The sequence below is a fragment of the Macaca nemestrina genome, chromosome 5, assembly GCF_043159975.1.
Source record: "Macaca nemestrina isolate mMacNem1 chromosome 5, mMacNem.hap1, whole genome shotgun sequence".
NCBI lineage: Eukaryota > Metazoa > Chordata > Mammalia > Primates > Cercopithecidae > Macaca > Macaca nemestrina.
Genome location: NC_092129.1, coordinates 122387027 through 122531205, shown reverse-complemented (window position 1 = coordinate 122531205; position 144179 = coordinate 122387027). Strand labels below are relative to the sequence as shown.

General features: G+C 40.4%; 2 protein-coding genes, 1 long non-coding RNA gene and 3 pseudogenes across 4 annotated transcripts; 3 read left to right on the top strand and 3 right to left on the bottom strand.

The window, feature by feature from the left end:
- The first annotated feature begins 34963 nt into the window (after positions 1-34963).
- LOC105479561 (elongation factor 1-beta pseudogene) lies at positions 34964-36698 on the top strand (annotated as a pseudogene).
- Positions 36699-41196: 4498 nt separating this feature from the next.
- On the bottom strand, positions 41197-42151 carry LOC105479514 (ubiquitin-conjugating enzyme E2 E3 pseudogene; annotated as a pseudogene).
- Positions 42152-62427: 20276 nt separating this feature from the next.
- On the bottom strand, positions 62428-120938 carry LOC105479511 (uncharacterized). Its single transcript, XR_985946.3, has 4 exons — positions 120820-120938; positions 87495-87642; positions 76782-76835; positions 62428-65288 (listed from the first exon to the last, which is right to left on the bottom strand). It is a non-coding gene; the product is annotated as an uncharacterized lncRNA (long non-coding RNA).
- On the bottom strand, positions 103533-109845 carry LOC112426289 (large ribosomal subunit protein eL8 pseudogene; annotated as a pseudogene).
- A 6294-nt stretch (positions 120939-127232) lies between the features above and the next one.
- On the top strand, positions 127233-132478 carry LOC139363378 (uncharacterized). Its single transcript, XM_071096914.1, has 2 exons — positions 127233-128023; positions 132027-132478. The coding sequence occupies exons 1-2, from the start codon at positions 127985-127987 to the stop codon at positions 132120-132122; spliced, it is 135 nt and encodes a 44-aa protein (XP_070953015.1). The 5' UTR covers positions 127233-127984; the 3' UTR covers positions 132123-132478.
- Positions 132439-139019, top strand: LOC105479512 (protein tyrosine phosphatase 4A1). Of its 2 annotated transcripts, none has more exons than XM_011737503.2 (5): positions 132439-132579; positions 134092-134184; positions 134566-134696; positions 134931-135005; positions 135703-139019. In XM_011737503.2, the coding sequence occupies exons 1-5, from the start codon at positions 132475-132477 to the stop codon at positions 135818-135820; spliced, it is 522 nt and encodes a 173-aa protein (XP_011735805.2). In that variant the 5' UTR covers positions 132439-132474; the 3' UTR covers positions 135821-139019. The 2 variants fall into 2 exon arrangements, with proteins under 2 accessions (XP_011735805.2, XP_070953014.1); XM_071096913.1 differs by having other exon boundaries at positions 135707-138084.
- Positions 139020-144179: the final 5160 nt, after the last annotated feature.

The window sequence follows — 144179 nt, the reverse complement described above, 5'->3', positions numbered from 1 at the left end:
GGCCACTGCACTCCAGCCTGGGTGACAGAGTGAGTCTCTGTCTCAAAAAAAAAAAAAAAAAAAGGTGTACACGATGGCATGCCCTCTCACCTCACTGACTGGATTGCCTCCCCATTGTTCTGCCCAGGAAATGGGCCTTCTCATAGTTTCTCAAACATACCAGGGACACTCCCACACCCACAGCTTAATCTATCTACCTCTACCCTGCCATAATACTTAAGAACTTCACACCCTATATCATTTGTTAATTTATTATGCTTATTTTCTACCTCCTTCTGCTAGAATATAAGTTTCATGAGGTCAAGGATTTTGTTTACTAATGTATCCTCTTCAGTAGAACAGCACCGAGCACATAGTATGCACCCAATACAATGTTTGTTGAGTGAATAAATTTGCCATCAGTTATGTAAGGCATTATCATTCTATTTCCTAACCTATGAGTTTTGAAAGATTTCTGACATGACCTTGAGCTTTTCAATTCATGCTGGCTGTTAAGTTGATGTGAGTTGGTGGTCTTATTTAACCCAAGAAAAATTCAGTATGGTTGAAAAAGTTAAGTACGGCCGGGAGCAGCGGCTCATGCCTGTAATCCCAGCACTTTGGGAGGCTGAGGCAGGCGGATCGCCTGAGGTTGGGAGTTCGAGACCAGCCTGCCCAACATGGAGAAATCCCGTCTCTACTAAAAATACAAAATTAGCCAGGGGTGGTAGCGGGAGTCTGTAATCCTAGCTACTCGGGAAGCTGAGGCAGGAGAATCACTCCAGACTCATTGCACTCCAGCCTCGGCAACAAGAATGAAACACCATCTCAAAAATATAAAAAATAAAAAAAGTTAAGTTCAACAGGAATAACTTTCGCATTGGATAGTAGTTAACAGCAAAACAAGTTTGTTTGTTCATGTTTGGAAATCTTGCTAAACTAATGCAGACTCTGCTGTCAATGTGCTTCATGATAGCAGCCTTTCTGTTTTTATAAACAGTTATGGAATGGAATATCTGCTAAATGTGAGGGCTGGCATGTCTCTACCTCAATAAAGTTCTGGCTTTTTTGACATCTATTGTGACCACTCAGGGCCCTTTTTAATTTATGTTTAGAGTCTCAGCTGCATGTTTAGGTTGGGTTGCCAGAACTCTGACTGCCAAATAAGCAGTGTTGCTATATTTAGAAATGAAATAGTAGTCTACAAAATAGAATATCGGGTATTGCTACCTTACTTGGCTCTATGTTACTGGGATTAACTTGGGATTTTTAAAAGTTAGTAATATGTATATGAAATAACTATTTTGAATCTCTTACTAAAGATGAAAATTTATGTCTAGCAAGATTTACTGTCCAGGTAAACACAATCTTTATAGTGTTCTTAAATCTATTTCCCTGTTAATCTGTACTAATGACCATAAGGAGTCAAAATAACTGTTAGCATCCTATTCATTTTTCAGAATATTCTTGACACAATCTTGGCATTTCTATTACTTTGGAAACTAAAAATATAATAAATATTACAATAACTTTTATGTCAAAATCTTTCATTTATTTGTGCCTCTAACTTTTGGGCAGTCTTCATGAGACTCCCCATTTGGGTTAGTTTGTAGATGCTAATTTCAGGTATGGAATGCTATGAAACATGTTATTAATAATTAAATGATGGCACTTCTCCATAACTCAAAGTAGGAAATTCAATCAGTTATCCAACAAAATTTAGATGCCATCCTACAAGAAACTCAAAGAGCCTAGTGAATTATGTGTCAGCATACTCATCTGATTCTCAGAGTTCCATAAAAGACTGCTTCTTTCATTAAAATACTATTTTGTACAGCTGTGCCTCATAAAATAATAATATTTCATCTCAGAATGAGGTGCTTTTAAATTAAGAACAAAACAATCTCTCCTTCAAGTTACAAAGTACTTGGCAAACCTTCTGGATAAAAGACACCATGCTAATATAGAACATTACTATCTCACTATGTTATTTTAAAATGTCCTAAATAAATTTTTGTGATACAAGGAAAATATAAAACAAAAAAGGCTCACCATGTACAAAGAGGATGACTGGACATCTTATACTTTTATATCAGAGAATCAGCTATTCAGATTGGTCTTAAAAGCTAAAATTTAGCTTATACCTAAATCTCCCATGAGTTCATCCTTATTTACTGAATGTCATATGAAAGATAAAGTATTTTAAGCATGACTCATAGGGACAACTGTCTAGGGTATTTCAAACAAAATCTATGAAAAATTAATAAGCTATCAGGGAGGGTGTCTCAGGGGTCCTACTCTGCCCCTCCCTCTCTCTGGAAAGGGAGGGAGGGAGAGAAGGCAGGCAGGCCCAACCCCTAAGTATTATATACCCTTGATCATTAAAAAAAAGAAAAGTTAACAAATTTGGTCCAGTTACATACATATTAAATCCACATTTTTTATTTTTTTGTTGTTTTTGTTGTTTGTTTTTTTCTTATTCTTTTTGTTTTCTTTTTTCTTCTTTTTTTCATTTTTGTTAAAATTCACATTTTTATCTTGACTTCTACCCCAAATACTGTCCACCTTCTGTACCCACAGATTTCACATTTGCAGATTCAACCAACCATGAACCAAAAATACTCAGAAAAAAATAAATAACTTCGAGGTTAAAAGTGTGTTTAACAAGCTAAAATAGAAAACAAAAAATAACAATATAACAATAAAAAATGCAATTTTTTAAGTACAGTATAACAACTATTTGTATAGCAATTTACACTGTATTTGATATTATAAGTAATCTACAGATGAGTTAAAGTATATTGGAAGGATGTAAGTGGGTTATATGCAAATACTATGCCATTTTCTATAAGGAACTTGAGTTCTGGGGATTTTGGTATCTGCCAGAGGCAGGATTGTGGGGAGGTCCTGGAACCAATGCCCTGCAGACACAGAGAGACAACTGTACCCATAAAATGACAGTTATGAAATTTTAAATAAATAAAACCAGCAGGACAGCAGAGAGAGAAAGAGCCAACATAAGAGCAAAGGAGGAAAAGCATAAAAGAAAAGAAAAAGAGAGGCTGGGCGTGGTGGCTCACGCCTGTAATCCCACACTTTGGGAGGCCGAGGCAGGCAGATCACGAGGTCAAGAGATCAAGACCATCCTAGCCAACATGGTGAAACCCTGTCTCTACTAAAACTACAAAAATTAGCCGGGCATGGTGGCTGGCACCTGTAGTCCCAGCTACTCGGGAGGCTGAGGCAGAAGAATCGCTTGAACCCAGGAGGTGGAGGTTGCAGTGAGCCAAGATCACGCCATTGCACTCCAGCCTGGTGACACAGCGAGACTCCATCTCAAAAAAAAAAAAAAAAAAAAAAAGAGAGAGAAAAAAAAAAAAAGAAAGAAAGAATCTGGGATCATGGTGAATAGAAATTCAAAACGACAATTGTTCAAAATTCCTAGAAAACAACCAGTCCAAACAGGATCAAGAAGATAAAAGAAAGGGTATCCCCCCAAAGAAAATAAAAATGAGTATGTGATGTGTGAGGCTATTCAGAAAAGATTTTTCAGTCGTAGGTACAGTTTGAGGATAAATTAGTGGTTGGAGCCTAAGAAACAACAGAAACAAAACACTAACACTGAACATTACTAACTAGAATATACAACTAGTTGAACAAGTAATGTAAGTCACTATGTGACTTAGCTGAAAATAATGAGCTGTCACATAATAACATAAACATAATTATTTATCGAATGAAAACATACCCTTTTTTTGTTGTTGTTTTTTTTGAGACGGAGTCTTGCTCTGTCACCCAGGCTGGAGTGCAGTGGCTCGATCTCAGCTCACTGCAAGCTCCGCTTCCTGGGTTCAAGCAATTCTCCTGCCTCAGCCTCCCGAGTAGCTGGGACTACAGGTGCCCACCACCATGCCCGGCTAATTTTTGTATTTTTAGTAGAGATGGGGTTTCACCATGTTGGCCAGGCTGGTCTCAATCTCCTGACCTCAAGTGATCCGCTCGCCTCTGCCTCCCAAAGTGCTGGGATTACTGGCATGAGCCACCGTGCCCGGCTGAAAACATACCCTTTTGAGGGAACATGTGAGACATGGGGAAGCATGTATCTGAATGTGTGTGTGAGAGAGAGAGTTTGAGAAAAAGAACAAAGTCCTCATCTTCCTTAATAGAAAACCAATTAATAATGTCTAAAGTTGAAATATGGCCGGGCATGGTGGCTCACGCCTGTAACCCCAGCACTTTGGGAGGCTGAGGAGGGTGGATCATATGAGGTCAGGAGTTCTAGACCAACCTGGTCAACATGGTGAAACCCCACCTCTACAAAAAAAAAATGAAAAAAAAAAAAAACAAAAAAAAACAAAAACAAAAAAAACAAAAAAAACAATTAGCCAGGCATGGTGGTGAGCACCTATAATCCCAGCTACTCAGGAGGCTGAGGCAGGAAAATTGCTTGAATCTGGGAGGCAAAGGTTGCAGTGAGCAGAGATAGCACCACTGCATTCCAGCCTGGGTGACAGAGTGAGACTCCATCTCAAAAATAAATAATAAATTAATTAATTAAATTAAAAAATAAGCTGGGTGTGGTGGCAGGCCCTCTAATCCCAGCTACTCAGGAGGCTGAGTCAGGAGAATCCCTTGAATCCGGAGGCAGAGGTTGCAGTGAGCCAAGATTGCACCACTGCACTTAAGCCTGAGCAACAAGAGCAAAACTAAATTCCACCTCAAAAAAAAAAAAAAGAAAAGAAAAATAATTTTTAATAAAACGTTAGTAAACATGTTATCTACAAACACAAAGGTAAATAAAAAAGCTAAAACCAAAAACAAAACAGCTAAAAATTGAAAACAATTGTAATGGTTTTTTGTTTTGTTTTGTTTTGAGACTGAGTCTCACTCTGTGGTCCAGGCTGGAGTGCAGTGGGGCAGTCTTGGGTCACTGCAACCTCCACCTCCTGGGTTCAATTGTTTCTCATGCCTCAGCCTCCTGAGTATCTGGGACTGCAGGTGCACACCACCACACCTGGCTAATTTTTTGTATTTTTAGTAGAGATAAGGTTTTGCCATGTGCCAGGCTTGTCTCGAACTCCTGAGCTCAGGCAAGCCCCCTGGCCTCGGCCACCCAAAGTGCTAGGATTACAGGTCTGAGCCACCGCACCCGGCTGTAATGGTTTTCAAGAAAGCAAAAATCAAAAGGGACAGGGCACTGTCTTTTTATGTCTAGTAATACTATTTTAAATGTTCTCATTGATTAAAATAAATTTAAAATTAAAAAACAGCTAAATGAAAAAAAGCATACACTGTTGGTGGGAATGTAAATTAGTTCAACCATTGTGGAAGACAGTGTGGTGATTCCTCAAAGACCTAAAAATAGAAATACCATTGGACCCAGCAATCCCATTACAGGATATACACTCAAAGGAACATAAATCATTCTACTATAAAGACACATACATGTGTATATTCATTGCAGCACTATTCACAATAGCAAAGAAGACATTAAATCAACCTAAACGCCCATCAAAGATAGACTGGATAGAGAAAATGTGGTACATTTACCTTTGTCAGTTTGTAATGAGAGGATTTCCTTTTACCCTTTGTAGCTCAGAGAGCACCTGATGTATCATCTCAAACACAATAAACATCCTCTTGAAGGAAAAAAAAAAGAAAAAGTGGTACATATCACCATGGAACACTATGCAGCCATATAAAAGGATGAGATCATGTCCTTTGCAGGGACATGGGTGGAGCTAGAGGTCATTATCCTAAGCAAACTAACGCAGGAACAGGAAACCAAAGACTGCATGTTCTCACTTGTAAGTCGGAGCTAAATGATGAGAACACATGGAAACATAGAGGGGAACAACACAAATTGGGGCCTATTAGACGGTGGAGGGTGGGAGGAGGGAGAGGATCACAAAAAATAACTAATGGGTACAAGGCTTAATAACTGGGTGATGAAATAATCTGTACAACAAACCCCCATGACACAAGTTTACCTACGTAACAAACCTGCACATGTACCCCTGAACGTAAAATAAAAGTTAATTTAAAAAAAAAAGAAAAAAGTAACATGAAAAAAATGCATACATATATCTTATGCATCAATTGAGATGGTCATACGATTTTTCATCTGTCAATGTGGTATATTATTTTGATGCATTTTAAATTTTTTAACTAAATTGAAATTCCTAGAATAAACTCACTTGGACATGATCTATTACTTTTTACATATCGCTGAATTTAATTCTGTAATACCTCGGATTCCATTGATTAGAAGGAAAAATTACTGTTAAGAATTTTTGCATCTTTGTTTATGAGAGATATTAGAATTTTGTTTTCTTGTCTTTTTTTTTTAAGGTCTTCATTAGAGTAATGCTGGTCCCATAAAGTGAGTTGGGACATGATCTCTCCTTTTTTATTTTCTGGAGGAGTTTGTGTAGAATTAGTATTTTTTCGCCGGGCGCGGTGGCTCATGCCTGTAATCCTAGCACTTTGGGAGGCCGAGGTGGACGGATCATGAGGTCAGGAGATAGAGACCATCCTGGCTAACACAGCGAAACCCCGTCTCTACTAAAAATACAAAAAATTAACTGGGCGTGGTGGCGGGCGCCTGTAATCCCAGCTACTCAGGAGGCTGAGGCAGGAGAATGGCGTGAACCTGGGAGGCGGAGCTTGCAGCGAGCCAAGATCGCGCCACTGCACTCCAGTCTGGGTGAAAGTGCAAGACTCCGTCTCAAAAAAAAAAATAAGTAAATAAAAAAGAATTAGTATTTTTTCTTTAAATCAAATGTTTGGTAGGTTTCACCAAACTGTCTGGGCCTGGAGTTTTCTTTGTTGGTTTTTTGTTTGTTTATTATTCTTTATTTTAGAGACAGGATCATCCTCTGTCACCTAGACGGGAGTACAGAGGCGTAATCATAGCTCACTGCAACCTCAAGCTCCTGGGCTGAAGCAATACTCCTGCCTCAGCCTCTGGAGTTCCTGGGGATTACAGGCATGAGCCACCACACCCAGCAACCTGGGGTTTCTTTGCAGAAAAATTTTTCACTGTGACTTTTATGGATTTTATTAGGTTATTCAGATTTTCTCTCTCTTCTTGAGTAAACTCTGGTAGTTTGTGACTTCAAAGGAATTTGCAAAGCTCATCTGTTTTCAAATGTATTGAAAAAAATAATTCATAATATTTCTTTTTTTAAAATATTTGTAGGAAATGTAATGATGTCCTTAATTTTATTCCTAATATTGATATGTTATCTTTCTCTCTCTCTCTCTGTCTCTCTGTTTTCCATCAGTCTGGCTACAGGTTTATCAGTTGTATTGATCTTTGCAAAGAAGTAGTGCTGCATTCCATTTTTTTTTTTCTGCTTTCTATCTTATTGATTTTATCTCTTATTTTTATTACTTTCTTCTTTATGCCTACTTTAGCCTTAATTTGCGCTTTTTTTTTCTAGTATGTTAAGATTGAAGCTTGAATCCTTAATGTGAGATCTTTCTTCTTTTCAAATATATGCATTTAATGTTATAATTTTCCAGCCAAGTGCTGTTTGGGCCACACTCACAAATCCTAATAGGTTTTGTTTTCATTTGGTTTCATTCAAAATATTTTATAATTTTAACTATGGTATCTTGTTTGACTCATATTTTATTAAAAGCATAGTGTTTAGTTTTTTAATATTTGGAGATTTTTAATATCTTTCTATAATTAATTTCTATTTCTATTTTATTTTGGCCAGAGAACATACATTGTATTATTTTATCTCAATTCAGCTAAGTTTGATGAGATTTGTAGGCCTAGAATATGGTCTATCTTGGTGAATGTTATATTTGCACTTGAAAAGAATATGTATTCTGCTGCTGTTACATGGAGTTTTCTATAAATAAATAGATCATGTTGGTTGTCTTCTATATCCTTTCTAATTTTCCCTCTATGTTTTCTATTCGTTACTAAAAAAAAAAAAAAAAAAAAAAAACAGAGTTGATATATATAACTACATTTGTAGATTCATATATTTCTCCTTTCAGTTCTGTAAGTGTTTTGCTTCAGGTATTTAGAAGCTCTGTTTTTAGGTGGATATGCATTTAGGATTGCTAGGTCTTCTTCAATTGACCCCTTTATTGTAATGTAATGTTCTTCGTTATCCCTGGTAATACTTTTTATCATAACGTCAACTCTGATTTTAATAGAACCACCCTGCTTTTTTTGTTTGTTAGCATGGTATATTGTTTTCTGTTCTTTTACTCTGAACAAACATATGTCATTATAATTAATCCTCAAAACAACTCAATAAACTAGGTACTGTTATTATCCCCAATTTACATGAAAGAAAACTGATACAGAGCATTCAATACTGCCCCTTGCTGCCTCTCCACTCAGCCTGTTTCCAAAGCTTTTAGTGTTCTCCTGATGCTACTTCTCAAATATGTTCAGATTTTAATATTTTTAGTGTCTTTTTTTTTTCATTTACCATCTAATGTAAATTAAATACTCAAAATATGTGTGTTTTTCCTATCACCATTATGGGACCACAGTAAGGTTATTAGCATTTTGCATGAGGGAAGTTTAAACACAGATTGAAACATTTTTGATTTCCTTGGATAGGTACTGGAGAAAAAATAAACTCTTAACCACATTTCTATGGACACCAATATTAAATCCCAGTTCTTTTTTGATTCCCAGTAGACTGATTTCAGCTGAAGTAAACTAGTAATCTAGTTATTGACAGATAAGAGGCTTGACACCAGCTCTATACTAGAAGTTTTTACATTTTCTTTCCTTTTTTTTTTTTTTTTTTTTTTTTGAAACAGTCTCACTCTGTCATCCGGGCTGGAGTGCAGTGGCGTGATCTCAGCTCACTGCAATCTCCGCCTCCCGGGTTCAAGCAATTCTCTGCCTCAGCTTCTCCAGTAGCTAGGATTACAGGTGCCACCACACCCGGCTAATTTTTGTATTTTCAGTAGAGATGGGGTTTCACCATCTTGGCCAAGCTGGTCTTGAACTCCTGACTTCATAATCCACCTGCCTCAGTCTCCCGAAGTGCTGAGATCACAGGCGTGAGCCACCGCGGCTGTTCTTACATTTTCCTTTCTCTTTTTTTTTTTGAGGGGGATGGAGTCTTGCTCTGTAACCCAGGCTGGAGTGTAATGGCATGATCTCCGCTTGCTGCAAACTCCATGTCCTGTGTTCAAGCCATTCTCCTGCCTCAGCCTCGCAAGTACCTGGGATTACAAGTACCCGCCACCACCATGCCCAGCTAATTTTTCTATTTTTGGTAGAGACAGGGTTTCACCACGTTGGCCAGTCTGGTCTCGAACTCCTGACCTCAAGTGATTCGCCCGCCTCAGCCTCCCAAAGTCCTGGGATTACAGGTGTGAGCCACCACGCCTGGCCAAGTTTTTACATTTTCTATAAGGAAGTTAGCCACAACATTCCACAAATAGCACCGACTGGATCTCAGTTACAAGGAAAAAAAAAAAAAAAGCTCAGAGCATTCTGAGCTACGTGAGACATGCAAAATTTATCCAATTCAGAAAGACAGGAATATGGGACTTCACTCTCCCTATCCTCCCACACCAGCACGCATGCCCAAGGGCAATTTTTTAAAGGGATTTTGTTTCTGACCAAACTGCCTCATACAAAGAACAATGTATAGCCAATCAATAGCTTAAGCTATTTTAATGTAAATTCTTATAAAACAACTTAAAAATCACCCCTTCTTTTTTCATTTAAAAACTCATTTGTGGCTCAGGCTCCATGGCTCACACCTGTAAACCCAGCACTTTGAGAGGCCGAGGCAGGGGGATCACCTGGGGTCGGGAGTTCAAGACCAGCCTGACCAACATGGAGAAACCCCATCTCTACCATAAATACAAAATTAGCTGGGCGTAGTGGCATGTGCCTGTGATCCCAGCTACTCAGGAGGCTGAGTGAGGAGAATCACTTGAACCTGGGAAGCAGAGTTTGCAGTGAGCTGAGATGGCGTCATTGCACTCCAGCCTGGGCAACAAGAGTGAAACTCTGTCTCAAAATAAAAATAAAAATAAATAAAAACTCTTCTGTGGCCCAGAGGCATAGTGGCTCAGGATTATAATCCCAACACTTTGGGAGGCTGAGGCAGGAGGATCACTTGAGCCCAGGAGTTTAAAACCAGACTGGGCAACACAGCGAGACCCTGTCTCAAAAAGAAAAAAAAAAAAATCTTTAGATTATTAAAAACAAGGGCCAGGCGCGGTGGCTCATGCCTGTAATCCCAGCACTTTGGGAGGCCAAGGCGGGCAGGTCACAAGATCAGGAGTTTGGGACCAGCCTGGCCAACATAGTGAAACCTCGTCTCTACTAAAAATACAAAAAAAATTAGCCAGGTGTGGTGGCGGGTGCCTGTAATCCCAGCTACTCGGGAGGCTGAGGCAGGAGAATCCCTTGAACCCAGGAGGCAGAGGTTGCAGTGAGCCAAGATCTCACCACTGTACTCCAGCCCTGGCAACAGTGTAAGACTCTATCTAAAAAAAAAAAAGTAGGCCGGGCGCGGTGGCTCAAGCCTGTAATCCCAGCACTTTGGGAGGCCGAGACGGGCGGATCACGAGGTCAGGAGATCGAGACCATCCTGGCTAACACGGTGAAACCCCGTCTCTACTAAAAATACAAAAAAAAAAAAAAAAAAAAAAACTAGCCGGGCGAGGTGGCGGGCGCCTGTAGTCCCAGCTACTCCGGAGGCTGAGGCAGGAGAATGGCGTAAATCCCGGGAGGCGGAGCTTGCAGTGAGCTGAGATCCGGCCACTGCACTCCAGCCCGGGCTACAGAGCAAGACTCCGTCTCAAAAAAAAAAAAAGTAAAAGTTAAAAAAATAAAACTCACTCGTAACTTCTGCTAATTGGAGCATATCTTCAGGGCAACTTGCCTCTGTACTCCCAGGTTGCAGACCTCAAACTTGGCAGAAATATAGATACACACACACACACACACACACACACACACACACATATATATATATATATATATATATATATATTTTTTTTTTTTTTTTTTTTTCGGTAGAGACGACTGTCTCTCTCTGTTGCCCAGACTGGTCTCAAACTCCTAGGCTCAAGCACCCCTCGGCCTCCCAAAGTACTGGGATTACAGACATGAGCCACCACACAAACGACCTTCTTGTACTAATTTTGCCTCAGTTTTTTCCTTCAGGTTGACAGTTATTAGCTCATGTCACAGAAGAGAGTAAACCTGTAAGTTGTGCTCCCTGGAATATACCACACTGCCCCTCATACTCAATAGAGTCTCCTCATTCTGCAGCAGCTCCTTAGAGCTTAGGCTATGGGTCTGTCACCGGACATTGCCTCTGTTCCTAACAGACTGAAAATTCTGGCACTGGCCAAAGAACAAGGGGTTTAGGAGCTATTTTATAGAATCCTTTCATCAAAGCAGAGAGGGAAGAAATTCTTGGCCACTCGATCAGGTTCCAACCACATTGTTGCTGAATGAGAAGATCTGAATGAGAAGCTTTGGGGAATTCTGTAGGCTTTACCCTGAGCAAAAGTTTCCAACAAAAGAGTTCAGAGTTCCTGAACCTCTACCCATTTCATCATACTGCTTCTCCACCTTAACATGGAGAAAACGACCTTATTCTAAAGTCAAAATGCCTGACCTCATTAAGGAATGCTGCTCACCTGGAGCATTCCCCTCATTCTCACCCTCATCAGTTAGAGACCATTGATATTTTAAATGCCTAGCAAGTGGTTGCTTAATCCAAATATTGGTTTGACAGATTTTCTTTCATACTAAGTTATTTTGTCATCTTGTAGATGTATTTCTACTTTCTAAAAATATAGTCTGGGCTGGGCGTGGTGGCTCACACTCGTAATCCCAACACTTTGGGAGTCCAAAGAGGGCGGATCACTTGAGGTCAGGAGTTCGAGACCAGCCTGGCCAACATGGTGAAACCCCATCTCTAATAAAAATACAAAATGTAGCCAGTTGTTGTGGGACATGCCTGTAGTCCCAGCTACTCAGGAGGCTGAGGCATAAGAATCACTTGAACCCAGGAGGTGGAAGCTGCAGTGAGCCGAGATTGCACCACTGCACTCCAGCCTGGGCAACAGAACCAGACCCTGTCTCAAAAAATAATAAATTAAATTAAAATATAGTTTGGCAATCCAATAATCCAGGGTATTTTTCTGTCTGGAATTTAGGTTTTTAAATTCAAATCAGGCCGGGCATGGTGGCTCACGCCTGTAATCCCAGAACTTTGGGAGGCCGAGGCAGGCGGATTACTTGAGGTCAGGAGTTCAAGACAAGCCTGGCCAACGTGGTGAAATTCCATCTCTCCTAAAAATACAAAAAATTAGCCAGGCATGGTAGTGGGTGCCTGGAATCCCAGTGACTCAGGAGTCTGAGGCAGAAGAATCGCTGGAAGCCAGAAGGCAAAGGTTGCAGTGAGCCAAGATTGCACCATTGTACTCCAGCCTGGGTGACAAAGCGAGACTCCATTTCAAACTAATTAATTAATGAATTGAAATAAATTCAAATCAGATTTAACTAATACTTTCACATAGTTACCATCTACAAGGCACTAGGTTGGAAACCTTTATTTAATGTCATAGTAGCACAAGGTCAAGCTATTATTTTCACAATTCTTTCCCCATTGATTATCATTTCTTTTTTTTAATTTTTATTTATTTATTTTTTTTGAGACAGAGTTTCCCTCTTGTTGCCCAGGCTGGAGTGCAATGGCACAATCTCAGCTCACTGCAACCTCCACCTCTGGGGTTCAAGTGATTCTCCTGCCTCAGCCTCCCGAGTAGCTGGGATTACAGGCATGCGCCCCCACACCCGGCTAATTTTGTATTTTTAGTAGAGAGAGGGTTTCTCCATGTTGGTCAGGCTGGTCTCGAATTCCCGACCTCAGGAGATCTACCCACCTCGGCCTCCCGAAGTGCTGGAATTGCAAGTGTAAGCCACCACACCCAGCTATCCTTTCACTTTATAAAGTGACCATATATATTAGCATTGGAAACAAACACTGTGCCTATAATTTTCTAGATTTTTTTCACTTCAGTTTCTAAAACTATGACATTGTTAGTGTATTTATATATACCTTTCTTCAGAACAAAGGGTAAACAGTAATTCTCCACTGTATGTTAAAAAAAGAACTGAGCTGAAAGCTTTAAGATCTCGGTCCTAGGACCTAGCTAAGGTTGGAGGACTATGTGAAAGTTACGCAAACATTCGTGGTCTTGGTTTCATTGCCTATGACATTAAAAGATTAGACTGGGTTCTCGCTAGGGACCCCTCTCATTCTAGGAGTCTAAAAAGCCTTCAGAGAGAGAATGTACTTTGGAAACAACTAACCAGGTATATGTTTTTTGAAGTGTTAATGATTGATAGATTGTGACACTGAAATCAGTAAAACACGAATCAAATATTTACACATACCTTCCATGCAGTGTATTTTCCATCATGGGAAGGTATTGGGCAATGGAAAATTTCTCAAATACTTTTACTGGAAGAGACTAATTAGGCTCAGTTTTTTGTTACCATTATGTAAAGCTTGTAATAATGCTATGTGAAACCCTCTGTTTATTCACAGATGAAAATACCACGGCGAGAATTATTTAGCAAGTTGCTCTCAGACTAAGATGCTTATGACTGGCTTTAGAGTGTTTTCCTTTACATAAGATTTTACCTGGAAGACCAAGTCTATTGCTGTATTATTAACAATTATCATTCAAAACATCAACAATGTTTCCATTAATTATAGGCATTGTTCCTTGAAGCTGGCCTAAAATGGAAGTCAGAAATCCGGGCTTATTCTCAACTCAGACAGTAACTTGTAAGACAGCAAAGTGTCAAACCATTTTGGTTCTCTCAAAAGATTTTTTTTATGCCATTTAACTGAATACCCTAATTCTGTCTATGAACTAGGAGAGACCATATTAATTGTTTTCCATGCATTAACACGAAAAGCTTTGGAAAATACGTCACATGCTTACATGTTTACTGAAGTATATTATAAATTAATTATTGTACTTTTTTGAATTTTAAATTTTCTATTTAAATTTTCAATCTATTCATTATAGGATCTCACTATGTTGACTTGGTTGGTCTTGGACTCCTGCCCTCAAGTAATCCTCCCACCTCAGCCTCCCAAAGTGCTAGAATTAAAGGTGTGAGCCACCACACCGCCCCCTGCCCCCCAAAATCTTTTCATTCTTTCAGGATGAAATCTATATGTATATTGCCCATGTTTTGAAGTAGACCTTCCTGTCACTTATTCGGTAATAATCTTTTTGAGACTTTACTGGAGGCCTCGGCGGGCAGATCACTGGAGGTCAGGAGTTCGAGAACAGCCTGGCCACCATGGTGAAACCCTGTCTCTACTAAAAATACAAAAATTAGCCAGGTGTGGTTGTGGGTTCCTGTAATCCCAGCTACTCAGGAGGCTGAGGAAGGAGAATCACTTGAACCTGGGAGGCGGATTGTGCCATTACACTCCAGTCTGGGTGACAGGAGCAAAACTCCATCTCAAAAAAATAAAAATAAATTTAAAAAATAAGCTTTTCTGATCACCTAATAATGCTAAAGTTTAGGAATTTGATGACCAACTTCACGTGTTCCATGTCCACGCCCTTCATTGTGCAACAAACTTTGATCATATCTCCTTCTGGGCCTTTTCCACATCAAAATCCTAGTCTTTCAAATCTACCTTAAATGGAAGATTTCCATTCCTTTTTTTTTTTTTTTTTTTTTTTGTGAGACAGAGTCTTGCTCTGCCACCCATGCTGGAGTGCAGTGGCACAATCTCGACTCACGGCAACCTCCGCCTCCCAGGTTCAAGTGTTTCACCTGCCTCAGCCTTCCAAGTAGCTAGGATTACAGGTGAGCACTACCATGCCAGGCTAATTTTTTTTTCTTTTTTTTCTTTTTTTTTTTTTTTGTATTTTTAGTAGAGACTGAGTTTCACCATGCTAGCCAACCTGGTCTCGAACTCCTGACCTCGTGATTTACCTGCCTCAGCCTCCCAAAGTCCTGGGATTATAGGTATGAGCCACCACGCCCGGTCCCATTCCCTAACTTTTATTACCCTTCTACTTCTGACCTTCATTCACTTATTTTTAGCTTTATTGTCTTCCTTGAGTGTGACACCCAAAAACACACCATAGTTTTCTGAGTGAAAGAAAACTGTGCTTTCTTTCATGAGTCTAATAACTTTCCTAACAGTAGCCAATATTTCACTTGTCTTGTACTAAATTAATACATTAAAAAACGAAAATAAAATTCTATCTTTGAATTTAAATTGATATCCTTTACTCCTTTACCTTGAAATAATACTTTCTATCATTCATAACTGGATGCTGACCACTGCATTTGCCCGTGCTGAATATTATTTGCCACTTCCTTGTTCATTTCTATTATTAGGAGGAATTTTCTTAGTTCCTTTCCTCCTACTATTACTTAAGTGAAAACTGTGTTTCCCAGAACAAACCAGCCCAACGGGGAAAAAAATAATAATCAGAATGACAATCAGGCTTGCAGATTTTTCCTGTTCTGTCCCAGCATGCCCGGTGGAAAACTGAACCTCCCAAAAATTAGGAGTGTGTTCTTCTGAATATTCTTTTGGCTGTTCTCTTCTGTTCTCATTCACTAAGGTCATGACTCCTGTTGCCCTTGACACCCAAAGCAGCAGCCAACAAACAACATCTACTGAGGAAGTCTCCCACAGATCAAACTGTGTACAGAACCATGGCGTCAAAGTCCACACTGAATGTCTGGCATGAGGGGACCAAGTGTCCCTCAGGAGGGCTTCTATCTTCTGTAGCTACTGGGGCCACTGCCATGCCGTCTTGTATCACAAATGTCTCTGCTGCTGTTTTGTTGTTGTTGTTTGTTTGTTTGTTTGTTTGTTTCCCCAAGACGGAGTCTCACTCTGTTGCCCGGACTGGAGTACAGTGGCACAATCTCATTTCACTGCAACTTCCGCTTCCCGGGTTCAAGTCTCCCGAGTAACTGGGATTACAAGCATGCACCACCACACAGGGCTAATTTTTGTATTATTAGTAGAGATGGGGGTTTATATTGGCCATGCTGGTCTTGAACTCCTGATCTCAAACCAAGCCCTTGCTCATGAATATTGTGAACTTTTTCTTCCCACATGACAAGTTATTTCCTGTAAAGTTTCTTGTTTCCAGAATGTGTTCTACATATACATGATCTAATTTAATTCTGATGACCACCCCCAGAAGAGATATGCTGCAATTTTACAGATGAAAAAACAAAGGCATCAAGAAACTACATTAACTACTTTATATTGGACAGTTGGCAAAGGACAGATCCCAAATCAATCTGGTCTTCAGACCCCACAGCCCTGAAGTATAACTTCTCTACTTTCTATTAATTTGTATTCCAAATGTGTTGCTTCCTAAACATCATATACTGCATCAATGTCAGGAAACTAGAAGTTTGCTGACCCCATGCCACTGCTCTAAAAGACATGCCCAGACCTTTTTGAATTCTAGTATAAACACAGTTCTGACTCCAACTCTAATTCTTATCATCTAAGTATGAACATAGATTATGCACATACTAGTATAGTCCCCTGAGCTTCATTTTTTTCCTCCTGTATGCAATCAGCTAATAATTATTTTCTAGGGTAGAAAAGAATCCGGTACTACTAGAATTTTTCCTTCCTTTCTTCTGCAAGCTTTGGAGTTTTCTCTTCCAGGTCTTTTCCAAAAGTCATAAATAAGCCTTCTCTGATTCTCCAAGGCAGAGCCTAAACTCTCTTACTCTATAAACTTATCACCTTATAAAAACTTCTTTCAACCCATATATCACACTGCTTTAGCATATTACAAGCCTGTCCTGCCCAGTGGGCTGTGAAATACTTGAGAACAAGGATTGTATCTGATTCAGAGCATATACCTAGTGTCAGGAAATAATAAGAACTACTAGGAAAATCCATGACTAATACTCACTGTTTACAAACATATGGCCGGGTGTGATGGCTCACACCTGTAATCTCAGCACTTTGGGAGGCCAAGGAGGGTGGACCACTTGAGGTCAGGAGTTCAAGACCAGTCTGGGCAACATGGTGAAACCCCATCTCTACTAAAAATACAAAAATAATAATTATAATAATAAGTTGGGCATGGTGATGGATACAATAGTCCCAGCTACTCAGGAGGCTGAGGCAGGAGAATCACTTGAAACTGGGAGACGGAGGTTGCAGTAAGCTGAGATCGCACCACTGCACAAAACAAATATATTCCTAGATTTTGTTTTTTGTTCTCTAAGCCTTATTATGTAAGAAGTTTATTTCAAACTTTTCACTCACATGTCTCTAACAACCAAGGAGTGTTTCCAGAGTGTCCCAAGGCCTACCTCTACGACGTTGGCAAATATCTTAACCTCTCTGTGTCTGTTTTCCCATCTTTCAGAGGGACGTAATAATTGTGCCTACCTCACAGAGTTGTTGTGAGGATTAAATTAGTGAATATCTGTTAAGCATCTAGGATAGTACCTGACATGTATAAAGAACTATGTAAGTATATGCTGATATTATTATCTTTATTTATTATTATTATTTAAAAGAATGTTTTATATTTATGGCAGAATACAACTGAGGCTCCAGTACACTTTGCCACAGAAACCTTGTCACTTCATTTTGTCTCATCTGTCACCCTTGTACATTGCTGCATATATCTAGGAATGCTAAAATATTTGTATTTGAGAAGCAAATTCCTATAGATTCTTATAAATACATATGATGTTCAAGTTCCTCTTTACTACAATATAAAAGTAATACTTTATTTGTTTGCTTTTAATACTTTATGATCTTGCAAGGCCTTGTACATTATGTGTGACCGCTGACTCTCTGTGAGAACTCTGGCATATTTATAAGGCATGGTACTATTTGGGAAACCGTGTTGCTGGGAAAAAGCAGGTCATGCTTGTAGGTGCTCAACCAAACTCGGCTTTGATGTAGAGTCTTTAATTGTGTCAATAGCACAATTTGGGTAATGACATATGTGTTGAAAACCTGAACTTTAATAGTGCTTTGTAGTATAACAAAGCGTTTTGAATATATTGTCTAATTTAATACTTGAAAAAACCTGATACATCAATTTTGCAGATGAAAAAATTTTGTCTCAGAACTATTAGTAAAATACCAACAAACACTAAGCCAAAAATGGGCAGCACCAAATTTCCAATGAGAGTGTGCCCTTACCTTATCCTTTACAGATAAATGGTAATTTGAATTTCCTTCAAAATAATCTAGCCGGGGAAGGGAGCATAGATGAAAACAAATTGACAATGAACTGATCATTACTGAAGCTGGATGATGGATATTTGTGTTTCATTTTTCTATTCTGTCTACTTTAGTCCATTGTTGAAACTTTCCCTAATTTAAAAAAAAAAAAAAAGTTTAAAGAAAAAATGTGAGACTATGAATCTTGGCTGTGTTCTTTATCATGTGTCATTGGGCAGGCCTGTGCCCAGTTTCCTCATCTATAAAATGGTAATAACAATCCCTCCCTCACAGGAAAGTTGTGTTAATTAGATGACCTATTGCATGTAACTGTTGCATGCAGCAATTGTATGGAGTATTTTTCTGATTCCCAGTTGTTTGCTTTTTCTATTTCAGGCTAATATCCATTTTGAACAAAATATTAATAAACTCATTCATTCCTTTCAAAAAATAATGTGCAAGTCATGTTCTAAGCATTGACAGTACAGAGATAAACAAAATAAGTAAAGTACCTAGCCTCACTTAGCTTAAAATCTAGTATGGAAAAAAAAAAAGTATATATATATAATGTGTTAAATATTAATGGAGAAAAATGTATCAGGATAGAAGGAATGAAGAGAAATTAAAAGAGGACATTTAATTTATATAAGATGATCAGAGAAGTGGCCAATGTTATGCACACAATCATCACTAAAATTTAAATTACATAAACTTTAAATTTTATAAAAAGAAACATAATAAATATTTAAAACTTCCTGGCCAGGCGCAGTGGCTCATGCCTGTAATCCCAGCACTTTGGGAGGTCGAGGCGGGTGGATCACCTGAGATCAGGAGTTTGAGACCAGCCTGGCCAAAATGGTGAAACCCCGTCTCTACTAAAATAACAAAAAATTAGCTGGGCATGGTGGCGGGTGCCTCTAATCCTACCTACTCGAGAAGCTGAGGCAGGAGAATCGCTTGAACCTGGGAGACAGAGGTTGCAGTGAGCTGAAATCGCGCCATTGCACTATAGCCTGGGTAACAAGAGCAAGATTCTGTCTCTCAAAAAATAAAACCTCCTAACTTTTTTACTACATTTTACTATTACCCACCCCATGCCTTGTGGTTATTCAAGTCCTATCTATCTGTATGGTGGAAATACTATATAATGGTGTGCTACTACTGCACATCTATTTCCTTTTTGTTGTTAATTGTTTGTTTGTTTTGAGACGGAGTTTCGCTCTTGTTGCCCAAGCCGGAGTGCAATGGCTCGATCTCTGCTCACTGCAACCTCCGCCTTCCGGGTCCAAGCGATTCTCCTGCCTCAGCCTCCTGAGTAGCTGGGATTACAGGCACACACCACCACACCTGGCTAGTTTTTTGGATTTTTATTAGAAACGGGGTTTCACCAGGTTAGCCAGACTGGTCTCGAACTCCTGCCATCAGATGATCTACCTGCCTCGGCCTCCCAAAGTGCTGGGATTACAGGCGTGAGTTACCGCAACTATTTTATTTTATTTTATTTTATTTTATTTTATTTTATTTTATTTATTTTATTTTATTTGACTTGGAGTCTTGCTCTGTCGCCCAGGCTAGAGTGCAGTGGTATGATCTCTGCTCATTGCAACCTCTACCTCCCGGGTTCAAGTGATTCTCCTGCCTCAGTCTCCAGAGTAGCTGGGATTATAGGCACCCACCACCACACCCAGCTAATTTTTGTATTTTTAGTAGAGAAGGAGTTTCGCCATGTTGGTCAGGCTAGTCTCAAACTCCTGACCTCAGGTGATCCACCCACCTTGGCCTCCCAAAGTGCTGAGATTACAGGCGTGAGCCACCATGCTCGGCCTGCACGTCTATTTCCAACTCCACCTTCAGTGACAAATACTTAAAACTTCCTGGCCAGGCTCAGTGGCTCACGCCTGTAATCCCAGTACTTTGGGAGGCTGAGGCAAGTGGATCACCTGAGATCAGGTGATCAGATTAGGAGCTTGAAGGTGGCCATAGTGAGAGTATTTTCTACTGGGAAATTCAGTGAATACAAAATCAGGCCTTAGTCTATTATTTACTGATGGTCAATTTGAACTTAAAAAACTGATGAATAAAACGCCAACAATGCAGATTAAATTTAAGTTTGTGTTATAATGTATATACTAGGATATATTTTTTTTTCAGAGAACCAGTTATTAAACTTTCACCAGCACACCATAGGATAAACCTCTCTCATAAAGTTATATTGATTAATAAACTGAAAAAAAGACTCAAAGGTGAGCGTGAGCTTTGCAGATATCCTGGAGAAGAGGAGATTCTGTTCCACCCCAAAGAAACAGCAACCACTCTGGCCAGTGTGGCTGGAAACAAGTGAAAAATGAGAAATGCTTTGGGTCACAAGCTAGATCATATTGTGCCTCTGAATCACTATCAGGATTGCCTTGTTTGTTTGTTTGTGACCGTGTCTCACTTTTTTGCCCAGGCTGGAGTACTGTAGCACCATCATAGTTTACTACCAACTCAAATTCCTGGGCTTAAGCAATTCTCCCACCTCTGCCTTCCTTGCTAGGTTGCCCAGGCTAGTCTTGAACTCTTGGCCTCAAGAGATCCTTCTGCCTTGGCCTCCCAAAGCACTGGAATTACAGGCATTACCTACCATCCCCAGCCAAGACTGCCTCTTAATCATCTGAGAGAGATGGGGAAACCCCTAGCGAGTTTTTATTTTTATTTTTACTTTTATGTGTAGAGACGGGGTCTCACTTTGTCACCCAAGCTGGAATGCAGTGGTGCGATCATAACTCACTGTAACTTCCAACACCTGGGTTCAAATCATCCTCTCACCTCAGCCTCCCAAGTAGCTAGGACTACAGGTGTATGCCACCAAGCCTGGGGATTTTGAACAGAAAAGTAATCTGAATGACTTTAATGGATGCTCTGGCTACTGTGGAGAATAGGCTGCAGGGGAGAAACACAGAACCAGAAAAAACATTTAGTCAGCAATAATCCAAGAGTTGTGATGATAGTGGCTTCCACCTTTGTGGTAAGGAAAATGTTAAAAATTGTCCGTTTTTAAGTATATTTTGATGCAAGAGCCAGCAGGGTCTGTTGACGAACTGGAAATTGTAGATAAGAGAAAGTAAAGTATGACTCCAAAGTTTTGGTCCCAAGCAACTGGAAGGATAGAGTTGGTATCTACCAAGCTGGAAAAGACCAAGATGGCATTTACCAAGACTATGGGAAGAGTAGAAGAGGAGAGAAGAAATTGGAGTTCAGATATGTAAAGTATGAGATGTCTATTAGACATCCAATGAGGATATTGAATTGAGAGTTGGATATTGGTGTGAGGAGTTCAAAGGAAAGGTTTGGGTTTTATATATAAAACTTAAGAACTTAAGAAACTGATGAATAAAATAATATATAAATCAGCATATATAAAACCAGTGTTTAAAGCCATGAGACTGGCTGAGTCTCACTGAGGAGTAAGTTGACACAGAAAAAAATTCAGGTCCAAGGACTGAGCCCTGCAGCACTCCACCATTAAAGGGTCTAGGAAATGAAAGAGACCAGCAAAAAGGAGACTGAGAAGATGTGCCTATAAAGAGAAGAATTTGTAAGTATCAGGAATTCATTTGAAATGTTCTTTATTTCTTTGTAACCTGTTTCTTCCCTACAAAGACTTTGAGGCAGTGAGCAATTAAAAAAAAAAAAAAAGTTAATAAAAGTGAAACACACACATACACAAAAAAAACCCCAAGTCACAGAAGACTAAAAATATGAGAACTACAAGAATCAACATGGTTAGTGTAAACATGTTTGCCTCTGAGTTTCCTACAACTCAGAGCAAAAATAAAACACAATCAGTGTATTTGTTAGTGCTGCAATAACAAAATACCACAGTCTGAGTGGCTTAAAAAACAAATTTATTTTCTCACAGTTCTGGGAGCCAGAATTTCAAGAGCAAGGTGTCAGCAGGTTTGGTTTCTCCTGAGGCCTGTCTCCTTGGCTTACCAAGGGGGCACTTTCTCCCTATGACTGCACGTGGACGTTCTCTGTATGAACAAGCCTGGTGTCTCTTCCTCTTCTTATGAGGACAGCAGGATACCAATCCTATTGGATGAGGACTCTAACCTTATGGTCGCATTTAATCTTTTTGTTTGTTTTTAAGATAGAGTCTCGCTCTGTTGCCCAGGCTTCAGTGCAGTGGCGTGATCTCGGCTCACTGCAACCTCAGCCTCCCGGGTTCCCCCTGCCTCAGATGCCTGAGTAGTGGAATTACAAGAACATGCCACCACACCCGGCTAATTTTTGTATTTTTAGTAGAAACAGAGTCTCACCATGTTGGCCAAGCTGGTTTCGAACTCCTGACCTTGAATGATCCACCCACCTCAGCCTCCCAAAGTGCTGGGATTACAGGCGTGAGGCATCAGACCTGGTCTTAATTATCTCTTAATTATCTCCAAATATATTCACATTGAAGGTTAGGAATTCAATACATGATTTGTTTGAGAGGACAAAATTCAGTCTGTAACAAACAGTGATACTGTTATTTACTTATTTTTTAATTTTTATTTATTTATTTATTTATTTGAGAGTTTCACTCTTGGTCACCCAGGCTGGAGTGCAATGATGCAATCTTGGCTCACTGCAACCTCCCTCCCGGGTTCAAACGATTCTCCTGCCTCAGCCTCCTGAGTAGCTGGGATTACAGGCCCCTACCACCACACCCAGCTAATTTTTGTATTTTTAGTAGAGACAGGGCTTCACCATGTTGGCCAGGCTGGTCTCGAACTCCTGACCTCAAGTGATACGCCCTCCTTGGCTTCCCATAGGGCTGGGATTACAGGCATGAGTCATTGCACCCAGCCTATTTATTTATCTATTTAGAGACAGAATCTTGCTCTGTTGCCCAGGCTGGAATGCAGTGGCAAGCTGTCAGTTCACTGCAGCCTCTGCCTCCTGGGTGCAAGCGATTCTGTTGCCTCAGCCTCCCAAGTAGCTGAGATTACAGGTGTGTGCCACCACACCTGGCTAATTTTTGTAGTTTTAGTAGAGACAGGGTTTCATTATGTTGGTCAGGCTGGTCTCAAACTCCTGACCTCAAGTGATCTGTCTGCCTCAGCCTCCCAAAGTGCTAGGATTACAGGCATGAGTCATCGCACCCGGCCATGTTTTTAGTTAGTTAGTTAGTTTTGGAGTTTTTTTTTGAGATCGAGTCTCACTCTATTGCCCAGGCTGGAGTGCAATGGCACAATCTCGGCTCACTGCAACCTATGCCTCCCAGGTTCAAGCAATTCTCCTGCCTCAGCCTCCCTGGTAGCTGGGATTACAGGCTTGCGGCACCATGCCTGGCTATAGTTTGTATTTTTGGTAGAGGTGGGGTTTCACCATGTTGGCCAGGCTGGTCTTGAACTCCTGACCTCAAGTGATCCACCCACCTCAGCCTCCCAAAGTGCTGGGATTACAGAGGCGAGCCACTGCGCCCGTCCTTTATTTATTTTTTAATTCTAAAAAATATTATCAAGTAGGACCATATTTTATAAATGTTCTATTTACCCTCTTTACGTCACTGCTATTATAGGATGTTTGGTTTGCCCCAATATTACTTTGAATGAATTTATTACATGTACATATGAGTCCAGAAGGAATGTTCCTGAGCTGAGCCCAGGAGTCAGAAACTTAGTATGCCTCAATCTGCTATCTTCAGAAGTGCAAATGTTCTCTGTAAGAAATAAAGGCTGCTGTTTTTCTATTTTGATTGCTTCTTTATGCTTTGATGCTGAGGAGTAATCAGGCAGGAAATGTTCTGCATAATCCTTTCTAAAAGCCAAGTCAGATATTGGAAGGCAATGCTGTAAGCATCACTATTAAAAATAAAAGTAAAGATCAAAGGCCTAGAAAAATGTCGGCAGACCAGGACCACAAATATTCAAGACATGGTGGGGTGGGGAGTTAAAAGATATTTTAAGAAGATTGCCTATTGAAAATATAACTTAATTACACTGATAAAAAATTTTGTAAGATCAAGCAGAATTAGTGCTTTTGCTGAAATGTGTCATACTGGAAAATTTTAAAGTTAATTTAGGGCTCTGATTACGCAGTATTTCCTTATATTTGATTTCCAAGCATAAAACAATGCTGAAAAAAAAGTTAAGTTGCATTTATTGTTTCTTTGTTTTTGTTTTTGTTTTTTTTGAAACAGAGTTTCACTCTTATTGCCCAGGCTGGAGTACAATGGCACAATTTTGACTCTGCCTCCTGGGTTCAAGCGATTCTCCTGCCTCAGCCTCCCAAGGAGCTGAGATTACAGGCATGTGCCACCATGCCCAGCTAATTTTGTATTTTTAGTAGAGACGGGGTTTCTCCATGTTGGTCAGGCTGGTCTTGAACTCCCGACCTCAGGTAATCCACCCACCTTTGCCTCCCAAAGTGCTGGGATTACAGGCGTGAGCCACTGCACCCGGCCACATTTATTGTGTTAAATTATCAGTATTTGTAATTTCATCTAATAAAGCATTTGTGGTGAAAAAAAGGAAAGATGGAGGGAGTGAGGGAGAGAGGGAGGAGACAGAGAAAGAGAGAGAAGGAAGGGAGGAAGGAAAGAAGGAAGGGAGGGAGGGAGGGAGGGAGGGAGGGAGGAAGGAAGGAAGGAAGGAAGGAAGACTTATGGTCGGGCGCAGTGGCTCAAACCCATAATTCCAGCATTTTGGGAGGCCAAGGTGGGCAGATCACCTGAGGTCAGGAGTTCAAGGCCAGCCTGGCCATCATGGCGAAATCCCGTCTCTACTAAAAAATACATATATATACACAAAAATTAGCCTAGCATGGTGGTGTGCATCTGTAGTCTGAGCTACTCAGTAGGCTGAGGCAGGAGAATTGCTTGAACCCAGGCGGCAGAGGTTGCAGTGAGCAGAGATCGCACCACCGCACTCCAGCCTAGGCGACAGAGCCATACTCTGTCTCAATCCAAAAAAAAAAGAAAGAAAAGAAACTATGACTTATTTATATTACCTGGAAGATACATAAATATATATATTTTTTTTATTTCAACCTGAAAAAATAAATGTGTAATGATTCTAAAGGCTTGTGACTCCTCATGGTTTACTAGGGCATTTTAATCCCCACCCATTTCCTTGCTCTGATAAGGAATACACCTTAAAACTGAAAAGGGGCTTGTTTGTTCTTGGTCGCGGAGCCGCTGGAGACGGAAATATAATATAGACTATGTCCGCTTTGAGGTCATTCTCAGTGGGGGCACAAGAAGAACACCAAAGAACATTCCTAAGGGATCTAGACAGAAATAAGTACAGTGAAGAGAAAATTCTATGAGAAGGGTACTCATCTGAAGTTATTGACTCTGAATCCCAAAACCTTAAATTTAAATGCAGCGGAGATTCAGCCTTTTCTTTTCTTTTCTTTCTTTCTTTCTTTCTTTCTTTCTTTCTTTCTTTCTTTCTTTCTTTCTTTCTTTCTTTCTTTCTTTCTTTCTTTCTTTCTTTCTTTCTTTCTTTCTTTCTTTCTTTTTTTTTTTTATACGGAGTTTTGCTCTTGTCTGCCAGGCTGCAGTGCAATGGCACAATCTCAGCTCGCTGCAAACTCCACCTCCCAGGTTCAAGTGATTCTCCTACCTCATCCTCCCAAGCAGCTGGGACTACATGGGATTACAGGTATGCGTCACCATACCCGGCTAATGGTTTTTTTTGGTTTTTTTTTTTGGATTTAGTAGAGGCAGGGTTTTGCCATGTTAGTCAGGCTGGTCTCGAATTCCTGACCTGAGGTGATCCACCCACCTTGGCCTCCCAAAGTGCTGAGATTACAGGCATGAGTCATTGTGCCTGGCCCAGATTCAGCCTTTTCAATCCAGGTAGCAATGTACAATAATGGGAAGAGATCTCTACTTAGGAACTGTTGAAGATTATGCAATAGTTAGCTAAATATCAGTAAACCAGGCTGGGAGTACTGGCTCATGCCTGTAATCCCAGCATTTTGGGAGGCCAAGGTGAGTGGATCACTTGAGGTCAGCAGTTCAAGACCAGCCTGGCCAACATGATGAAACCCTGTGTCTACTAAAAATACAAAAATTAGCTGGGCATGGTGGCAGGCGCCTGTAGTCCCAGCTACTTGGGACACTAGGCAGGAGAATGGATTGCACTGGGGAGGTAGAGTTTGCAGTGAGTTGAGATCACTGCCACTGCACTCCAGCCTGGGTGACAAGAATAAGACTCTGTCAAAAAAAAAAAAAAAAAACTGTAAACCAATATAATGGAATGAGGATTTACATTCATTTTACTACCTGCTATAGATTGAATTATGTCCTCCCAAAATTCATATATTGAAGCCCTAACCCCCCGTGCAATGAATGGTATTTGGAGTTGGGCATTTGGAAGGTAATTAGGTCAGATGAGGTCATGAGGGTGGGGACCCTCAGGATGGGATTAGTGCCCTTACAATAAGACAAAAAGAGATCAAAATCACATTCTCTCTACCATGTGAGGACCCAGCAAGAAGGTGGCTGTCTACAAGCAGGAAGGGAGCCCTCACCAGAAATCTCACTTCTGTTTTATCCAGGATTATTTTCTTTTTCTCTAATCCTCACCCTAACTTTATTCTTGCCTCTGCAGCTACAGATTTAGCCATCTTTCTGATTTGCTTCCTTGTACTTTGTATCTTTAAATTCCTTTGTGTTTTTTGATAGTGCACACACTTGCTGATTCTTGTGTCTAATGAGAAGGCTTATTTTATTTCTCTGTCCAAAGCATCCCCATCCCAAACTCTGGCCCTTCGGCCTACATTTGGTTGAATCGGGACTGGCCCTGTCTTGGTTGAAAGTTTATTCAAAATTAGAAGTGGGGGTAGAAGTGCATGAAGAAATACTATCAGGATTCCAAAGTTCCTTTAAAGGTGGAGAAATAACAAGATAAATAAATAAATGAAGATTCTGAGGATCTTCAAGACAAAGTGGACTGGATTTCAGTGATTCTTGAAGTGCTTCAACATTGGGTGCCTAGGTACAGCACTCAAATGCCACTCTCATGTATGAACAGAATCTGCTATCTCTATGAGCTCCCCAGAGACAGTCAATCTCTGGAATAGCTGGGCTTTCTGATACTAGTGCAAGACTACATAGATATCTACAGCCACTGCTTTGGGACAATCCTCTTATTCCACCAAACACTGAAGGCAGAAAGACAGCTCCCTTCTTAAAAATTATGCCCAATTCAAGGCCACATTTTAAAAGTTTTGGCAATTTCTGTAAATTAGGATGAGGTGAAAAATCAGATCTCCCAGTTCAGCCACGCAGAAGTTCACCAACTAACTGAGCTCAAGGAAAGGAAGTGGTTTGACATACTGTCCTGGACTCAATTCAGGGAATATCCCAGGAGACAGCTTCATTAAAAAATCTTTCAGTAGGCGAGGCACAATGGCCCATGCCTGTAATCCCAGCACTTTGGGAGGCCGAGGCGGGCTGATTGCCTGAGCTCAAGGGTTCAAGACCAGCCTGGGCAACATGGTGAAACCCCATCTCTATTAAAAATACAAAAAATTAGCCAGGCATGGTGGTGCATGCCTATAATCCCAGCTACTAGGATGCTGAGGCACTAGAATAGCCTGAACCCAGGAGGCAGAGGTTGCAGTGAGCTGAGATCATGCCACTGCACTCCAGCCTGGATAACAGAGCGACACTCTGTCTTAAAAAAACAAAAATCTAGCTCATGTTTAAAGTCAGTTCTTGACCAACGTCTCAGCCACACCAGGCCTGCTCTCCCACCTCTAGTCCACAACCTATACATAAATAATGTCTGGAGGAAGTATATTTTAATAGATTCTATATCAATTTTTACTCCTTCATTGTTGTGAAACAGATGAATAACCCTTGGCAGATATACTTGAGAGAAGACTCTGCTCTCTTCCTGACTGGGGTCCAAGTAGTCCTAATCCCATTTATCCGCATCTGTATATTCCACGTTGGATTTGTCTCACACATGTCCTTCTTGAGATGTTACTTCTCTTTCTAGAAAATTGTCCTTGGTCATATCTGCTCAATGTTTGCTATTAATAACGATACACATCATAATCATATGAAAAGCCCAAAACTATAACAACCCTTTAAAGATACATGCTCCAGGCCGGGTGCGGTGGCTCAAGCCTGTAATCCCAGCACTTTGGGAGGCCGAGACGGGCGGATCACGAGGTCAGGAGATCGAGACCATCCTGGCTAACACAGTGAAACCCCGTCTCTACTAAAAATACAAAAACTTAGCCGGGCGAGGTGGCAGGCGCCTGTAGTCCCAGCTACTCGGGAGGCTGAGGCAGGAGAATGGCGTGAACCCGGGAGGCGGAGCTTGCAGTGAGCTGAGATCCGGCCACTGCACTCCAGCCTGGGTGACAGAGCGAGACTCCGTCTCAAAAAAAAAATAATAAAAAATAAAAATAAAGATACATGCTCCATTGGCAGCCCTCAAGTCATTTATTGTCACAATGTACTGAGTTTAACTCATTCATTTATTTATAAATTGACTTGGTTGCCAATATTTGGAATCAGAAGATGTTTATCCTAAATCCTACTTTCCATGGGAAATCAGACAATGTGGGAGAACTTGACCCATATTATGACATTCACACATGACACACAGGTAGAACTGGGTGACAATGTCCTTTTAAGAAGCTGCCTATACTTTCATTTCAACCCAGTAACTACTACTTTCTGTTTTTCTCTAACATGCAAACCAAGTATGGATTGCCATTTATCACTATATGTGGACAGCCGACTTTCTTAGAACACAGAAATATTTCTTTGCATTCATGTCTGTGTAGAAAGTGGGAAAATGGGCCAGGCGCAGTGGTTCATGCCTGTAACCCCAGCACTTTGGGAGACCAAGGTGGGCAGATCATGAGGCCAGGAGATCGAGACCATCCTGGTTAACATGGTGAAACTCCGTCTCTAGTAAAAATACAAAAAAATTAGCCGGGCATGGTGGTGGATGCCTGTAGTCCCAGCTACTCGGGAGGCTGAGGCAGGAGAATGGCATGAACCTGGGAGGTGGAGCTTGCGGTGGGACAAGATCATGCCACTACACTCCAGCCTGGGCAACAGAGAGAGACTCCATCTCAAAAAAAAAAAAGAGAAAGAAAAGAAAATGGGAAATTGGGCCACACGCGGTGGCTCATGTCTGTAATCCCAGCACTTTGGGAGGCTGAGACATGAGGATCACCTGAGGTCAGGAGTTCAAAACCAACCTGGCCAACATGGTGAAACCCCATCCCTACTAAAAGTAAAAAATTAGCCGGGCATGGTGATGGGTGCCTGTAATCCCAGCTACTTGAGAGGTAGAGGCAGGAGAATCGCTTGAACCTGGGAGGCAGAGGTTGCAGTGATCTGAGATTGTGCTCCAGCCCGGGTGACAGAATAAGACTCCATCTCAAAAAAAAAAAAAAAAAAAAAAAAAAAAAAACAGGAAAGAAAATAAAAGAAAAGGAGAAAATGAAAGGTTGACTTCCCTATGGATTTTGTGCAAAATGAGACAAAGAATATTTATTTGTGGAAACAATAATTATTCCTACAAGTTTAATATGCAAATGAACTGTCTCCATTGTAGACATTCAACTAAAAACATCATTATAAAACAAACCACTGTAAGAACAATCACCTCTATAAGGACAAAACAAGTGTAAGAACTGAGGTGTCAAAAAGAATTTGTTTTGGGATGCAGAAATGCTGCAATAAAATGCATTTACAAATTTACTATCTTCGTTCATATACCTCATCATACACCTCATAGTCCCCACACCCTAACACCCAATGCCAACCCCATTGGCATACTGCTGCAGTGGCTTTTGGGTTTGCAACTTCTGTATTAAATGAAAAGATCTGCCAAAAAAAAAAAGACACCCAATTGCCCTCTATTGCTACCCGTAGAGACCCAACATACTTGACATCCAAAGATATCATACCAACCCAACATGGTATGTTTCTGGTTAATAATTATTACAAATCATGGGAAAGTGATATGTGTGTACTTGGACATGATTAATAAAATTCAGTGACCTAATAGTGAATCAAAGAATGAGGCATTTATACAATCGAATATTTCAAACAGGTTGGTATAAATTTTGTCTCTTATCCTAGGCCAGTAAAGAAGTATTTGAAATAAGGCCTGAAATATGTTTCAAACTTCATATAGAGTATACCAGATAGGGGGCAGGGACTGACTGATATACCAAAAACACATTTCTAATATTTGGACTAATAGTAGTTAACAACCCCAAGTACGAAGTTTAAAAAAGAAGCAGCAGCACATCAACAACAACTGTTGTTGCTAAAGTAAGAAAATGTTTTGGGCAGATCAGAATTTAGTCACACACCAGTTTTGATGCCAGCAGGTCATGCTCAGAACAGCCTGCCCTGGAACCTACTGGCACTGCTGAAATTCTGGCAGGCCAAAGGAGTGCTAAAATCAAAGGCAGCCTTCAGAGGAGACGGAGAAAGCAGAGTGTCTGGTAGCAAAGTTCAAGCAGGCAGAGTACTGACCCCTTCCATCTAACATCATTCAGATCAAGAGCGAGTGGAGATAAAGGACATTATTATGTAGGGCTTTTGTTTTATCTTGGTTTGGTGTTTTTTTTGTTTTGTTTTGTTTTTTTACTGATAGATGTAATGAAGCCACAAGAGAGAGGCTTAAGGAGATTCTTCCCTAAGCAACAAAAGCATTAAAAGTTCACCTTGGTGGGATAGTGCTACCTCATAATTACATGACTTGTTTATTGCAAGTTTTCAGATCGTATTCTATCCTTGCAAATCTAACAGCCTCAGCATACAAAGCTTGATGTGACAGAAGTTGTTAGAGCAGTTGAAAAAACCAGGACTGTTCCATTAACTCTTGTGGCATAACAAATTACCCAAAAATTTAGTAGTTTAAAACAACCGTTTCATTTTGCTTACAATGTGAGATGTTAGTAGTTCAGGAAGAGCTCAATTGAGCAATTCTCCTTAGAGTCCCCCCTACAGTTGCAGTCAGATATTGGCTGGAACTGCAATTATTTGAAGGCTCATCTGGACTAGATGCCAAAGATACCTGGCAGTTGGTGCTGGCTTTCAGCTGGGAGCTCAACTGGAGCTATTAACTCAAGCACCTACATGCTGTTTCTCCATGTGGCTGGGTCTTCTCACTGAGTAGCCGCTAGACTCCAATACATAGTATCTCAAGAGGGGAGAGTCTGAAGAGCACAGGAAGCAAACATTCCAAGAGACCAAGAGTGAAGGTGCAAGGAGACCCAGCCTTGGAAGTCACTCAGTGATACTGGCACTGAACTTGATTCATCAAGGAAATCACTATGACTAGCCCAGATTCAATGAAGAGAAATTAGACCCTATCGTCTAGGAAAAGAAGTCTTATAAAATTTGTCATCGTTTTTAATTCATCATAAACACTTTTTGGTCATTCTTCTGTTAATCCTCTATAACTGTTTCTTCTACCTGTCTTACGTTATTATTCCCATCTAAATTTGGAAATAAGCGTCCTTTACTCTGAAGCTATGGATTTTAATTGAAACCCTTCCTAGTAGTCAAGCCTAGGCAGATGGAAAATAAGTTCTCTTTTTAAATTTGTTTCTAACATTTGCCCTACTGTCTTTTCTGACACCAAAACTGTTGGAAGCAGCATTTCTCATCTACAGTTTGTGATAGGAATGCTATTTTAGAGTTAAAATTTAATATACAGAATTTCAGTTAATCTTCCTTGAGGAAACAATACGAAACAAAGTTTCATAAGCTTAAAAATCAGAAAAGACAGACAATAGACTTAGCTTTGTTACATGCTGTTCTAGAACAGTTGGTTTTATGTCATCCATTCTTAATCATAAATTACCTTCATAAAATAAAACTCGTAATATCACATTTAATCATTCTTCTTTTGTCCTATGTAAAAGCATGTATCTGATCTCTTAAACTTTACAAAGTAAAAGGATGTTCTTAATATTTCCCAAAATTATGAAAGTGCTGTATCTTCTTTTCTCATGGCTAATAAAGCATTTAAAGTTCACATATCCAAATCAGATGGCTTATTGAAAGGAAATAGGGTTTAATATAGAAATGGAGAGTTTCTTTGAAATATGCCATAGGGGCCTCTGTCCTAGTCTACGAAGATTCAAAAATGTTTTTCATCACATACATCATGTAAGATCCAGTTTTGGTTTTCATCCTTTTTTTTTTTTTTTTTTTTTTTTTGAGACAGGGTTTAAACTCTGTCATCTAGGCTGTAGTGCAGTGCTGTGATTGTAGCTCATTGCAGTCTCAAACTCCTGTGCTCAAGAGGTCCTCAACACCTCCGCCTGGACTATAGGTGTGTATCACTAGCACGCCCAGCTAATTCTGGTTGGTTTGTTTGTTTGTTTTTGTAGAGACAGGGGTCTCACTCTGTTGGCCAGGCTAATCTCAAACTCCTGGCCTCAAGCAATCCTCCTTCCTTGGCCTTTCAAAGTGCTGGGATTACAGATTACAGGTATGAGTCATCACATCCAGCCTTCGTCCCTTTTTGTTTGCAGAGGAGGAGGGTAATGTTTTCTAGAATCCAATAGTGGCTGTTTCTTTGGTTTCATCAATAAAATTTTCCTTTCTCTATGACACTGTCATGTTCCTCCTCCTCCCTCTACTCATCTTCTTCTTTTTTCTCCTCATCCTCCTCCTACTTCTCATATTCTTTTTCCTTCTTTAGTATTCTTTACTCTTGAACAGAACTTAAAGGAAAAAATAAAATAAAAGAGGAATAACTGAACATAAAGTCTTATATAGCTTATACTGTAAAGATTTATGGAATCAAATACATAGTTATACACTGAACCTACCTAAATTGGAAGAGTTCCAGTTTAGTTGACAGTCTAATTTAAGTTAAACGAAAAGGCTATTAGAGCAAAGAGGGAGGATTTTAAGAGGTTAGTAAATGATTAAGCCAAAAAATATTTCAAACATATAAATGGGTAGTAGGCAAATCCATAGTGACAGAAAGTACTTTAGTGGTTGCCAGGGACTGGGGGAAGCACAGTGGGGAGTGACTGCTAATGGATACATGATTTCTTTTTGGGGGTGATGAAAATGTTCTGGTAACTAAGTGCAACTCTTCATGTATTGCTTTCCCTAATACTCCTGTGGGTCCTAGGATATTCTGAAAGAAAAATCTAAATTTCCATCATCCACCCTAAATAGGTTGAGTTACATCACCCAGGTGGGGTTGTGAGAGGTAAGCTGGAAAGAAGTATTCCGAGGAACAGAGAACCAAAAATAATCCCAAGCTGAAAACGCTGCCTCACCACCCCCATGTACGGCTCATTCTAATCATATAGACGATCATCAGTTCATCCTACTCTAAAGATTTAAGAATTTAAACTTATCTCCTCAAAGAAAACTGCAAAAATCAAAGACAAGCTTGAGTAAACAATTAAGGTGTTTATTGGTTTATGAACTAGAAATTCAAAAGGTAGGGTGTGCTTTAGGGTTGGTTTGATGCAGGAGTTCAATGATTTTATCAAAGACTTAAATTTTCCTCTCTCAGCTTTTCCTTCTACAGTGTGAGCTTATTCCAAGGTTTACAACCTTCATGATGCCACAGTGGTTACAATGGTTCCAAGCTTACACAGACATATAAAAGCATACAGACAAGAGAGAACATGTCTTTCAGTTGTACTCTCAGAAGAGCCAAGAAACACTTTTCCCAAAAATTCCTTTATCCATAACTCACTGGCCTGTCTGGAGACAGGAGTCCGTTTCTGACAGAGAAATGCTAACCTAACTGGTTAGATTAGAGAACCCAGGCCTCAACCAATCACTGCATCAAGGGAGATGGGCTTACTGAGATTGGCTTTGGTCAATCACAGTCCATTTCTGGTGATCAACTGATTTCAAAGCGTATCAGCAGGGGAGACCCAGATGAAAATTTAAGTACTCTTAGGCAGGGAAAAGGAAGTAATAGCTGCTGGAAAGACAAACAACATTCACTATAATTTTTCTGGCCAATCAATGAAAATATACCTAGTAAAGTAGATAAAGTGAAGTAGGAGGTACAGTAACAACTTTTTTTTTTTTTCCTCCAGCAATGGAATGTTAGAGCTAAATGAAATCCTAAAATGTACCCAAGGCTGGGCGCGGTGGCTCACGCCTATAATCCCAGCACTTTCAGAGGCCGAGGCTGTCGGATCACGAGGTCAGGAGATGGAGACCATCCTGGCTAATATGGTGAAACCCTGTCTCTACTAAAAATACAAAAAAATTAGCTGAGCATGGTGGCGGATGCCTGTAGTCCCAGCTACTTGTGAGGCTGAAGCAGGAGAATGGCGTGAACCCAGGAAATGGAGCTTGCAGTGAGTCGAGACCGTGCCACTACAGTACAGCTTGGGTGACAGAGTGAGATTTCATCTCAAAAAAGAAAAAGAAAAAAATGTGCCCAATCTGAACTCCTCATTTTATAGATGAAGAATCTGGGACTCTGGTTCATTGATTTGGCCATGTTTACAAAGTCTAAATCACCTATTTGCTAATCATTTAGTCATTTATCAGCAATTATTTATCAAGCACTTACTATTTGCCAGGTACCTCTTTAGTCACTGGAGATACAGGAGGGAATAAAACAAAGCAAAACTGTGCCTTCATGTAGTTCACATTTTAATGGGGGCCTTTTCCCTAAAGTCATTGCTCCCACTCACTCTTTACAACAACTCTGTCTCCTCTCAGCGCTAGGCATCCACAACCTGTGCTCCTTCCTTTTGCTGCTACCCAGCTCTCAGATGCAGCTGATGCCATGGGTTTCAGAGACCTGAAAAGCCCCACTGGCCTCCAGGTGAACAATGATTACCTGACTGACCAGAGCTGCAACAAGGGGTATGTGCCATCACAAGCAGATGTGGCAGTAATTGAAGCAGTCTCTAGTCCATTGTTTGGCAACTTGTGTCATGCTCTACATTGGTATAATTACATCAAGACTTACGAAAAGGAAAAAGCCAGCCTAGCAGGAATGAAGAAAGCTTTGGGCAAGTATGGTCCTGCTAATGTGGAAGGTACTAGAGGAAGTGGAGCTACAGATAGTGAAGATGACGATGACATTTATCTATTTGGATTTGATGAGGGGGAGGAAAGTAAAGAATCAAAGAGGCAAAGGGAAGAATACCCTGCATAGTATGAATCAAAGAAAGCCAAAAAAACAAAACAAACAAACAAAAAAAAACCTGCCCCTGTTGCCATCTTTCATCTCACTAGATGTGGAACCTTGTGATAATGAGACAGATATGGCAAAATTAGAGGAGTGTCATTAAAAAGTCAAAAAACAATAGATTTTGGCATGGATGTGGTGAAAAGGAAACACTTACACATTGCTGGTGGGAATGTAAATAAGTACAACCTCTATGGAAAACAGTACAGAGATTCTTTAAAGAACTAAAAGTAAATTTACCATTTGGTCCAGCAATTCCACCACTTGTTATCTACCCAAAGGAAAAGAAGTCATTATATGAAAAAAAAAAATTGTACACATATTTTTATAGCAACACAATTACAATTCACAAATGCAAAGATATAGAACCAACCTAAGTGCCCACTGACTAATGAGTGGATAAAGAAAATGTGGGATGTATGTATATACACCATGGAACACTACTCAACCATAAAAAGGAACGAATGTCTTTTGCAGCAACTTGGATGAAGCTGCTGGCCATTATTCTAAGTGAAGTAACTCAGGAGTGAAAAACCCAAAAACCATATGTTCTCACTTATAAGTGGAAGCTAAGCTATGAGTATGCAAAGGCATACAAAGTGATGTAATGGACTTTGAGACTCAGAAGGGGGCGGCGCTATGAATAAAACTACATATTAAGACAATATACGCTATTTGGGTGATGGGTGCACTAAAATCTCAGAATTCACAACTATATAATTCATGCATGCAACAAAAAACCACTTGTACCCCAAAAGCTTTTTGTTTTGTTTTGTTTTGCAACAAAGTCTCGCTCTGTTGCCCAGGCTGGAGTGCAGTGGTGCAATCTTGGCTCACTGCAACCTCCAGCTCCCGGGTTCAAGCGATTCTCCCACCTCAGCCTCCCGAGTAGCTGGGGCTACAGGCGCATGCCACCAGGCCCAGCTAATTTTTTGTATTTTTTTAGTAGAGACGGGGTTTCACCATGTTAGCCAGGATGGTCTGAATCTCCTGACCTCGTGATCCGCCTGCCTCAGCTTCCCAAAGTGCTGGGATTACAGGCATGAGCCACCGCGCCCAGCCCCAAAAGCTATTAAAATAAAATTTTTTAAAAAAATTAGGGAAGTGAGTCAGAAGAATTAAAGCAGACCGCTTAGTCTGGGGCTCCTCTCTACTAGTTCCAGTGGGATATGGAATTTTAAAACTTCAAATATCATGTTGAAGATGATAAAGTTGGAACAGATATGCGGTAGGAGCAGATCACTGCTTTGAGAACTATATGCAATCCATGGATATGGCTGCGTTCAACAAGATCTCAAATCCATCCTCGATCATTGCACTTAAATAAAAGCTAGAAAGAATTAATTAGTTAACTTAGTAAAAATAAAACAACCTCAGGCAAAGGAAGTTTTCATTATCTTCTATTTCTGATTATCTACGAAATCTTTGTCTTCTGGCATGTTTATTCTGAATAATGGTCATTTAGTTCCCATAAGATATAGTAATTCAACATAACTCCATCCTTTAAATTCTCAGCCTTCTTTTCCCCTCACTTTGCCTTATTTATACTTGACATATTTTTTTTTTATTTAAGTGTATATTTTATCTTCCCATCCCACACATATATATACACATGTTGGATGTAAGCTTCATGAGAACCTGAACTTTTAGTTCAAATTTCTATATTCCCAACACCTAGATCATAGGACAATTCCTGGAACATGGTAGGCAGCCAAAAAATATTTATTGAATAAGTAAATCAAGTCTTCCTTCCACCTGGATCCCTTCATTAGAGTAAAATACTCACTGAGTTTAATCTAATAATCTTGTTGCCTAAGGTTGAAGAACTTTAGGTACTATCCAAAAAGGTTTATGGGACAGGCACAGTAGCTCACGCCTATAATCCCAACACTCTGGGAGGCCAAGGGATGGATTGCTTCAGGCCAGGAGTTTGAGATCAGCCTGGGCGGCATAGCAAGATTGCATCTCTACTAAAAATACAAAAATTAGCCAGGCATGGTGGTGCATGCCTGTGGTCCCAGCTTCACAGGAGAAGGCACAAGAATCGCTTGAACCCAGGAGGCAGAGGTTTCAGTGAGCCAAAATCACACACTGCACTCTAGCCTGGGTGACAGAGAGAGACCCTGTCTCAAAAAATAATAATAATAATTAATTAATATTTTTGAAGAACAAAAACGAAAAGATTAATGGACTAGAGTAAAACAAGAATGGTAAGTTGTTATTACCTAAGGTATGACCCCAAAGATGCCCTACAACACTGACAGAAGGAACATAAGCAAAGTTATTCTAATCTATGTGGAACCTGCCCTGAGAGCCCCCCAAAGAAAACAAAACATGTCAGTATTCTAGGGCTGTCACAACCAGACTAGTTGCATAGACTAGATGGCTTAAACAACAGAAATTGATTTTCTCATACTTCTGAAGGTATGATTCTTAGTGTCTGATCTAAAATCCATTCACTCTATTCTTTCTTTTTTTTGGAGACAGAGTCTCACTGTGTCACCCAGGCTGCAGTGCAGTGGCACGATCTTGGCTCACTGCAACCTCCACCTTCTGGGTTCAAGCGACTCTCCTGTCTCAGCCTTCTGAGCAGCTGGGACTACAGGCATGTGCCACCATGCCCTGCTAACTTTTGTATTTTTAGTAGAGACAGAGTTTTACCATGTTGGTCAGTTTGGTCTCGAACTCCTGGCCTCAAGTGATCTGCCTACCTTGGCCTCCCAATGTGCTGGGATTACAGGCATGAGCCACCATGCCCGACCTATTCTTTCAGCAAATATTCTTTGACCGCTTACTGCATGTCAGGCACTGTTCTCAGGACTAAGACTATAGAGTTAAACAAGACAGCTATGCATCTGCATTAGGAATGCTTTCAGCAGCCACTAACAGAATAGGCAATTAAAAGTAGCTAAACCATACGGACATTCAGTGTTTACCTAGCAGAAATTTAGAGAGCGTCAACCCCTAGATCAGCTTCTCTAAAATGTAACCAAATGTCCGGGTTCTGTCTTCTCTGTGTCTTTAGCATGCTGGCTTGTGTCTTTATTCTTTTCACCTCATTGTTCCATGGCTGTCATAGCTCTAAATACCTCATGGATTTCAAACTAGGGAGAAGTGGAAAAGGAAGCGTTTTTTTTTTTTTTTTTTTTTTTTTTTTGAGACAGTGTCTCACTTTGTCACTCAGGCTGGAGTGTAGTGGCATGATCTGGGCTCACTGCAACCTCTGCTGCCTGGGTTCAAGCAATTCTCCTGCCTCAGCCTCCCAAGTAGCTGGGATTACAGGCATGCACCACCAAGCCCGGCTAATTTTTCTGTGTGTTTTTAGTAGAGACAGGGTTTCACCATGTTGGCCAGATTGGTCTTGAACTCCTTACCTCAAGTGATCCACCTGCCTTGGCCGCCCAAAATGCTGGGATTAAAGGCGTGAGCCACCGTGCCCGGCCAGAAGCTCTTTTCTTACTGTTTTCTGCATTAATCTTCTAGAACTGCCATGACAAAATGCCACAGACTGGGTGGCATGTCAGCAGGGTTGGTTTATTCTAACGGCTTTCCCATGGCTTATAGATGGCCATCTTCTCCCTGTGCCTTCACATGGTCTTCCTTCTGTATCTCTGTCCAAATTTTCTCTTCCTTTTTTTTTTTTTTTTTGTAAGATGGGGGCTCACTCTGTCATCTACTCTGAGAATCTTTATTTATTTTTTTTTTTTTTGAGACGGAGTCTCGCTCTGTCGCCCAGGCTGGAGTGCAGTGGCCAGATCTCAGCTCACTGCAAGCTCCGCCTCCCGGGTCCACGCCATTCTTCTGTCTCAGCCTCCCGAGTAGCTGGGACCACAGGTGCCGCCACCTCGCCCGGCTAATTTTTTTTGTGTTTTTAGTAGAGACGGGGTTTCGCCGTGTTAGCCAGGATGGTCTCGATCTCCTGACCTTGTGATCCGCCCGTCTCGGCCTCCCAAAGTGCTGGGATTACAGGCTTGAGCCACCGCGCCCAGCCTACTCTGAGAATCTTTAAAGAGGTATCTCCAGTAGTCACATTCTGAGGTACTAGGGGTCAGCACTAATGAATTTGAGGGAGTACATTTCAGCCCATAACATACAATCAACTAGGTTTCCGAGTTAAAAAAATAAAACATACAAAATTAGCCAGTCATGCGGGCGAGCACCTGTAGTCCTAGCTACTCAGGAGGCTGAGGTGGGAGGATCGCTTGAGCCCAGGAGTTAGGGGTTACATACAGTGAGCTCTGATGGCACCACTGCACTCCAGCCTAGGCAACAGAGTAAGACTTCATCTCAAAACAAAACAGAAAACTGATTCATGCACCACCAACCCATCCTAAAACAAATGAGCATCAAAAATCCGAGCAGACTCAATGGCTCACGCCTGTAATCCCAGCACTTTGGGAGGCCAAGGAGCGCAGATCACCTGAGGTCAGGAGTTCAAGACCAGCCTGGCTAACATAGCAAAACCCATCAAAACCCTGTCTCTACTAAAAATAAAAAAATAATTTAAAAATAGCCGAGTGTGGTGCCACACGCCTGTAGTCCCAGCTACTCAGGAGACTGAGGCAGGAGAGTCACTTGAACCTGGGAAGTGGAGGTTGCAGTGAGCCAAAATAGCGCCACGACACTCCAGCTTAAGCAACAGAGCTAGACTCCATCTCAAAAAAAAAAGAAAAAAGAAATCCCAGGAGACTACCCAGATGTAAAGACCAATTGACAGCGTTTAAGTAAAGATGTAGCAGACAAAAAATCTAGAGAGCTTTACAAGAGTGCTTTGTCTTTTGCCAGTGGACAGGTTCAATCTAGTTTCAGACTGGCACTGCAGTCCCGCATTCTAGACCAAGGTACATATTAAAAGATGATTTACTACGCAAGAGAATATACCCAAAGTATTATACTGGCTCTGACGTGAAAAACTTCTGGACCAGTTGTGTCACTAATGCCTACTATTATTGTGAGGAATCAAAGTAGCAAGGTCCTTAGTAAGGAAGCCCTAAATTTGTTTCAGTATGTTAGAACCAAAGTGCTAAGTTAATGTGTCAGAGGCGGACACCCTGTATTTTTCCCCAGTGAAAGCTGCAAGTTTTGAAAGAAAGATTTAGGTTTACTCTATGCATTTTATCCACTTTGTCTTGTTACTTAAAGACACTACTCGTTTTTTGTAATTGTGTTTTCTTTTTTTAATTTTTAAGTTCAGGGGTACATGCAGGTTTGTTACATAGGTAAACTTGTGTCATGGGGGGTTGTACAGATTATTTCATCACCCAGGTATTAAGGCTAGTACCCATTAGTTATTTTTCCTGATCCTCTCCCTCCTCCCACCCTCCGCTCTCCAGTAGGCCCCAGTGTGTGTTGTTCCCCTCTATGTGTTCATGTCTTCTCATTATTTAGCTTCCATTTACAAGTGAGAACATGTGGTATTTGGTTTTCTGTTCCTGCATTAGTTTGCTAAGGATAATGGCCTCTGGCTCCATCCATGTCCCTGCAAAGGTCATGATCTCATTCTTTTATATGGCTGCATAGTGTTCCGTGGTGATATGTACCACATTTTCTTTCTTTCTTTTATTTTTTTTTTCCTTCAGGAGCATGTTTATTGTGTTTGAGATGATACATCAGGTGCTCTCTGAGCTACAAAGGGTAAAAGGAAATCCTCTCATTACAAACTGACAAAGGTAAAAGGTAAAACATTTTTCACGACAGCATGAACCACCTACTCAGAAATAGATCTGTGTTTAATACAAATGACATAATTCCTAGTCATCTACAGCTACTTTTATAACTTCATACAGATAATGAATTAGGCTAAAATGCACTATAATATATGGTAGACTTCAGGACCAGTAAGTATCCTTAGTAAATCACAAAATACATTTTGATATCCCAAAGAAGCAAGACTTGCAAGTAGGCGTTTTAAACATAACTAATCTACAGCTACAAAGTCCTACTCTTGATAGCATTTACCTTTTTGGGGAGTCTCCAAGGCTCCAAAGGATAAAAGCAGAGTAGAATCAGTATAACATATACACAGAAGTCTGTATTTTGAAGGCTATAAAGATTTGCAGCACAGTAAGAAGCCTTCAGCTCCTTCACACTGCATATAAACGATGTGAATTTTGTTGCGTATCTCTTGGTCCACTGTCTGGCTAGCCTGTCGTGTTCTGCTCGGTGGTTAAATACTGAGTGGCTATGCTTCCAACCAGAGGATCCGCAGGGTTGCAGTCTGTCAAAAGGGAACAAACAGACAGCAAAACCTTTGAAATAGTCAAAGCGGGACTCCAGTTGTCTTTAAGGATGTCCAGACAGATGACTCCTTGACTGTTGATGTTGCAGTGATAGATTCCGGTGCAGAAAGTAACCTTTGGTAGCTTAAATGGATAATCTGTTGAAAATGTGATATCCAGAAAAAACACACCACCTTCATAGACAGAACCCAGCGGACCAAGTATAGTTCATCTCCATTCATAAATGTTAGCTCCTTTAGGCCCAGCACTGCAGTTAGGAGGAGGATCAAGGGTTATTTCAGCTAGCTCTTCTGAATTCTTTTAGCACTAGTGGATAACTTAGCAGTGGTTTTGCTGGAGAGTTTGGTGTTTTTCTTCTGCTGGGAGGCAGAAGGTTTTCTTTCCTCTTGTTCTTCAGGCTCTAGAGAGGCTGGGTCTCGCTGGTCCGCATCTGAACTGCCACTGCTGGTGCTGGGGCTCTCATCATCGGACCTTTGCCTATCACTGGACATCTTGGTGAAGTTATCTGTTGGAAAACTCGGCCGCCCGCCCGACCCGCTCATGCACCGCCGCTACGGTGTGGAGGAGGGAGAGAGATAAAAACCCTTCCTTAAGGAAATGGAGGCAGCCGTGCGGGGGAGGGGGCGGAAGGAGAAGGAGGGAAAAAAGAAGCCGAGAAGGCTCTGGCCTGGGAGTGTGGAACTTTGAAAGTCCCACATTTTCTTTATCCAGTCTGTCTTCAATGGGCATTTAAATTGGTTTCATGTCTTTGCTATTGTGAATAGTGCTGCAATGAATATATGTGTACATGTGTCTTTGTAATACAGCGATTTATATTCCTTTGAGCATATAGTCATGGTCAAAACCATTTGATTGCTGGGTCAAATGGTGTTTCTGGTTCTAGATTCTTGAGGAATAGCCTCACTGTCTTCCACAATAGTTGAACTAATTTACACTCCCACCAGCAGTGTATAAGCATTCCTTTTTCTCCATGACCTCTCAGCATCTGTTATTTTCAGAATGTGAACAGATTAAAATTGTGTTTCTTTTTCTTTTTTTGAGATGGAGTCTCACTCTGTCACCCAGGCTGGAGTGCAATGGCACGATCTCGGCTCACTGCAACCTCTGGCTCCCCGGTTCAAGTGATTCTCCTGCCTCAGCCTCCCAGTAACTGGGACTACGGGCACGCACCACCACGCCCAGCTATTTTTTGTATTTTTAGTAGATATGGGGTTTCACCATGTTGGCCCAGCTGCTCTCAAACTCCTGACCTCAGGTGATCCGCCTGTTTCAGCCTCCCAAAGTGCTGGGATTACAGGTGTGAGCCACCACACCCAGCCGAACATTGTTTATAGAAGGTGATCAGGATCTCCTAATCAAAATAGTAACTTTGGTGATGGATGAGTGAGGGGGAAATGCTCCTTAAGATAGCAGGAAGGCAATTATTGACAAAACTAATAAATTTGTACCGAAGACATTTATGAGTTTTAAAGTACTCATACACACATTAACCTAAATATCATTAATACTTTTACTAATATCTCTCACATGACTATGGACTCTCCTACAAAGTAGAAAGCATAGGTAAGAATGGGAATTTGCCTTTCAGGTAAGGAACTCGTGATCAACATTTTTTTGGAGGTGAACATCCTACCTGTCAAGCAGCCAAACAGATCCTGAACAGCAGTCACACAACAGCTGCTAGGTCAGTTTGCCAAACTTCCACAGATTCAGTTAGTAGGGAGACAATGAGCCCAGATGGATTTGTTCAGTTTATTACATATATTATACATGGCACAGTCAACAGCACGAGCTTCATGTGCACATTGATTCCCCCAGCCCCCAAGTCCCAGGGCAAAGATGCAGGGGTAGTCCCAGGCAGATGCTGCACACACAGTGGGTTTGTGTAACAGCTAACCCAGTCTTTCAAAGGAGCTGCAGTAATATCCACTCATCCACCTCTGTAGCAAGAGACATTGCCTTTATTTTCTTCTTTTTTTTTTTTTGAGACAGAGTCTCACTCCATTGCCGCGGCTGCAGTGCAGTGGCGTGATTATGGCTCACGGCAGCCTCGACCTCCCCAGGCTCCGGTGATCCTCCTACCTCAGTTATTGTATGTTTATTTTATTATTGTTATTGTTATTATTATTACTATTTGAGACAGAGCCTTGCTCTGTTACCCAGGCTGGAGTGCGGTAGTGCAATCTCAGCTCACTACAACTTCCACCTCCTGGGTTCCAGCGATTCTCCTGCCTCAGCCTCGTGAGTAGCTGGGACTACAGGCATGAGCCACCACACCTGGCTAATTTTTGTATTTTTAGTAGAGATGGGATTTCACCACGTTGGCCAGGCTGGTCTCAAACTCCTGACTTCAAGTGATCCACCTGTCTTGGCTTCCCAAAGTGCTGGGATTACAGGTGTGAGCCACTGTGCCTGGCCTGTTTTTGTATTTTTAATAGAGATGGGGTTTCACCATATTTCCCAGACTGGTCTCGAACTCTTGGGCTCAAGAGATCCACCCACCTTGGCCTCCTAAAGTGCTGGGATTACAGGCGTGAGCCACCACACCCAGCCTGTCTTTGTTATCTTGATCAGGAAACAAATCTGCCTTCTGACACAGAAAGAGATATTATCTTTATCACCTGGACTATCTCCAAGGAGGGAGGGAAACTAGCTTTATTAACCTGGAGTGTAAGTCACTCTGCTCCCTGCCCTACAGCAAACTTTGCAAATATTCTCTAACAAAGTTGTCAATGCTTTTTGCTTGGAAGACATCCAAAAATGCCAAAATTATCTTTCAACACGACTCTTTAATATTTTTTGCTTGATAACTCAAAAGCTAACCTGAATGTTAAGAGAACTCAAACTTGTCTTCTTGCGTGGGCTTCAGAAGACAGAAAACTGAACACAGACTTCAGAGTTTTCCAGTGGTGTAAATCCTCAAAATCCTGCATGGAGCCTCACAAGAAATAAAACAAGGCTGAGCATGGTGGCTCATGCCTGTAATCCCAACACTTTGGGAGGCCGAGGTGGGTAGATCACCTGAGGCCAGGAGTTTGAGACCAGCCTGGCAAACATGGTGAAACCCCGTCTCTACTAAAAATACAAAATTTAGCCTGGCATGGTAGTGGGCACCTGTAATCCCAGCTACTGGCTGAGGCAGGAGAGTTGCTTGAACCCAAGAGGTGGAGGTTGCAGTCAGCTGAGATCATACCTCTGCACTCCAACCTGGGAAACAGAGCAAGACTCCGTCTCAAAACAAAAAAAAAAAAAAGAAAAATCTACTAGCTTTGAAGGCATTGAATTTTATAAACTCTAAATACTTTCATAATCCTAAAATTGTGTGATCAGCTAACCAATAATGCACATCAGGGAAGCTTTTCCATATTAATAATATCCAACTGCTTTTCTGACAAGATAAACTCACAGTCACAAATATCCCAAGCAGAGACTAATTTCTCCTTGGTCTGGAAGCTTGATCTTGAGAAGATACACCTTTTATCAAAAAATGATAATACCTACTACTGTGTTAAGTGCTCTAGATATATTATGTCATTTAGCTTAATCCTCATAACTACTTTATTAGTTAAGTACTATTCTTTTGCAAGTGAGAAAAGAGAAGGTCAGGCTGCTAGGTAATTTGCCCAGCATGCCACAGGTAGTAAGAGGCAGAGCTCAGGTTGATTGATCCCCATTCCTGGACTCCTCACAACTCTGCTCCATACCTTGATGAGGAGGAAGCCATTGTCATCACCTTTTCCTGCCTTCCTTTCAGCTTTTTTCATGAAGGGAAATTCATCTCTTCATTTTCTTTGACCAATAAGCCCCCTACAGCTTTCTTTTCCCGATAATTGTCTGGAAAAATATGAGAATATCTGGAATTAGAGGTGTGAGTTTTCATTTTATTACTCAAAAACAGTGTCTTCTGCAATTAAAAAAAGCAACTGATAGCCAGGTGTGGTGGCAGGTGCCTGTAATCCCAGCTACTTGGGAGGCTGAGGCACAAGAATAGCTTAAACTCAGGAGTCAGAGGTTGCAGTGAACCGAGATCACGCCACTGCACTCCAGCCTGGGCAACAAAGCAAGACTCCATCTCAGAGAAATATAAAATAAAGTTTACCAGAAAAAGAAAAACAAAAAAAGCAAGTGAATTGGTAGAATAAATTCCAAGAGTATTAGTATTAAATCTTAAGAAAATTTTGAACATACCAAATAATGTTTATCTTAAATCGATCACAGAATCTTTTCGGAAAGTCACTTGAAAATGAATTCTGTCCTCCAATTTTAAACTGGCAATCCATAACAGATAAATATAGCAGATACCAAAGTAGGTAAAATAATACTGAATTTTTGCTAAGGATCATGAAAAAAATTGATATACTACTGAGCAAAAATGCTTAATTTTGTATTCTTTTTAAAATATAACCATTTTAGATATGGGAAATGGGCCATAAAAATCATAGAACACTTTAACTAAGCTAAATGAGTATTTTTGCTGTACAAAATTCATGTAATTTATCCAACAAATACATAATGCAAAAGAGGTAAGAGTAGTATTTATCATACAATTTAAATTTCTGCTGGAAGTAATCTAAATAGCCTGGAATAAGATTTCCTTTTAATTCAAAAGCTACTTAAGTCTGTATTTTATTTTATTTATTTATTTATTTATTCATTTATTCTTTGGACACAGGGTCTCACTCTGTTACCTAGGCTGGAGTGCAGTGGTGTGATCTCAGCTCACCACAACCTTCACCTCCCAGGCTCAAGCAATTCTCATGCCTCAACCTCCCAAGTAGCTGAGATTACAGGTGTGCACCACCACTACCCAGCTAATTTTTGTATTTTTAGTACAGATGGGTTTTTATCTTGTTGGCCAGGCTGGTCTCAAACTCCTGACCTCAAATGATCTACCCACCTCAGCCTCCCAAAGTGCTTAGGATGGCAGCCGTGAGCTGCCACACCTGGCCTGGATTTTATTTATTTATTTATTATTTTGAGATAGAGTCTCGCTCTGTCACCCAGGCTGGAGTGCAATGGCACAATCTTGGCCCACTGCAGCTTCCACCGCCTGGGTTCAAGTGATTCTCCTGGCTCTGCCTCCCAAGGAGTAACTGGGATTACAGACGCTTGCCTCCATGCCCAATTAATTTATGTATTTTTAGTAGACACAGGGTTTTACCATGTTAGCCAGACTGGTCTCAAACTCCCAACCTCAGGTGATTCACCTGCCTCAGCCCTCCAAAGTGCTGATTACAGGCGTGAGCTACTGCACCTGGCGCCTCTATTTTATTTTTAAAATATAGAAATAATTGAGAAAATGCTATCTATTTTAAATAAAATGGCATTTCATTGAATTTACTCTATTACATAGGAAAAGAAAATAAACACATGTGCAAAAGATTCAATTATAAACTAAACTATTTGGTTTGAAGTCTTTACACTGGCGCCAGAAGAGTACACTGCCTTTGTCCGTCTTCCAGTTATATGACAATTTTGTATCTCTTCCTGACTGTTTTCAGGTCATATGTGTAAGGTTGAGAATAGATGGGTAACAGCAGAAACATTAAGAGGATTAGTTTCTAAATAAGAATGTATGATACCTACCTCCATAAGTGAGTGGATCCTCTCTTGGACAGACTGCCAACAGATGACGCCAACCTTATGATGACCAATCAAGCAAAAAACGCAAGGAAAGAAATTTCTTCCCTCCAGTCATTGAGCCTAAACTTAACCTTACCCTAACCAGAATTAGGAATTTTGCTACATGACATGGAGTGCATTAGCCAGAGTTGTCCAAAGAAACAGATCCAAAAGGTATCTATTTTATTTTATTATTATTTATTATTATTTATTATTATTATTATTATTATTATTATTATTATTATTGAGACAGAGTCTCATTCTGTTTCCCAGGCTGGAGTGCAGTGGTGCAATTTCAGCTCACTGCAACCTCTGTCTCCCAGGCTCTAGCGATTCTCCTGCTGCCTCAGCCTCCCAAGTAGCTGGGATTACAGGCATGTGCCACCACACCTGGCTACCAAAAGGGTATCTATAGATGCACAGAAAGAGATTCACCAGGAGGGATTGGCTGACATGCTTACAGAGGCTGAGAAGTCTCATGATCTATCTGCAAGCTGGATGCACAGGAAAGCTGGTGCTTAAGTCCCATGCCAAGCCCAAAGCCCTGGGACCAACGGGAGCCAATGGTGTAAGTCCCAGCTCAAGTATGAAAAAGTGCGGATATCCAAGGGCAGGAAAAGACAGACACCCCACTCAAGAAGAGGCAATGAATTCATCCTTCCTCAACCCTTTTTTTTTTTTATTAGGGCTCCCAACAAGTTGATGCCTGCCCACAGTGGTGAGGGTGGATCTTTTTTACTCAGTCTACTGATTCCAATGTTAATCTCTTCTGAAACTACCCTCATGGACACATTCAGAAATAATATTTTACCAACTATCTGGCCCTTTCCCAGGGCAGAGTTAACCGGCACCTTTCTCTTCTCTATGGTGAACATGCTGATGGGGTGGCCCTGACTGAAAGCTGAGAGGTCACCAGGACCCCAGATCTTCCAGAACTTTAACCTGGAGTGTAAGTCAGTCTGCTCCCTGCCCTACAGCAATGTTTTTTGCTTGGAAGACATCAAAAATGCCAAAATTGGCATTTATCACTACTTCGGGGCTGGGCACTTAGGAGGTCAGCCATCCAGTTCTAGCAATTCCTACCTAACCTGGGAGATCCTAGGTCTTTTCCTCAAAACACACCAAAGCCAAATTCTAAAGGAGATCCAAAGGTGATCAGTAAAATCCTTCAAAATCCTCCCAAACCCTCCATGGAAAAACAAACTAGAGAACTGTTTCTCTTTTTCAATCAAATTTAGGCCAGTTATAATGAAATATGAATAGGCAGAAGACACAGAAGAAGATTAAAGAGTCTTTTAAAATATAAAAAATAATCAATAACTTCCTGGGTATGGTACAGGGATGTCTTTCTAATTGCAATAGATGGGTTTCTGGTAAATTGCTTATAAACTGAATTTCTGCAAGTGCCATGTGCTAGTGTGGACTCACAGTATACATTCATATATGTGGCCGGGCGTGGTGGCTCACGCCTGTAATTCCCAGCACTCTGGGAGGCCAAGGCGGGTGGATCGCCTGAGGTCAGAAGTTCAAGACCAGCCTGGCCATGGTGAAACCCCGTCTCTACTAAAAATACAAAAAATTAGCCAGGCGTGGTGATTCGGGCCTGTAATCCCAGCTACTCAGGAGGCTGAGGCAGGAGAATCACTTGAACCCAGGAGGCGGAGGTTGCAGTGAGCCAAGATCACACCATTGAGCTCCAGCCTGGGCAACAAGAGCGACCATCTCAAAAAAAAAAAAAAAAAAAAAAAAAAAAAAAAAAATCACGTATGTTTTACTGTCATTCTAGTTCTACTTCAAATTTGTATCCAATGATATGAGCATCATTTTCACAATTTTTTCCTTCTTCTTCATTCTACTTTACGTTCTTTCTCCTAACCAAGTATGTTCAAACTTCCTAAAACATCTATTTTGTAAATGCAGGCATGTGCATAACTTCCTTAAATCAGGACACACCTATCTATGCACTGAGTAGAAAGAGGCTAGTAAGTTCAAAGTGATCTCAATAAATGTGTTGCCAGCCATCCTGTCCTTCCTGCAGCTGTTATATGAGCTTATACTACCTTTAATTTATTAGTCTAGGACAAGTTAATTGCACAGTTTCCACAAAATAGGACATGTTTTTCATAGTAACTATATGCTAATTCCTTTGAAAACATCCGTAATTATACAGTGACTTTGCAACACTTGTGCGCCTAACTGTTGTTACATGTTTAAAGCTATGAGTGAGTTAAACATCAAGGCAGAGTTCTGACTGGGTTCATGCATAAAAGGACACTTTTCTATCTTAACTCTGTTTCCTAAGACCTTACCTCTTTGTTAAGGCTAGTGGATGTGCACACAGCCCTGCTGAGGTAGAAGGGATTGCAGCAGCAGCCTTGACATTTAAGGCAACCACACAAAGACAGCAAACCTTTTCCAGGCACAGAACAGCATGTACTCAAGGAAGACAATATCAATCGTTGCCCAGTAAATACACATCTATATAAAGTTCAGTAAACACACAGGTATAGGTGTAATGGCTTAACTTTTACATCTAAATCCAACTTTAAAATCACACTTCAGGCTGAGTACTTTTGAGAAATGATTGCATTTTTAAAGATATTCGAAGTTATATGGCTTACAGGATTCTGTCTCATAAAGCTGAGAAAGAAATGTCATTTTTGCCTGGAGTGCTGATTTAGCTCTGAACTTCACATTTTACAGACTATTCTGCTTTGGGTTATGTTTATAGACGTGAACACCATTGGTACTCTTTATTAACATTTCTCCAATGTCTTATTGCTCCCTCTTTCCTCTCCCCAAACCTCTTCCTCAACCCTTCCAGGTCTGAGAAGACAAAACTATTTTGTCATCACAATATTTTTTCCTGAATGTCTGCTTTGGTTAACTGCTTCAATAGGAAGGACTCTATCTGTTAGGAGAATGAGGTCACAAAGACCCCGTGTGGTTTTAAAACAAAATGAAAAGTGCTTTCATTGTAAAACTACAAGGAAGTAAAGGAAATGCAAACATGTAAAAAGCAATGAATTTGCAGAGCACAGATTTCTTAACAAAATTTAATGAAATGTAATCAGCCGTCTGACTCAGCTTATAGGTAACAAAAATCCATTTTCTTTCCCTTTTCCCAAACTCTTCAGGTCAGATGGAAGAAATATTCCTTAGATTTCAACTCCAACAGTTTGAGGTTGACATCTCAGCAGGACTGTCCAGATGTTCAGTTTAAAAATTTGGTTTCTAGAATTTCATTCACGTGTGGAAACTTTTAGGCTATCCTAGGAAACACTGAGTTATTGTGTCCATGGGATCTTGGGTCTCTCTTGTTGACCAGAGCAAAACCTGTGTGGAGAGGAGATATTCCTCCCTTGACCTTCCCAGTACCATGACTATCGGCTCCTCAGCCATCTCTTCCTGGCCTGTTTATGTAAAGCCAAATCATGAGCCTATTTGTCTGACACTTCTAAGCCTCACGAATGATCACTCTCTGATTCAGGTATCAGTTCTTTGATGTTTCATCCTCAAGCATCCCCTGGGAATGACTTCTGAAGCTTTATAAATTGTGACTTTATAAAACCAAAATTGCTTTTCAAAAGTCGATTTAATTTTCAACAATCAAGGAGGTGAATCATTGTATCTCAGGTGCCCTTGGAACAGAAAGAAAGAAGAAATCATTTATCTTTCTTTCTTTTTTTTTTTTTTTTTTTGAGACGGAGTCTTTGTCACCCAGGCTGGAGTGCAGTGGCTCAGTCTTGGCTCACTGTAACCTCTGCCTCCCAGGTTCAAGTGATTCTCCTGCCTCAGCCTCCCAAGGAGCTGGAATTACAGGCATGTGCCACCGTGTCCAGCTAAGTTTTGTATTTTTAGTAGAGACAAGGTTTCACCATGTTGGCCAAGCTGGTCTCGAATTCCTGACCTCAGGTGATCCGCCCGTCTCAACCTCCTACAGTGCTGGGATTACAGGCATGAACCACCACTCCTGGCCAGAAGAAGTAATTTCTATGGCTCTTTGGATCCCCATATTTACCACAAAGCAGCAGCCTATAGCAGCTTATCATTATAAGTATTATGTGTTCACTCTTAATATAAGATATATAAGCAGAATATATACATATTACATATAACATGTAATGTTAACATGTAATATGTATATACACACATATGCAATAGAGGAGTAAGAGTGTCAAAGAAATAAAGAGAAATAATGAAACGTGAAGAATATGTGTCTCTGTAACTTTGTGGCTCAAATTTCTGATTTTAATTTAATTTCTGAATTTAATTTTAATTACAGATTCGTATTTCAAGGTCTTTGAGAATTGGCATTGTACCAATTACTGAAAGGCACATTATCTAATTTCTAAAGAAGAATAGCATTTGAAAATTTTTAAAGCACTCCGTTCTACTTCTTTTCATTCTTTTAGACACAAGGACTTGCTCTGTTGCCCAGGCTGGATTCAAACTCCTGGGCTCTCACACAATCCTCCCCCAGGAACCACTGAACTCAGCTGTTCTGTTTCTAAAGAAATGATGTGCCATAGGCAAAACATTAACTTGCTATATCTCTATTGTCTTTTTACATTCTATACATTCTAAGTTTTATTATTTCATTTAGAGTGTGATGACAAATAGTTGACATTCCACTAAATTATATAATATCAGTAGAACAATGTTCCGAAACAAGATACTTGCTGGAAAGACATTGGCTACTGTTTTCAGTGTCAATTCCTATAAGTTTTAATCTCTTGCTTTAGTAAATATCAAAATGCCATGCATTTTATGCCTTTGAGGATATGATAGAAAGTTTCCACTGTCTATTAACCTATATAATAACACATTTACTTCACTGTCCACTATTGACACAGCACTGTACTAGATACTCCATAAATTATAGGTTTTTCATATACCAGAAGTTCTATAAAACACAATTATTTTTATAATTTATGTTTATTGAGCATTTACAAATGCCAGATTTTGCATAAGGGTTCGCATGAATTATATCATTCAATCCTACATTAACCCCAAAAAAGTATTATTTTATCCTCATTTTCTAGATGAGGAAATGAGGCTGAGAGAAGCTGAGCAAGCTTCCCTCTCACAGTTAACAAGTAGCAGAGAAAAGATCCTTCTGCCCCCAGAGCCTATGCACTAACACTGTACTGTAGATCTAGTCCCTCCTCTCAAAGATACTTAAATATTTTTTCCTTTTTTTTTTTTTTTTGAGATGGAGTCTCACTCTGTAGCCCAGGCTAGAGTGCAGTGGTGCGATCTCGGCGCTCCGCCTCCCTGGTTCAAGCAATTCTCCTGCCTCAGCCTCCCTAGTAGATGGGATTACAGGCATGCACCACCATGCCCGGCTAATTTTTGTATTTTTAGTGGAGACGGGTCTTACCATATTGACCAGGCTGGTCCTGAACTCCTGGCCTCCAGCAATCTGCCCGCCTTGGCCTACCAAAGTGCTGGGATTATAGGCGTGAGCCACCACAGCCGGTCTCAAAGATACTTAAATCTAATGAGGGGATTAGTATAAGGATCAAGAGAAAATTCAATAAATACTGCATAAGCCTGGAAAAAAATGCATACTAATTCTTATAGCAATAGAGGATGACATGCATGTTTGTAAATGGAACACTCACATGTAATGTCTTAGACTCCTCTTGTGTTAATTAATTATTTTATTTTATTTTAAGATGGAGCCTCACTCTGTCACTCAGGCTGGAGTGCAGTGGTGTGATCTTGGCCTACTGGAATCTCCACCTCCCAGGTTCAAGTGATTCTCCTGCCCCAGCCTCCCAAGTAGCTGAGATGACAGGCACCTGCCACCATGCCTGGCTAATTTTGTATTTTTAGTAGACACGGGATTTCACATGTTTACCAGGCTGGTCTCGAACTCCTTACCTCAAGTAATCTGCCCACGTCACCTCCCGAAGTGCTGGGATTACAGGCGTGAGTCACAGTGCCTGGCCATCTTGTATTAATTTATAAGACTATTTAACACATATTGTTGTGTAGCATTTTCCATGTATATTAGTCCCTTCCTCAGCTAGATTTTGACCTTACTGATGGCAGAGACTATATTTTGTATTTTGAGAACTTGCCATAGCTGCTAGTACAATGACACATACATAATAAGTGCCTTATAAATATTTGTGGAGTGCGTGAATGATGGAATTATAGGCAATTAAGACAAGGTTGCAGATAGCTGTGTGGCATCGCTATACACAAGGGAGTGGCAATAGCTTATAACAAAGATCTGGATAAGATAAGAAATAGATTCAGGAAGTGGGTTATAAAATAGGCAACAGTTATAAAGTGTTTATTATCTGAAGTAACTTTAGAGGTATTAAACCATTTGCTTCTTTATTTTATTTTATTTTGAGACAGTACAGTGGTGCAATTATAGCTTACTATAACCTTGAACTTCTGAGCTCAGCCATCCTCCCATCTCAGCCTCCCAAAGTGCTGGGATTACAAGCATGAGTCACCATGCCCAGCCTACTCTTTACAACAACAATCCTCTGAGGTAGGTGCTACTATCATCCCTACTTTATAGATGAAACGCAAATAGATAATTTAACATCACTCAGCCAGGAATTGATTGTGTCAAGAGCTCATGCTCTTGCCTGTATAGGATCCAAAGATGGTCTGAGCATCCACATGGATGTTTTTGTTGTTGTTGTTGTTGTTGTTGTTGTTGTTGTTGTTGTTTTGAGACGGAGTCTCGCTTTGTTGCCCAGGCTGGAGTGCAGTGGCCGGATCTCAGCTCACTGCAAGCTCCGCCTCCCGGGTTCACGCCATTCTCCTGCCTCAGCCTCCCGAGTAGCTGGGACTACAGGTGCCCGCCACCTCTCCCGGCTAGTTTTTTGTATTTTTTTTAGTAGAGACGGGGTTTCACCGTGTTAGCCAGGATGGTCTTGATCTCCTGACCTCGTGATCCGCCCGTCTCAGCCTCCCAAAGTGCTGGGATTACAGGCTTGAGCCACCGCACCCAGCCACATGGATGTTAAGAGTGAAGAGAACAAAGATTCGAAGGTTACAACAAAAATCCTTGATTGAAATCTTAGTTTTTATTTTTATTTTTTAGCGATAGGGTCTCACTCCATTGTCCTCACTAACCTCAAACTCCTGGGCTCAAACAATCCTCCTGCCTCAGCCTCCCAAGTAGCTGGGACTACAGGCGCACATCACCACATCTGGCTAATTTTTTAAAAAACTTTTTTGTAGAGATGGGGTATCGTTATGTTGCACAGGCTGGTCTCAAACTCCTGGCCTCAAGCGAGGCCTCAGCCTCCCAAAGTGGTGTCCCAAAGACGGAGTCTCGCTCTGTCACCTAGGCTGGAGTGCAGTGGTGTGATCTCGGCTCACTGCAACCTCTGCCTCCCGGGTTCAAGCGATTCTCCTGCCTCAGCCTCCCAAGTAACTGGGATTACAGGCATGTGTCACTATACCCAGCTGATTTTGTATTTTTAGTAGAGAGAGGGTTTCTCCATGCTGGCCAGGCTGGTCTCGAACTCCTGACCTCAGGTGATCCACCTGTCTCAGCCTCCCAAAGTGCTGGGATTACAGATGTGAGTCACCGTGCCCCATCTTGTCATGCTTCTTATTTGAAGAGGAAAACACAGACTGAAAGTTTTAATGACTTGCCAAAAGTTTCTTACCTGATCAGATGTTCAAACAGGTCGAAGCCTGTATTTCTGGCTCCTTCCTGTGAGGCAGATTTCAGTTTTAAAAAACCTGATCAGAGCAGCCTTGCCTGCCCCAACCCATTATTCTCTATCTCATCTCTATTGTCATCTGTCATTTGTAACAGAGCACTAATGCCAGGAGCTTATCTCTACATTCCATTTTCTATTGGCTCCCATTGGAACATAAGTTTTATGAAAGCAGCATCTGGGATCAGTCTTGTTCTCCGATCTTCACCTACACAATGTCTGGCAAGTAGTAGGCAGTCAGTCAAGGTTCGCTGTAGTCATGGCAGTCAGTCAAGGTTCACTGTAGTCATAACAGAAACTCAAAACCCAAAGCTTGTCATTTTATCAAAGATGGTGGACACAGTGCTTGAACAAGGACAGGACAGTGAAACAATGTTTTCATGTGGTTTCTCCCTGTTACATTGTTCTGTCTGTGAGACTACTGCTCATTTACAGGAGTTCATGTGGGTAGGGAATGAAAGAGAACAGGAATTAATTGAGGAACTTTATGGGAAATTCTTCCCAACAATGAAAAGTGGTATTGGGTTGATTAACACAGGGAAGACTACAGGGTAACTAAAGAGATGTAGAAAGCAAACCCGATGGTGATAGTATACCAAAAGGCCATTTGGTACTTACCTGAGCTTACATGGAATTTATTAATGTATTATTAGCACCCACCTAAAGCACCTGCTTTTTAAAACTCTACATTAAATTATCATGTTGATGGTTTCCCAAAAACCTACATTCTTTAGGAATTTAGAAAAATGTGTAAAAGTCAAGTGAATCTGCCTTGTGTATACATTGTTTATGTGATTATTTTTACCAATTCCAAAGTAAATCAGTTCTGGTTTGCTTGCTTGGTTAGTGACCTGTTTAAGTCTTGTATAGTATGTACAATATACAGAATTTTTCATTAAACACTTAAACCTAATAATGTTTACATTAACGTGTGGACATACATGGCCTCCTATTGGAAGAGAATCTTGGAAATTTTCATAAAAGCTGAACAGAGTTCAAGAAAAAGTATAGTACAGTCAGCGGGTTCTGTGCCAGCTCTCCTAGTTCTACTACTGAGCAGCTGTGTTACCTCAAATAAGCCATACTGTGCTCAACTCTGTAAAATGAAAAGAGTAATCCCTAATTCATAGATTGTTATATATTAGATTCCTGAAAAGTTGTCCAGTTGCTATGGGTGGGGCTTTGAGAGTTTTTCAATCCCTTTTATTTCCTGACAGTAGGTTCTTTGGATAATAGAGAGGAAAACCTCTCTTTTTGTAGCGTTTGAATAAGAGACAGTTCTTTCCTGCTTCAAGTGCATAAAAATCGTCATAACTGCAGCAGCAATTTCCAGTTCAGCACAATCTCTAAGTATGGGTTTTTCTCTGTACATCAGCTATGGAACACCTGATAATGTCTTTTATGTTGTTAAAAGCCTTCTGCTGTAGGACACCTTTAGGCTCTATGCAACCTGACCAATCCAACCCCTCTTGAGCCTGAAAGGTGAACAGAGTAGAATGCAAGGCTGTATTTGGAATTAGCAGCAAGGTGGGATTTGGTTCGGTCTATATGTCCAATTTACATTAAGTCTAGGAGTAGAAACCAAATATCAGAGACTCATGCAACCGTATGCCCAAATTCCCCAGCCTTCTGAGCTCCTTATTTAGCAATCCAGGTAATGATAACTCAAGTTCCCATAATTCCATACTTTTCTGTGGGTACTTCAAGTTCTTAGACATCTCTCTCTGAAAGAGGCATATTCCTCAAGCACACACTGCTGTTATCATCCCCTCAGGTAGCCATCCTGCTCCAATCCCCGCAGCTCCCTTTAATAAGCTTCTCCTGGCCAGTATTGTCTGCCCAAATTTTTCTCATAAGTGGTAACAGAGGCCCCTCCCTTAACTCATAAAGCAGAGCTGAAGCCAAGCTACAGCATTTAACAGAACTTACTGAAAACTTGAGGTTATGAAGGAGAAGCGGACAGCTGGGGTGAGAATCCTTGCTTCTCTGCTTCATGTCTGAGTAACCTCTGACAGGTTATTTTGTTTTTATTTTTAATTATTATTATTATTATTATTTTGAGACTGAGTTTCACTCTTGTTGCCCAGGCTGGAGTGCAATGGCCCGATCTCAGCTGACCGCAACCTCCGCCTCCCGGGTTCAAGTGATTCTCCTGCCTCAGCCTCCCAAGTAGCTGGGATTACAGGCATGCACCATCACGCCCGGCTATTTTGTATTTTTAGTAGAGACGGGGTTCCTCCATGTTGATCAGGCTGGTCTCAAACTCCCTACCTCAGGTGATCCGCCCGCCTCGGCCTCCCAAAATGCTGGGATTATAGGCATGAGTCATCACACCTGGCAACTAGTTATTTTTTTGTTTTTTCTTTTTTGAGACAGAGTCTCACTCTGTCACCCAGGCTGGAGTGCAGTGATGCAATCTCGACTTGCTGCAACCTCTACTTCCTGGGCTCGATTCTCCTGCCTCAACCTACTGAGTAACTGGGATTAGAGGTGCGTGCCACCATGCCTGGTTAATTTTTGTATTTTTAGTAGAGACGGGATTTTGCCATGTTGGCCAGGCTGGTCTCGAACTCCTGACCCCAAGTGATCTGGCCTGCCTCAGCCTCCCAAAGTGTTAGGATTACAGGCGTGAGTCACTGCACATGGCTAACAGGTTATTTCGTCTGAGAGAGCTTTGCTTTTTTAAAAAAGGAAAAAATGAGAGGGAGACAGGGCCTAGTGGCTCATGCCTATAATCCCAGCACTTTGGGAGGCCGAGGCAGGTGGGTCACCTGAGATCAGGAGTTCAAGACTACCCTGGCCAAAATGGTGAAACCCCGTCTCTATTAAAAATACAAAAAATTAGCCAGATGTAGTGGTGCACACCTGTAGTCCCAGCTACTGGGGAGGCTGAGGCAGAAGAACTGCTTGAACCCAGGAGGCGGAGGTTGCAGTGAGCCGAGACTGTACCACTGTATTCCAGCCTGGGTGACAAGAACAAAACTTTGTCTCAAAAAAAAAAAAAAAAAAAAAAAGAAAAGAAAAATTAGAGGAGAAGGCATTGTCACTACCCCTTGCCTTTTCTTGCCTTCACTATAGAAGTGATGCATAGAGCTACAGCATTTATTTTGAGACTATAAAGCAACAAATAAATATGCTATGTAGGGCTGAATATAGAAATAAAAACAAACTGCATCCTTGATGAACTTACAGAGTCATTAAACAACAGCCCTGAAACCAGCTGCTGTCTAATGTGAAAAAAGTGCTTGTTGTTTAAGTAACTGTTGGATTTTTCCATTATTTGCAGCTAAAAACACTCCTAACAAATATAACAAAGTAGTGACATGACGATATTTTTCAAGAAAATGCTTCTTAAGGGAGATCCTGCTGTTCTTGGATCTTTTAAGAAGATCCTAGGACTATATGTAGAATTAGATCACTAAAAGAACATTACTGTAAATGTTCTTTCTTTTATAGAGAATGGGTCCCAATCTGTTGCCCAGGCTAGAGTATAGTGGCATGATCACAGGTCACTGCATCCTCAACCTCCCAGTTCAAACAATCCTCCCACCTCAGCCTCCCAAGTGGCTGAGACTATAGGCACACACCACCACATCCAGCTAATTTTTTTTTAAATTTTGTATAGAAGACAGGGCCTTGCTGTGTTGCCCGGCTAGTCTTGAACTCCTGAGCTCAAGTGATTTTCCCACTTTGGCCTCCCAAAGTGTTGGGATTACAGACATGAGTCCCTGTGCCTAGCCTACTGTAAGTTTTCTATGATGAGTACAGTTTGGGTTGCAAACTCATGATCACACAGACATCAGATTCAGACGGAGCCTTAACCACCTCAAGATAAGAGGAAATACTTTGGAAATACTTCAGAACCTTTTCTCCTTAGATTGTGTTAACTATCTATTAGAGAAGTGTTGGCTCTTCTGAGAAAAAGCAGAGGGTGAAGTCTAGGATAATCGCCACATCATACTCCATTCAGTTTTTTCCTTATGCCAACTGCTTACCTGCTAGGTCAATAATTCTCAAAGTGCTTCTGTAATAAAGGTTATGATACCTGATATACCATGACTCATTCTATCTTACATAATTTCTGTGAGAATGAACAGGGAAAAAACGGCAGGGAAAAAAATGAGCCTTCATTTTTACCACCAAAAAAATGCACTAAAAAGAAAGGTAATATCATATATTAAGTCTGTTGATAGAGGATTATACCTGATGATCATTCAGGATAATGATACAGATGGAAAGTGACAAGAAATGAGGCCTTCACTTTTTCTTTAATATGATTTATCAAGATAGTCTTCCCATACAAAAGTCATCAATGTTGCTGAACCTTCTAAAAGAGAAAAACTAGTAAATCCTGAAATTTGGATCCTATTAAATGTCATCTGACTAAGCGCTCTATACAATTCTCACTTCTGGGAGGATTCGAGTCAAATCAAGTTTCGTAACTTTGAAATTTCATTCCTCTGCATGCAATAATACAGACTTAGCCAGAAAAGTACTGTGAGATCTGAATACTGAGGAGCAAGTAGTAATTAGAAAATAATTCCAACTAGAAGAAGATGTATGCTCTACTCTCGTCGGTAAGAATCCATGAATTAATTAATCAATCAATGTTAGATTTTTTAAAAATACCTGCCACCTTATTTATATTTTTGCCATAAGAAAATTCTCAAAAATATATTTTCTAATTTTTTTGCTCAGTGTTATCTTCTTTTTTCCAGTCTCCATTTTTCTTCTCTATAAAATTGTTGTATTCATCATGAGTACATTTTTTTCTGCAGGCTTTAAAAAAATGTTTAAATAATCAACTATAACATTACTAATAGCTATGGTCTCATACTGTTTACCTTGTAGCTATAAAGTGCATTTTTCCTTAAACTGCCTAATTTGTAAGGCATAACTTATGAATGAGTCAGAGTTCTATAGATACAGACAACAGAAAGAGGCCCTAGTTCATTTATGGAAAGGAAACTTAATGAAATATATCAGACTTCATCGCCTGGAAGTAAGACTAGAGAACCAGACTTTGAAATGTGCTGATTCAAGGTATTCGCAGTGGTCAAGGATCTGGGGATGACAAGAATGGCCTCACGTTGGCAAAATCCAGGACTCACCCCTGGAATAGGTTAATCCTCTCTTTAATCCTCTACCCAAGATTTTAATTCCAGAGAGTAGGTGTCTGATTGGCCTGGTTTCAACCATATACTCAAACTTTGGCTAAGAAAGTATAAGGCTGCTGAGTAAAAGTCCACCAGGCTGAATCCAAAATGGTAACAAGGCCAGGCACAGTGGCTCATGCCTGTAATCCCAGCACTCTGGGAGGCCGAGGCCAGTGGATTGCTTGAGCTCTGGAGTTTGAGACCAGCCTGGGCAGTATGGTGAAACCCCGCCTCTACTAAAAATACAAAATATTAGCTGAGGACAGTGGCACCTGCTTCTAGTCTCAGCTACTCAAGAGGTTAAGGTGGGAGAATCACCAGAGCCTGAGGGGTCAAGGCTGCAGTGAGCCGAGATCGCCCCACTGCACTCCAGCCTGGGCAACCAGAGTGAGACCCTGTCTCAAAAAAAAACCAAAACAACAAAAAACAATAACAAATATATATAAATATATATGCAAATAGTAACAACAGTAATAAAAAAATTATAATTCCCTTTAAAAGAAATGTGGTGTTATTAGGAAAGAGAAATGAATGCTGAACAGTCACACATTAAAGTTGCTCAATATACCATCCTTAACCATTTTTTTAATAAATACCTCACCTATTTTCAACCCATGGTTTAATAAAAATTTTTTTTTTTTTTTTTTTTTTTTTGAAATGGGGTTTCGCTCTTGTCACTCAGGCTGGAGTACAGTGGCGATCTCGGCTCACTGCAGCCTCTTCCTCCCAAGTTCAAGCGATTCTTGTGCCTCAGCCTCCCAAGTAGCTGGGATTACAGGCATGTACCACCATGCCCGTCTAATTTTTTGAATTTTTAGTAGAGACAGGATTTCGCCATGTTGCTGAGGCTGGTCTCAAATTCCTGGCCTCAAGTGATCCACCCACCTCGGTGTCCCAAAGTGCTGGAATTATAGATGTGAGTCACCACACTCAGCCGAAAGTAATTTTTTGTGACCATTCTGAAAACCCAAGAAGCTCATTATCAACGTTTGATAATTGCAGTCACTGAAATACAGAAAGGACTAAGTGGATTTTATTCAAGCTAAAAGTTCAGAGTAGCGAAAAGCTCTGAATGGTTCTTTAAGAATTTTCTCCCCATTTCTGAGTGACAACACCATCAGCTGGCCTGATGAGGAAGTGGTTTGTCACACATGCTTTTGAGTCATAGTGAAAGGCATGGATGGTGTCACCTAAAATTATTAGATCAGCTATGCTTCATTTCTCATCTACACTGGGAACTGGTGAGGTTATCACCATGACCATGGCATTCCTTTTCTTCTTTATTGTCCTGTGCTGGCCAGAAAGCCCACCTCATCCTACATTTTTACCTTCTCTCTGCTTCCTCATTCCTGTTAGTAACTTGCGGGTTGGTTTTTTTTTTTTTTTTTTTTTTAAACATTATTGATATCTCCTCATCCACGCCCATTTTCTATGAAGCATTATAAAGTGAGGCTGAGGAATGATATGCTTTTCCTCATCTCTTTAGTTAAGAAATTCTAAGGGCCGGGCGCGGTGGCTCAAGCCTGTAATCCCAGCACTTTGGGAGGCCGAGACGGGCAGATCACGAGGTCAGGAGATCGAGACCATCCTGGCTAACACGGTGAAACCCCGTCTCTACTAAAAAATACAAAAAAAAAAAAAACTAGCCGGGCAAGGTGGTGGGCGCCTGTAGTCCCAGCTACTCGGGAGGCTGAGGCAGGAGAATGGTGTAAACCCGGAAGGCGGAGCTTGCAGTGAGCTGAGATCCGGCCACTGCATTCCAGCCTGGGTGACAGAGCCAGACTCCGTCTCAAAAAAAAAAAAAAAAAGAAATTCTAAAGTAAGGAGGGCATGGTGTCTTATGCCTGTAATCCCAGCACTTTGGGAGGCCAAGGTGGGTCGATCACCTTAAGGTCAGGAGTTCAAGACCAGCCTAGTCAACACGGTGAGACCCTGTCTCTACTAACAATACAAAAATTAGCCAGGTGTGGTGGTACATACCTGTAGTACCATCTACTCGGGAGGCTGAGGCAGGAAAATCGCTTGAACCCAGGAGGTGGAGGTTGCAGTGAGCCGAGAGCACGACAGAGCAAGACTCTGTCTCAAAAAAAAAAAAAAAAAGAAAAGAAAAAAAGAAATTCTGCCATTCTTTTTTTGTTTTGTTCATTTTGTTTTTTGTTTCGCTCTGTCACGCATGCCAGAGTGCAATGGCACAGTGTTGGCTCACTGCAACCTCCGCCTCCCGGGTTCAAGCAATTCTTCTGCCTCAGCCTCCCGAGTAGCTAGGACTACAGGTGTACACCACCATTCCCGGCTAATTTTTGTATTTTTAGTAGAGACGGGGTTTCACCATATTGGCCAGGCTGGTATCAAACTCCTGACTTAGTGATCCGTCCACCTCGGCCTCCCAAACTGCTGGGATTACAGGTGTGAGCCACCGCACGTGGACGCCATTTTTTATTTGTAATGGACACAGGGTATCTTGAAAGTCCTTAAAATGAGATGTGCCAAATGCTAAACTGAGGGAGGCAGTTTCTAGTTGTTTAACTTTAGACTCATCAAAGAGTAGAGTGGAAGAAATACTTTGAAAGTTATTTACATTATTTGCTTAGGTTTTTGACTGACAGTGGATAGTATCGAGAAAAAGTCAAATTCAACCTTTTGGGTAGTTTTAAAGAAAATAAAAATTTTGATTACATACTGATTTTTCTCAAGGAAAGGAGATGAGATAGGTTCTTCTTGTTTTCTTTCGTTGTTGTTGTTTTTGAGATAAAGTCTTGCACTGTCACCCAGGCTGGAGTGTAATGGTGGGATCTCGGCTCCCTGCAAACTCCACCTCCCAGGTTCAAGTGATTCTCCTGCCTCATCCTCCCAAGTAGCTGGGATTACAGGTAGCCACCACCACGCCCACCTAATTTTTTGTGTTTTTAGTAGACACAGGGTTTCACTATGTTGGCCAGGCTGGTCTTGAACTCCTGACCTCGTGATCCACCCTCCTCGGTCTCCCAAAGAGCCGGGATCACAGGCGTGAGCCACCGCGCCCAGCTCTTCCTGTTTTGTTGATGACACAGTTTTCTTATTCAGTCTGTTCACAAATCAGTTGCTATCTCTGATTGCTAACCCAGTTATTTTATAAATGGTTAACCTAGTAGATTTTAAGAGACAGGGCATACTTGAAAGTTATCAAAACTAAATTGAACAAGCTTCACTTCATTTTCTTTCCAAAATAAGAAAAATGGTCATAAAAACAGCTTGAGCTACCACTGAACATATATCTTTGCTCTGGTGGAGCATGTGTAATTTGGTCAGGGAGTCTTATTTGCCCACAAATATCTCACAGAACATCTCAGAGAAGTTGATTTTCCTCAAAACAGCCTGAGACAAAAGTTCACATGACACTATCTTACTAGTATCCCTGCAATCCCAGGGAAGCAGGAGTTAGGGAGTAGAAGAGTGAGGAAGGGAAGACGGGAGACCCAATACCAGGATGCCTTACCCCTGACAAACCAGCCAAGACATTCCCACCTTCCCCACGGTCCCCATATATCTATACAAAGTACATTTCTCTCTCCATACCAAGTGAATGATCATTCGCCCTACTCATAATGTGTCCAGAATTGGTGGGTTCTTGGTCTCACTGACTTCAAGAATGAAGCCACAGACCCTTGCGATGCGAATTACAGTTCTTAGAGATGGTGTGTCTGGATTTGTTCCTTCTGATGTTCAGACGTGTTTGGAGTTTCCCCCTTCTGGGGGGTTCGTGGTCTCACTGGCTTTAGGAGTGAAGCTGCAGACCTTCACAGTGAGTGTCACAGCTCCTAAGGTGGTGCATCTGGAGTTGTTGGTTCCTCCCATCCTGAGTTCATTCCTCCCAGTGGGTTTATGGTCTCTCTGGCCTCAGGAGTGAAGCTACAGACCTTCACGGTGAGTATCACAGCTCATAAAGGCAGTACAGATCCAAAGAGTGAACGGCAGCAAGATTAATCACAAAGAGTGAAGGAACAAAACTTCCACAGTGTGAAGGGGACTCCAGTGGGTTGCCACCAGGCAGCCTGCTTTTATTCCCTTATCTGACCCCACCCACATCCTGCTGATTGGTCCATTTTACAGAGAGCTGATTGGTCCATTTTGACAGAGTGCCGGTTGGTGCATTTACAATTCCTGGGCTAGACACAGAGCTCTGATTGGTGTATTTACAATCCTCTAGCTCGACATAAAAGTTCTCCAAGTCTCCACTAGATTAGCTAAACACAGAGCACTGATTGGTGAGTTTACAAACCTTGAGCTAGACACAGGTTGCTGATTGGTGTATTTACAATCCTCTAGCTAGACATAAAAGTTCTCCAAGTCCCCACTAGATTAACTAGACACAGAGTACTGATTGGTGAGTTTACAAACTTTGAGCTAGACACAGAGTGCTGATTGGTGCATCTACAATCCTTTAGCTAGACATAAAAGTTCTCCAAGTCCCCCCCAGATTAGCAAGATACAGAGTGCTGATTGTTGCATATGCAATCCTCCCGCTAGATATAAAAGTTATCCAAGTCCCCATCTGACTCAGGAGTCCAGCTGGTGTTGCCTAGCAGATCCCACGCCAGGGCCGCAGGTGGAACTGCCTGCCAGTCCTGAGCTGCGCACCTGCACTCCTCAGCCCTTGGGCAGTCCATGGGACCCGGCGCCACGGAGCAGGGGGCAGGGCGCATAGCTCAGGTCACGTGGGAGCCCATGGTGGGGTGGGGGCTGGAGGTTCCAAACCCTTCCCTGCAGGGGAGGCGACTGAGGCGGGGTGAGAATTCGAGGGCAGGGCAGGCAGGCCGGAGGTGCTGGGGGACCCGGCGCCCCCTCCACAGCTGCTGGCTCAGAGAGGGGCTCTCACAGTCCAGTGGCGGGCTGAAGGACTCCTCAAGTGCTGCCAGAGTGGATGCTGAGGCCGAGGAGGTGCCCAGAGGGAGGGCTGCTAGCATGTTGTCACCTCTCAATCCCCTCTCTAAACAGGACACCCCAACTGCTGTTGGGAATTTGGTCAATGACTGCTCTAGCTACTTCCTGCTGGATAGGGGCGATGAAGTGCCCTGCAGTTGTAGTGTCCTCCAGAAGGGAGCTCTCTAGGCCACGGAAAGTGCCAGCAGGTCGGTCCAGGGGTCCTCGGTAGAAGTTGTTAGTTGAGCTCATTTGGGGTTCCACTTGTAAGACCATCTGTAGCTTGATGGCCTTGATTCTAGAGGAAACAAATTTGACAAGAAGGTTAAAGATACAGGGCCCAAAGGTGAGTAGCAGCAAGATGGCTGCCACGGGAACTAGAAAGGGGAGAAGCCATGTTGCCCAACTCCAGAGGTTTGTATAAGAGTTTAAAAGGCATTGTCTGATTTCAGAAGCCTTTTCCTGTAAATGCCAGGCGGCATCTCCTACTATCCCTGACTGGTTAGCATAAAAACACCACTCTTCCCCTAAGAAGGCACAGAGTCCTCCTTTCTCAACAGTGAGGACGTCTAGGCCTCGGCAGTTTTGGAGAGTCACTGCTGCTAAAGAGTCTATTTGGGATTGTAGAGTAAGGATAGATTTCATTATTTCTTGCAAACTGTCTGAGAATTCCTTTGAGAGTGTGTGGTAGTAGGATAATGAAGTAGCTAAACTGGCTATTCCGGTTCCTGTAGCAGTAGCCATTCCTAACCCTATAAGTAGGGGTATTAGTTGTATGGCTCTGCACTGACAGACTTGAGCTTTGAGGGGTACTGATAGGGTCTAATTTCCTGGGGCAATGTTAAAGACTAAGGTGCAGGTGCGGGTCCAGTTAGTGGGGAGGCAGATACAGGTTGACGTTCCACATAAGAAGAATACACTTTGGCTGGGTAGACAGAACTTTACCCTGACTTTTAAAGGAATAGGGTACACTGTTTTTTCTTTACTACTTCCATCTCTTTTTCTCTTTGACTTCTTTGCTTTGTCTCTCTGTTGCTTCCTCTCTCTCTCTCTCTCCCTGACTTTCTGTCTCTTTCTCTCTTTCCTTCTTCTGTCATTAAACCACCCCAAGGGGAGAAAACTATGCCCCCGTGGAAGTCCCCATTCTATTTCAGTCAGGGAATACTGGGGCTTAATCTCTTGGAGGGAGTTGTTCCATACCAAGGGTCCTTCCGTAAGTATTGCTAATGGAGGGTTCCGCCTGGCAGCAATTTTGGCCTCAGCATCTGCCCGGCAGTTTCCTTCTGCCTTTTCTCCTTCACGTTTCTGATGACTTTGGCAGTGTAAGACTGCCACCTCCTTGGGTTTTTGCACCGCATGCAATAACTCCATAATTTCCTTGTGGTATTTAATGGGGGTCTCCCCAGAGGCTAGGAACTCCCTTTCTTTCCATATTGCAGCACAGGCATGTAGGATTAGATAAGCGTACTTGCTATTTATATACACATTTATTCTTTTTCCCTTTCCCAGTTCTAAAGCTCGGGTAAGTGCCACTAGTTCTAACTGGGTACTGGTTCCTGGGGGAAGAGGCTTACTTTCAAGTACGGTTACATCACTAACTATGGCATAACCTGCCCTTCGTATCCATTCTCCACAAATGAACTTCCTTCGGTATATAGGTTAAGGTCAGGATTAGCTAGGGGGACTTCTAAGAGATCATCGCAGGTGGCATAAGTCTGGACTAATAACACTGCCTGCCTGGAGAGAAGATTTCTTTTCACAACTGTCCCTCTGTCTTTGAGTGGAGCTATAATGTGGTGGAAATTTACTTTCCACTATCGCTAATGTACTGTGAGAATTCATGGGTAACCTAGCCAAGTTATTTCTTATTCCATCACTTAGTCAGAGGGGGTCACTTACTCCCCTCCCTTCATGAGGCCCACATGTGAGTTAAGGGAGGGTTATTGGTGCAACAGAGACAGATGACCTGAAAGTTTGAGATACATATGCATATAATTCATTCATGCCTTTTGAATATGGTCAAGTTGGATGTAAATGTTTCATTTCTATCATAAATACATCCATTCATCCAAACTTATCACTTACTGTATCTGATAATATCCTAGTGAGTAGATCTAGTTGCATAGTCACCTGGTGTTCCATGATCAGGAACACAGTTTCTATTAGAATCTAGTAAAATATCCAAAGCCAGTTTTCATATGAGCTCATTCTTGTCATCAGCAGTTCCTGGACCTCGTAAGTGGTATTGGCTCTGTTCATTTCAAAGCCTGATTCTTCATCCTTTCTGCCAAACAATGAGTACCCAAATTCTCCCAGTAAATTCCCTTTATTTAGGTTAAACAGAGCTTGTTTTTGTTTCTTACAGCCAAAGAACCCTGATTCATAAAAATGGTATACTGTCCAGACAGGTTAATGGTAGTTCTGTCATTAATGCAAACTGAATTATGCATTTTTGTATAACATGTTATCTTCATGACATTATTGATCTACTAGAGCAAAAACATAAGAAACTGTTGAGTTTTCCATCATGCCCAAGAGACAAAAAAAGTAACTTGGGTCTCTCAGCTCCATAGTTAAGCAAAGTAAAATACCACTGCACTATTTATACCTAGTTGGATCCTAATTTTCCTTCTTTGGTTATTTCACAACCAATCCATGGTAACTAATCAATGGTACACATTTAACTAGTTCAAGAGTGAAATCACATATCTTACTCCAGAAATTATGTCAACTTCATATAAAAGAAAAATCAACTTTTTGGATGCTTTTCTAAGAATTACATTTTTGTACCTACTTAGGAGGTTAGTTTAGGACATTAAAGCTGAAAAAATATCAATACCGTTCTTAGGCTCATTTTCCTCAAAAACAGCTTCCTAAAAACTGGCTATGGAGATAGCCAGATGGCTGGAGGACAAAGTAGCAGTAAGACTTTTGATTGCCTTTCCTTTTAAACATTTAAAATTTTGCATTATGTAAATAGATACCTAGTCAAAAAATAAAATTTTTTAAAACCACCAAAAAATAAAGTAATCTAAAAAGTTGTACTTGTATGAATGTATATATATATATAGTAGAATAATAAGCATACATTAAAAATTGTACTCTTAGGAAACACTAAATGATAATATATAGGGATGCACACAGTGTAGCAAAACTATAAAGAAAAATAAATGATTAAAAATCATTAGGCAATTCACTTCAGTAGGGAGGGAGATGGTTATGTTATAAGAGTATTTCTGGCCGGGCACAGTGGCTCACACCTGTAATCCCAGCACTTTGGGAGGCCAAGGCAGGTGGATCACTTGAGGTTAGGAGTTCGAGACCAGCCTGACCAACATGGCGAAATCCTGTCTCTACTAAAAATACAAAAAAAGTAGGCAGGCGTGGTGGCACATGCCTGTAATCCCAGCTACTCAGGAGGCTGAGGCAGAAGAATTGCTTGAACCTGGGAGGTGGAGGTTGTAGTGAGCTGAGATCGGGCCATTGCACTCCAGCCTGGGTAACAAGAGCGAAACTCTGTCTCAAAAAAAAAAAAAAAAAAAAAAAGAGTATTTCTGGGGTGACTGAGTGAGGTCATAGTTATAGATGTTCACCTTATAATAATTATTTGTATAGTTTATGTATTCGTACTATATCTAACAATATAAAATTTTGTAATAAAGGAAACAAATTTTTCTTTTTTTTGAGGCAGAGTCTCACTGTGTTGCCCAGGCTGGAGTACAGTGGCAAGATCTCAGCTCACTGCAACCTCCACCTCCTAGGTTCAAGCAATTCTTGAGGTTCAGCCTCCTGAGTAGCTGGAATTACAGGCACACACCACCACGTCCAGCTAATTTTTGTAGTTTTAGTAGAGACAGGGTTTCACCATGTTGGCCAGGCTGGTCTCAAACTCCTGACCTCAGGTGATCCGCATGCCTTGGCCTCTCAAAGTGCTGGGATTACAGGCCTGAGCCACCAAGCCTGGCCAAAAATACTATTTTTTAAGGATTTTTTTAATAAGATGGGGAAATGCTCACAATACCAAATTCAGTGAAATCAAGGATACAAAGCTGTCTATGCAGTATAATCCCAATTAGGTGTGTGCATGTTGTATATTTGTAGAAATCGATATTAAAATAAATATATCAAATATTAATTATACCTTTTAGTTTTTGTATTATTTTATATAGCTGCCGTGGTTTCTTAAATGTATGATATAATAATGTGTAAGGTGAAAATTTCATTATAAAGGATGAAGTGATAAACCTAGCTTACAGAGTAAATATTAACCCTTAACCAGTTTCAGTTCCTATAAACACAGACGTTTAATATGCTATCACAGTACAATTTTAGAGCTAGGGGAAATCATAAGAGATCGTCTTCACACATGCCTCTGTTTTACAAATGCAGAAACTAAACAGTAGATAGGCTAGCTGACTTGGCCAAGGCCCCGGGTTACTCGCAGACCTGGGATGGGGCCAGGTTTAGCACAGTGTTTTGCCCTTCCTCCCACACTGATAGTGCCTTGTATGGAGGTAGAACAGAAAGCCCTGCTCTTTAGAGAAAGTTTCACTGACTTTTCAAAATAGGAGTACATGATCATTATAATTAAGGACTATCACAAATGAACTGTAAATTTGTAAATGTAACCATCTAATAAAGCTTCGGTTAAAATTAATGTTGTTGTAAGTTTATTTTTGAATTTTTAAAGAGAAAAAGAAACAACAACAAATCCTTGAGGTTCCAGAAGAGCTGCCTGTATTCATTCATTTAACATACTAAAGGCAGCTTGTGACTGCCATAAAGTATGTCGCTGCCACCTTCACTACTAAAAAAGTGCTCCAGTATATGAGGCAACTGTTCTAAATCATGCTTGTTTGGACAGGCTCTTTCTTAGTTCCACCTCATCTGCACTTTAGCCCCACTCTGTGCCATGTAGACCCAAGCGATTTGCACAAACACCACATGATCCCAAAGGTGCTTTCCCAGGCAGAAGGAAAAAAAATCATAAAAGTTAAGTTAACCCTCGTAAGTTCTAGTTACCACTTAATCTTTCTATGCTTTGACTACTTTTTTTTTTTTTAGTTTTTTAAACACTTCAAGTCATAACTCTTCAATATTCAATATTTAGATTTTCCCCTTATTCTGCTTCCCCAGAGAAAATCTCCTCTCCCCACTTTCATTCAGTACCTACTATGTGCCAGGTACCATCTTCATTGTCAGGAATATAGAAATAAGCAAAACATGTTCTCTTCCCTCAAGAAGCGAATTTTTTTTTTTTTTTTTTTTTTTTTTTGAGACAGAGTCTCACTCTGTCACCCAGGCTGGAGTGCAGTGACACAATCTTGGCTCACTGTAACCTCTGCCTCCTGGGTTCAAGTGATGCTCCTGCCTCAGCCTCCTGAGTAGCTGGGACTATAGGTGCATGTCACCATGCCTGGCTAATTTTTGTATTTTTAGTAGAGACAAGGTTTCTCTATGTTGACCAGGGCTGGTCCTGAACTCTCGACCTCAGGTGATCATCCCGTCTCGGCCTCTCAAAGTGCTGGGATTACAGGCATGAGCCACCACAGCAGGTCAAGATGCAAATTATATAGAGGAACAGCTAGACAGATAAGCTAATGATGGCAATAAAATGTGCTCAGTCGAATAAGGAAATCAGTGGTGCTGTGCTCATGGCACCTATTAATCTAAGAGAAACAATCAGGGGCAGTTAACACAAGTGCCTGGTTCTACATTCCCACCCCTTCCTACCACATGCTATATCTATAGGATGAGCCCAAAGGAAGCCCTAGAAATCCTGATCCCTACTCCAGGTCAAGCTTATGCAAGCAAATAGCTTTTTTTTTTTTTTTTTTTTTTTTTTTTTGAGATGGAGTTTTACTCTTGTAGCCCAGGCTGAAGTGCAGTGGTGCAATCTCAGCTCACTGAAACCTCCATCTCCCGGGTTCAAGCGATTCTTCTGCCTCAGCCTCCTGCGTAGCTGGGATTACACCCAGTTAATTTTCGTACTTTTAGTAGAGACGGAGTTTCGCCATGTTGGTCAGGGTGGTCTTGAACTCCTGACCTCAGGTGATCCACCCGCCTTGGCCCTCAACATGCTGGGATTACAGGCGTGAGCCACCGCACCCAGCCTCAAGTGAATTCTTAAAAAGTAGCTTTGAGAATTTGAAATCATTATCTGGGCATGTTTTAAATTTTGCCAGTTTGTAGTTTACCTAGATGTTTCAGATTATAGACCCCCAAATCTAAAGTATTAAAATTTTTTCTGAAACAGAGCTTATTATTCTACGGTTTTGAATTATCCCTCAGAATCAAAATTGGAAAATATTTTTACTATGTAATTTTTCTTATGCTTCTTACTGAGAAAATGACTCTCCAAATCTGAAGATGATGAAAAATACACATTGGGATTTGTTACTACTTATGTGTACACACTTGAAAGACAGTTTAAGTCCACATACTATTTATGATGTTCTTGGCTGCAAGTAATTAAAAAAAAATAATTCCCTAGGAAGCAGATGCAGATTGAAAAAATTAAAAGTGATGAAACTGTAAGGATACCTATTTTATTATATGGCAAGAAGTCTGGAGGTAGTTCTGCTCCTGGATTGGCTCAGTCATCATTAAGGACTCAAGTTCTTTCCCTTGCTCCATGGTCTTTTTTTTCTTTTTCTTTTATTTTTGAGACAAAGTCTTACTCTGTTGCCCAGGCTGGAGTGCTCTAGTGTGATCTTGGCTCACTGCAACCTCCACCTCCCAGGTTCAAGCGATCTCCTGCCTCAGCCTCCTGAGTAACTGGGATTACAGGCATGCGCCACAGCTCCCAGCTAATTTTTGTATTTTTATAGGGTTTCGCCATGTTGACCAGGCTGGTCGGGAACTCCTGACCTTAAGTGATCCATCTGCCTTGGCCTCCCAAAGTGCTGGGATTACAGGCATGAGCCATGGCGCCAGCCTCATGCTCTCATTCTTTGCATGGTGGCTTAGTCCTCAAGCCTTATCCTTCATTGCTGCAAAGTGGCTGCTGCATATCTTGACACCACGTGAAGACCTAGAATCATTATCTTCCATGTAGCACTTTCTATTTGATAGGGAATATTTTTCCTAAGTTCCCACAGAATTAGCCCCATTGGCCACAGTTGCCTCTCATACCCAGGCATAAGTCATTTGTTGTGCAAAGGGTATGAGACTACCATGATTAGCCTAGACCAATTAAGATAGGCTTTTCTGAGACTGCAAAGGGGTCTATCTTCCCTCAGATAACATGTGGAAGGATAAACAAATCTGAGAGTTTGTTAGTGTGAAAAAAGCAGTGTAAGGTAAATAGTTTCAAGGAAATTATATTCAAACTAAAAATTCAATGTAAAATAAATAGAACAACTTTACTACCCACAAGTTCCGGTATGATGCTTAGAATCTGATCTAAAATCCACTCACTCTATTCTTTCAGCAAACATTCTTTGACCACTTACTACACGTTGGGCACAGTTCTCAGTACTAAAACAGAGAACAAGACAGATAGGTATTTGTATTGGGAACGCTTTCAGCAGCAACTGACAGAATAGGAAATTAAAAGTAGCCAAACCATAGGGATATTTGGTGTTTACCTAGAGAAATTTAGAGGGAGGCAATCCCTAGTCCAGCTCCTCTGAAATATAACCAAGGGTTCAAGTTCTTTCTCCTCTGTGTCCTTAGCATGCTGACTTTTGTCTTTATTCTTTTCACCTCATTGTTCCATAGCTGCCATAGCACTAAATACCTCATCTACTTTCAAACCAGAAAGAAATGGAAAAGGACATTTTTTTCTTATTCTCATCCCTTTTGCAAAGATTTTAAAACCCCCAGAAGCCTCCTATGCAGATTACCATGAAGTCTCATTGGCAGGATTGTGTGCCACACTGGTCTCCTCAAAAGCAAAGGAATCTGGGAAAGTAATTATCCAACAAAGTGTTATGGAGCTGCACACACTGCTGCCCCAGATAAAATGGGGATTTTTTTTTCAATAAGGGGAGATATGGATAATGGTTACCCAATTACAATGTTTTCCATTGTCCCCTCTTTCTGGAATTCTCTGGCCACTTCATGGGAAGGTAATAATAAATTAGGAGTACTTTTCATACTCTAGTTTTAAAATTATGTATGAGGCAGTTGTAGTGGTTCTTAATGTTGCTTTTGCACATTCAACTAGAAAAGCAATTTGCTGAGTGTGGTGGTTCACACCTGTAATCCCAGCACTTTGGGAGGCCGAGGCAGGTGGATCACCTGAGGCCAGGAATTGGAGACCAGCCTGACCAAGATAGTGAAACCCCATCTCTACTAAAAATACAAAAATTAGTTGGGTGTGGTGGCAGGTGCCTGTAATCCCAGCTGCTCCGGGAGGGTGATGCAGGAGAATTGCTCAAACCCAGGAAGTGGAGGTTTCAGTGAGCCGAGATCCCACCATTGCACTCCAGCCTGGGCGACAGAGCGAGACTTTGTCTCAAAAAAAAGACCACTGAAAAATGGACATTTTGCCTCTATTCCAATGGGGCTTTAGAATTTTTCATAAGGAATATGTATTAAGATATTACTTGTATAAATACAAATGAATAATATAAAATAATTAGTGAATAAAATAATTAGTGAAAAATCTGTTAAAGACTAATCATCTGTGTTCTTCTCCCCACATCATTTGGTCCCTGGTCCTGTTCTTGCTCAATGTTTGCAAAGAACCAAAAGAACCAAAGGCACACTACAAATAAGTAGAAATCTCTGCTGTGCTCTGACCTTTGATCTGTTCTGTGATCACTGTTCCCTTTCCCTTTGACTTTTCTTTTTTTTTTGAGACACAGTCTCACTTGGTCACCCAGGCTGGAGTGCAGTGGCACAATCTCAGCTCACTGCAACCTCTGCCTCCCGGGTTCAAGAGATCCTCCTGCCTCAGATCCCTGAGTAGCTGGGATTACAGGCATGCACCACCATGCCCAGTTAGTTTTTGTATTTTTAGTAGAGATGGGGTTTCACCATGTTGGTCAGGCTGGTCTCGAACTCCCAGCCTGAAGTGATCAGCCCACCTCAGCCTCCCAAAGTGCTGGAATTACAGTCGTGAGTCACCGCACCTGCCCCCCTTTGATGTTTTATCATATATTTTTTCACTTGAAAGTGACTTTTCTGTAAGTTGTCACAGCAATGAAAATGTCTATTGACATCTAAGCAAACTCTCAAATCATTAAACCTTGTCATTAACCACTCTATGTCCCCAGTGTTGTTGTGGTTTGTTAAGTGAAGAACTTCTGTTGAACAACTGCCTTCTGTTTGTTTGTTTGTTTGGAGGCAGGGTCTTACTCAGTCGCCTAGAGTACAGTGGTGCAATCACAGCTCACTGCAGCCTCAATCTCCTGGCCTCTAGTGATCCTCCCACTTCAGCCTTCTTAGTAGTTGGGACCCCAGGCACGAGTCACCACACCAAGTTAATTTTTTTTTTAATTTTAAGTAGTGACAGGGTCTCAACATGTTCCCCAGGCTGGTCTCAAACTCCTGGATGAAAGGATTCCTCCTGCCTTGACCTCCCAGAGTGCTAGGATTACCGGCATGAGCCACTGTGCCCAGCCTTGCTTGTTTGTTTTTTGAGACAGGGTATTACTCTGTCACCAAGGCTGGAGTACAGTAGCATGATCATAGCTTACTGCAACCTTGAACTCCTGGCCTCAAACCATCCTCCTGCCTCAGTCTCCCAAGTAGCTGGGACTAGAGGCAAGCATCACCATGCCTGGCTTGAGCAACTGATATATATATCATTTATCTTAATCACCTTTATAAAAAGTTTTTTTTTTTTTTTTTTGAGACAGTTTCGCTCTGTCCCCCAGGCTAGTGTGCAATGGCGAGATCTCAGCTCACTGCAACCTCCGCCTCCCAGGCTCAAGCAATTCTCCTGCCTCAGCTTCCCACGTAGCTGGGATTACAGGCACCTGCCACCATGTCCAACTAATTTTGTATTTTTAGTAGAGAGAGAGTTTCACCATGTTGGTCTCAATCTGACCTCAGGTGATCCGCCCGCCTCAGCCTCCCAAAGTGTGGAGATTACAGGTGTGAGCCACCCCGCCCAGCCTCCAAAAAGTATTGATAAATTTACAGAAGTTATTTAAAATGTTGAAAATTGTAAGCAACATAGCAATCTTGAGTTGACATGTATAAAGCATGGTATTTACTTTTTTATTGATTTATTCATTCATATTCTCATTTTCTCCCTTGGTGCTAGAAAGCAAAGAGCTGGTCAGGCATGAGAATGATTAAAAACCCTTGTGAGCTAGGAAGAGAGAACAATCTAAACAAAAATGAACCTAAGGAAAAGAATTACAAATTAAGCTTTGTGAAATATAAGGAAGGAAGGAAAGGGAAAGGAAGGGAGGCCTAGTTAGTGTTGTATGATTTAGATTTCTACACAAGTAAGATATTGAAGAATCACAGGTTAATCATCTAAATGTAATACTTTCCAAATAACTTAGAAGTAACATAGTGTGATTTGTTCCAAGATGTGCTATCATTTACCTTGAAAATTTTTAGTAGAAAAATAATCATGATATACTGTGATTTTTCCTACAGTAAATCATTCCTTTTTATTTATTCTTATTGGCTCTATTGAAAACTTTGTCCTTTTATTACCTTGTTGAAAATCTACACCATCAATAAAACAGCAAAGCATATTTTAATGAAGTTAAAACCTGTTGCAACCCTAAACAAGTAGAAGATTGAAAATAAGACTTTAATCTGTACACCAGGCAATTTTCTAAACTTGTCACTAAATTCTGTGAATCCACCTATCCAAAAGGTCAGCAAAAGTAAAGGCTTCATTGCACAAGTTTATACCAGTACTGTGCCCTTTGCCAAGAATGCTTGGTAAAATAAAGGATTTCATTGTTTCAATAGATTGACCTAGCAACTTAGTCCAGAAATGTTTTCTTTAGACTAATTTAGCAGAAGAGATGAATAAAGTCAAACAACTGTTTTATGGTAGAAGCACTTCAAAGTAGTGCTTGAGAACTCTGATGTTTGAATGACCTAGCTTTGAATCTTGACTCTACCAGCTGCGAGCTCTTAGTAAGTCCATTTACTTCTTATGATTCAATTTTTCCATTTGTAAGTTGGGCATGAGAGCACTCAAACTTGGCATACTGCTGGCTGTCTCTTAATACTCATTCTCTTCTTCCAAAGCTACAGAATCTTAATTATTAGCAGGACACACAGGTGAGTGGGAAAAAAGTCTCTTTTACAACTAGGTGTGGCCATCTGAGTTTTGGTATATATGTGGCAATGGCACGTGCTACTTCTGGGAAGTGTCCTTAAAGAAATGGGTAGGACTTCCCCTTCCTTCTTCCTACAGCTAGAATATGGACATGGTGAAAGAAACTCCAACAGTCTCCTCTGTGGATGAGGTAACCTTGGAATTGGAAGCTATACGTGCCAGAGGTATTAGACAGAAAGAGATTGAGTCTCTGCCACCGTATCATATCAACCCGGAACTGACTCCTGAATTTCTTGAACAGGAAAGAGAAATAAACCATTGACTGAAGCCGTTGTTTTGGGATATTTATTTCTCTCTCTGTCAAACCTAATTCTAATTAATAATGCTACCACAAAGAAAGGTTTTAAGAATTAAATGAGATCATGTGCTAGCTACATAGTAAGTGTGCAATACATTATGCTTATTATTACTATTATATTATTATTAAACAAAGATTATATTATGATCTAAATATTCAGAAAAATAAAATATATCTGGAAAGTCTTACCTTTCAGACCAGTGGCATTAAAGAACTTTAAAGGTACCTACCAAAGAATAGAGTCTCTCCTGAGAAGCAATTTTTGATGTATTAGAACAAATCACCTGCAATAAAGAAAAGAGGTCAAACAGACCTGGAATAGCTCCTAATCCCCATAGTAATCACATATTTTCTTATACCAAGTGTTGCCTAATGTTCTTAGTCTGAAGGACTCTGAATTTTAAAAAGAAATTTAAAATGGAAAACAAAGGTATGCACACATGATGTCCTGTAAAGTGAAACCATTTAAATGGCGAAAGATCTCCTGATGATAACCTCAATTAACAACAATAGCACTATGATCAAAAGAAACAATTTTGTAAAGGGAAATACACTCTAAAAACTCAAAACAAGGACCATCACTATCTACCAACACACACACACACACGCACACAAACAATCACATACACACACATATATATATGACTTTTATATCAGAAATTGTCAAGAATGATCTATAATTCCACAATATGTATCACAGACCTTGATGGAGAATTAAAAATTAAGGAGCAGCCTTCCTCTACCTCCAAACACAGATTATGTCCAAAATCATGTCAAAAAAAGTTATCTACTAGTGCAACCCAATAGTTTTTAAAAGAATCCATTGACACTTATAAAATCTCAGTACGGCCAAGCACGGTAGCTCACGTTTGTAATCCCAACACTTTGAGAGGCCGAGGCAGGTGGATAGCCTGAGGTCAGGAGTTCGAGACCAGCCTGGCCAGCATAGTGAAACCCCATCTCTACTAAAAATACAAAAATTATCCGAGTGTGGTGGCAGGTGCCTGTAATCCCAGCTACTTGGGAAGCTGAGGCAGGAGAATTGCTTGAACCCGGGAGGCGAAGGTTGCAGTAAGCCAAGATCGTACCATATTGCACTCCAGCCTGAGCAACAGAGCGAGACTCCGTCTCAAAAAAAAAAAAAAAAAAAATCTCAGGAGGTTTCTAGAGTATCCCTTTACTCTGGAAAATATTTTGTCATCTTTTCCATAACTTTATTGCTGCCAGAGCACATCTTAGATTGCTATTTTGCTTTCCCTGATAAGCATAACATCAATTCTCTTGTTTGTATTTACTTTTCTTGTTACTTGTACCTAAACTAACAGCTCAGGTATCTTGAGGTCCTGACAGGAAAGGCAAGAATAAGTTTTATAATTAGTTAACTAAAAAATCAGCATTTTGGACATCCCCAGGGCAAAGAAAGGACTAGCAATGAGGTAAAGGATAACAACCATAGTCCACCTAACCAGAATTCCTTTTCTGAGGTTGAAACTGAAAAAGAGGGTGGGGACAATGTAGGTATCAGTCAGTATTTTACAGAAAAAGAAATGTAATGCTCAGAGATGTTAAATAGGTTGTCCAAGGTCACACAGCTTACGACCAGTCCAACCGGGATTTAACTCTGGGTCTCTTTACAGCTAAGGTTGTTTCCAGCAAGCCATTCAGCCTTCATAGTGTACTAACAACAGAGAGGACAAAAGCAGGATTTTGCCTTTAACACTTGCAATAACAATGCAATAATCATAAATGCACCTAGGAAGTTGCCGGAAAGATAGAAAATGACTCAGTATTGAAAAATGCACATTAGGAGATTTATATTCAAAGAAAAGGTACTCTTGAAGACTGTTTTGGAAGTCAGTATCTTTCAGATTTTAGAAAAAAAGCAGGATACATATGCCATATATTATACTTTCAGCAGGATCTGGGCAGCACCCTCTTAACCATATTAATATTTCTAGGGGGGAGGGGGGAGGGATTGCATTGGGAGTTATACCTGATGTAAATGATGAGTTGATGGGTGCAGCACACCAACATGGCACAAGTATACATATGTAACAAACCTGCACGTTATGCACATGTACCCTACAACTTAAAGTATAATAATAATAAATAAATTTAAAAATATATATATTTCTATAGTAAAGCATGTGCATATTCACACTAGGTGAGATAAATAAAGACTATAGGCTGGGCACGGTGACGCACACCTGTGATCCCAACACTTTGGGAGCCCAAGGCAGGCAGATCACCTGAGGTCAGGAGTTCAAGACCAGCCTGGCCAACATGGTGAAACCCCATCTCTACTAAAATACAAAAATTAGCTGGGCATGATGGCGGGTGCCTGTAATCCCAGCTACTCGGAAGACTGTGGCGGGAGAATCACTGGAACCTGGGAGGCGGAGGTTGCGGTGAGCCGAGATCGCACCATTGCACTCTAGCCTGGGTAACAAGAGTGAAACTCCATTTCAAAAAAAAAAAAAAGACTACAAAAGGTGCATATCAGTTCAGTACAGTTTCAGTGCTAAACAAGTTCAGGTCAAGTCAGGTCAGGTTTTGAATTTTGAAAACACTTCCTCTTTTCATAGCTTTTTGGATTTCATAATTGCAGGTAAGGGATGTGAAACTGCACTGCGTCCTGTCTTACCAGGTGAGGGAAATACTAATGATAAACTGACTGATTGATTTACCAGAATTGACTTTCCACTAACAAGAGTAAAGACACCACATATGCCAAGTTTGTCCCATATACTTGGCACAAGCTTATTTCCTGCTTTGTGACTCAATTACAGCCCATTATGTGACTCAATTGAATTAAAAAGTAGGACATGAAAATGAAATACAGGTCAGTCTACTAAAATCCAGGAAAGGTATTAAGCAATTCATGCATGACAGTTCTAATTCAATGTTAAAACTATAGTTAACTTCCTACTATCACACTTGACTTGCAAATAAACCAATGAGAAAATTAGAAAGCAATATAGATTTTTAGCTCCTGAAATTCAATCATCAATTTAAGAATAAAAATCATTCTGTTCAGATTGAAGACATTTGCTCCCATAATTTATTTTGACAAACGGACTTGAAATAGACATTCAACAAAGTAAAATTCAGTAGACAATAATTTCTACCCTGTAACTGTGTAAACCTGTAGACTGATTTAATGTATCATCTACCTATAATCTTTCGAGGAGCCTCAATGTCTGAATCCAACATATTTTAAAACTACACATAAATTTGCAAGAACATAATTATCAAACAAAAACTAACCACTGGATCTCTTACATATTATACACTGCTATTGCATTGATGTTTTTCTCTCCTCTGTATGTATTCTTTTTTATCTTCAGTCTTCCTTGATTCTACAATTGGGAATATTTTCACATTAGACATTTATGTGATTCTTATCTTTAAATGTTGTGATACATTGTCCTTGGCCTTCAGGAGATTTATCAGTTAACATTGCTAAGCAATAGGAAAAATAGTAAAACACTAAAAATGAAAATAGGGTGGGGCGGTGACCCAGGCCTGTAATCCCAGCACTTTGGGAGGCTTAGGCAGGTGGATCACTTGAAGCCAGGAGTTCAAAACCAGACTGGCCAATGTGGCAAAACCCCATCTCTATCAAAAATACAAAAGTTATCCAGGCATGATGGCATGTGCCTGTAATCCCAGCTACTCGGAAGGCTGAGGTAGGAGAATCACTTGAACCAGGGAGGCAGACAGAGGTTGCAGTGAGCCAAGATCGTGCCAGTTCACTCCAGCCTGGGTGATAGAGTGAGACTGTCTCAAACAAATAAATAAATAAATAAATAAAATGAAATTGAAAATAGATATCTGAAAAAAAGATTTTGGCACAATTGTTCACCTTATAAACCTGTGGTTTGCGTTTATTATTTCATTGTCAATATGATCAGCGTCAGAGTTACTATTCTTTTTAAATTTTTGCCTTGTAAGCAGGTGGTAAAGAGATCATTTAATTAGACCATGTGCTATAGGGAGTGTACTACATGAACAATCAGTTTATATACACATTGAATACTACGCAGCCATAAAAAAAAATGAGCTCATGTCTTTTGCAGGGACATGGATGAAGCTAGAAACCATCATCCTCAGCAAACTAACACAGAAATAGGAAACCAAACACCGCACGGTCTCCCTCATAAGGGGAAGTTGAATAATAAGAGCACATGGACACAAGGAGGTGAACATCATATACTGGGGACTGTCACAGGGTGGGGGAAAAGGGGAGTGAGAGCATTAGGACAAACAGATAAGGCATGCGGGTCTTAAAACCTAGATGAGGGGTTGATAGGTGCAACAAACCACCATGGCACATGTATACCTATGTAACAAATCTGAGCATTCAGCACATGTATCCCAGAACTTAAAGTAGAATAAAAGAAAAAAATCAAAATAAAACTGAGCAAGAAAAGAAAAAAACAGCAAATAATTTTCAATGTTGTACAGAAAATAATGTCTGGTTTGTCATATTCTAGCATAAAGTGAGCAACATCATTGTTTACAAATCAGACAGATTTCAATTCAGTGTTTTTTTCCCCAATCTAATTATTTCAGAAGCTCAGGTAGGCTAGAAAGAGACAGTATCCTTCTATATAGGAATACACCAAAGGAGCTAATTACATAAAAACAGAAAATACATAAACAACACATGTAAAGAGGGTAAATGACAGATGGCTAAATGCCATAACTAAGTTTCATTATCAGTATTACCATTAACCACCAAAATTATGCATTTCCTAAAGGAGCATAGTTTGGAAACAAATAGCAAATATTTTAGAAACTGTCCCCTTGACCTGTATAAATTGCAAAATAAACAGATACGTTACCCTTTGTCTGCCTCCCCTACAGTCACTCATTAACAGATAGACTTAAGCTCCTACACTTTCTGACCCTCCTAGGCCTGTGTTGCCTTGTCCAGTATCCTTATACAAAATGAACTGAAATAATCATCAATCTGAAAAGCTAGTCTTAATCAAACGGGTAATTCTAACTTACCTACTTGTATATTTTATGGAACACCTAGGGACAGACTTTTAGAACAATGGGAATCTTATAAAAATGTATTACTCTAATTCTCTTATTTTGCAAATGGAATAATTCATAGAGAGTCCTGATCTGTTCAAGGACACACACTCATTTAGTGGCAGAGCCCAGACTAGAACCCAAGTAATCTGTCTCCCTCTCCAGTGCTTTTTCCCACAGGCTTTGCCAGATAAAGTTTCATGTCTTGGATTACATTGGTAGAAACTTTTGTGGATACATAGGTGAAGACTTGTCTTCCAGATTGGGCTCTTGAATTTCCCTAGCCAAACTCTATATTTATGTTTTCTGATTTTATGGAATGTCATATTCCTTTTTCTCCAAAGCATTTTATGGGCTATAATATATGGCAAATTTTAACTATTGTTTCTGTTACTTATTTGAACTTAGATAAATTATTTGCATTGTTATAAAGATAAGACGTCCAGAAACCATATTCATGATGTAAATGAGATCTCCATGTATCTGCTAAAAACATTCTAGTGAAACAGAAGATAAACAATAAATAAGTAGTCCCTGCAGCAGATAATCTCATCAGGGGACCCTAGTTACAATTCAGGTGAAACAGACCAAATGCCAGAGCTCTTTATCACTCTCACCAAGACTGTGTCCATGACAAGCTTTAGATAAGCAAAGAGAGCAATAAGAAGCACTTTCCTTTTGAGGTAGAAAAGGGGTCTATGAGTTGAATATTCCCCCAAATTACATTATTTGTATTAGTCAAAAGAACATGATAGCGTAGCAGCCAGAAAACATATATTTGCTCATAGCTTTTATCATTTTTTTCCAGCTGGACCTGGGGACTTCTATTGTTCATATGTTTACTCACAGCTGATATTCTTTCAACAATAGGAGAGATACCATATTACTGTTTTCCACCATGGGAGATTCAGTGCAATGGGTTCCTTTTTATTCCCATACAAAGTGATTCAGACTTTGAGGTCGTGAAATGATCCCCTTTATAAGACTGAATCACTTTTTTTTTTTTTTTGAGACAGAGTCTCACTCTGTCAACCAAGCTGGAGTACAGTGGCACAATCTCAGCTAACTGCAAACTCTGCCTCCCAGGTTCAAGCGATTCTCCTGCCTCAGCCTCTGGAGTAGCTGGGACTACAGGCATGTGCCACCATGCCCATCTAATTTTTGTATTTTTAGAAGACATGGGGTTTCACCATTTTTGGCCAGGCTGGTCTCAAACTCCTGACCTCAAGTGACCCGCCCTCGGCCTCTCAAAATGTTGAAATTACAGGCATGAGCCATCGCACCCGGCCTAATCACTCTTTTATTTTTTTTTTTAATCACTCTTAAGAGTCATCAAAAACAACTATAAAGTAAGTGTCTAGGATATTTATTTCACTATTATGTACTTTCTCAGGCACCATACACAATGTGATGTCTATAAATGAAGGTAGGCAAATCACTTAAGGTCAGGAGTTCGAGACTAGCCTGGCCAACATGGCAAAACCCTATCTCTACTGAAAAACACAAAAATTAGCCAGGCATGATGGCACATGCCTGTAGTCCCAGCTACTTGGGAAGCTGAGGCACAAAAATCGCTTGAAGCCGGGAGGCAGAGGTTGCAGTGAGCCATGATCGTGCTACTGCACTCCAGCTTGGGCAACAGAGTGAGACTCTGCCTCGAAAATAAATAAATAAATAATAAATAAATAAATAAGTAAAAGAAATTCTGCAAGGTAGTAAGTTATAGCAGAAAAATGAAACCAGTTCCATGTCAATCTACAATAAGTTCACTCAGAACTAAGACATTTTATTTGCCTAGAGCAACCTTATCCATGCATGCAGCCCAGGACACTTTGAATATGGCCCAACATAAATTCATAAACTCTCTTAAAATTGTAAGACCTTTTTTGCGATTTTTTTAAGCTCATCAGCTATCATTAGCATTAGTGTGTTTCATGTGTGGCCCAGATAATTCTTTCACTGGGGCCCAGAGAAGCCAAAAGATTGGACACCCCTGGCCTGTAGTATTCTGTGTCTGAATTTTTAATGGATTGCCTATTCCCAGCATAATAATGTTTTATTGTCATTCTCAAGTTTCTAAGATATGACTATACAAACAGTAGAAATAAATTAAATATTTAAAAGGTAGAATTGTATCAACAGGCTTTTTTTTTTTTTTTTTGGAGATACTATCGCTCTATCACCCAGGCTGGAATGCAATGGTACCATCTTGGCTCACTGCAACCTCTGCCTCCCAGGTTCAAGTTATTCTCCCCATGCCTCAGCCTTCTAAGTAGCTGGGACTATAGCCCTGCACCATCATACCCAGTTAATTTTTGTGTTTTGAGTAGAGATGGAGTTTTGCCATCTTGGCCAGGTCTCAAACTCCTGGCCTCAAATAATCTGCCTACCTTGGCCTCCCAAATTGCTGGGATTACAGACATGAGCCCCCATGCCCAGCACTCAATAGGCTTTTAATCTAGCTTCTAAAGTGTAAAGAGTCCTGGAGGATATATTAATGACGCATATTTGTAAGAAAAAATCATTTTATATTGAAGACCAGTACCTTCTCAAAACTGCCACAGCAGATGAATTTCTTCTAAGAGGACATAAATTTGGGCCTTTATTATACCCTGAGTTTAATAAGTGAGAACTTCACAGCATTATATGTAAAAGCATTTTGAAAAATAAGTATAATTTTAATTCCTATATGAATTTATTGTTCAATATGTTTCAAGAAAAAAAGATGAAGCAACTCACAGTTTTTAAAAATGTAAAAATAAAATTATCCAAACGGAAGCCTTGGATGAGATTCTACTGAATGACTCTGAGCTTCCTTGCAGCCAAAGCAAAAGAGAAATGCAAAGTGTTATTTCTTTTCTTTTCTTTTGACTGACAAGAAAAAACATACAAGTTCATGTGAAAAACCTACCTTTTCACATGAACTTGTATATATTATCTCATTTTAATCATTTTCTTTTTATATGTTTTAGAATTATAAACATTATATGTGAATGCGAGATGTTGCATACCACAATGGACAAATCTTTAAATTGCAGTTTTTGAAGATACCTCAGAGGCACTCTTAATATAAACATTTTTTTAATGAAAAAACTTAAGAAAGTAAAATTAATTATTGAGCTTAACTCCTAAATTAGTGGAGTTGAGCACGTCACCAACCCTTGTTCTAACTTGATTCAGGGATTTAGCTTAGACAGACTAGAGCGGCATTTCTGAAAGGGTGTTTAGAAGATGTCCTGCATCAAATCATTCAAGGCTGTTTTTCAAAGGTGAGGATTTCTAAGTCCCTCTCTAAAACTACTAAATCAGAACGCCAGTATAGATTTCAAAATTCTCAATTGTAAATAAGTTATCCTGGTGAATTGTGTGTCTGTAGTGCTAGTTATTAGTACTCTTTCAGGATCAAACCCACTCTTCCATATTTGGCCTTGTGATGCTGAAGCCGGTTGTGGGTAACCACCAGTGTCATTTTGCCACCTGGCTTCCGGTTAGGTTCTGCCAATGGGGGAGCTAGAGAACGCACTCCTTCCGGTTTGCTTGCTATTCCTGTCAGTATCATCTAGCTGTGGTTCTTCACCCCAGCAGTTCTAGCTTTTTCTAGTAGCAGTTGGTTCTAGTTTCCACTATTTCCCCATCTCCCAGAACCCAGTTCATGGCACTCTCTCAGAGTATCTTCTGAAATCTGGGTTCCAGCTCCACTGGATTCTCCTCTGCGTTCTGAAGCACCAGTGCCATCCAGGCAACTTCCTCACCTCAGAGGTCTGGATTCCAGGCTCCACCTTCTCCAAGCTTGTAGTTTCCAACAACCCCAACCTTTCACCTTTCCCCACAGGCCTACTGGTAGCAGCTGCTTTCTGCAATTACTTTATCTGAGTATTTGTTCCTTTTTCCCCTGTCAGTCCTCCAATATCTATATAACTAAATTTCCCTGTATCAATTCTCTCTTAAAATAATTGGTGTGGTTTCTTTTTTCCAGTAAACCCTGACTGATACAAATGTTAATGTTTGAGTTCTAGTGAGTAGGGACATTAAGGAGACAACATATCTCTAAGACAGACTCTTCCAATTATCAATTGTTTAAATCCCTCTTTTGGTACCAATATACAAAAGGGTGGTGCCAGGAGTTTCAACCACTGTATTTTAATGCCTTAAGAAATTTCCAGGCCAGGCACAGTGGCTCATGCCTGTAATCCCAACACTTTAGGAGGCCAAGGCGGGCAGATCACCTGAGGTCAGGAGTTCAAGACCAGCCTGGCCAACATGGTGAAATCCCATCTCCACTAAAAATACAAAAATTAGCTGGGCACGGTGGTTGGTGCCTGTAGTCTCAGCTACTTGGGAGACTGAGTCAGGGGAATCACTTGAACCGGGGAGGCGGAGGTTGCAGTGAGCCAAGATCTCACCACTGCACTCCAGCCTGGGTGACAGAGCAAGACTTCATCTCAAAAAAATAAAATAAAATAAATTTCCAGAAGCTTTGGGTTCTAGAATAGCTGATAACAAAGTTGAAATTCTATTATCAAAAATGAAGAATTCTTACATAATCTTTCCCAGAATCAGAGCCAATTCAGTTCAACAGAGAAGAAGACCATGTATGATATATCCGCAAGCAGAACAAAAATATTTTTTTAAGAAAGATTTTTAGGCCGGGCGCGGTGGCTCATGCCTGTAATCCCAGCACTTTGGGAGGCCAAGGCAGGTGGATCACAAGGTCAGGAGATCGAGACCATCCTGGCCACCATGGTGAAACCCTGTCTCTACTAAAAATCTAAAAATTAGCTGGACATGGTAGCATGCACCTGTAGTCCCAGATACTTGGGAGGCTGAGGCAGGAGAATTTATTGAACCCAGGAGGCAGAGGCTCCAGTGAGTCAAGATCACACCACTGTACTCCAGCCTGGCGACAGAGCGAGACTCCATCTCAAAAAAAATAAAAATAAAAATAAAAAAAGATTTTTTCTTCTTAAGGACTTCCATAGGTTGCATTACTTGCACTATCTGCAGGACAAAAGACCAAATGTTGTATTTATATGTAAGGGCATCCATGATGTTATGCACTTCTTCAAAATGATTTCAAGTTTATCTTTCTTTATTAGGGCACTGCTTCCGGGTGAGCTTATTGTTGTTCCCTGCTGCACCTTACATTATGTATTTCTACCTTCCTGTCTTGACTCAGGCAGTTTCTTTTGTCTGAGAGTCCTTATTGAATATACAAATACCTGAGCAGTCCTCATAATGGATACTCAACACATGTTGGAACTGGCTTGGATTGCGTTTCTTCTACAGTGAGTCTTCCTCAGAATTAGTCTGCTTTGAAGTGCGATAGCAGTTACTTTATGTGCACATTTTATTTACACAGAGCACATGTTCTCTTCTGAATTGCTTGTGTCTATGTTCAATCTTTCCTCCTAGATTTATAAACTCTTTAAAGACACACCATATATCTTACAGATTCTCGTATCACCACAGTAACCCACAGACCTTGCACAGAATATTGACCAGTAAGTGCTGAGTGAATAGTGACCTAACAAATAGTCATCTACTGTTTGATAGGTCTTTCTCCTCTCCTTATACTGTAGATATCTCAAAAACTTTTGAAAATGTAAAGGGCATAAATAATATCTAATGTGCTTTATACTGTGTCCACAGTATTATAAAATAATATTTTCACTTTTCTAGATCTGCATGATACTTCCCATACATTAACTGTTTAAGTTTCGGTGACAACTCTTCCATTTTTACCAAGAAAACTGAGGCTCTGAGAACTTAAGTAACCATGTCCAAGGTCACATAACAAGACAGTGATGTTTCTGGAATTCGAAAAGGGCTCTTTCACATACATTGCATGGTCTCTTGGGAAGTCAGAGCTTAGACAGTGACGATAGCAGTGATGAGCTCACCTGACAGATTGCTCTTTCTCCTCTGCAGAGACTTGCTTCAACACCAGGAAGAACATGAAAGGCTGACTCATAATTCCCAGAAGCAGCGCCAGTTCATGTGCTGGGATTCTGACCACACATCTAACGATCAGGTCAGGGAGTCAGATTTCTGTTGGATTTAGAAAAGCATCTATGTGTTTATGAAAGAAACCCAATGGATTTTTAATAGTGCCGCAGCTCTTGGAGGCTCTACATCCACCCTTTCTCCCCAGCCAAGAGCATGGCTGTGGGAGAAGGAAGGCAGGCAGCAGTCAGGTAAGTGTGACTTCCTCACTTCCCCTACCTTCTCATCTTAAAGCCATGGAGTGGTTGCTGGGTAACCCACTCCTACATATATTGGTTCATAAAGCCTAGTGAGTCACTGAAATTCTTACTGATGCACAAAATTTCAAACACACTAGTAACACAGAGGGCCATGGTGCAGATGACTTGAGCACACATAATGTATTTTCTGCTCCCATTGAGCTGTTTGAAAATAGCATTGGCTTGGCATGGTGGTGTGAACCTGTAGTCCCAGCTACTCCGGAGGCTGAGGTGGGAGAATTGCTTGAACCCAGCAATTAGAGATCAACCTGGGAGACACAGTGACTCTCTGTCTTTTTTTTTTTTTTTTTTTTTTAAGGCCGAGTACAGTGGTCCATGCCTATAATCCTAATATTTTGGGAGGCCAAGGTGGACTGATTGCTTGAGCCCAGGTGTTCAAGACCAGCCTGGGCAAACGGTGGAACCTCCTCTCTGCAAAAAAATACAACAACAATAACAACAACGAATTAGCCAGGCCTGAAAAACTAGCCAGTCATGGTGGCATGCATGGTGGCGTGCGCCTGTCATCCCAGCTACTCAGGAGGCTGAAGTGGGAGGATCACCTGAGCCCAGGGAAGATCAAGGCTGCAGCAAGCCGAGATTGCGCCACTGTGCTCCAGCCTGGGTGTCAGAGTGAGACTCTGTCTTAAAGAAAAGAAAGGTTTAATATCACCTTTGGTGGCACCCTCCACAGAGTATTTATACTACAGAATATGTTTTATAAAAATATTTGTTTGGGAAGCTGAGGCCAGTGGATTACCCGAGGTCAGGAGTTCGAGATCAGCCTGACTAACACGATGAAACCCCATCTCTACTAAAAATACAAAAATTAGCTGGGCGTGGTGGCACATGCCTGTAATCCCAGCTACTTGGGAGGCTGAGGCAGGAGAATCACTTGAACCTGGGAGGCAGAGGTTGCAGTGAGCTGAGATTGCGCCACTGCACTCCAGCCTGGGCAACAAGAGCAAAACTCTGTCTCAAAATATATATATGTGTGTGTGGATAGATACATATATATGCTAATAACTTTACAGAACTTTCATATAATTTAGACAGGTGTCTAGGTTCTCCAGAGTCTCAAAAAAAATAATATCTCCTCTTTCTCTACATAACATTTGATAAATAAGATGGTCTTATTGCAAGACAAATATTAGAACAAAGATCAAACTGCTTAATTTCCTACATCAATTCAAGCAGATATCTCTCAAACTTTTAGGCAAAATAATTGACCAGATTACTTTGCTTCTCTTACTCCTGCTCCTCCTCCTTCACCCCTCTCTTGCCTCTCTTGCCTCTTTTTCTAACAACTTAGCCTTCCCTTTCTACCTCTCTCCCTTTTAATTCTCACCCTTTCTTTCCTTTTATAGAGGAGGGGCTTAACCTTTAAGAAATTGCTTTGTTTGCTGTACTCTCTCAAAAGCTTGGTTTGAGCAGCCAACCCTGTTTGCATAAAATAAAAGTTAGAAAACTAAAAGTTTTGTGAACCAAGGGTGGAGGAAAACGTTATGCATTTTATCACACAGTTCATCATCCTATCAGCCAAGAATGAGGTTCCGTTTTTCTGAGTAATCCCTCATCTACCCACATCCTATATTGGCAAAATATCTGCGTGAGAGGAATTGGCAGGAGCTATCAGAGAACTAAAAATTATCGATTAAGTGTAAAAATATGTCTGCAGTTACCAGTAAGTTAGTATTTTCACTATTAAAGAAATAGGATATTTTATCATTACAATTGGTTATGTAATTTGGCTTTTCACCATTATTTAGGTACTTTTATAGAGTTATGAGTAATATTTCATTTTTTGACAAAAAGAAAATAGAATCATGAAGATTAACTATTTCTCAAGATAGGGCAAAGATAATAACAGTATAGATTTCTCAAAATGAGCAGATAGAAAAATCAATCCAAACAAACTGAGAGAAGGAAGTCAAATTGGAACCATCCAAAATGATATAACCATGAAATGCGATCATTAAAACAGCCATGAGGTTAATTTACTTAACACTTTTTTTCATCCACTGGAGTCAGCAGATTATTCCAAGGTGAAGAAAAAGCATAGATGTAACCTTGTAAGAGGAGAGCTGTGGGACACAGCTACAGACAAAGCCAGCCTGAGAAAAAGGCACAAAGGCTGAATATTAAATTTATATGGTGGTACTGGAAGGCAGCCAGGAAAGGTTTGCCCTGCTTTTTATTCCCAAATCTGTAGTTAGGACGGTACCATAAGATGCTCTAGGTAAACATGAAGGCTCAGATGCCCAGATGTAAATGGCTGCCTCATACAGTCACACAGGGTATTGACTGCACAACACCAGTGGACACCGTTCACATAGACTACAATGAGAAAAAGCCCCCTGAATTTGTGAACATGGATGCCCTTCTGTGCTAAACTACAGGGAATAACAGAAAAAAAAGGAGAAGATAAAATTTTATATAAAGTACGATAAATATTTTTTCAAATAAAACATATACATAGAAAAATGATCAGAAGGAAGTACATCAAAATAAAATTTATAGAGGTATACATGAATTCATTTTTTCTTATTCCTAGTCTTCTATATTTTCACATTGAATAAATTAGCAGTTTTAAAATAAATTAGCAACATTTAATAAAGTAGTACCTTAAAACATCCAGATTGATACTTACTTATAGCTTCAATGTTATAACTATCAGAGATGTAATGATTAGAATGGTTTGTATACCAACGGAAAGTCTTTTAGAAAAATGAGCACTATTTTTCTACATTTGTTTGCATTTTAACCTAGCTTTATAATTTCAACTATTCAACTAAATATAAGAATGAGCTTTGCTTGTGAAAATTCTGATATTATAAACACTAGAGAACTTCTATATGGTGCGTCCAAAGATAGATCAGGTTTCAAGCACTGTTCCCTCAGGCTCCAAAGTCCTCTCAGTTCTGCCTGCCTCTTGGGTTGGCGTCCATCAAGATAACTGCCAGCAATGAGGGCTACCTGCTTCCTGGTTCACAGCCAATGGGCAGAGACTGTCCACCTCTAAACTAATCACAGACAAAGAAGAGGATTGGTTTAATTAGTAGGGAATAGATGGAATCAAGGGTAAATACCGATCTGTGAGGCCTGGAATGTATTCAGTCGGGGGGTTCTCTTTAACTAAAACAATAAAAAAATTATTCCAAAAATGAACATTTATTTGGAAAGAAAAAACATAACAAATTATAATTTTTTAACGCAAAATGCCTACATAGACATCACAAAATCCAGAAGAGATAATGTAATATTTGTAATGTTTGTATTAAGTTCCTGACCCATATCTATCGTGCTTTTTTTTTTTTTTTTTTTTTTTTTTGTGGAGTACAGTGGTGCCATCTTAGCTCACTGCAGTCTCAACCTCCTGGACTCAAGCAATCTTCCTCTCTCATCCTCCTGAGTAGCTGGTACTATAGGCACGAGCCACCATGCCTGATCAACTTTTCTTACTTTTTTGTAGGGTTGGGGTTTTACCACGTTGCCCAGGCTGGTCTTAACTACTGGACTCAAGTGACCCGTCTGTCTTGGCCTCCCAAAGTGCTGTGATTAAAGGCATGAATCACCATGTCCAGTCTCCTATGACACTTTTATCTGCATGATTTTGGCCACATACTCTTTTTTTGTTTTGTTTTGTTTGAGATGGAGTCTCGCTCTGTCACCCAGGCTCACTGCAACCTCTGTCTCCCGGGTTCAAGCAATTCTCTGCCTCAGCCTCCTGAGTAGCTGGGATTACAGGCACCTGCCACCATGCCTGGCTGATTTTTGTATTTTTAGTAGAGACGGGTTTCACCATCTTGGTCAGACTGGTCTTGAACTCTTGACCATGTTATCCACCCGCCTCGGCCTCCCAAAGTGCTGGGATTACAGGCATGAGCCACCATGCCTGGCCAGCCACATACTCTTTGATTGCCTCTTCTTATGACAACTTCGTAATAGTTAATAAAGAAAAAAATAGAAATACAGTTCAATCTTTCCTCTCACATCCGTAATTGAAATTGTTATTGAAGTTTTGAAAACTTTCTTTTAGTGTCACAATTTATTATGAGTGAAGTCACACGAATTTTCAGGAATACTGTCAAATTTTGGTAAACCTCTATTAAGTTGTTTTTTGATCTTTGACTATAAGATTTTCCACAGTTTAGCTTCTGAATTCATTCATACCTCTCAAATCTTGAATCTCCTCCATGCCCACATACTACCAGTACCAGGCACCACAGGACCTGTTCATGGCTGCATACGTCCTATGTATGGGCCAGCCCAGCACATTGGATGGTAGGGCTATTTCTAGAAACCATTTCTATACCAAGGCAGCTAGCTGTACTTGGAGGTAGGTGCAAACCAGGTAAATAAATGCCACTAAATCCACACAAAAAAATCTCCCCATTCACCATCCCCTTAATTAAATCTCAAAAATGTCCTATGCCACTGTACACCTTTCAGCTGAAGAGCAAGTGTGATGGAGGGGAGGAAGCTGGAGAGTGAAACAAAAATCAATCCTATTATAACTATGAGAGTTAAAATATTTTATTGTTACAAAATTTTACAAAAACACATGAGCATGTTCAATCAGTATCTAGGCCCCAAAAGATCGAATTCTATTTGGGAATAAGCTATCAAAAAATATTGTCTGGAAAAAGGAATAGTGCACAATATACTTTTTGTGACACTGATCAAATTATATCTGCTTTTTAGCTAATCCATTGATAATTAATGTATTGCATTAAGGTATTACATACCCAATGTGAGCCTTCATCCTATTTCATGAGAAGGAGAGGGTAGTCACAGAAATATTATCACCAGACACTGCCTTTGAAGAGTTACTGACCTGACAGAGGCATCAAAATCTATAAGCATTCATTTTCTCCTTTAAGAGACTTGATAGATTAAAAGCAAACAATAAGGCTGGGCGAGATGGCTCATGCCTATGATCCCAGCACTTTGGGAGGCTGAGGCAAGCGGATCCCTTGAGGTCACGAGTTCAAGACCAGCCTGGCCAACATGGTTAAACCTGGTATCTACTAAAAATACAAAAATTAGCCGGATGTGGTGGCACACACCTGTTTTCTTAGCTACTTGGGAGGATGAGGCATGAGAATCACTTGAATCCAGGAGGCAGAGGTTACAGTGAGCCAAGATTATGACACTGCACTTCAGCCTGGGCCACAGAGCAAGACTGTGTCTCAAAAAAGAAAAGAATAAGATGAATATATCTTGTCATTAATAATATCTTAATTTTGTATTACAAACAATAATTACATGAAAAAATAAAGGCTAGAGTAGAGCTCTTTAAAAAATAGTTTGGTTGGAGATTCACAGTGAGTTTGCTCAATAAATAATGCTTACCAAGCTATAGTATGCATTGTTTTATCTTGAATACAAAGCTATTTAACTTTTGCATCAGTTTTATGGTTGAGGGACTAGAGCACATGATTAAATTTATAGATAATAGCAAATTAGAATAAATGGTTATTACTCTGGAGGACAGGATTAGAATTCTAAATGACTTTATAAAGCTGGAGAAGGAAGCTTGTAAACTAATGAGGAACAGCATTGAGAAATGTATGGGGAAATATACTTGGGATTTTTTTTTAAAAGCTACACAAACGGGCCGGGCGCGGTGGCTCAAGCCTGTAATCCCAGCACTTTGGGAGGCCGAGGCGGGCGGATCACAAGGTCAGGAGATCGAGACCATCCTGGCTAACACGGTGAAACCCCGTCTCTACTAAAAATACAAAAAACTAGCCAGGCGAGGCAGCGGGCGCCTGTAGTCCCAGCTACTCAGGAGGCTGAGGCCGGAGAATGGCATGAACCCAGGAAGCGGAGCTTGCGGTGAGCCAAGATCGCGCCACTGCACTCCAGCCTGGGTGACAGAGCAAGACTCCGTCTCAAAAAATAAAAATAAATAAAAATAAAAAAATGAAAAATAAAAGCTACACAAACAAAATATAGCAAATTCCTGAACAAACTTTTTAAAAATTAATTAATTAATGTTTGAGGTAGGGTCTCACTCTGTTGCCCAAGTTGGAGTGCAGTGGTGTGATCTCGGCTCATTGCAACCTCTGCCTCCTGGGTTCAAGTGATTCTCACGCCTCAGCCTCCTGAGTAGCTGGAATAACAGGTGCACACCACCGTGCCTGGCTAATCGCTGTATTTTTAGGAGAGAAGGGGTTTCACCATTTTGGAAGGCTAGTCTAGAACTTCTGGCCTCAAGTGATCTGCCCACCTTGACCTATGAAAGTACTGGGGTTACAGGCATGAGCCACAGTGCCCAGCCGAACAAACTTTTTTTAATGTAGAAACTGTCATTCATCACACATTGAACACACATTAACAACATATGGCAATTATGTTTTGTAAAAAAGTTTTACTTTGGACATGGTTTAACAGTGTAATTGGAAGGAAACAGAAAGCAAATGTTTTTCTGCTACATCTGGTGCCATGCAATCTCTCTGGCATCCAGGTTCACTCTAAGTTAGGAGCAATGGTTCTCTAAGGACATTTGAATACAGAACTTGTACACCTGATACATTTCTCCACTGAGTGAAAGTAATGACTCAGAAGCCATCACCACACACACACACACACACACACACACACACACACACACACATCTCTAAAACTGGGGTCTAAGTCAATGCAGTACTTACAAAGCATTTATGCTGGGCGCAGTGGCTCAAGTCTATAATCGCAGCTACTCAGGAGGCTGAGGCTAGAGGATTGCTTGAGCCCAAGAGTTAGCCCAGGCAACGTAGCAAGACACCATCTCTATAAAAATAATAATAAAAATTGTCACCAGGCATGGTGGCTCATGCCTGTAATCCCAGCACTTTGGGAGGCAAGGCAGGTGGATCACCTGAGGTCAGGAGTTCAAGACCAGCCTGGCCAACATGGTGAAACCCTGTCTTTACTAAAAATACAAAACCTAGCTGGGCGTGGTGGCACATATCTGTAGTCCCAGCTACTCTGGAGGTTGAGGCAGGAGAATTGCTTGAGCCCAGGAGACGGAGGTTGAAGTGAGCCAAGATCGCACCATTGCACTCCAGCCTGGGCAACAAGAGTGAAACTCCACCACAAAATAATGATAATAATTGTTAGAATATTTTCATATAAAACATTGCACCAAGTACAGTATTTTAGGCAATAAAATACATAGTGTGTGGTCCCTGTGGATGAAGAAAGATTTAGAAGGATTAAAAACACAGTAATAGGACAGGCACAGTGGCTCACACCTATAATCCCAGCATTTTGAGAGGCCAAGGAGGGCAAATCACTTGAGGCCGGGAGTTTGAGACTAGCCTGGCCAACATGGTGAAACCCCATTTCTACTAAAATTACAAAAAATTAGCCAGGCGTGGTGGCATGCTTGTAATCCCAGCTACTCAATTTAGGAACCTGAGGCATGAGAATCACTTGAACAGGGAGGCAGAGGTTGCAGTGATCCGAGATTTCACCCCTGCACTCCAGCCTGGGCAACAGAGCGAGACTCTGTCTTAAAGGAAAAAAAAAAGCAATAATATGCATTTCTCTCCTTAATTAAATGGTGAATAAACTTCATTTATTCTATAACTAAAATTAGTGGCATTTGCCAGTTGTACGTATGTGTCATATGATTCTTTCAGGGATAATATGAGGTATTGAATGTTAATAAATGTAGAAATATGTATAAAAATCAATGTAATACTTAGAGCAACATCACAAACACATTTATAGTAGCTTTGATAAGTTAGTCAGAAAGATTGTGGCCCACCCATATCAAAGGATCACAAAGCTGACAGCCTTCCGGAAGATTATGGCTAGGTAAAAATCAATAGCTGTATTTAGGCTGGCCACGGTGGCTCATGACTATAAGTCCAGCACTTTTTTATTTTTTGAGACAGAGTCTCGCTCTTGTCAACCAGACTGTGATTCTCCTGCCTCAACCTCTTGAGTAGCGGGGATTACAGGCATGCGCCACTATGCCCAGCTTGTAATCCCAGCACTTTGGGAGGCCAAGCCCAGTGCATCACCTGAGGCCGACAGTTCCAGACCAGCCCGGCCAACAAGATGAAACTACGTCTCTACCAAAAATACAAAAATTAGCAGGCGCCTGTAGTCCCAGCTACTCAGGGGCTGAGGCAGGAGAATCACTCAAACCCGGGAGGCGGAGGTTGCAGTGAGCCGAAATCCTGCCACTGCACTCCAGCCTGGGCAACAAGAGCTAGATTCTTGGGGAAAAAAATAATAATAATACAAGGAAAAGGATAAAGAAAAATCAATAGCTATATTTAATTTTGGCACAGATCATTTTATCACTCTGCTTTACTGGTATTTGAAAATCAATCACAAAAGTTTAAGGATATCCCATTAATTTCCCTGAGAGAGTGAATTATATAACAAGATTAGATTAAAACTGTGGTATTCAAAAACATCTGAACTCAGGAATTTCATGGGAAACAAATCACCATTTATATTTTATCCATATAATTTTAACCTGTTTTAAAATTGATGTATGATTTACAATATTTTTCCTCTGTAACATTTGTGTCAGTTGTGATAACTGTGTTTTGTCCTCAAGGATAATAAATACTCTAAAGAATTTCTTTATAGTATTTCCTAATTTATAGAAAATAAGTATCACTACAAGAAAAAGCAGTCTCAATTTTTATTGATTAGGAAAGGTTTTATTACATTATTTATGTAAATAATGATAAATACAACATTTAAAGTATAACATATTTGATAGTCTTAGCAGCATAGAGTCTTTTTGTAACATAAAGTTCCCCCTAAAGCATTCCAATTTAAAATTTTCCTCAAAGCAAAAAGCTCTATGACTTAATTCTGAGGATTGGCACTTCAACTGGGTAACATGTCAAATGAGTTAGAGAAAGTGGGAAAAGACAGAATAGGAGTAGTGATTGGGAATTAAGGTTAAATATTTTTAAAATTAAAATTAAATATTTATTAAATAAAAATTAAATTAAATATGTTTAAAACTAAAATGAAAGGGGCTTCCATGGATTCATGATGATAAAGTGAATGAATTAAGGAGAATAATGTTCTTAACCATTCTTAAGTTTACAAGTATTTTTAAGAGGGAGGGGAGAGTAGAAGTATTTCCTGGTCGAGGCAAAACCCATCTAGCCAACATGGTTTTCACATTTTCACTAGAGCAGTGGTTCTCAAAATGTGGTTCCTGGACCAACAGCATCAACATCAGTCTGGGAATTGTTAGACTGCAAATCATCAGACCCTATTCTAGACCTAGTGAACCAGAAATTGTGCACTGGAGCCAGGAATCCTGATTTACCAAGCTCTACAGGTGATTCTAAAGCAGGATAAAGATGAAAAACCATGTCAGTAACACCTGGGAGATTTCAATACTACCAATGCCCAGGCCCAGGCTCAGACCAATTAAATCAGAATTTCTGGAAACATGGTTTTGGCATCAATAGGGTTTTCAAGGCTCCCAGTAGAGAACCATTGCCTTAGAGAGTACCTTTTTACCCCAGAGAAAAAAGCCAACTGGCTGAGTGCCGAAACTAACCCTCACTCAATGGATTAGTTGAATTCTGCATTTGTTTGTTTTACTTCCTTTTACAGTGAAAGTTTTTCCTCAAAGAAGTGTGAAACCACAAGCTGAGTACAATCAGTCAAGGTTGATTAATTCCACTTAAACCATTAACACCCTTGTCAGCAGATCAGAACCCTGAGGAAATAGGGACCCTACAGTTTACTTTGTGTTTCCATGGCAAGGGGGAAGGAGGGTGACTATCCTAACCTGTAGGGCACAGTGAGGACACCTCAACCGCCAAGAATCTGGAGAAAGGGCCATGGCCCTAGTGAGAGAGAAGTTGGGGAGAATCCTACCAATGGAATACAGGCAGGCCCAGACAGCAGTTTAAAAGAACAAAAAAGTGAATGTGGTGTCACAGACAAATTTCACTTGCATCAGTCAGAGTTTACCTGAGGCCAGTCTTGTATAGCCAAATGGAGATTAGTAAGAAAGAAAGATAAACTATCTCTGAAATTATTTTGCAAAATAGTGGGAAAATTTTTTTAATTTGCTGACATTAAATGTACATGCAAATTTTTAGAGGTTTATCTTAGCAAGACTGGGGCTAATCACCACCATGAATAGTTCTTTGGAATCTGAGCCTGAGTGTTTACCAGTAGGGAAATGACAGGTTGTTCAAAAGGAAATGTTTCCCAAGTTCTGGTTGGGAGCTGGCATCAGAGAGATAGGAAAATCTAGAACTGTTCTCAGTTTCTCTAGCAACAAGATTTCAAAAAATTGTACTGAAAGTTCAGTGAACATTGTTACAGCGATTTCCATTCTTCATAAAAAGAATAAACTTGCAAAAACTGAGACTGAATGATTTAGCAATTGAATTACAAAAGATCAATGTTGGATATTCTGTGTTTTAAAACATCATAAAAATTAGATTAGTTTAATTTGCATTGAAGACACTTAGTGATAAAGTTACATGTTCAGTATTTGAAGCTGTGGCTTTGCATAAACAATAAATAATTAATAGAATTTTGAAACTTGGTCCAGGCCGGGCATGGTGGCTCACGCCTGTAATCCCAGCACTTTGGGAGGCCGAGGTGGGCGGATCACGAGGTCAGGAAATCCAGACCATCCTGGCTAACACAGTGAAACCCCGTCTCTACTAAAAATACAAAAAAATTAGCCGGGCGCGGGGGCTGGCGCCTGTAGTCCCAGCTACTCGGGAGACTGAGGCAGGGGAATGGCGTGAACCCGGGAGGCGGAGCTTGCAGTGAGTCGAGATCACGCCACTGCACTCCAGCCTGGGTGACAGAGCGAGACTCCGTCTCAAAAAAAAAAAAAAAAAAAAAAGAAAGAAAGAAACTTGGTCCAAGCATATAAAATACTGCAAATACCAAGAAATAGCATGCAAAAAGAAAAAAAAGTTAAGACTGCAAAAGAGATTTTCTTATTTTTTAAGATAGCATGAAAATATGCTTTAGTTTTCCCCTATAATAGTTCAAAACTTTTAGCTCTCCCAGAATCACATGGAAGGCTTGTTAAAACACAGAGTGCTGGGCCCCACCTCCAGAGTTCTGATTCTAGAGGTCTGAAGTCCAAGCCAATTCTGCATTTCTAACAAGTTCTCTGGTGTTGCTGATGATACTAGGTATGGGAACCGCATTTTGAGAAGTAATAATTTTTATTTGTTTATTTATTTTTATTTAATTTTTTTGAGACAGAGTCTCACTCTGTTGCCCAGGCTGCAGTGCAGTGGTGCAATCTCAGCTCACTGTAACCTCCTCCTCTTTGGTTGAAGCAATTCTCCTGCCTCAGCCTCCTACATAGCTGGGATTACAGATGTGTGCCACCACACCTGCCTAATTTGTGTTTTTTTAGTAGAGTCGAGGTTTCACCATGTTGGCCATGCTGATCTTGAACTCCTGACCTAAGGTGGTCCACCCACCTTGGCCTCCCAAAGTGCTGGGATTACAGTCATGAGCCACTGTGCCTGGCCTGAAAAGTACTGATTTAGAATAATGAATAAATTATAACCTGTAGAATTTGTTTAAAATTATATAACATGTAATATTAACAAAGATTAAAAGAGTTATTCGATAAGTATACTTGACCTACCACCTAACCTGAAGGATTAAACATTACAATGCAGTTAAAATCCCCTATATCTCCCTCCAGGATTCCATCCCACTTCCAACCTCAATCATAGGAGTAATCACTATCCTTCATGATTAATCATTATTCTTTATGGTTTACAAATCAACAAGGAACAGGAAATCTAAAAGAAAATAGGCAAAGGATGGCCAGGTGTGGTGGCTCACGCCTGTAATCCCAGCACTTTGGGAGGGTGAGTGGGGCGGATCACAAGGTCAGGAGATCGAGACCTTCCTGGCCAACATGGTGAAACCCCGTCTCTACTAAAATACAAAAAATATTAGCCAGGCTTGGTGGCGTTGCCTATAGTCCCAGCTACTTGGGAGGCTGAGGTAGGGGAATTGCTTGAACCCAGGAGGCAGAGGTTGCAGTGAGCTGATATCATGCCACTGCACTCCAGCCTGGCAACAGAGGGAGACTCTGTCTCAAAAAAAAAAAAAAAAAAAATAGGCAAAGGATATGAATAGGCAGTCTTCAGAAAAAAACTCAAAAGCTCAGCAAATGTATGACAATATGTTTAAACTTAATAATCAGAGGTATATATATTTAAAAAATAATAATACTATGACATAACCCTTTAGATCCATTGATGGACAAACATTGGGAAGTTGGATAATGCCAAGTGTTGGAGGGTTTGGGGGTGGGGTAATAGGAATGGTGGACACTGATACAGCCTTCCAGAAGACAATCTGGAGTTTCTTGGTCAAATCAATATAACTATACACCATGCCCCTGCACTTTAGCTCCTGGGTATCCATCCCTAAGAACTTTTAAACATCCAAAGGGAGACATATTTGAGGATGATGATGGAATCTGGTGTACATGATTGAGGAGTGGATAAACAAAATGTGGTAGATGCACTTACTCCTTGAACAGCCTACCATCCAGCCATTAGCAAAAGCAGGAGCCCAGATGTGTATAGAATCATAAATAGATCTTAAAATCCAGTCCTGGGTTTAAAACAAAGGGGAGGCCAGGCACGATAGGTCACTCCTGTAATCCCAGCACTTTGGGAGGCCGACGCAGGCAGATTGCTTGAGGTCAGGAGTTTGAGACCAGCCTTACCAACATGGTGAAACCCCATCTCTACTGAAAATAAAAAAATTAGCCGGGCGTGGTGGTGCGTGCCTGTAATCCCAGCTACTCAAGAGGCTGAGGCAGGAGAATTGCTTGAACCCAGGAGGCAGAGGCTGCAGTAAGCCAAGATTGCTCCATTCACTGCACACCAGCCTGAGCGACATATAGAGACCCTGTCTCACAAATGAAAAAAGAAAAGATAAGAAAAAAGACACAAAATGAGATTTCTATCACAATACCATTTATGTAAGTTAAAATGCATGCACAAAAAACAGGATGCACATCAAACACATCAGAATGGTTATGAGGATGGCGGGGAGACGTAGAAATAGCAAATAGGACCCCGTCTCTACTAGAACCAACTTGGTGAAACCCCGTCTCTACTAAAAATACAAAAAAATTAGCCAGTCTTGGTGGTGGGCACCTATAATCCCAACTACTCGGGAGGCTGAGATAGGAGAATTGCTAGCTCCCTGGGGGCAAGATCACGCCACTGCACTCCAGCCTGGGTGACAGAGCGAGACTCTGTCAAAAAAAAGAAAGGAAGGAAGGAAGGCAGGCAGGCAGGCAGGCAGGAAAGAAGAGAGAGAGAAAAGGAAGGAAGGAAGGAAGGAAGGAAGGAAGGAAGGAAGGAAGGAAGGAAGGAAGGAAGGAAGGAAGGAAGGAAGGAAGGAAGGAAGGAAGGAAGGAAGGAAGGAAGGAAAGAAATCTAGTCTTATCTTGTACTTTTCCTGACCCAGCCCTGGAACCAGTCATTTCTCAATAAGGCCCATTTCCTTTTAGGGGAAAATAGTATTTAGGAACCAAAATCTGAATATTATTAGACATGCTCAAAATTCAATCTAACACTCCAAGATTCATTCTAGCTTTCCCATGTTCCATATTTGTATCTACTTTTCTCTAGCGGTGAGAAACCTGGTTCTAAGAAGAAAGAAAAAAGAAGAAAGGAAAGAAAAATAAAAAGAAACCTGGTTCTGTTATTCAAAATATATTTACTCATTTTCTTAAAACAAGAATATCCAGAAAGTAGTTTCAGAGTTTTAAAAATATTAAAAATAGAACTATTATGTGATCCTGCCATCCCACTTCTGGGTATATATCCAAAGGATATGAAATCAGTATGTTGGGCCGGGCGCGGTGGCTCAAGCCTGTAATCCCAGCACTTTGGGAGGCCGAGGCGGGCGGATCACGAGGTCAGGAGATCGAGACCATCCTGGCTAACACGGTGAAACCCCGTCTCTACTAAAAATACAAAAACTTAGCCGGGCGAGGTGGCCGGCGCCTGTAGTCCCAGCTACTCGGGAGGCTGAGGCAGGAGAATGGCGTAAACCTGGGAGGTGGAGCTTGCAGTGAGCTGAGATCCGGCCACTGCACTCCAACCTGGGCGACAGAGCGAGACTCCGTCTCAAAAAAAAAAAAAGAAAAAAAGAAATCAGTATGTTGAAGAGACGTCTTCCCTCCCTTGATCATTGCAGCATCATTCACAATAGCCAACAAATAAAGAAAATGTAGATTTTAAAACGTGGATAAAGAAAGTCATATACATAACGTGTATATACAGTATATATATACACACACACAGAGGAATACAATTTAACCCTAAAAAAGAAGGAAATACTGTCCTTTGCTATGACATGAATGAACCTGGAGGACATTTTGCTAAGTGAATAAACCAGGCACAGAAAGACTCTATGATCTCTTATGTGAAATCTAAAAAAGTCAAAATCCTAGAAGCAGAGAATAGAATGGTAGTTGCCGGGGGCTGAGGGTTGGAGGAAAATCAGGAGATGTTGGTTAAAAAGTACAACATTTGGCCGGGCGCGGTGGCTCACGCATGTAATCCCAGAACTTTGGGAGGCCAAGGCAGGTGGATCACTTGAGGTCAGGAGTTCAAGACCAACCTGATCAACATAGTGAAATCCCATCTCTACTAAATACATAAAAATTAGCCGAGCATGGTGGTACATGCCTGTAATCCCAGCTACTTGGGACGCTGAGGCAGAAGAATTGCCTAAACCGGGGAGGCGGAGGTTGCAGTGAGTTGAGATCATACCATTGTACTCCAGCCTGGGCAACAAAAGCGAAACTCGGCCTCAAAAAATGTAAAAAAATATATAGAGTACAACCTTTCAGTTAGGATGAATAAGTTCTGGAGATCTGTTACCCAGTATAGTGACTATAGTTAATAATAATGTGTTACACACATGAAAATTTTGAATAGATTAGATCTTAAATTTTCTTATCTCAAAAAAATTATGTAAGGTGATGGATACGTTAAATAGCTTTATTTCACAATGTGTATGTGTGTGTGTGTGTATATATAAACAACACACAGTAAACCATAAATATATTTAATTTTTGTCAATTACGCTTTACACCTTAAAAAAGTTGAGAAAACATTCTTTTTTAAAAAGTTGTGGATTAAAGTAGTGATAGATGGTTTTCACTTATTTCCCATCAAAAGTTTATTTGAGCATTCTCCTTTCACGGGCACCATTTTGGCTCTGCCCTACTCAGATATAATAAGATTAATCACACTTAAGAGAATGCCTTTCAGGAGTTCAGAAGTTTAAGGCTAGTAGGGGGGATTTTTTTTTTTTTTTTGAGATGGAGTTTTGTTGTGTCGCCAAAACTGGAGTGCAATGGTGCAATCTCAGCTCACTGCAACCTGCGCCTCCCAGGTTCCAGTGATTCTCCTGTCTCAGCCTCCCACGTAGCTGGGACTATAGGCGTGTGCCAACATGCTGGCTAATTTTTGTATTTTTAGTAGAGATAGGATTTCACCATGTTGGCCAGGCTGGTCTCAAACTCCTGACCTCGAGTGATCCACCTGCTTCAGCCTCCCAAAGTGCTGAGATTACAGGCATCTGCCACCTTGCCCAGCCAGGGGAGGATTTTTTAATGCTACACAGACCCCAAATTTATTTCTCTGCCTTTGTTCTTGCTCTCTCCAACATTTATTTAAAAATCACAAATTTGATTTAAGGTTTTCTTGCTTAAAAGCCTTTAAAATTCCCCATTATCTCATCATTTCATATTCCCTAGTATGGAATATAAATTCTTTCACAATCAGGAACTTGTTTCATTCCCTCTAGGCTCTCCCCGTTTCTTTCCTGCCCACATCCCCCATATTCCAAAACCCACTATTCTGCCACAACTCAGCTCTGAGGTCGTAACCTCTTCATGAAAGCCTTTTTTGAATCCCAAGTCTCAGTTAGATGACCCTCTCTGATTTCCCTTAGCACTTCTTATTTTCCCTACTATAGCACTTTCGGCATTACTGTGATTTGTCTGTTATAATCTGAAGTCAGGCTTTGAATCCAGATTCAAATTATTTGCTGTGTGACATAATATTTCTGTACCTCAGTTTCCTCATCTGCAATGTAAAGAAAATCACAAGATCTACCTCATAGGTTTGTTGTGAGTATAAAATGAGTTGATATGTAGAACAGGCTTAGAATGGCACCAGGCAAGCACTCTAAAGTGTTCGCTACTCACAGCAGTATTTATATATCCTTATGCCACATTCCTACATAGGTGCTCTCAGTTTTTTTGTTTGTCTCCATTGTAGCAGCCTGTGAGCTGTGTAGAGCCTGTGACCATGTCCTGTTTTTCCTTCTATTCCTCTCTCCAAGTACAGCCCAGAGTACCAGGGTACATGGTAGAAGTTCAGAAAAGGTTTATTAAGTTAATGTAAACACAACCCTGATTTAATTTTTGAAGGAAAATTTGTATTATTTTAATTGTTTTTATGTACAGAAAACTTAACAGTATACATTTAACCCAGCTTTGTGGCAAGTTCTTTAGCCTTTGCCTTTTCAAGATTGCCGATGCAAGCCACAGACTTGGGACCCAGGACATTGCCTCCCCAGTGATGGCAGATCTCATTGTATCTGTCATTGTAACCTGTCCTGATAGCTTCCAGTAGCTTAGCCAAAGCGTCTTTGTCTTCGAGTTAACCTGTGTGAAGGCGACAGTGGAGCAGGTCTTCCTGTGGACTAGACGGCCCAGTCTTGCCTTCCCCTTGATAATGCAGTAAGGGACCCCCATTTTACCACACAGGCCAGGCAAGAAGACAACCAGCTCGATGGGATCCACGTCGTGTGCAATCACCACCAGCTGAGCTTTCTTGTTCTCTACCAAGGTGGTGACGGTGTTAACTCCAGCTCGAAGGACAGGTAGTCTCTTAGTGGGGATGTCCCCTTTTCCAGCAGTTTTCTTTTTGGCCAGGGCCAACACCCTCTGTTTCTTCTCTTGCTTTGTCTCTGATCTGTACTTGTGGGCCAGTTGAAGTAGCTGAGTAGCTGTTTGGCGGTCCAGGGCCTAAGTGAACTGGTTAATTGCAGGAGGCACTTTCAGCCCCTTATAGAGGATGGCTCTCCGCTGCCGCAACCTGATAGAGCGGGGCCATTTCATAAAGCCAGTGAGGTCTCTTTTGGGCTGAATGTCCTATCCAATGTCAAAATTCTTAGGCTGTTTCTCAAACAGGGGATTCACCACTTTCTTAACCTCCTGCTTCTTCATGATAGCAGGGCTGGAGCCACCTTCTTCCCCTTGGCCTTCTTTCCTTTTGGCAGGAGGAGAGAGCCTGATTTATTTTTAAAGATGATAAAATGTTGACAAGATTTGAAGTTTTTTTTTTTAAAAAAAAAAAAAGAAAGAAAGAAAGAGAGAAAACCTTTACGTAGTATATATACACAATGGAATACTATTTATCCACAGAAAAATGGAATCCTGTCATTGGCAGTAACATGGATAGAACTGGAGGACATTATGTTAAGTGAAATAAGTCAGGAACAGAAAGTTAAACACAGAATGTTCTCACTCATATGTAGAAACTAAAAAAAAAAGTTGATCTTATAGAAGTAAAAAGTAGAACAGGGTATACTAGAGGCTTGGAAGGGTAGAGGGAAGAGGAAAATAGGGAGAGATTTGTTAAAGAATACAAAATTGCAACTACATAGGAATAAATTATAGTGTTCTATAGCATTGTAAGATGCCTGTAGTTAACAATAATATTCAGTTTCAAATTGCCAGAAGGAGGATATTGAATGTACACAACATAAAGAAGTGATAAATGCTTGAGATGATGGATACGCTACTCTGATCTAATTAATCACTATATGTTATATGTATCACATCACTATGTACTCCATAATATGTGCAATTATTATGTGTCAATTTGAAAAGTTTAAACAAATGAAAATATTGAAAGAAAAACTTTAAAACTGAGATATGTGAGCCATACTAGATAACCCTCAGTGACTGGTTTTTTAATCTACATAATAGATTCAAAACAAAATGCTTCATGAGCCCCTCCCTGGATTACAATTAACGGCGGTGTGAAAAAAAGATGATGTGATTAATCAGAGATAATGTAATCAACCAGGGAAGAAAAGGTGTGGCCCCCCTCCCTTCTGGAGTATAAAAGGAGTTGCAAGAGGCTTGGGTCACCATTTGGTGAGCTGAGGGTGAAGCTACAAAGGTTGAAGCGTTCTTCGGACGACTCTACCTGAGGGTGAAGCTATAAAGGTTGAAGCGTTCTTCAGACGACTCTGCCTGAAGAAAGAACAGTGCTACATAGAGGGGTGAGTAGACCACGCGAGCTTTCATGATAAAGGGCCTGTAAAAGCTCCTTGAGCCTTGGTTGGAGTGCATATGTGAATAGGAGGTTTGTTTTTAAACATTTCCATAGTGATACTGGGTTTTGGTTTGTTTGTTTGTTTGTTTGTTTGTTTTTGAATTGAGACAGGTTCTCCCTCTGTTGCCCAGGCTGGAGTGCAGTGGCATGATCTCAGCTCACTGTAGGCTTCACCTCCTGGGTTCAAGCAATTCTCCCTGCCCCAGGCTCTGAGTAGCTGGGATTACAGACACCTGCCACCATGCCCATCTAATTTTTGTGTTTTTAGTAAAGAGAGGGATTTCACCATGTTGGCCGGGCCAGTCTCAAACTCCTGACCTCAGGTGATCTGCCTGCCTCGGCCTCCCAAAGTGTTTGGATTACATGCGTAAGTCACTGTGCCCAGTCCCATACTTTTTTTAAAATAACCTTTATTTTTGCTTTGAGAATCTAATCGTACATGCTTGACCATAATTACCTGGACCTTTTGGAAACTGTTGATAGATTTTTTTATTTATGAAAGTATTACAAGCCACTATGGGTAATTTGTTGTTGTTGTTTGGAGATGAAGTCTCCCTGTGTTGCCCAGGCTGGAGTACAGTGGCTCAACCTCTGCTCGGTGCAACCTCTGCTTTCCAGGTTCAAGTGAGTCTCCTGCCTCAGGTTCCCAAGTAGCTGGGACTACAGGCGTGCGCCACCACGCCTGGCTAGTTTTGTATTTTTAGTGGAGACAAAGTTTCACCATGTTGGCCAGGCTGGTCTCGAATTCCTGACCTCAGGTGATCTCCCTGTCTGGGCCTCTTAAAGTGCTGGGATTACAGGCATGAGCCACTGCACCCAGCCGCTGTGGGTAATTTGGACAACAAGAAAAAATAGAAAACAGAAAATAAAACATCCACAATTCATACTGATTTCACAAATAGTCACTATACGCATTTTCACGTATTTCTTTCCATGCTTTTTTCCCATGTACAAATATTTTGTCTCAAAACTAGGATTCTATCATATTAAGTTCACTATTTTTAACATTGTTTTATGATCATAACCTTTTTCAAATGAATATTCTTGGGAACTATGATGTAGGTAGTTGCACAAGAGTCTTCATACAGATGTACCAGAACCGTATTTAACTTGTCACCAAAGTTGCAAAGCAGTAGAGAGAATGTATATCTGTGTATGTCGATTGTATTAAAACTGTTTTTTCCTCCAAAGTATACTATTCAACTTTGAACTACAAATTTTGCGTCATCAAATAAGTCCTCAGTAATTGTGTGATACAGCTTAGTCTAATGTAATCTGTTGATGCCAAAGGTCTGCTTTTAATACAAGGCTGAAATTTTGTACCCGAAACCATGCTTCAGGGCCATAAAGTAACAGGATGCTGTTGGCAACTCAGGTTCAGGTAGAATCTCCTGTGGTCGCTGAATGATTTTCACACACAATTTTGGTCTCCATGACTGTATGTTTCAGTAGCGAAAGCCAAAGGTCAATGTGCTTCCTCCTTATAAATAACCAGTTACATAGGTGGCCTAAAAATAAAGTTCTTCTTGGCCAAGACAGGTTAATGAAAGCCAGTTTGGTATCCTGTCATGCAGTATAGCTATTTTAGTGTCTCAGTGTTGCTAAATTTGTCAGCTTTCCCTGGACATTAGCACATATTTAGATCTTGATGTTCTAACTAATGAATGACAGCTAAGGAATGTGTACGTTCCTGGTAAAGAATTTATTGTATTATCACTGATTAGGTTGGGGGAGTTGGAATTTAATATCTGTGTATATGAGCAGGAAAGGTAAATTATGATTTAAAATTCACCGGATTGTAGGAGAGGAGAAAGGAAGAGGAAATTGTGTCATGAACATAACCAAACTAAACAAAACCATTGCCCAGCCTGGGATTATAATTGTAATGGAGTACAATTAACGTAGTTGACTCAGGTTATTCAAAAGGTTATGGCTACAGTTGTTTAAAACAGAAAATACGAAAGAAAAATAGCAGGGCATCAAAGTTAGTAGTATCAGTTGGCCTTATTTTAAGAGGCTTATAACCACATCTGAAAATTTCCAATTACCAATCTAGAAATTTCCATAGACATTGACTATATCTTGGGAGGGGAGGAGTAATTCAGTGATTTAATTTAAATTTTAAAAAATTCAGAAGACTGAAAGCACAAATATTCAAAGTAACAGATGGTAGCCTCCTCTCAGAGGCAATAAAAAGACTTTACAATCCTCACCAGAAGTGTATTTAGTTATAATTTAGTTTTGCAGTTTTTTTTTTTAAGTATATTCCATTACAGTAGAAATTTTCTCTATTCTTGTCAAGCTTCTGGTCTCTCTTAAACCTCAAAGCATATGAAAAGCATTCTATTCATGTTCTTTTATCATAATACTGAGAGTATCTTGTCCAAAACTTGACCAGAAATTCTTATACACTTTCTTCTAGACTGAAGTCCCAAATGCTTAGAAGACTCTTTCAAGGGCTTTATCTCCACTGCCACATTACAACCTTCCAGGCCGAATTAGGTATCTCTCCTCAGTCTTCCCATAGCACACAATAAGGAACATCTATTATATAATTTAGGCCGGGTGCGGTGGCTCACGCCTGTAATCCCAGCACTTTGGGAGGCCAAGGTGGGCAGATTACTTGAGGTCAGGAGTTCAAGACCAGCCTGGCCAACATGGTGAAACCCCATCTCTACTAAAAATACAAAAATTAGACAGACGTGGTGGCCTGTAGTCCCAGCTACTGGGGAGGCTGAGGCATGAGAGTAGCTTGAACCAGGGAGGTAGAGTTTGCTGTGAGCTGACATCACACCTAGCCTGGGTGACAGAGTGAAACTCTGTCTCAAAAAAAGGAACAATTTATCAAGCTGTATTGTCACTGTTTACACATGGGTCACTTTTGGGGACAATCTTACTCTTATTTATGTTTGTATATCCACCTCTTAGGCAATGCTGGTGTATAGTAGATTTTCACAGAAATTATATCAGAATCATACAAGGAGACAATTGTGTTTTTAGCGTCAATGCCGGAAGTTCTGAATCACATAGTATGGTTTCTGTTAACGTGTGGTTGATATCAGAACACAGCCAAGCAAAGCAGCAATTATTCCATGTATTCCTAGAAGACTCATACCTCCTTTTCTTTTCATCTTTCCACTCCCAAAACAATTGCTGTTCATTTCTGGTAATATAAGAATAGTGTTAATTGACCCTTTCTTCTTCAAAGAAGATCTAGTTGGGTTAGCAAAGAAAATGGATTCTGTAGATCTTTAGAGGCTGCCCTGAGTAGAGGTACACGACTTTCCAGGGCAAACATTTCCATCATTAGAAGATTGAAACAGGTTTTTAGAATGAAACAAGGACCTTTGGAGAGTTCACTGGAAATTAGAATATTAAACCATTCAATATTCTTATCACAGTCATTAGATTAGATCTAGACTAATAGGAAGGAAAATCCTTGAAATTCCTGATGCCCAAAAAGTATCTCCCTTTCTCCAGTGTCTTCAGTCATCCATTTGTATAAATGACATGAGGCCTGGGTTACCGGAAGTATTACTACTGCCAGTGTAGCTGCCGCTGCTATCATAGTTCTTGGCACCACAAAAAATCTCTGTGCCTATTGCAGTAGTTATGGAGGATTTTGTCTCCCTGAATGACATATCAACTTTGTATTACCAAAGGCATACATCCACTTGGTCTAGCAATGATGAGCTACCTGACAGCAACAGTACCTGGGAGCTTTTAGGATTCACAGAACCCCACCTTGTGAATCGAAATCATCTCAAGTGCCTCTAAAGGGCTTGGAGGCCACAGCCTCAGAGAAATTTGTATATTAATTAATAGACCCATGGATCTCAATTTTATGAAAGGAACAATGAGTCTGGAAGTTCAGTTTTCAGTTTTTCGTTTTGTTTTCTTTTTGTTTTCAGATATGGTCTTGCTCTGTCACCCAGGTTGGAGTGCAGTGGCAGGATCTCAGCTCACTGCAACCTCCGCCTCCCTAGCTCAAGTGATCCTCCCACCTCAGCCTCCCAAGTAACTGGGATTACAGGCATGTACCACCACACCCAGATAATTTTTGTATTTTTTGTATAGAGCTGGGGTTTCACCATGTTGGGTGGTGACTAGGCTGGTCTCAAACTCCTGACCTCAAGTGATCCACCTGCCTCCACCTCCCAAAGTGCCAGTAACACAGGCATCATCCATAATGCCTGGCCCAGTTTTAAGTTTTGAGTGGCTCATTTACTCGGTGAATTCTAATCTCTTTTTAAGTAAAACAGGATAGCTCCTCCCAATGCAGTGTTAGAGTCGGGAAGAGGTGCAATCAGATAATAAAAGGAGAATCATTTGAGGAGTTAAATTGCATGGAAATGCAAGGTTCATTTCTGTTATGAGGACCTCCCATTGGCTCTGAGATAAATGCCACTTTCTGTGAGCACTTGGATAGGGTGAGTCGCTTATCCTTCCAGAGCTTTTTTTCCTGAGGTATAATTGGAGGATCTTCCAGGCCTTTCCAGCTCTACCTTTGCATGGTTCTAAAATTCTTTCATCTTATGTTTAGAAAAACTTTATTCCCCAGCACCTTACTGCATTTGCTGCCTTTCATCACTCTAACATCTTTTTAAATCTCACCTCCCCCAAAAAGGCATGTAGATGTAAACACTTCACAATTTCCTTTTACAATGACCATTGCAGGTAGAAAGGCTGGGTTATGTAGTTACAGTGCTTTGCAAAGATAAAAACCATTTTAAAATAAAAGATAACTATGTAGAAGCCAAGAATTTTTAAAAACTAAGAACCTTAAGGGTCATTTCTAATGGTTTTCATAGTATCACAAATTGTGTGCATGGTTGCAGAATAAAAGCCTAATTAGGGTGTGACTATCACAGGATATTTGCCATACTGAGTTAAGCCCTATAAGTACAGTAGCCATCTACCAGTCTTTCTCTTCCCAAAAAGGATGCAATTGAAGGAAAACTATTATAAATACAGATGCTTCTTGACAACTTACAATTGGGTTATGTCCTAATAAACCCATCTTAAGTCAAAGAATATTTTAAGTTGAAAATGCATTTAATATCTCAGTACAGCCATGGCAAAAGTGAGACAATCATAAAAGTTGAACCATCATAAGTAGAGGGCCCTCTGTATTGTAAAATCTGTTCTTAAATAAGCTCTTTATCAATACCACTGATTGGTCAGTAATTTCAATTTATGTATAGATTACTCACTAGTCAAAAGAACTTATGCAATTCACTTCTCACTTTTTTTTTTTTTTTTTTTTTTTTTGAGTCGGAGTCTCGCTCTGTCGCCCGGGCTGGAGTGCAGTGGCCGGATCTCAGCTCACTGCAAGCTCCGCCTCCCGGGTTTACGCCATTCTCCTGCCTCAGCCTCCCAAGTAACTGGGACTACAGGCGCCCGCCATCTCGCCCGGCTAGTTTTTTGTATTTTTTTAGTAGAGACGGGGTTTCACCGTGTTCACCAGGATGGTCTCGATCTCCTGACCTCGTGATCCACCCGTCTCGGCCTCCCAAAGTGCTGGGATTACAGGCTTGAGCCACCGCGCCCGGCCGTTACTCCAGTTTTCAAGTTCACGTTTTGCAAATCTAAAAATCTAATCACCCTAATACAAGAAAACAATTTATTTTCTTAATTTAAAAATTTTTTTTACTGTGATTTATTTATTTTGAGACAGGCTCTTGCCTTGGTGCCCAGACTGGAGTGCAGTGCCACAATCACAGCTCAAGGCTTCCTCCTGCCTCAGCCTCCAGAGTAGCTAGTCAAATACATATATATATATATGTATTTTGTAGAGATGAGGTCTCACTATGTTGCCCAGGCTGGTCTCAAGCTCCCAGGCTCAAGCGATCCTGCCATCTTGGCCTCCCAAAGTGCTGGGATTACAGGCATTGAGCCACTATGCTCTGCCTAATAAAACAACTTAAAGATATTACAGCAAACTTGCCTTAGGTGTGCCTTGTTAGATATTTTCTCAGGGCATGGTTTCTGTATGCCTCATAATGCATAATGGGAGGATGATACCACAGGGGAAGTTAAGTCTAAAATTCTCTGAGCAAAGGCTTTGCCAAAGAGATCAGCATGTCACTATCGCTTTGGGTGAATCTGTACTACATCAATAATTTATTCCTGAGTCACTGATACTGCTTGTCACTTCTTGTTATTCATTTCAAAGAATAAAAAGTATGATTATTCTAAACAGTAATGTAAAAGTGAGTTGTTAATCGGCTTTTACAAGAAATGCCCAAATATAACAAGCAGAAATTAGTAAACGATCTGTAGCACTTAGGTGATACTATCGAAGATAAACCCATCTGTTATCATCATCACTTCTTGATTTCATCCTCTAATCTCATTGTCTGCTGCCAGATCCTATTTCTCAGGGTTTCTGTTTTCTACCAAACACTAGCAGAGTCATCCAAACATCCTGAAATCAAGTATGAAATAATAATAGCATAAAATATGCTAGTTTCTTATTGAATACTTATTATGTGCCAAGCACTGTGTTAAGCACAGGGAAATTAACAGAACACAGCCTCTGCCTTGGATCTTCAAAAGGTATGAGGGAGATAGATGATGTTTAAAAAATGATTATCATCATTTTTTAATGATGCAGCAGAGGTATTTGCAAGGTACAATGGAAGTACAGGGAATGGAATATCTGTGTTGATGAGGAAATCAGGAAAATTTAATTTAAAAATTAATATTAGGTGTGGGCATGGCAGCTCATGCCTGTAACCCCAGAACTTTGGGAGGCCAATGCAGGTGGATCACCTGAGGTCAGGAGTTTGAGACCAGCCTGGCCAACATGGTGAAACCCTGTCTCTACTAAAAATACAAAAATTAGTGATCCACCACCTTGTGATCCACCCACCTCGGCCTCCCAAAGTGCTGGGATTACAGGCGTGAGCCACCGCGCCCGACTACATATGCATTTTTCAAATGCAGGGTGGATTAGATGGGACAAGACAAGTCATTGAATTAAGTTATTGCAGTACAACTCAGAAAATATTGTGGAAGGAAGTAAAAGGAAGAAGGAGGGAGGGATGGAGGCGAGAAGGAAGCAGGGAAGGAAAGAAGCAGCAAATGAACAAATAATGCTTTTCACAGTAAAAAATTAGAAGGAGGGGGACAGTTTCTGAGCCACTGCTCTCCAGTCTCAATAGAATGTGGTAGCTAGTCAGACAGAAAAGAAGAAAAGGGAGGAGTCTAGTAAGACTGCCATGTCTGTGGCTTGAGCACCTGAGGGACAAAGTTTCCAGTCATTGTCTCATGATAACAGTAAGATGAACAGGTCTCATGGGGGAAAAGAGATTATTGACTAAGTCTAAGCCATGTTGAATACGAGGTGCCTCAGTTCATCCCATGGAAATATATATACACCCAGAGCTCAGAAGAGAAGACTTTACTGGAAGCACATCTTAGAGTCATCATTGAATGTTTGGAAGTTGAGATCAAAGAAGTCCTCTAAGTAAGTCTGAAACTGTAAAGTGTATGAGAATGGCAGAGAGAGAATAGGAAATATTATTTAAAATACCAACACCTATAGGGCAGCGAGGCAGAGGAAGACAAGCCATCCCAGGGGTCCCCATAAATGTAGGCAAAACAAGAGAGTTTCAAGAAAGAAATAAAGATATGGAATGAGTTTCCTCATCTGTCGGGTAGGATTGTCGTAAGACTTACATAATGCTCCTAAAGTGTCTATTACAGTGCCTGCACATAGTAAGCACTGAATAAATGTTGAAGGGTGAATAGCTTTAAACAGGACACATCAAAGGCCATAAGGATGGCTTGACTGTATGGAGGCATGAAGGATAGATCATTTTGCTCACTCTGCTCCCCTTATCAGTCAAAAGAACACTGGAGAGATGAATCACTGGTGTTCACCAGGTCCATTAGTGGGAAATTAACAAGTTTAACTTCACCAAAATCAGTTCACATTTACAAATAACATGCCAATGAAGAAAAATATATCTTATAAATACTCCCTTGTAACAAAGATTATTAAAGCTATTCTAAAAAAAAAAAACTGTTCTACATTAATTAAAAGGATCATAATATAATGATACTTGTAAACAGCAGGGACTTCAGTGGAGTTATTAGGGGAAGTGATAGTGTATAAAGCTATTTGACAGTTTCATTTCCATCCTTACTTGTAAAAACAGAAAATTTACTTTTCACAATGAACACTAAATAAAAGAAAAATGGCTTAAATAGCAGCAAAAAAAAAAAAAAATCATTTGGTTTAAAAAATGAATTTCACGGCCAGGCGCAGTGGCTCACACCTGTAATCCCAGCACTTTGGGAGGCCGAGGCGGGCGGATCATGAAATCAGGAGATGGAGACCATCCTGGCCAACATGGTGAAACCCTGTCTCTACTAAAAACACAAAAGTTAGCCAGGCATGGTGGTGTATGCCTGTAGTCCCAGCTACTCAGGAGGCTGAGGTAGAAGAATCACTGGAACCCAGGAAGCAGAGGTTGCAGTAAGCCAAGATCACGCCACTGCACTCCAACCTGGGTGACAGAATGAGACTCCATCTCAAAAAAGAAAAAAAAAATGAATTTCACAGCCAGACATGGTGGCTCATGCGTGTAATACTAGCACTTTGGGAGTCTGAGGCAGGTTTGCCCAGGCTGGTTTCAAACTCCTGCGCTCAAGCAATCCTCCTGCCTCAGCCTCCCAAAGTACTGGAATTACAGGGGTGATCCACCGTACCTGGCCAGAATGGTGTTTTTTCTTGACAACAGCAACCCAAGATGGACATACCAGGAATATATAATATTGTGGAAGATTAGGGAGTGGCCTCATTCATGAAAGACTAAGGAAGGTACCTCATGGTAATGTATTTCATAACATATCTAACCAATTTCCATAGTTTTCATCATTTACAATAGTGCCTCCCAATAAAAACGAATTACTTGAAAAGTGAAAAATACCAGCCTGGCAAACATGGGGTAACCCTGTCTTTACTAAAAATACAAAAATTAGCGGGGTGTGGTGGTAAGCACCGGTAATCCCAGCTACTTGGGAGGCTAAGAATCAGCCTTGAGGCAGGAGAATCACTTGAACCCAGGCAGCAGAGGTTGCAGTGAACTGAGATCACACCATTGCACTCCAGCCTGGATGACAAGAGCAAGACTCTGTCTCAAAAAAAAAAAAAAGAAAAAGAAAAAAAGAAAAGAGAAGTGAAAAGTAAAAAACAAAACACAAAGCCTTTTTTTTTTTTTTTTCTCTTGAGACAGTCTCATTCTGTTGCCCAGGCTGGAAGGCAGTGCACACGATCTAGGCTCACTGCAATCTCCACCTCCCAAGTTGAAGTGATTCTCCTGCCTCAGCCACCCTAGCTGGCATTACAGGCATGTGCCACCATGGCCCACTAATTTGTGTATATTTTTTTAAGATACGTTTTTGCCATGTTGACCAGCCTGGTCTCTAACTCCTGACCTCAGGTGATCTGCCCTCCTCGGCCTCCCAAAGTGCTGGGATTACAGGTGTGAGCCACTGCACCTGGCCACAAAGTCTAATTTTTGAAATTAAGTTCAATAGAAATAAAGTTACCCTGTCAAATTGCTGTAAAAGTTTTTAAATGCTTGCTCTCAATTTCTATGCTTATCTCCTCTCAGATCAGTTTGTAGATTGGCACCAGTTCACAGACTACAGTGGGAGTAGCATTAGTCTAGGGAACAACTTCTGTTGAAATAGCCATCAGAATGAAAAGGAAGGGCAGATTTTCAGTAAAGTATTGTGTAATCATATTTTATGATTCACTTTTACTAAACTCATGGAAGGATGACATATAAGCCCAAATGCCAGTGCATTTGTAATGGAATAATTCCTTTACAGGATCAGAATATGTAGGAAGCCAAATTAATAATTGACAGCTTGTTTGTTTAGCAAAGAACCAGAGAATAAGAAAGTAAATAACCTTAAGGGATATTTCAAGGCCATGAGTGCAGCCTAACAGAGTAATGGAAGCAGGGACTCTTACAGTTAAGCCACTGGAATTTGAATTCCAGCTGCATCACATAATACTTGTATGACCCTAAGCTTTCTGAGGCTGCATGTCCTGATTTTGATAATGGGGATAACATCAATCTGGAGAGATTTATGAAAGGATTAATATAGTGCTTAATACAGTAGCCAACACATAGTAAGCACTCAATAAATGTCAGTCAGTTATTAATACTATCCTAAAATAAGGTGTATTTCTACAACAACCAGCATGTTTAGTACAGATTCAATGCCTCTTCCCTAGACAGTGCCTGATAAACACTGACAACCTTCAAATCTTTAGACCTTTCTCCTCTGTGTAGCCAGTCATCATCTTCCTTCTGTTCTCACAATCTTCCTCTGGGCAGATAAAATAAAATTGATTTTGTTTCACTTACAATCACATTCCAGGGCAGCCTCCCTTAGGTTATACCCAAGTCACCTTGGGTTTTAGATGTTTCCAAACGTTTAGAGGCAATTTCTTGGTTTATAGCCACAAACATGATATATAAACAACTTTAAGTCCCCAGGGAGCTTCTCACTGGTTGGGCATTATATTCTCACATCTGATGGCTAATAAATACACATTGAAAGTAAATTATAATCAGATTAACTATCCAAGAACACGGAATCACAATGAAAGTGGTTATAATGTTTTTGACAATTGCCGTCAGGTTAGGATAAGCTGGTGTTTCTATCTCTGCTGCAGAAAGTACAATAAGGCTACAGACCTATCAGTGCAACCTCTTTGAGCATTTATCTGAAATGATTTTTCCCCAACTGTAAGAGCAACATTTTTGGAAAAAAAATTACAAAATATAGGAAGTTACAAATAAAAAATTGTTTATCATCACATCACCCAGTGACACCCATAAAGTATTTAAATGTCAGTTATTACCTGTTAACATTTTAGTTTATTTCTTTCTCTTTTTTCATAGTGTTATTTCTCTTTATTTAACATTACAATTATTTCTTTATGTTAAAGACATTAAGTTTTTCTTTTTTTTTTTTTTTTTTTTTTTGAGACGGAGTTTTGCTCTTGTTTCCCAGGCTGGAGTGCAATGGTGTGGTCTCGGCTCACCACAACCTCCGCCTCCCAGGTTCAAGTGATTCTCGTGCCTCAGCCTCCCGAGTAGCTGGGATTATAGGCACCATCCACCACACCCAGCTAATTTTGTATTTTTAGTAGAGACAGAGACAGTGTTTCTCCGTGTTGGTCAGGCTGGTCTCCAGCTCCTGACCTCAAGTGATCCAACTGTCTTGGCCTCCCAAAGTGCTGGGATTACAGGCGTGAGCCACCAAGATAGTTTTAATATCTGAAAAGTATTTCATTATATAGATACTTCAAGTGATATCACCCACTATGAGTTGATTTTTTAACTAATTTCTATCTCAGAGTCTGAGTTTTTTTTTTTTTTGTTTTTTTTTTTTTTTTTTTTTTTGAGACGGAGTCTCGCTCTGTCGCCCAGGCTGGAGTGCAGTGGCGCGATCTCGGCTCACTGCAAGCTCCGCCTCCCGGGTTCACGCCATTCTCCTGCCTCAGCCTCCCGAGTAGCTGGGACTACAGGCGCCCACAACCGCGCCCGGCTAATTTTTTGTATTTTTAGTAGAGACGGGGTTTCACCGTGGTCTCGATCTCCTGACCTTGTGATCCGCCCGCCTCGGCCTCCCAAAGTGCTGGGATTACAGGCGTGAGCCACCGCGCCCGGCCGAGTCTGAGTATTCTAACAAATTCAACAAAACAGTGCAAATATGTGTTTAGCACATAGCTTGGAAAACAATAAGAGCACAATAAATTTTAGCTATACTTGCTGTTATAGTAATCTATCAAGAGTTTAATTGTTCTCTTAAAACCTAAATACACAATTTTTAGGAGTCCCGCTGCTGTATTCTCAAAACCCTCAGAAATAGTGTCTTTCTCTAAGTATAATTTGAGTGCCTTTATTTATTTTAAGTTTCTGGTTTATTCCTTACAAACATATTGCTAATGAAAATGTGAAATTATGGAACTTTTCATCAGTGTGCCTATACATTCAGCACCACAACATAAAATAGGCTCAAAATCATGGCCTTATATCTCTGGCCTTTGACAACAATTTGGAGGCAGTGAGGCATTTTGTGATGTAAATCTTCTCCATTGTATTTCCATATTTCTAATCTCTCCACTTTCTCTGACTCCACTGTCCTGATCATAGTCAACACCAACATTGCCTTCCATTTGACAAGGGAGGAAATCTCAAGTGTTTCACCCTGTTAAAATAATTCTACTCTAGGGCCTTCTCCAATCCATTCTCCACAGAACAGAAAAACAATTTTCTTAAAACACATTTCCCGATATGTGGTGTGATTCACTGTCCCTGAAATAAATCCAGACTCTTTCCATGGCCTGCAAGGTCTTGCATGATCCAGTCCCTGCTAGATGTCTGGGCTTATTTCCTTTGCTTGTATTGCTGCAGTCCCTCAGGTCTTCCAACTCCTTGAGTACCACCAAACTCCCACCTGAAATTTTGTGTTGTCATTTCCTCCACCAAAAATATCTCTCTTCCTCCCCCGCTTTTTGTGATTCATTCTCATCATTTAGATCTGGATCTCCTGGGAGACACCACCCCTGACTTCACTGTCTAAAGTAAGTCACCCCAGCCATTCTGTTGACCTCCTTCACAGCACAGATTATAAATATATTCTATGCTTATTTACTTGTTATTTTCTCTCTTTCCTCATCTGTATATAAATTTCACTGGGGCAGAAAACATGTTTATGTTTTTCATAAGATAGCAGAGTGCCTGGCATATGCTAGGCATTTAACACATATGTGCTGGGGAAGGAGGGAAGGTTGACAGCCACAGCTGTGGATGTAGGTGAAAACCCCAAGGAAAGTGGAAAGTGAGTCCAGGAGGCCCTAGGACAAAACTCTAGTGAACACCATTGTTAATGGGATTAAGAGACTAAGAACCCTGCAAAGAAAACTTAGAAAAACTGGGAATGGGATGCCCTAATAGAATTTTATGTGGGAAAGCAATATGATAGAATCCAAATAAATAGTGGTTGAGTATTTATTATGTGCATTAATATGTCTGAGGATTAAATAAATACATTATAGGACAACTATATTTAATGATGGTTCACGCTTGTAATCCCAGCACTTTGGGAGGACAAGGCAGGCAGATCACTTGAGATCAGGAGTTCGAGACCAGCCTGGCTGACATGGAGAAATCCCATCTCTACTAAAAATACAAAAATTAGCCGAGTGTGGTGGCAGGTGCCTGTAATCCTAGCTGCTTGGGAGACTAAGGCAGGAGAATCACTTGAACCCGGGAGATGCAGGTTGCAGTTAGCCAAGATCGCGCCATTGCACACTCCAGCCTGGGTAACAGAGCGAGACTCTGTCTCAAAAAAAAAAAAAAAAAAAAAACAATTTCAAAAGGCTTATACTCATTTTCTCTTTTGTTCAGTATCTTCCAACCATGAATGGAGCTATAGAAATACACGAAGATAGCAATGTTTGTTGAACATCCCTAGTTAAAAAGCAACTGTGTCAGGATAGGAAAAAAGCATGACTATTGTAGCTTTTGTTAAATAAATATTATTATGCTTGCAGGAAATTGTTCAACAACATTTCTCCTTATGTAAGGCCTGCCCCAGTAATGCTGCTTAGGTCAGTGTCTGTCTGGATTATCTGCAGCCTAAATGCCAACTCTGTAAATTAAACCTGTCAAGTGACAGCTTTGCCATAGCATGCATATCCAACCTTTAAAATTTATTTATACTCCATTCCCTTTCTCTAGCCAGATTAAATTCTCCTTTCCTAAGCTATTTTTGCCTCAGTTCAGACTGTGGCATAATTCAACATGTTCTAAACAATCACATGGAGACTGTGGCCTTCCTGATTTTCAGTTCCCAAATGATTTTTATTCAGGCTATAGAACAGCAACAGAAATTTCACCAAATTTACTAAAATAAGAAGAGTCTTCTCAAACCAGATTCCTCCAGGTACCAGTAGGCAAATCAGTCATGAGTTATTTATAGATTCATAATAAATCCTTTATTCAGTGCCCCAAGGAAATGGTGACTTTCAGCATGGAAATGAAAAGTATTATCTTACTAATCAATCTGTCCATCATTTCTTTTTGTTTTTCCTTGAGAGAGAGGGTCTTTGGTCTGTTGCCCCAGATGGAGTGCAGTGACATGATCACAGCTCACTGCAGCCCCAAACTCCTGGGTTCAAGCAATCCTCTGACTTCAACCTTCCAGGGAGCTACATCTACAGGAATGCACCATCATGCCCAGATAATTTTTTTTCTTTTGTAGAGACAGGGTCTGACTGTGTTGACTACATCTTAATACGCATACTAAGTCCTTAACATGCATACTAAGCTCCTATAGAAGTAAATACTATATTAAGCGGCAGAATTACTAACGTGAATACACATTCTCATTTGATTTGGAGACTACCTAGGCAACTTTCAGGTTTATATTTAGATTGATTACAATTAGACATGAAAAATAAGGGACAAAGAATGGGCCTAATAGAGACTGATTGAAGAGAATTGTTTCTTAAAATAGACTTAAAAAAAAAAAGTTGTTCAAAATTGCCTTAATCAATTTTACAGAAAAAATATTACCTCAAATGGTTTGATTTGATGACTTGATAAGATGTCACTTCTGATGCAGCAGGATTCATTTATTAAGATAAACATTTACATCTGTAGTACCCTCCTAGGTGGGTGACTGTTTCTGTATATCTGACTCTGAACAAAACACAGTAGCCTACAGGCAGCTATTGACCTTTGGACTTTGTCTTTAGGCCAGATTCCTTAAAAGGCTTGTTGTGACAAGTTTATTTGCTCATTGGAAATTTCTGTGTCTAAAATTCCCACTGAAATTAGGATGTAGCACTGCTACAGCGTTTTGATTATTCATCAAAACTTATTCAAAAGACTTTTGATAAAACTTTAAAACTTTAAATCAATGTCTTAAGGAAGAATATTAAGTCACTTTTTAACATAGAGCATGTTTTAGTTTTGAATAATATTTACGCAGTGCAAATTATATGTTCATAGAGATTCAAGCATAGGCATACCTTGGAGATATTGCAAGTTCATCTCCAGACCACCACAATAAAACAAATATTACAATAAAGGAAGCCACATGCATTTTTTTGTTTCCCATTTACACTACTTTGTTGTCTGTTAAGTGTGCATAGCACTATGTCTAGAAAATGTACATACCTATTTTGTCCCACTGAACTATCCTTAGCTGGAGTTGCCTTAAAAGCAGCAGCAGGAGAATTCCTGCAAGAGAGTACCCCAAACCATTTGGAGACAGGGCTGGTTTGAGGTTTCAAAGAAAGAAGCTCCAAATGCCAGAGTGATCAGTCCAAAACATTTATTAAAGAAACTTGCAGGGTGTTGCAATGTATCATTGTGAGGGACAGCAAGAGAAAAGGGTTGTTTTACCCACATAAGTCTGTAGTCAGGGGGTGAGAAGATGGAGTTTACATGAAAATTTAAGGAATTTGGCTCAGGGTCGGGGTCAGTTTCTTTCCAGTAAACCTAGATACTATTATCAGTGCCTGGGAATGTTCAAGCTGGTTTGGGTTCAAGCCAGCTGAGGAAAACCTATGGCTACGGCTGGTGGGTCACTGTGATTTTGGTCAGGACACAGAAAGGAAGTGGGGGAAACGGGTACCCTACAATACCTTAATTTAAAAATACTTTTGCTAAAAAACGCTAACAATCATCTGAGCCTTCAGCAAGTCACAATCTTTGCTGTTGGAGAATCCTGCCTCAATGATGATGGCAGCTGACTGATCAGGGAGGTAGTTGCTGAAAGTTAAGGTGGCTGTGGCAATTTCTTAAAATAAGACACTGGAGTTTGCTGCATTGATGACTCTTCACAAAAAATTTATCTGTAGCAGGCAGTGCTGTTTGACAGTATTTTATACACAAGAGAACACCTTTCAAAGTTGTAGTCAGTCCTCTTAAAACTCGCCCACTGCTTTATCAGCTAAGTTTATGTGATATTATAAATTCTTTATCATTTCAACAATGCTCACGGCATCTTCACCAGTGGTAGATTCTATCTCAAGAAACCACTCTCTTTTCTCCTTCATAAGAAGCAACTCCTCATTCATTCAAGTTTGATCATAAGATTGCAGCAATTTAGTCACCTCTTCAGACTCTGTTTCTAACTCAAATTATCTTGCTATTTCCACCATATCTGTAGTGATTTCCTCCACTGAAGTCTTGAACCCCCTCAAGGTCATCCATGAGAGTTGGAGTTAACTTCTTTCAAACTCCTGTTCATGCTGATATTTTTACCTCCTCTCATGAATGTTCTTAATGGCATCTAGAATCCTTTCCAGAATGTTTTTGGTTTACTTTGCTTAGATCCATCAGTGGAATCACCATCTATGGCAACTTATAACCTTATGAAATGTACTTAAATATTAAAACCTGAAAGTCAAAATTAATCCTTGATCTATGGGTTGCAAAATGGATGCCGTGTTAGCAGGCATGAAAACAACATTAATCTCCTCATACATCTCAATCAGAGCCCTTCAATGACCATGTGCGTTGTCAACAAGCAATAGTATTTTTAAATAAATCATGTTTTATCAGTAGGTCTCAACAGTGGACTTAAAATATTTAGTGAGCCACGCTAAACAGATGTGCTGTCAACCAGATTTTGTTGTTCCATTTATAGAGCACAGCAGAGTAGATTTAGCATAATTTTTAAGGGTCCTAGGATTTTCAGAATGGTAAATGAGCATCTGCTTCAACTTAAAGTTACCAGCCACATCAGCCCCTAACAAGAGAATTGCCTGTCCTCCAAAGCTTTGAAGCCAAGCATTGACTTCTATAGCTATGAAAGTCCTGGATAGCATCTTCTTCCAATGTAAGACTGTTTTGTCTACATTGAAGATCTGTTAATTAGTGTAGCCACCTTCATCAATGTTCTTGGCTAAATCTTCTCAATAACTTGCTGCAGCTTCTCCATCAGCACTTACTGCTTCACCTTTCATTTTTATGTTAGGGAGAGGGCTTCTACTTTTAAACCTCATGAACCCACCTCTGCTATCTTCAAACTTTTCTTCTACAACTTCCTAACCTCTCTCAGCCTTCATAAAAATGAGGAGAGTTAAGGCCTTGCTCTGGATTAGGCTTTGACTTAAGAGAATGCTGAACTCTAAAACTTTCTCCTTATCAACAATGAGACTGTTTCACTTTCTTATCATTCCTGTGTTCACTGGAGTAGCACTTTTAATTTCCTTCAAGAGCTTTTCCTTGGCATTCACAACTTGACTGTTTTGGGTATGAGGCCTAGTTTTCAGCCTATCTCTGCTTTCAACTTGCCTTACTCAGCTTAATCATTTTTAGTTTTGATTTAAAGTGAGAGATGAAGGACTCTTCCTTTCACTTGAACACTTAGAGGCCTTTGTAGGGTTATTAATTGGCCTAATTTCAGTATTGCCATGTCTCGCTGAGGGACTGGCTGATCAGCGGAGCAGTCAGAATATATACATTTATCAAATAAGTTTGCCATCTTAAATGGGTACAGTTTGTGGTGGCCCAAAACAATTCCAATAGTAACATCAAAGATCACTGTTCACAAGTTGGCATAACAGATGTAATAATAATTTAAAAGTTTGAAATATTGGGAGAATTACCAAGATGTAACACAGAGACATGAAATGAGTACATGTTATTGGAAAAATGGCTCTGATGGACTTGACAAAAAGCTGTCACAAACCATCATTTTGTTAAAAAAAAAAACAGTATTTGCAAAGCACAATAAATGAAGGCATGCCTGTATACTACATATTTATTTTAATAATCATATAAGAAAATTAATTGGATATAAAATAGACTGCTCTAAAACAGCAAGAGGGAAATAAACTTTAACAATGCTGACAGTAGCCATGGCATACTTGAATTTTTAGGACTCTTGTTAAATATGGGTATGGGAACTTACCCTCCGCACCAGTATCCAGACACTTACTAGATTATGGCCCATTGGGGTATTTGCCTCTACTAAGTATATTTGCTAGACTGTCATTATATCTTGCAATCTAGTGTCTTTTTCTAGGTTGGTATTGTCCCATTTAATCTATCATTGCAATGATATTACTCTTGCTATATTAAATGTTTTTATCAGACTTCTTTGTAGCCCCAACCAATCTGAGAAGACTGAAAATCAAGGAATCCTTCACTCCTTTTGTAAACTTGGTATAAATGGAATCAATGTTTACTAGATCTGCTGTTCTGGCAAAGATTTCTCTGTTCTTCTTCATCAAGATTTGCCAGTCTTCCTCTGCACTCTTGCCTTCTGCAGTCTTTCATCTTCCATAAAAACATTCCTTATAATATTCTCTTTTTGAAATGAAGTCTCACTCTGTCTCCCAGGCTGGAGTGCAGTGCCACGATCTCAGCTCAATGCAGTCTCTGCCTCCCGGCCCTCCAGTGAGTCTCCTTCCTCAGCCTCCCAAGTAACTGGGATTAGAGGTACCTGCCACCATGCCCAGCTAATTTTTTGTATTTTTAGTAGAGATGGGATTTCACCATATTGACTAGGTTGGTCTTGAACTCCTAACCTCAAGTGATCCACCCACCTTGTTCTCCCAAAGTACTGGGATTGCAGGCATGAGTCTGTATGCCACTACGCTCAACCTCCTTATAATATTCTTCTAGTCTTATTTCCCAACTGTTGGCTCTTATGTTTTGAATCGTCAGTAGAAAGTCCTGCCTATCGTGATGAGGTCAAGGACACATGTTTTGCTGAGAGAAGTAACTTCCAGCCGAGAATCTTGTTTAGCAGGAGGGAAAATCCTCTATATTAGAGCTTCTCCTGGAGCTCAGAGTAAGCACTGACTTTTAGAGGTGTTTTCTCACTTTTTGATGTCTGAAAGCACTATTTTCAAGTTTGTTAGAGACCCACTTAAAAAAAGTACAGGTGCTAATGCTCTGAGTGCAAGTCTGTAAGGGTTAGTGAGTCCTCAAATCACAGGAGTCTCCTGACCAATGTTGGGATGTTCTACTGTTCTCTAAGAATCTGCAGCTTAACAGTATTAAACTCAATACAGCAGACACCCTCAGCATAGCAGTGAACCGCAATGGCAGCTGACAAAGAAGCAGGAACATTTAATGGACTGGTCAGTAAGACCACACTTACGTCTTGTTTAAAATGTGTCCTTTCCTTTGGGAGGCTGAGGCAGGCAGATCTCTTGAGGTCAGGAGTTCAAAACCAACCTAGTCAACATGGGGTTTTCTAAAAGTACAAACAAATTAGCCAGGTGTGGTGGCAGGTGGCTGTAATCCCAGCTACTTGGGAGGCTGAGGCAGGAGAATCGCTGGAACCCAGGAGGCTGAGGTTGCAGTGAGCCAAGATCGTGACACTGCACTCCAACCTGGGCAACAGAGCAAGACTCCATCTCAAATAAATACATAAAATAAAATAAAGTGCGTCATTTCTCTCAACAGCAAAAGCCTTATTTTTTCATCCTTTAAATATATTACTTCCATCGTAGAATAAGATGGTACCTGGTCTGAGAGGCTAAGACCCCCATGCCACTTGAGAATTTGAGAGCTTTTAGAACTTGATGAGCATAGCTGACTGGATACTTCATGTCAGCACTGCTTGTGGTAATTACAGGATCTGTGGATCACAAGGCTCACAACTTGTATCACAAGTTCTACAAGAAAATTGGCTAACACAGATTTGGCTCTGTTAATCATTTGCTGAGTTTATATCTTGTCCCACCAAACGTATTTTTTGAAACACCATTACATGAAAAAGTTTCATTATTCCAATTATGTGTGTTTGCCAACTTTTGGAGTAAGAGTGGCTGATTGAATATGTGCTTTTTAACTACACTATTATATACATTGGCCAAGCTTTTTATATTAACCCTACCCATGAAGTATCACCAATATTTTCTCCCAGTGTGAAATTAACATTTCTCAAAAGTCTTTTGCCATATAAAAGTTTTAAGTTCTTATATATGATGAAATCTGTCCCTTTTTGACTTTGAATTCCCCAGCCTGCTTAGCTTTGCCCCTACCACCCAAGATTTTTTTTAAGCTTTCTATATTTTTTTAGAATTTAAGATTTTAGAGTCTTTACTTTTTTAAATCATATATTTGTAAAGGGACATATTTCTCAAGTGTGCTAGTTTCCCTTGATTTTAATGGATTAAAATGTGTCCTAGGTGAGTCATTTTCTTCAAAATGACGATTAGTTTTTGTTCCTTTGAAAGTCTGGCCCAGGATTTTGTTTTTGTTTTTTGAAAGTTTTTATTTTACTTACAGTGTTAAGAAAGTTGAGTAACTATACAACCAGAGTCTCTAAATAAATCCTAGGATGCTGCAGCGCACTGAGAGAGGACAAAAATTGATCCCTAAAGACCTCTCCAATCTCATACTCAGTGAAAATAACAAACAAAGGCTTCAGTGTTAGTGGAAAACTGAGTTCTTCAAAAGCAGGTAAAGATCCTGTTTACTCCTTCCCCAGAGCTGAGGAGAAAGGGTTTTCAGATTATAAGTAACAGAGTTGCCCTTGTATGGCACAGAACTGCGATAAGACTTTACTTCTTAGGGGCTTAAATAATGAAGTCAGTAAAAGAGGACTGAAAACGAACATAAAAAAACGAACATAAAGAAGAGCTTTAGCTTTGACGCAAAGAATTACATCAGTGTTTGACAAAGCCGAAGATTCTTAATTTCTCAAAACACTTTCTTTAAGCACTTCCTAACCTTTCATTATCTGAGACAACATATCAAGTGAGCAGCAGTACAAAGGATGCATGTGATTTCGAAATGCCACAGTTGAGCCAACTGCAGTTGCACGCGTACGTAGTATAGAGGCGTGATCAGAAAAAGAATATAGGGAGCACAGGGCTTCATCTACATCAAAAGATACTCTCCCCATCTTCTATAGCATTAAGTTTTGCGAAGGTAAGTTTCTCCCCGCTTGAAAGCGCCCCCAGGGACGCTTCATCTTGACCAAGCCTAAGGCCGTGGCATGCAAGGTGTTGAGTCACCGGGTACAGCGGTCGTGCGACATAAATATTATTTGATGACGAATGTACTCGGGGCCCAGGTGCCAAGGTAAACCACTGGCAAAGATGACCGTGGTTAAGGCAGTAGAAAATAGGGTCGACACTGAGACGCGGTTCCAGCCCTAGAGGGATTGCATTTTACCATTCAGGCAAACTTCGAGTCTCCTCATGTGACATGTGTGCACTCCTGGATGGTTTTAATTATGAGAAACGTGGTTTGCAGCAGGAGTCCTTCCAGTCGATAGATCGGAATCTCTCTCGCTCCCACCCATTCTTAACCTCAGGCTTCCTGCATCCCGGAGTCCTCCCGGCAGCCCCTTCCCTCCCCCGCCCGGGGGATGCTCCGGTTCGGCGCTTAGCCATTCATCAACCGGTTCACACCGGCGGCGGCCGCCGCGGAGTGACGTCCGCGGGGGGCGGGTCTCCGCCCCCGCCTGTGGTCTCCCGGCCCGTGGTTCCAGGCCGCGATTGGTGGCTGGAGGGTTGCACGTCGCACCGGTTATAAAGGGGAGGGCTTGTGACGCAAGGGCGCCTCGGCGCGTGTATTGGCTCCTTCGGCTGCGGGCCGGCTCGGCTACGCGCTCTGCTCCGAGCCGCTCACTGCATGGTAGAGTCTGGTGCCCCCGCCGCCGCCTGCATCGCCGCCACCGCCGCTCCGCCACGACCACCGCCGCCTCCTGCCCTGCAGCCGCCACCACCGCCTGTGTCGCCGCCGCCTCGGGACCGGCTGTATGATTAGGCCACAATCTTCAATGAGTAAACATATTCCTGTGAGTAGCCGTCGCATCGTCGCCTCTCGGGTTGGGAATCCACGACTGGCCCCCCTATCCCTGCTGTCGCCTTTGTTCGGAGCCCGGCGTCTCCTCCAGGTTGCCCCGGGTTGCAGTTCCGGTGGGTCCCGGGTGGGAGCGGGCTGGTTACGGCCCTGTGGCCGGCCGATTGCGGCCGGCTGTGCGGAGGCAGACGCCGGGCCCCTCGGGGCTGCAGGGTGGCGGTTGACCGCCGGAGGCACAGGCTTTTGAGTCCCTCCCGAGCCCGGGGCGACGGGGGCGGCGCGGTCCGGCTTGCGCGGCGGCCGGGGGTAATTTCGGCTTCCGCAGCGGGTCGGGTGGGTGGCACAAAAGCCGCTTTGTGACCGCCGCCTCCGCCCTTGGCCCTTTGGTCTGGTGCGACCCGTCCGGGCATGGCAGGCTCCGCGGCGTCCCGGGGCCTCTTTGTTCGGCCGGAGGAGAGTGGCTGTACTGGGAGCGGGAGACGTGGCCCGGGGTGGGGCGAGGGTTGCGCGTGTCACTGCGGAGCCGGATACGGGGAGGGCGCGGCGGTGGCGGGTTCGCCTCCAGATCCGGGCGGGCGTGGGGTAGGCGGAACAGCCTGGCACGGGTGGTAACGATCTGGTCCCAGAGCTTCTCGGAGCTCCGGGGTGGGCGCGGGACAGCCACTGGGTGCAGCTGCACTCCTGTGCTCGACGGCCGGGACCCGAGCCTCAGACAAAATGGCCTCGGCGCCCGCGCCTGACTGAAGGCGCGGCGCGAACCCGTGATTGCGGCGCAGAGAGGGGGCGCAGCGGGCGTGCTCGGGCGCACACAGCCGCGTGCGCGGGGCGGCGGCCCTCGGGGGCATTCCGCGAGTTGCACCCCTGCCCGGGCCAGAGAGGGGTTCTACTAGGTGAGAACTTCGGCCCTCCGCCCCGCCCTCCTCCCATGCTCCACCTGGTAATTCGAGCTGTTCCGGATTTATCGCCCCACCTCGGGCTCGTGATAATGGGAACAAGTCTAGTCTTGTCCTTTCTCTGGGCCAGTCGTGGAGAAATGGCCTGGGTCGGAGCGTCTTGGAAACTGACAGGGCTACTGTTAGTTACACAGACGCGAAGGACTTCCCGTCCGGGCACCAGCATACGTTTCCCCTGCCAATTTTGGAAGGGCCCTGGATGGCGCCTTTTAATCGGGGACTGTTTAGAACTGTTCCTGAACTCTGTGGTGTAATATGTTGTTGCCTCCTGTTGGTTTGTGGCAGCAGTAGCCAACCACAGCCAGAATTCTGAGGGTTTTTTATCTTCTGGCCGCGGAGCCCCCTACCAGTCCACGAGTATTAAGTGATTTGCACTACGATTGGAACCGTTGACCTGCTCGACATCCAGATCCTGAGGCGGTGCTTCCTGTTAGTCAGTTGAAAACTAGATCATTCCCAAGAGTGAGCAGCATTTTACGCATGCTTTCCTAGGTGCCCTAAGACCTAAGTAGATGTGGAACAGACTATTCAAGGAATTATTTGGCAAAAGAGTTATACACATTAATTGGCTTGACTCTGCAGTATAATAGTGACTTAAGCTTCTGCACAGAGATTGCTCTTTCCTCCTCTCCCCTCTTGTATACGATTGTGATTATAATGCAACTGATATGTGGGAGGGAAAAAATCCCCATCATGGATAGTTTTTCCTGTGGGTAGGATATTAGGAATGGAGGAGTGTCTCGGGCGGAACAGAAAGCTATGGGTCGTCACCACTGCTTTAACAGATGAGTCCCCCCAGCCACTAGGTGGCTCCACTCAGTAAAAATAACCAGTTCAGGAAAGGAATTCTTAATATAGTGCTTTCTCTGCTTCCTGATCAAAGTGCTTACTTACATGAAGGGATATGGCCCGACTAGGTTGTAGCCAACAGGAGTTTAGCTGTTAAATAGGGAAATAGTGGTGTGAAATACTGTCTCAAATCAGCTTTTAATTGAGAAGTAATACCTGGAAATTAGAATACTGTGTTAAGTCATTATAAAGCGTTTAAAGATCATTGTATGTCATTGGGAAAGTGTCAGAATACACTTTATTCTACAGAGATAGTATTTAGAACTTGGGGTGAAAGTATAATGAAATTACTTTCAGATTGCTAGTCTCTATTCACTGTAACTGTGATGTCTTTGTAATTTAAACACTTAATTTTTTAACCCAGCTGACCAAGTAGGGGGAGTAACGTCTGAGGGCTTGTTTGAATAAACTTGTGATAATGAAAGTTACCTTTCTTATGGGACCTTTTGATGAATGACCGTTAATGCTATTTCTGTGTTTTACCAGAAAAGTAGACTGGGTTTTTGACTTGATGTTTTCTGCAGTAATCATCATAAGAATTATTCTTAAAATTTAGCAAAGTTCTAGAAACTATAGCATGGGACTATTTAAAGGTGTAAAATGGAAATGGGAGCAGATCGTTTGAATTTTAAGATTTCAAATGCTTACATTTAAGCGTAGAAACTAATGGAACCTTTTGTTAAAACTTTTTTGGTGATGAGAGTATACATGAAATGCTTTAGGAAGTGGCTATGAATTACTGCTCTTGTTAACCTGTTATTAATGCTTTCCTTAGAGCCCCCTTTACTCCCAAGTACACGGGTACTTTATAAACTATTTGGAAGAAGACTAATTATTAACATCAGTGTCTTCCATGTACATATTTTAAAAGTATCCTGTGACTATTGGTTTAATGTTTGATATTGGCATAAAATGATTTAGTTCTTAAGGGGGATCTTAGAGAAAATATAAATACATTCATATTTGTTTATATTTATTGGTTACAATAGTTACTTTACTTTGAGACCTACCACTTCCACCTTCAACATCCCTTTGTCCCCCTTCTCTGAGTTGGATTTCAGTTTTGAGTTGTATGTGTGACATTTTGGTTTTAAAATACAAAAGAACACTATTGGCCGGGCGCGGTGGCTCAAGCCTGTAATCCCAGCACTTTGGGAGGCCGAGACAGGCGGATCACGAGGTCAGGAGATCGAGACCATCCTGGCTCACACAGTGAAACCCCGTCTCTACTAAAAAATGCAAAAAACTAGCCGGGTGAGGTGGCGGGTGCCTGTAGTCCCAGCTACTCGGGAGGCTGAGGCAGGAGAATGGCGTGAACCCGGGAGGCGGAGCTTGCAGTGAGCTGAGATCCGGCCACTGCACTCCAGCTTGGGCGACAGAGTGAGACTCCGTCTGAAAAAAAAAAAAAAAAAAAAGAACACTATTAAAATTATGAATATTTGCTTTATAGTTATAAATGAGAGTTCCTTTTTAAATTCATAAGCATACATTCTTATATTTCATATAACAAGTTGATTTTCAGAGACTCATTTTCCTCGTCTTCAGTTTAATGGGAATGATAACAGATTGTTAAGGATAAAATGAGATTCTAAATATAGACACACTTAAATCAGTCTAAGAAAAGGATATAAAAACATAAAGTTGGAAAGGAACTTAAGATGTTTCAGTTTATGAGTTAAGTAAATTATGCAAGACTAATAACTTCAGAGTTATCTGGAGTTTGTATTAATGTGTAAAAATGTTTTCGTTAGTTGGAAAAAACAAAGTTATGTATGTAATTACAAAGTAAAGAAAACAACTATCAAAAGGAATAATTAATAGAATCATAATTATATGTTATATATAGATATAGAGAAAGAATATAACTATATAGATAGAATATATATGAATATGTATATATGAGAGTATGTATATGAATTTCACAAAAATGTAACAATGGGCTTTTTTTTTCTTTTCTGAGGAATCTTAGTAATAGATCATGGATTTCAGTTTAATCTATCTGACTGCTTGTTTTATGCTGATTGATTTAATCTGTACTCACCCCTTGAATTTTGCTATTCGGGTAAAAGTTGATGAAGTGGCTCAGGCCCTGCTTTAGATAGTTGTGTACTTAAATAGTGTAAAACCCTAATATATTTCTTTTGAATTGCAAAATAACTTATTCTGTCTTTCTTTCTGTCTTTTTGTTTTAAACAGCAATTCTGTGGTGTTCTTGGTCACACATTTATGGAGTTTCTGAAGGGCAGTGGAGATTACTGCCAGGCACAGCACGACCTCTATGCAGACAAGTGAACTGTAGAAACTGATTACTACTCCACCAAGAAGCCCCCATAAGAGTGGTTATCCTGGACACAGAAGTGTTGAATTGAAATCCACAGAGCATTTTACAAGAGTTCTGACCTGGATGGGGTAAACCTCAGTGCACTTCTTTTCTGTTGGCCTCAGTATTACTGGATTGAAGAATTGCTGCTTCTTGTTAGGAGGTTCATTTCATTTATCATTACTTACAACTTCATACTCAAGCACTGAGAATTTCAAGTGGAGTATATTGAAGTAGACTTCAGTTTCTTTGCATCATTTCTGTATTCGATTTTTTTTTTTAATTATTTCATAACCCTATTGAGTGTTTTTTAACTAAATTAACATGGCTCGAATGAACCGCCCAGCTCCTGTGGAAGTCACATACAAGAACATGAGATTTCTTATTACACACAATCCAACCAATGCGACCTTAAACAAATTTATAGAGGTAAGATTTGATATGTTTTAGTAGCTTAAATTGATTGCAATATAATAGTGGAGCTTATAGCTAACAAAATAAATAGTACTTTGGAAAATATGAGATGGTATACCTACAATTCCAGTTCCCAGAAATAAATGTCAGTGTCTTCTATAGGTTAGAGGTATATTTATACATTTTGAGAAGGGCATGTGCTTGAGTTAATAATTCTTGCACCTGAGTTTGCTTAAATTGATATGTGGACAGTAAAACAGTATAACTCTTACTTATCTTGCAAGAAATTTGCATGGGAAAAGTTGCCATTTATGGATTTTTTATATATCTGCTTAACTTAATGACTAATGCCATAAACCAAAGTTGGTTGGTCTTGGACCCCATTTGATGCTTAGAATCCCTCAACTACAAATTCTGTTCCTTCCTAATGGTAGCTATGTAGCCAAAACTCTACCTGCCTCTTTACTAGGAGAAAGGAATTGAATGCTGAATAATATATCAGGATGCGCACACGTTTTACTTTATAAATACCTACAGTTGTTAAGAAACAGCAAATAGGCCTCTCAGAACATATGGAAATACTTTTTTTTTTTTTTTTTGAGACGGAGTTTCGTTCTCTCACTCAGGCTGCAGTGCAGTGGCGTGATCTTGGCTCACTGCAACCTCTGCCTCCCGGGTTTAAGCAATTCTCCTGCCTCAGCCTCCTGAGTAGCTGGTGGGGGGGTGGGGGGACTACAGGCGTGCGCCACTTTGCCCAGCTAAGTTTTGTATTTTTAGACGGAGTTTCACCATGTTGGCCAGGCTGGTCTCAAACTCCTGACCTCAGGTGATCCACCCACCTCATCCTCTCAAAGTGCTGGGATTATAGGTGTGAGCCCCCACGCCTGGCTGGGAAATACTTTAATGGTACTTTAATTTTTATTACCATATATTTTATTTATGTATATATATATAATTTTTGTTACTATATATATATGTGTGTGTGTGTGTAATGTCAGGAGAGTTATAATTAGTAATAATGCATTTTGAAGCCTGTAGTTTTAAATGGTATGTGGGCTTTTTTACTGTATTTAAGACTTCATTCTATGTATTTCAAATGAGTAAAGTTTAAGGAGTGAGTATAATTGAGTCAAGTCAGATTACTCAATTAGTTATAAATAATGCCTTTAGTTATATTTACCTTTGTCTGCATTGCTGCTAGCCCCTTTTAGTTAATGTTTCATCCCAATCTGGTATTACCATAACTATAAACAACTTCAATGTATGAAGGGGGCACACCATTTAAAAAAAAAAAAGAAAACTCCAGTTTATTAAAAATATGTATGGTATTTAGAACTTTTCTTTTTACATTCTAGCATTGTCTTTTAAAACAAAATTTGCTTTTGTGTTAAACATAGATTATCTCATTATTTAAATGATTTTCTGTTAACCAGCATACTTACTGATCAGAGATGATCAGAATATAAAATGTTGAGTAATGGTGATGTGGTTAGCCATTAAGATTAGTTTAATGTATGTTTTATCCAGGAACTTAAGAAGTATGGAGTTACCACAATAGTAAGAGTGTGTGAAGCAACTTACGACACTACTCTTGTGGAGAAAGAAGGTATCCATGTTCTTGTAAGTATTTAACAGTTCCTATGTTTTTATGGTGCTGTGCTACAAAAGTTTATTTAAATAGTAAATTCAGATATCTATTTAAGTCATAAATAGACCTCAGAAAGCTATTTAAAAAATTATATTGTTGTGCAGAATCGTAATTTCTAAATAAAGGTGAAAAGCTAAGCAAGGATTTGAAGTTGTGAAACATTTTTGTAAAGATTGAGCATTTAGTCACATTTGGTAGACAACAAGGTTTAGTAAGATGTGATTAAACATAACAATGAGAATGCTTTTGAAAACATTTGCATGTTAGAAATTTAGGATTATTACTACAGTGTTTATATTAATGATCTATTTTAGATATTTAATTTTTAATATTTAAATATTCTTTTGACTTAGGATTGGCCTTTTGATGATGGCGCACCACCATCCAACCAGATTGTCGATGACTGGTTAAGTCTTGTAAAAATTAAGTTTCGTGAAGAACCTGGTTGTTGTATTGCTGTTCATTGCGTTGCAGGCCTTGGGAGGTAAATGAATTTATCAATTTGATTCTAGGTAAAAGTCTGGGTTGATAATGAAAATACAGAAACTTGAAACATCCTTATAATTTTTTAAATATAAAGTCAACGTTTGTCATAGGTATTACTTGAACAGGAAGGGTGGTAGATAATGATACTTCTGAGTTGGGGAGTGTTTGGAGAAATAAATTTATGAAGATTTGAATTTGAAAAAAGTATTTATCAAAATTCTCGCCTTACCAGAGCTCCAGTACTTGTTGCCCTAGCATTGATTGAAGGTGGAATGAAATACGAAGATGCAGTACAATTCATAAGACAGTAAGTAATGGATTCTCTTTTCATTTCCTTATTGAATGTCAGTGAGTAATAGCCCATCAAATCATGATTTTTTTTGAGATAGTATTAAAACCAGGAAATCAAGATACTACATTCTTTTTTGCATTTCATGCAGATGCTCATATTATTAAGATTCTAATCCAACAAGAGTTTTTGAATTATTGTTTTGCTTTAAATACTTGATTGAATATGTTGGTTGTTATTTTGTATTTTTATTGAGGTATAATTAAGATATAATTAAAGAGACAATAAAATGCACAGGTCTCTAAAGGAGACCAGTTGACAATAACAGTCAAATTAACCATCCAATACAACACAGAATATTTTGAGTGCTCTAGAATATGCTTTTGTGGCTTTTGTAGTCATCTTCACTGCTACCAGAGGCAACTTCTGACTTCACTATAAATTAGTTTTGTCTTTTCTTGGACTTACATATAAATGGATTTGTGAGTTGACTATTATAACTAATACTCAAAAGAAGATATATGGAAAATTAACTTTTTATGATATTTTCCATTTGCACTGATGTGCCTGTTCATATTCATTTCTGCATCAGGTCACAGCCTAATTAATCAAAAGATAAATTGCCACAAGAAAGGTGATGGTTGTCCATAAGACACTAAATATTACTGTAGGGGGCTTTTGCCTTCTTTCATTTTTTTTTTTTTCTCCCTCCCAGAAAGCGGCGTGGAGCTTTTAACAGCAAGCAACTTTTGTATTTGGAGAAGTATCGTCCTAAAATGCGGCTGCGTTTCAAAGATTCCAACGGTCATAGAAACAACTGTTGCATTCAATAAAATTGGGGTGCCTAATGCTATTGGAAGTGGAACTTGAGATAGGGTCTAATTTGTTATACATATTAGCCAACATGTTGGCTTAGTAAGTCTAATGAAGCTTCCATAGGAGTATTGAAAGGCAGTTTTACCAGGCCACAAGCTAGACAGATTTGGCAACCTCTGTATTTGGGTTACAGTCAACCTATTTGGATACTTGGCAAAAGATTCTTGCTGTCAGCGTATAAAATGTGCTTGTCATTTGTATCAATTGACCTTTCCCAAAATCATGGAGTATTGAGTTATGACTTGTTTAAATCTATTCCCATGCCAGAATCTTATCAATACATAAGAAATTTAGGAAGATTAGGTGCCAAAATACCCAGCACAATACTTGTATATTTTTAGTACCATACAGAACTAAAATCCCAGGAACTATGAACACTCTAGACCTTATGTGGTTTATTCCTTCACTCATTTCAAACATTGAAAGTAGGGCCTACATGGTTATTTGCCTGCTCACTTTATGTTTACATCTCCCACATTCATACCGGTATACATCAGGTTTGCTTAACCATTGATTTTTTTTTTTTTACCAAGTCTTACAGTGATTATTTAATATGTTTCTATAAATCTCACTTTGTGCTGTTATTAAAAAACCTCCATTTTGAAAATCTACATTGTACAGAAGCACATGTCTTTAATGTCTTCAGACAAAAAAGCCTTACATTAATTTAATGTTTGCACTCTGAGGTGCAACTTAACAGGGAGGGCCTGAGAAAAGAATGGGAGGGGGCTATTAATTATTTTTAGCAAAATGTTGCCTTTGTCTTGTGCAGAACATGTAGAATATGCTCTTTAATTTAGTAAAATATTTTTTTAAAAGGTAGAGATGCTTTGTTATTGTAATCATAAACTTCCTGAAATTCTTGTAATTTTTTTTCCATACTTATCAGAAGCGTGTTTACCAACTTATTTTTGTTTGAAAGTGTGATTTTTTTTTTCCTTCCCAACCTCTCTTGCAAAAAAAGAAATGGGTTTCTGCTAATGAATTGAGCAGACATCTAATATTTTATATGCCTTTTGAGCTGTGTAACTTAATATTTGGATACTTGATAATTTGTTTTATTATGTAATTGATAAAATGGTGATGTGTATTAATGTTAGTTCAACCATATATTTATACTGTCTGGGGATGTGTGGTTATAGTTCTGTGGGAGAAATAATTTTGTCAGTGTTCACCAGCTTGTAAAAACTTAGTGCGAGAGCTGAAACATCTAAATAAATAATGACATGCATTTATCATCATTGAGATTGTTTTGCTTAAAATTAACTTATTTTGTAGAAAACAAATGAATTGCACTTCACTTAATGTGTGTCCTCATCTTTTTACAAATAAATGAAGGATTATAAATGATGTCAGCATTTTAGTAAGCTTTTAGACAAAATTTGTTAGGGTCATTCATGAAAACTGTTTTAATACTAAAAGCACTTTCCATTATATACTTTTTAAAGGTCTAGATAATTTTGAACCAATTTATTATTGTGTACTGAGGAGAAATAATGTATAGTAGAGGAGGACAGCCTTGGTTTCTAAAGCTCAGTTCTACTAGTTCCATGGTTTTGTGCAACTTCTGAGCCTCAGTTTTCTCCTTTGCAAATTAATAATTACATACCTTTATAGATTTTGAAATTAATTTAAATGTTAGTGTTTGGTACATGAAGGCTTACTGTTAAGTTTCCTTTAATGATCCAAAATAATCCCTTTGATAGTTCATGTTAATCTAAATCTAGATGTCTTTGTCTAATTTTTTTTGAATAGCAGTTATAAATGTAAAGGACTCCAAGTTTAAGTAAAAAGTGATATTCTACCTTGTGTTTCAAAGAATTTAGTTCCACCTCTTCATACCAGTTTAACACTTAATATATTCCATTGAATTTTAGACAGGCAAAAGGAAGAACAGGGGCCTCTGGAGGCCCTTGGTTATTTAAATCTTGGATTATTTGTGATGATAATCACAAATTTTTGGCTGTTTAACCTGAGCTTTTTTTTTTTTTTTAAAGGAAATACAGCCTAGTCTTGATGAGAAAATAATTTTATATCATCAATTACTAAATGTTAAACTATTACCACACAGCCCATAAAACAGCATTTGCGTTTATTGAGAGAGAGGATGTGCCATCATGATTAATGAAAAATATCTTTTGAGTTTGAAAAGAAATTAATTTGCAGTGTTTGGATTGTATATATGGTGCTAAAAATAAATTAATTTACTTTATAAACCTTATCTGTACATTATACGATGTGATGAAATTTGCTTTTTATCCAAATATTTTGTATCTTGTAAATATGGCTAATTATAGGAATGCCTATAATACATCTTAGATTCCTGATATCTAATACGAGTTCAAAGAGTTATGAGTTGAAGTCTTGAATGCAAGAAACTATCTGATGGTGTTCTAAAATTTGGTTAGTTGGGTTTGGATGGGATGGTGTAAATAGAGACTAGTTGCCTAGGCTTATCTATAAAAACCATAATGTTGCTGATGTAAGTATTGCAGTTACTGAATCATAAGAAAATGCCATCTCTTTTTAGTTGAAGGAAAACTCTGGAAGTAGGTGCCATTGGTTATTCTGCAGTGCACTGCAACCATTGTTTCCCCTAGTGCCCTCTTTTCCCTAGGGCGTTGCTCTCCTATTCCCACGCCTTAACACAGCTCTATACCTAGAAGCAGCCAGCCCAGGCATGCAGTCACATTTAATCACATCCCCTTTCTAGAGTGCTTCAAAATGATGTAGTCCCTCAACTTGGCTAGAGAATCTCAATCTCTTGAAATCTATTTTTTAAATGTCATATTCATCTGGTAAATATTTACTGTTTGCCAGGCATTTAAGAGTATGGCAAAGAACATGAAAGATGGTGTCACTAGATTTTGGTCACCAATAAGTACCCCACCCCTTGCCATGATTAAGACAGAATGCTTTCTATTGGAGTTTCAAGAAATATAATTTGAGAATACTTTAAAGGGAAGTGGAAGTATAAGTGAATATTTTTCTTTTACATGTAAACAATGAAGTTAATTCAAAGTAAGTTTTAAAATACATGAAGTAATGTCTGCCGTACATGTTTATATTCTACATTCTTGCTTCCTTAAATTAATGTTTGTGTGTATATATGTGCCTCACACCTGAATTGAAAATTAAAGACTGGTTTAAAAGTGACACTTAATGTTTCTCCATTACATTTGGGGTAACCAGCCTAAGTGGAATCTTGGAAGGAGAGTAAGGGAAAAGTTGTATTTGCCTTCAATGAATTAAACCAGTGATATGTGTTAACGTATGAATGAAAGGATTGATGGTGATTTTATAATTATATATATTGCCACAGTAACCAGTTAATATACTTAAATTGATAGCTACTATTTATTAATGATTTTATTTTCAGGTAATTCTTATAATTTGATTCCCTTCCAACAGTGTTGTCCCAATTTTATAGTAAGGGATTTGGGCCTCCAGCTAGGGGACTAGCTAATAAGTGGTAGAAGTCAGGGATTCAAACCTGTGTTTGAGCCTGTCCACTACACCACACAGTTATGTAAATAAATATGCATGAGTTTTTTTGTTTTGAGATGGAGTTTCATTCTTGTTGCCCAGGCTGGAGATAATGGCCTGATCTCAGCTCACTGCAACCTCCACCTCCCGGGTTCAAGTGATTCTCCTGCTTCAGCCTCCCAAGTAGCTGGGATTACAGGCATGGGCCACCACACTTGACCAATTTAGTATTTTTAGGAGAAACCTAACTGTGACAGAAGGCAAAAGGGGATTTAGAGCATCTCACATGGTGATTAAAAGCTTGACTAAGAAATCATACATGTCCCTTAACTCAGAAATACAATTCTATCATGTGCTGAAAGGCCAGAACTACACAGAATTAATCACCTCCACCTCAGGGTTTAAAAGAGTACATGCACAGCAACATTTTACATAACTGAAATGCTGAACATAAGGGGTTAAAGTTTCCAGGCAGCCAAAATAGATGTCATGAAATTCAGGCACTAAAGTTGAGAAGCACGTGGGTAGCAATTAAGATACATTTGTAAGCCTGATACGAGACAAATTTGGAATCATAAAAACTAAACAATATAAAAAGTACAGCCACTTGGAACAAGTCAATACTACGACTAACAGCTTTAAGCTTATACACCTCAATTGACCTTAAGGAAATCGATATTTCATACACAGCACAGAACAATTAGATGCTTACAATGATTGACAATAGTCATCAAGAGTATAAACCATTAAGTTTGGTTGTGTGTGTGTGTGTTTAGGTTAGTACTGCATTTACTTTTTTTTTTTTTTTTTTTTGAGAGAGGGTCTCACTTGTCACCCAGGCTGGATTGCAGCGGTACAATCTTGGCTCTCTGCATCTTCAACCACCTGGGTTCAAGCAATACTCCTACCTCAGCCTCCTGAGTAGCTGGGACTACAGGCATGCACCACCACACCTGGCTAATTTTTGTATTTTTAGTAGAAAAGGGGTTACTCCATGTTGCCCAGGCTGGTCTCAAACTCCAAAGCTCAAGTGATCTGCCTGCCTTGGCCTCCCAAAGTGCTAGAATTACAGGAGTGAGCCACTGTGCTCGGCCAAGTTTTGTTTTTTTGGTTTTTTTTTAAAGTAGAGATGGGGTTTCAACGTGTTAGCCAGGGTGGTCTCGATCTCCTGACCTCGTGATCCACCCGCCTTGACCTCCCAAAGTGCTGGGATTACAGGCGTGAGCCACCGTGCCCGGCCCATTTTGTGGTTTTTAAGGCAAGGAATTTTATAATCAAATATTTTCAAGGGATATTCTTAGATATATTAGAGAAATAGTCTCATGAATAAGTTTGGCAAACACTGGCCTAACTTAGACATTATCTACTGCAATACTAGAGCTTTTAATATGCAGGTGTGAATTTTTAATCTTTCCAAGAGAACAATGTTGTATTTATCCATTATATCAATCAGTGTCCCAGAAGAAGACAGATTGTTCACTCACAGTGGATAATTAAGCATTTAATAGAGAAACAAGAAAAAAAGAATTTCAGGCCAATATCCCTGACGAACATTGATGTAAAAATCCTCAATAAAATACTGGCAAACTGAATCCAGCAGTACATCAAAAAGTTTATCCTCAAAAAAAAAAAGTTTATCCTCCACAATCTAGTTGGCTTTATCCCTGGGATGCAAGGCGGGTTTAACATATGCAAATCAATAAATATAATGCATCACATAAAGAGAACAAAAGACAAAAGCCACACAATTATCTCAATAGATGCAGTAAAGGCCTTCAATAAAATTCAATATCCCATCATGTTAAAAACTGTCATCGATGGAACATACCTCAAAATAGTAAGAACCATTAACCATTTATACCAACTCCTAGTCAACATCATACTGAATGGGCAAAAGCCAGAACCATTCCCTTTGAAAACTGGCACAAGACAAGTGTGGCCTCTCTCACTACTCCTATTCAATACAGTATTGGAAGTTCTGGCCAGGGAAATGAGGCAAGAGAAAGAAAGAAAGGGTATTCAGATAGGAAGAGAGCAAGTCAAACTGTCTCTTTGCAGGTGACATGATCCTGTATCTAGAAAACACCGTCTCAGCCCAAAAGTTTCTTAAGCTGATAAGCAACTTCAGCAAAGTCTCAGGATACAAAATCAATGTGCAAAAATCACAAGCATTCTTATACACTAATAATAGACAAGCTGAGAGCCAAAGCATGAGTGAACTCCCATTCACAACTGCTCCAAAGAGAATAAAATAACTAGGAAAACAATTAACAAGGGATGTGAAGGACTTCTTCAAGGAGAACTACAAACCACTGCTCAAGGAAATCCGAGAGGACACAAGTAAATGGGAAAACATTCCATCCTCATGGATAGGAAGAATCAATATCGTGAAAATGGGTATACTGCCCCAAGTAATTTATAGATCCAATGCTATTCCCATTAAACTGCCACTGATATTCTTCACAGAAATAGAAAAAACTACTTTAAAATTCATATGGAGCCAAAAAAGAGAGCTTCTAAAGCCAAGACAACCCTAAGCAAAAAGAAAGCTGGAGGCATCACACTACCTGACTTCAAACTATACTACAAGGCTACCAAAACAGCATGGTACTGGTACAAAAACAGACACACGGACCAATGCAACAGAATAGAGATCTCAGAAATAAGACCGCACATCTACAACCATCTGATCTTTGACAAACGTGGCAAAAGCAATGGGGAAAGGATTCCCTGTTTAATAAAAGGCGTTGGGAAAACTGGCTAGCCATCTGCAGAAAATTGAAAGTAGACCCCTTCCTTATACCTTATACAAAAATTAACTCAAGGTGGATTAAAAACTTAAGTGTAAAACCCAAAACTATAAAAACCCTAAAAGAAAATTTAGGCAATACCATTCAGGACATAGGCACAGGCAAAGATTTCATAATGAAAATGTCAGAAGCGATTGTAACAAAAGCAAACATTGACAAATGGGATCTAATTAAAGAGTTTCTGCACAGCAAAAGAAACTATCATCAGAGTGAACAAACAACCTACAGAAGGGGAGGAGATTTTTGCAGTCTATCCATCTGACAAAGGTCTAATATCCAGAATCTACAAGGAACTTAAATACATTTACAAGAAAAACAACTCCATCAAAAAGTGGGCAAGGGGCATGAACAGACACTCTCAAAAGAAGACATTTATGCAGCCAACAAATACGAAAAAATGCTCAGCATCACGGATCATTAGAGAAATGCAAATCAAAACCACAAAAAGATACCATCTCACACCAGTCAGAATGACAATTATTAAAAAGTCAAGAAACAACAGCTGCTGGCAAGGCTGTGGAGAAATAGGAACACTTTTACACTGTTGGTGGGAATGTAAATTAGTTCATTGTGGAAGACAGTGTGGCAATTCCTCAAAGACCTAGAACCAAAAATACCATTTGACCAAGCAATCTCATTACTGGGTATATACCCAAAGGAACATAAATCATTCTATTACAAAGATACATGCATGCATATGTTCATTGCGGCACTATTCACAATAGCAAAGACATGGCATCAACCCATATGCCCATCAATGATAGACTGGATAAAGAAAATGTGGTGCATATACACCATGGGATACTATGCGGCCATAAAAAGGAATAGGCTCATGTCCTTTGTTGGGACATGGATGAAGCTAGAAGCCATTATTCTCTGCAAACTAACACAAGAACAGAAAACCAAACACTGCATCTTCTCACTTATTAAGTGGGTGGGAACTAAACAGTGAGAGCACATGGACACAGGGAGGGGAACAGCACACCCTGGGGCCTGATGGGGGGTGGGGGAAAGGAGAGTATCAGAATAAATAGCTAATGCATGCGGGGCTTAATACCTAGTTGATGGGTTGATAGGTGCAGCAAACCACCATGGTACATGTTTACCTGTGTAACAAACATGCACCTTCTGCACATATATCCCAGAACTTAAAATTAAATTTATAAAAAGGAAAAAAGCATTTATTTATTTATTTATTTATCTATTAGATGGAGTCTCGCTCTGTCACCAGGCTGGGGTGCAGAGGCATTGTCTCAGCTCACTGCAACCTCTGCCTTCCGGGTTCAAGTGATTCTCCTGACTCAGCCTCCCAAGTAGCTGGGATTATAGGCATGCACTACCACACCCAGCAAATTTTGTATTTTCAGTAGAGACGGGGTTTCACCATTTTGGTCAGGCTGGCTCGAACTCCTGACCTCAGGTGATCCACCCGCCTCGGCCTATAATCCCAAAGTGCTGGGATTATAGGCGTGAGCCACCGCGCCCGGCAAAGGACGCATTTAATAAAGGGAAGCCAACAGGAATGTTGTGATACTGTTGCCACCTCCCAGCCTAAAAAGGCAAGGGAGGGGGACCAGTTACTGGGACTGAAGGGAAGAGCTAAATGGCTAGGACTTCCTCAAAGAAGCTGTGATCTTAGTTGGAAGATACAGCCAACTAACAACAATCCAGGTGGAGGCCAATAAAAGACCTAGAAATATTCAGCCGCATTTCCGCATCCCCTTTGATGTCCTACTGGTCTCTCTTTTCCCCTCTCTCCCCAGGCAGAGGGCAAAGGAACCTGCAGTCTATATAGATCAGCCTTTTGGGAACAAAGCAGAATAGAGAATAGGGTGTGGGAAACAGAAAACATCCTGTACCACTGCAGATGCCTTTTTTTTTTTCACAGATGACTGCTTGGGATTAGTGTTCTGCAGAACACACTGGGAAAAGTTGACATTATTCATTTTTTTAAGATAACCAAACTGACACACACATATATAAACACGTTTTATTTTTTTAGAGGTGGCAATATACACAT

Coding starts and splice junctions, on each gene's coding strand:
- LOC105479512 (XM_071096913.1), top strand. CDS start 132,475: ATGGCTCGAATGAACCGCCCAGCTCCTGTGGAAGTCACATACAAGAAC. Junction 132,580..134,091: donor CCTTAAACAAATTTATAGAG/GTAAGATTTGAT, acceptor TGTTTTATCCAG/GAACTTAAGAAGTATGGAGT. Junction 135,006..135,706: donor GCAGTACAATTCATAAGACA/GTAAGTAATGGA, acceptor CCTCCCAGAAAG/CGGCGTGGAGCTTTTAACAG.
- LOC139363378 (XM_071096914.1), top strand. CDS start 127,985: ATGATTAGGCCACAATCTTCAATGAGTAAACATATTCCT. Junction 128,024..132,026: donor CAATGAGTAAACATATTCCT/GTGAGTAGCCGT, acceptor TGTTTTAAACAG/CAATTCTGTGGTGTTCTTGG.